General features: G+C 37.0%; 3 protein-coding genes and 1 pseudogene across 4 annotated transcripts in view; 2 read left to right on the top strand and 2 right to left on the bottom strand.

Moving 5' to 3' along the window:
- LOC115410573 (immunoglobulin lambda-like polypeptide 5) overlaps positions 1-2,455 on the top strand; it is a 3,854-nt gene extending 1,399 nt beyond the window's left edge. The window contains exons 2-4 of one of the 2 annotated variants that reach the window (XM_030122266.1): positions 1,227-1,307; positions 1,419-1,712; positions 1,802-2,455. In XM_030122266.1, coding sequence (XP_029978126.1) covers positions 1,227-1,307; positions 1,419-1,712; positions 1,802-1,938 — 512 coding nt within the window. In that variant the 3' untranslated portion in view covers positions 1,939-2,455. The remainder of the gene's footprint in view (positions 1-1,226; positions 1,308-1,418; positions 1,713-1,801) is intronic. The other variant, XM_030122267.1, reaches the window with a different exon arrangement.
- Positions 2,456-14,778: 12,323 nt separating this feature from the next.
- LOC115439266 (chromobox protein homolog 2-like) lies at positions 14,779-19,864 on the top strand (annotated as a pseudogene).
- A 9,466-nt stretch (positions 19,865-29,330) lies between these two features.
- Positions 29,331-47,644, bottom strand: nog3 (noggin 3). The gene is made up of 4 exons (XM_030122189.1): positions 47,634-47,644; positions 45,969-45,984; positions 45,831-45,833; positions 29,331-30,889 (listed from the first exon to the last, which is right to left on the bottom strand). Exon 4 carries the CDS (start codon positions 30,258-30,260, stop codon positions 29,625-29,627), a length of 636 nt encoding a protein of 211 aa, XP_029978049.1. The 5' UTR covers positions 30,261-30,889; positions 45,831-45,833; positions 45,969-45,984; positions 47,634-47,644; the 3' UTR covers positions 29,331-29,624.
- On the bottom strand, positions 39,823-143,503 carry ankfn1a (ankyrin repeat and fibronectin type III domain containing 1a). The gene is made up of 26 exons (XM_030122187.1): positions 143,316-143,503; positions 141,156-141,283; positions 140,846-141,067; positions 133,751-134,001; positions 127,027-127,262; positions 107,708-107,745; positions 84,525-84,647; positions 77,888-78,083; positions 71,801-72,011; positions 65,715-65,909; positions 63,402-63,515; positions 62,763-62,860; positions 61,162-61,252; positions 58,667-58,774; positions 54,718-54,817; positions 54,506-54,638; positions 54,294-54,410; positions 52,174-52,389; positions 51,519-51,685; positions 50,450-50,621; positions 50,142-50,310; positions 48,720-48,886; positions 44,559-44,784; positions 43,956-44,148; positions 41,040-41,413; positions 39,823-40,182 (listed from the first exon to the last, which is right to left on the bottom strand). Exons 2-26 carry the CDS (start codon positions 141,269-141,271, stop codon positions 39,854-39,856), a joined length of 4,362 nt encoding a protein of 1,453 aa, XP_029978047.1. The 5' UTR covers positions 141,272-141,283; positions 143,316-143,503; the 3' UTR covers positions 39,823-39,853.
- Between the last annotated feature and the right edge of the window lie 676 nt (positions 143,504-144,179).

Here is a 144,179-nt window from a genome sequence, read left to right as displayed (position 1 = left end):
CTCAAATAATACCCAAATACACACTTATATTTACATTTGTGTCTTACACATATATTTCTTCTATTTAATGGCCTATGTTCTGTGAAAGTACTGGAACTGAGAGTAAAATAGCAGTTAATAAACATATAAAGGTAAATATATTGAATCAGTTCAATCCCAGATATAATAAATATGTTGTACTTCACTGTTTCATGACTTTAACATCTTCTTTATGTCAGAACTTTAGGAAATAAAAGAGTTTCTGTGATTATTGAAATGTTTATTCCAAACAGTCTGATAAGATATTATACATGACATCAATTATACAAAGTACACTGAAAGAAGAAAAAAAAGGGGATCAATAATGATCATTAAAAGGAGGAGAGAGAGAAAAAAAGGGTAGTATAAGTCAATTAAATAAGGATGTAAAAAATGGAAAATAAAAAAGATATTAACAAGCCTGTACATTTAACCAAGCACACTGTGAGGAAACAAGAAAAAAAAAAAAAGGGGGGGGGGGGTGCATAAGTACATTTATAAGTATACACACAAGGTAGCATTCATAGTCATAATACAAAGAAAGAAGAAAAAAAAAGAGAGAGAGACAGAAGAGTGGAACAGTGCACATGTACATTTAGTATTAGGATATTCAAGTACAAAAGGCAACCACGAACAGAAGAGTAGCACACAAAAAGAAAACACAGAAAGACTATTAAAAAAAACTATTAGATTATTAATTAGAATGTCCAGAAATACAGTCATTAATAATTACCTTCAAATAATTCAAATACATTCATTTATTGATTTTTAATATTTATTTATTTTTGTGTGTATTTTAGTGTAGTTTGTAAGAGTCTGAGTACCGAGAAAAGTGATATATAAAACCCATAATTATTATTATTATTATTATTATTATTATTATTATTATTATTATTATTATTAGTTTACCATGTTTTAATGTATTTTAGCATATTTTGCGTATATTTAAGGCATTCTTTGTGTTTTGTGTGTATTTGATCTTATTTGTGCTTTCTTTCAGTGCTTTTCTTTGTGTTTTGTGTGTATTTGATCTTATTTGTGCTTTCTTTCAGTGCTTTTCTATGTGTTTTGTGTGTATTTGATCTTATTTGTGCTTTCTTTCAGTGCTTTTCTTTGTGTTTTGTGTGTATTTGATCTTATTTGTGCTTTCTTTCAGTGCTTTTCTTTGTGTTTTGTGTGTATTTGATCTTATTTGTGCTTTCTTTCAGTGCTTTTCTTTGTGTTTTGTGTGTATTTTTCCACATGTTGCTGTGGAATCGCTCTAATGCTTCATGGCTGGAGGGGTTCAGGTCGGAGCTTTAACACTTGATTCTTTCTTCATTCATGGTGTGCTTCTATAGTTCAGTGCTGGTTTCTTGCTCAGTCCGTGTTGCTCACCGTGTCCACGTGTCCACCTTCAGATGATCCGGTGCTGAAGCCCGTGGTGGGCGTGTACCCGGCGGCGTCCACGGCCCCGGACGGGAAGACCTCCCTGATGTGTGTGGCCTCAGGCATGTCTCCTCCTGAGGTCCGCTTCTCCTGGAAAAGACAGAAGGACCACGGAACTGAGGAGGATCTGCCCGACGCCCAGGGAGAACAGCTGGAGGTCCAAGAGTCTGGACGGAGAACCTCCATCAGAACCATCCATCAGAACCACAACAGCTCAGATAAATACTGGTGCACGGTCCAGCACGAGGGGGGCACCACCCACCAAGGTGAAGCTTCTGGTCTGGGTTCAGATATGTTCCAGCTTCATGTGTGTTCAGACACAACAGCACTGACATGGATCTGCTTTGTGTTTCAGAGGTTCCAGAGGTTCCAGCTCTTCCTCCTTCCGTCCAGCCCTGGGACTCCCAGCATCTTCCTTGTCTGTTCTACTCAGTTCTGATCCTGAAGAGTCTGGTTTACTGCTGTGGACTCTGGGTCATGAATCTCATATAGACCTTCCACCTGCTGCACACCACTGAGTTCCTTTACATTCTGTCATTTGTCAAAGTCAGTGCTGATCCATCAGAACCAGCAGGACCTGAAAGAATCACAATCACTGACCTACAGTGTTAGATTTGCTCCATGCAGACGTATTAAATTGGTCCCAGTGGTCTATTCTGTTTATGTGGAATCTTTTCTCTTGGTCACTGCTTCCACTATGTGTACGTTTGAGCATTTATCCAATCACATTTCAATCAGATTTTCTTGCTTTAGTAATAACCTTCATTCTCTGTCAGATATCTGTTTATGATCAAACACCCTGGTATACTGGGTTTTTTGGTGGAGTATTGATAGAATAGCATTGATATTAAAGGTTGGATTAGGTCAGGTAGAACAACATGAAGAACTACACTGAAAAAAATCTAACTCTGACCAAGTGTATTTTTCTCATTTCTAGTCCAAATATCTCATCACACTTCAAATCAGACGGAATCACCTAAAGAGGAACTTTTCAGTGAAATATAAGAACTGATTTATAGACAATAGTACGGTGGCCCAGAGGTGCAACAGGCCAAAAAATTATCCACTAGACGAAAAAAATTATCTACTGCAAGAAAAAAAAAGAGAACAGCCTAAAAAAAAGATCCACTAGATGAAAAAAATTATCTACTACAAGAAAAAAAAGAGAACAGCCTAAAAAAATTATCCACGAGATGAAAAAAATTATCTACTACAAGAAAAAAAAAAGAGAAAAACAGCCCAAAAAAATTATCCACTATAAGGAAAAAAAAAGAGAGAACAGCCTAAAAAAATTATCCACTAGACAAAAAAATTATCTACTACAAGAAAAAAAAAGAGAACAGCCTAAAAAAATTATCCACGAGATGAAAAAAATTATCTACTACAAGAAAAAAAAGAGAACAGCCTAAAAAAATTATCCACGAGATGAAAAAAATTATCTACTACAAGAAAAAAAAAAGAGAAAAACAGCCCAAAAAAATTATCCACTATAAGGGAAAAAAAAAGAGAGAACAGCCTAAAAAAATTATCCACTAGACAAAAAAATTATCTACTGCAAGAAAAAAAGAGAACAGCCTAAAAAAATTATCCACTAGACAAAAAAATTATCTACTGCAAGAAAAAAGGAGAACAGCCTAAAAAAATTATCCACTAGACAAAAAAATTATCTACTGCAAGAAAAAAAGAGAACAGCCTAAAAAAATTATCCACTATAAGAAAAAAAAGAGAACAGCCCCCAAAAAATTATCCACTAGATGAAAAAAAAAAAAAATCCCCTATAAGAAAGAAAAGAGACCAGCCAAAAAAATTATCCACTAAAAGAAAAAAAAAGAGAACAGGCAAAAAAAAATTATCTACTAGCCCAAAAAATTATTCACTATAAGAAAAAAAAAAAAAAAAAGAACAGGTGAAAAAAATTATCTACTATGAGAAAAAAAAAGAGAGCAGCCCAAAAAAATATCCACTATAAGAAAAAAAAACATCATCCACCTTTTCAATTACGGGGGCGCTGTTTACCCGAAAGGTGCCTTGCTTTAAAATTAAGACCACCACAAAAAATAAAAGGATAGGCTGAAAAATTTTAAGGCTTTCGGCTAATGTGGCTAATGCTAAGGAAGTACCCCACCGGAAGTGGAGGTCGTGCGCTAAAAAATAAAGTTATTTTAAAATATAGATATTTCCATTAATATAGTTTGCAAAGCAGTTAAATGATTAAATACGGTTCCAGTGTCTGCTCAAGGTTAGGCATGGGCGTTAAATGGTTAAGGTTAGGGTTAGGGTATGGTTGGGGTTAGTTTTCAGTGGTAAATGGCCCTTGTGTGCACTGTGTGAAGGTTCGTTGCTAAGCTAATGCTAACGCGAAAAGTTGACGGCAACTTTGTGTTATTTTATTTTGAGAGGAGGAGAAGAGGAGCTTCCTGTGGAGCTCCACTATCATGGCATCGCCCATTTGTTGAGAGACAGCGAGTGCATATTGCGGCACCGACACCTGTACGTCGCGGCACCAGCCGAGGTGCCACGGTACCTCGCGGCACCTCGGCTGGTGCCGCGACGTACCGCGGTACCACGGCTCGGTGCCAGGTACCCCAGCACGGCACCGCGTACCATGTCTCGGTACCACAGCTCAGCTCGTTGCCAGGTGCCGAGGCACTGCGGTACCACGGCACACATCTGTATCTCCACAAAATGTCCTTCTTGATCTAGTGTTAGTGAAGACACTCCGTTTGAGTTGAAGAGGAGAGGTCTACCTGCAAACAAATGGGCGATGCCATGATAGTGGAGCTCCACAGGAAGCTCCTCTTCTCCTCCTCTCAAAATAAAATAACACAAAGTTGCCGTCAACTTTTCGCGTTAGCATTAGCTTAGCAACGAACCTTCACACAGTGCACACAAGGGCCATTTACCACTGAAAACTAACCCCAACCATACCCTAACCCAGGGGTGTCCAAACTTTTTTTAAAGAGGGCCAGATCTGATAATGTGGAGACTGACAGGGGCAAGTGGTCCCTTCGGACGTTTTTTAAACAGTAAAAATTACATATAAACGCGATAATTTAAAAAACAACTTTATTTTCATTGTCAAAATATCATTTTTTTTAAAAATGGCAATGTAACCAAATCTAAGCCACTCAGGTATGAACAAATTTAAAAAAAACAAAACATTTCTGCCTTCCTTTCACATCTGGAGTCAGATAACATAGAACAAACCGTGTGGAGTATCTTAAATGTCCAAGAAGTTAATAAAAATCTTAACCCCACATTCATTTTAAACATGACTTATGTGAGTAATCATTACTCATATATTACTCAGTAATGCAAAGTCTGTTAACATTTAAGATGAAAACATGACTCTTGCTCTTGTCTTTCACAAAATCATTCAGAAAGTAATATTTTGTGTCACATCTACAGGGGTTGGACAAAATAATGGAAACACCTTCACCTCAAGATGATAATGCCCCAATCCATACAGCTAGAACTGTTAAAGAATGGCATGAGGAACATTCTAATGAAGTTGAGCATCTCGTATGGCCGGCACAGTCCCCAGACCTCAACATTATTGAGCATTTATGGTCAGTTTTAGAGATTCAAGTAAGATGTTGACTTCCACCGTCATCGTCTCTAAAAGAGTTGGAGGGTATTCTAACTGAAGAACGGCTGAAAATTCCTTTGGAAACAATTCACAAGTTGTATGAATCAATACCTCAGAGAATTGAGGCTGTAATTGCCACAAAAGGCGGACCTACACCATATTAAATTATATTTTGTTGATTTTTCAAGATGTTTCCATTATTTTGTCCAACCCCTGTACAAGTACATAACACCAGCAGTTAGAGGCAACTAACCTGGCAACTTGGTATCCTGCCTTGGTGGTGAATTCACTGAACTCCCAGGTTCACATGAAGAGTCACTGTTGTGAGTTTAAAGCAGCTTGAATTTGCTTCACTTTTTCCGAACGCTCACTCCCTGCTAGCTTGTCGTATGTGTTAGCATGTTTTGTCTGCTAGTGTCTCTTTACGTTGAATTCCTTAAACAAGGCAACAGTCTCTTGACAAATTAGGCAAACACAACCACCTCGATTTTCAGTGAAAAAAATTTGTAATTCCCATCTCTCCTGGAAGCGGCAGCCCTCACTGTCAACTTTCGGTTTTTTTTTTTTTTAGAAATTAGCGAAAAGGGTTCACAGCAAGGTCACAGAGCCAGATAGAGTTAGAGTGGTGCTGCCACCATGAGGTGAAAGGAGGAACTGCATTTGGAACCTTTTATGATTCATGTACTCGGTTCAACAGTCCAAACGGGCCATAAATAATGTAATATAAAACCGAAGCTGTGGGCCGTATAAAATCTGACCGCGGGCCGTGATTGGCCCCGGGGCCGGACTTTGGACATGCCTGCCCTAACCCTAACCTTAACCATTTAACGCCCATGCCTAACCTTGAGCAGACACTGGAACCGTATTTAATCATTTAACTGCTTTGCAAACTATATTAATGGAAATATCTATATTTTAAAATAACTTTATTTTTTAGCGCACGACCTCCACTTCCGGTGGGGTACTTCCTTAGCATTAGCCACATTAGCCGAAAGCCTTAAAATTTTTCAGCCTATCCTTTTATTTTTTGTGGTGGCCTTAATTTTAAAGCAAGACACCTTTCGGGTAAACAGCGCCCCCGTAATTGAAAAGGTGGATGATGTTTTTTTTTTCTTATAGTGGATATTTTTTTTGGGCTGCTCTCTTTTTTTTCTCATAGTAGATAATTTTTTTCACCTGTTCTTTTTTTTTTTTTTTTTTAGTGGATAATTTTTTGGGCTAGTAGATAATTTTTTTCTTATAGGGGATTTTTTTTTTTCATCTAGTGGATAATTTATTTTAGGCTGTTCTCTTTTTTTTTTCTTACAGTGGATCATTTTTTTTTTGGGCTGTTCTCTTTTTTTTCTTGTAGTAGATAATTTTTTTCATCTAGTGGATAATTTTTTTAGGCTGTTCTCTTTTTTTTTTCTTGTAGTAGATAATTTTTTTCATGTAGTGGATAATTTTTTTTAGGCTGTTCTCTTTTTTTTCTTATAGTGGATAATTTTTTTAGGCTGTTCTCTTTTTTTTTCTTGAAGTAGATAATTTTTTTCATCTAGTGGATAATTTTTTTTAGGCTGTTCTCTTTTTTTTCTTATACTGGATAATTTTTTTGGGCTGTTCTCTTTTTTTTTCTTGTAGTAGATAATTTTTTTCATCTAGTGGATAATTTTTTTAGGCTGTTCTCTTTTTTTTTCTTGTAGTAGATAATTTTTTTCGCCTAGTGGATAATTTTTTGGCCTCTTGCACCTCTGGGCCACCGTACAATAGAGCATGAAAATTTATTTCAAGAAATCTGACCAAGATCATTTTCACTTGTTCCCCTGAGGTTTTTTTTTTTTTTTTTTTTTCTTAATTCAAGTAAAAATCTGCCGATGGAACGAGTGAAAATGATCTTGGTAAGATTTGTATAAATCAGATTTTCCAGATCTATTGTCTATAAATCAGTTCTTATATTTCACTGAAAAGTTCCTCTTTAGGTGATTCTGTCTGATTTGAAGTGTGATGAGATATTTGGACTGGAAATGACAAAAATACACTTGGTCACATTTAGATTTTTACAGTGTAGGGGTGAAAAAAACAATGCTGTTGCTAAAATGTTGTTGTCGTGCGATTGTTCTTCAGTTTGTTAAAGAATCCCTGATTCTGTTCAAGAAGAAAAACAAAGCAGATTAAAAAAATAAAATAACTTGTATGTTTAAGTGGTTTTTATTTCTGTCTCATTGTGGGTTGAATTCTACTGCTCTGGTAAATGATGACACATTTTCATTTGATCTATTATCAATTAATAATTAATATTAGTTTGTTTCCTTCTGAAAACACAAAAACAATATAATTGAAATCTATTCAATTAGGTGCATGACCTTTACATTTCACAGTTTCTATAAACAGACACTATTTCACCGTTTTGTGCATTAACTCTTATTTGTCCATAGTTGACTATAAATACACAGTAAATCTATGTTTAATGTCTCATTCATTTACATGGATTTCTCTGGTTTAAATGTATAATTTGAGCTTCTTCTATTAAATATCAGTAAACTGAGATTAAACTGAAACAACAGAAAAATAAAGTAAAAACTATGAAGATTCTTCAACCATTATTTACCTCCATTCAGCAGATTTAACTGTCATATATGAGCAAAAGGAGTGGAGATATTGATTAGAAACTGGTCAATATTTTATCTATATGTTGTGATTTAATACAGACTTTGAGGATCAAGTTGAAAATATTACGTCTATTCTGTATAAATCCTGGTTAAAAAAAAAGTCTTACAATCAGAGCAGTTTAGATAAAACTCTACGCTGATGACACTGTTGTTGTTTGTCATAAAAGTATAAAATAAAGCTTCGTATAAATACAGTTACACTTATTAAATTATTTCTATTATTACTCATTCTATTGATACTTTGTTACATCACAAGCTTGTTTTTTAATATAGTAAAAATAAATAATTGAACAGATTGTGTTCATGAAAGGCTTTGTATTTAATTTTATTACTGTTAATTTGGTGAAATAAAGTGTCGTGAGGAGGACGTGGTTCAGTTTCTGTGAAAAAATAAACCAACGCCTGATAAAACATGAGGGCGACATGTTTGATTCAGTGGGTTTTGTTTCTGACTCTGAATCATGGCTGTCAAACTCATTTTAGTTCAGGGGCCACATTCAGCCACATTTGGTCTGAAGTGGAAATATAAAGATATATAATATACAATAATAAGATAATTATATATAAATAATGTCAAATCCAAACTTTCCTTACATGATGAAAATGTTTACATCTACAAACAATCCTTTAAAACAATGTGAGTAACAGGAACACCCTAAAATTTATAATAAATAAATAAATAAATAAAGTGCAATTTTACCAATATTCTGCCTCAGTTTATCAGTTGCACATGTTCATTATAACTGACAGATCACAGTGGATCTACAAATACACACAACATTCAATAACAGACAGAATATTGGTACAATTCCACTTCTCTGAAGACATTTCAGGTTGTTCATATTTGTTCAGGTTGTTCACGTTTTTTGTGTGAAATGATAGTTTGTTTTAGTGTAAATACAGGAAAATTACATGAAAATGTTTACATTTACAAAGAGAAAAGTGTGTACAGTTGTCTTTTTTTTATAGGTTATGATGTTAGTATTTGACTGATGTGACCCACATCAGACTGAACTGGTCTGAATGTGGACCCTGAACTAAAATGATGGTTCATATCTTCAGTGAAACACTCAGTTGATTTAAATCCAGGTTCCAGACCCACCTGTTCTCAGCTGGATTTGAACACAGTTTGGATTCATCAGTTCAGATCTGCACGGTTTCTTTGAAGTTCAAAGTTTTGATCTGTTTTTTCTGCTTGTGTGTTTTATCTGTTTATCTGATTTTTAGTTGGTTTTTCTCATGCCTATACTTTTTATTGCTTCTGCTGTAATGCTTTTAATGTTTTATGTGAAGCACTTTGAATTGTCTTGTACATGAAATGTGCTACAGAAATAAACCTGCCTTGCCTTGTCATTTGTCCATTTCACTAATTCATCCCACGGGCCGGATCGGACCCTTGGTGGCCCACATTTGGCCCCGGGCCGCATGTTTGACCCCCCCGCTCTAAATAAAAACCTGTTGATTTCAGTCTTTGACTCACATTATAATTAAAGTTTGATAAAATAAAATTAAACATGTATCTTTTTAATATCATTAAGGTTAAGGTTCAGATAATGAACAGTTTTTTCTTCTTTAAATGTTTTCTAAATAGATGTAATAATTCAAATCACTGATAAAACTGTCCTTTTTTCGGCCTTATTTTTATTCTGTTCGTTAAAGTGAACAGAGGAAGGTAACTCTACAAACCACAGTGTGGTGGTTTTAGTTCCGTCTCAGTGTGGTTCATGTTCTGCTGCTCCGATAAATGACAACAGATTGATAACAGACAGGAAACTCAACAACGGAGTCAACTTTTTTTCTGTAAATGTGGAGGTTTCATCTGGTGTGAATGTGGAGGCTGTTGAACAGAGGAAGTGTTGATTCTCTGTCAACAGTCTAATAACCACAGAGAACACATTCACATCTGATCATCCACCTCCTCCCACGTACGCCATCACAAACACGTTTTTACACCAAGTTCAACCACTAAACACAGTCCACCCACCAGGAGCTCACAGACTCAGTTTAACCTTTTAAAACCATCTGGATCATGTTTGCTTCTCCAGGTTCTCAGACCTCTATCTAATCAACAAGATCAATACTCATCTTTAAACCTGTTGTCTGTGACCTGATGTGTCTTCTGCCCCCTGGTGGATCATCATCCATCTGCAGCCAATGGAAGGGCTGTTTTTGTTTGTTGTTATTTTTTTTGCCTTTTTCAATATGGCTGCTGTCATTATATCATGCACACATTTTTACAGGAAAGTCTTTGGTAATTTTCAAAAAGTTAGATTAAACGGACGGTTTATATTGTAATTAGGGCTGTCAGAATTAACTCGTTAACTCAGATGAATCCATCCTCCTGATGAATGTGATTGTAAATGTGAACTCCATGAACCATCTGCAGCAGAACGACTGTGAACATCTGCTCCGACACATGTGGGCCAGTTTGTCCAGTAGAGTTAGAGTTAGAGTAGAACCAGCAGAACCGACCCATAAAGAGGGAAGAGCAGAACCAGCAGAACCGACCCATAAAGAGGGAAGAGCAGAACCAGCAGAACCGACCCATAAAGATGGAAGAGCAGAACCAGCAGAACCGACCCATAAAGAGGGAAGAGCAGAACCAGCAGAACCGACCCATAAAGATGGAAGAGCAGAACCAGCAGAACCGACCCATAAAGATGGAAGAGCAGAACCAGCAGAACCGACCCATAAAGATGGAAGAGCAGAACCAGCAGAACCGACCCATAAAGAGGGAAGAGCAGAACCAGCAGAACCGACCCATAAAGATGGAAGAGCAGAACCAGCAGAACCGACCCATAAAGAGGGAAGAGCAGAACCAGCAGAACCAGCAGAACCGACCCATAAAGAGGGAAGAGCAGAACCAGCAGAACCGACCCATAAAGATGGAAGAGCAGAACCAGCAGAACCAGCAGAACCGACCCATAAAGAGGGAAGAGCAGAACCAGCAGAACCGACCCATAAAGATGGAAGAGCAGAACCAGCAGAACCGACCATAAAGATGGAAGAGCAGAACCAGCAGAACCAGCAGAACCAACCCATAAAGATGGAAGAGCAGAACCAGCAGAACCAACCCATAAAGAGGAAAGAACAGAACCAGCAGAACCGACCCATAAAGAGGGAAGAACAGAACCAGCAGAACCAGCAGAACCGACCCATAAAGAGGAAAGAACAGAACCAGTACGTTGGCCCTCTGGATGGAAATATGAGGAGAAAAAAAAACAAGACGGAACAGTTGAAACTGTTTAGTAAACCCCTTCAGTACATGTATATTCCCTTCTTTCCTGAGTCTGTTTGTTCATCCATCCATCCATCCATCTTCTTTCTCTTATCCGGGGTCGGGTCATGGGGGTAACAGTCTAAGCAGGGACGCCCAGACTTCCCTCTCCTCAGACTCCTCCTCCAGCTCTTCTGGGGGGACCCTGAGGTGTTCCCAGTCCAGCCCACACACATCGTCTCTCCAACGTGTCCTAGGTCTTCTCTGAGGTCTCCTCCTGGTGGGACTAGGCCTGGAACACCACCCCAGGGAGGTGTCCAGGAGGATCTGAAACAGATGTCTGATCCACCTCAGCTGGTTCTTCTGGATGTGGAGGAGCAGCGGTTTCTACTCCGAGCTCCTCCCCCTATCCTTAAGGGTGGACCCAGACACCCTACAGAGGAAACTCATTTGGACCGCTTGGATCCAGGATCTTGTCCTTTCGGTCCTGACCCAAAGCTCATGACCATAGGTGAGGGTACACTCTCAAAAACAGAGGTTTAAGATCAGAACATTTATGAACCTATAAGTACATTTTCTAAGAATGTTCTCTCAGAAGTACAATCTTGGTCTGTAGGAGGACAGAACTGCACCTGCAGACGATGAAAAAGGCTCCACGGTTCTGTCCAGTCCACATGTGTACTGTAAGGAACCCTGCAGCATTCAAACTGTGTGTAGACCATGAGAACAGACTATAGGCCAGAACTGAACAGTAGGACCAATTAGAGTTCAAACATTAGGCTGAGCGCATTATTTATTATATATCATACTGTAATTACTCTGTATTACATTTAATAATACTTTGTGTTTTAATTTAATAGCCCAATTAGCTCAATGACAATAGCCTAATAATTTATTTCTCTTATTAGAACCTCTGATTATTGCCATAATCTCTGTTTTATCCAGTTTTCATTCACACTTCCGTGTCTTGCCTATGCTGTTTTTTTTTTTGTTTTGTTTTTTTCTCTATTAGTCCACTGGTTCAAACTCTAAACATCATGGCATTATCAACTATACGAGAGTTTTCTTTCTATGTAAAGTACTTAAGGTACAAAAATGGACCATTTCCACAGGGTACAGAAATGTCTCTGAAAAAAGTACACCCCCAGAGACAAGCATTTGGACCCTTATACTCGCATTTGTGACAGAAACAGACTGAACAAACTCATTAAGAAAGCGAGCTCCATCATTGGGACTGGACTGGAAACAGTTCACCAAGTGGCTGGGGTGAGAATGCTCAGGAAACTGGACTCTATTTTGAAGAACGCACCCATTGCACCATCTTGAGGTGTTCAGAGAGAGCACCTTCAGCCACAGACTGATCCCCCCTCGGTCCAAGACTGAACACAGTAGGAGGTCCTTCCTGCCGGCTGCTATTAGACTTTTTAATATGTGCGATAAATTATTATTGTATGCTGTGCATACTTAGGTGTGTTAGGTGTTTTAGGTTATTGTATTATATACATTACTTGTATTGTACATATATATATCAATCTATATATATATATATATATATATATATATATATATCTTTTATTCTGTTTATTATTTATTTGTTCCATTGATGGCTGTTTGTGGGATGTTCATGCGATGGGTCAGAGTGTTTTTCTTCTTGTACTGCTGCTGTTGTAACAAAGCAATTTCCTGCAAAGGATCAATAAAGTATCTATCTATCTATCTATCTATCTATCTATCTATCTATCTATCTATCTATCTATCTATCTATCTATCTATCTATCTATCTATCTATCTATCTATCTATCTATCTATCTATCTATCTATCTATCTATCTATCTATCTATCTATCTATCTATCTTTAAAGTACAAACTGGTACCTGTGTTTATGAGAGTGCAGGAACGTAGGCTGACAGGTAAAACCAGAGCTCCTCCTCTGGGCTCAGCTCCTTCTTCACCACAACAGACAGATACAGTGACGGCATCACTGCAGACGCTGCACCGACCCGTCTGTCAGTCTCACGCTCCATCCTTCCCTCACTCCTGAACAAGACCCTGAGATTCTTAAACTCCTCCACTTGGAGCAAAGACTCCCCACTGACCCACAGAGGGCAGACCACCTTATTCTGGTCCAGAACCATGGCCTCAGGTTTGGAGGTGCTGATCCTCATCCTCATATTAATTACGTTTCATGCAAAATGAAAAGTGACTAAAATAGATTAAAAATGAATGATAGTTAATCATGATTAATCAAAATTAGTCCACAGCAACCCTGTGATTAATGTGATTAAACATTTTTAATTGTTTGACAGCACTAATTGTTGTGGTCTTATTGTGATGGTCCTGTGCATTTATTTATGTATCACATTATGTTATGATATACAATCAAAAGTCACGTATTGATTCAGCCCTGTTACTGTGTACAACCCTGAGAGAGATGAGAAGTTCAGTTACTGCAGGAAAATAGTCTGGGTTTAATTTGGGATTTTTATCATTTGCAATAATATTCAGTTATTCAACACTATTCTTCTAATTCCATTCAGCGTTTAAAGTCTGTAAATAAATACTTGACATGTAGATTTTAAAGGGTTTAATGAATGTCTTCACTTTGTTTTTGTCGTGTTCGTTGAGGCCATTTCAGCTTCATATAAAACATTCAGATTTAAGGGTTTATGAGTGTTAAATGAGTTCAGCTTTTAAAGGTGAATTTATGAGATCCAGCCCTGAATGCACAGGGACACACTGCCCCCTAGTGGACAATAAACTGCACTGAAACAGCTCAGATTAGAAATGTCACTTAAACTGAGATGATTATTTTATATCACCCAAGTGTATAGAATTCAATCCAAACATATATTATACATCCATTACTTTTTCTTGATACTTATTTTATGACTTAATATTTTATGACATGTCATGAAGGGGCGAATTAAAGCAAATCCACAAAAAAAAAAAAAAGAAGAAAAAAGTAGAAAATATTGACAGAAACAACAAAATTAGTACTAAAATAAACCTAATGGAGAAAAATCCGTAGAAAATAATGATCAAAAAAATGAAATTAGAAATTCAATTTAAGACAATGAATTAAAGAAACAAAAAATATCCAAAACAATCAAAGAAAAATATTCAATAAAACCAAGACTAAATGAACAAATTAAGCATTCAATCAATCATATTAACAAAAATGTTCAATGAATGAAGTAAATAATCAACAAAATGAAAAAAAGGTCATGCAAGAACAAAGATATAAAGATTTAGAGTAGTCATTAAAAATGAAAAAATAAAAAAGTTTAAAGTTGAACAAAACCTGTGCCCGATTATAAAAGAAAATATCAATAAACTATTTTATTTCTATTAATAGTAGTAGTAGTTTTAGTAGTATTATTAGTTGTAGTAGTGGTAGTATTTTCATTATTATTATTATTATTATTATTATTATTTTTATTAATAGTAGTAGTATTTATTATTATTATTATTATTATTATTATTATTATTATTAATAATAACAATAATAATAATAACAGTCGTAGTTTTAGTAGTATTATTAGTTGTAGTAGTGGTAGTATTTTCATTATTATCTTTTTTTTTATTAATAGTAGTAGTATTTATTATTATTATTATTATTATTATTATTATTATTATTATTATTATTATTATTAATAACAATAATAATAATAATAACAGTCGTAGTTTTAGTAGTATTATTAGTTGTAGTAGTGGTAGTATTTTCATTATTATTATTATTATTATTTTTATTAATAGTAGTAGTATTTATTATTATTATTATTATTATTATTATTATTATTATTATTATTATTATTATTATTATTATTTCCGCTTCTTCCACCGTGTGTTTGTCGCTTCGCTTTTCGTCTGGTCTCGTGCGCCTACGGTGGCCGTGCGGCTCCAGTCTCCGCAGTCATGGAGGGGGTCACGGTGGGCCAGGTGTTCGATGCCGAGTGCATCCTGAGCAAACGGCCGCGGAAGGTGAGCGGGTCGTTCGTCGGGTCGGGTCCGGGGCCCGGGGGTCGGGTCCGGGGTGTGGGTGCTGGTTGTGACCGGCCTTTGTGTGTCTCCGCAGGGGAAGTTTGAGTATCTGGTGAAGTGGAGAGGATGGTCGTCCAAGTGAGTATGCTAAGCTAACAGGCTAACACCGTAAACACAACAGACAAACCCACCGAACACCGACCGAACCGGGACGCGCACGGGCCCCGGGGCCTCGGCCACACCGGGACCGACCGGCCCCCGGGGACCCCCACCCCCCCCTTCCCGGTCCGGGTTTAGACCCAGACCGGACCCGCGGTTTGTTGTGGAAAACGGAGCGGGGTTTAACGGAGCCGCAGCAGCCATTTGTGTCCGTTACGACGAAAACCGACGGAGAACCGGCAACGGAACCGGGTCCGAGGTCCGGGACCCGGGGTCTGGGGTCCGGGTCCGGAGAACAGAGTCTGGGATGTGGATCTGAAAACGTTATAGCGAAAGAAACAGGAAAAAACACCGAAAATAATGAGAAAAATTGAGAAAAATCAATGAAATACTGTGGGACAATAAAGAAAATAACAACAAAAATAAATAAGGAAAATAATGGAATGCACTGGACAAACAAATACTGAGACAATATTAATATAATAAAGAAAATACAGTAAAAAAAATTACCGAAACCAACAAAATACTGAAGAAATGTGCACAAAGTGAAGAAAATACTGAAAGGAATTAAAAGAATAATGGAAAAATTAACAACATATTAAAGAAAATGAACAATATAATAAGGACAATAAAGCAAAAACAATAAACTACAGAGGGAACACGCACTAAATGGAAAAACACTGAAAACAATCATTAGAAATGAACTAAATATGGTGAGAAAATAAATAAAAATAAAACATTAGAAAAATATAGAAAAATCAAAGAAATGCTGAGGGAAAAGAAGAAAATAAACATAAATGAGGAAAATAATGGATGCACTGAACAAAAAAATGCTGAGACAATAATAACATAATAAAGAAAATACAGTAAAAAAAAATGAAGCAAAACCTCCAAAATACTGAAAAAAATGTACACGAAGTGAAGAAGCAGAAAAAAAGCAGAGAAAATAATGAGAAAAATATAGAAAAATAAATGAAGAAAACAACAACAAAGAGAAATGAGGAAAATAATGGAATGCACTGGACAAAAAAATACTGAGACAATATAAATATAATAAAGAAAATACAATAAAATTTTTTTTACCAAAACCAACAAAATACTGAAGAAATGTGCACAAAGTGAAGAAAATACTGAAAGGAATTAAAAGAATAATGGAAAAATTAACAACATATTAAAGAAAATGAACAATATAATAAGGACAATAAAGCAAAAACAATAAAGTACTGAAAGAACACACACTACATGGAAAAACACTGAAAACAATCATTAGAACTGAACTAAATATAGTGAGAAAACGAATAAAAATAAAACACAATTAAGAAAATACTGAGAAAAAAAAAACAAATACTGAGCAGATGTTCATCCAGTCTGGACCTGTGATGGGTTAGAATAGAATAGAATAGAATAGAATAGAATAGAATAGAATGTGTGTGTGTCTGTCTGGGTGTTGGTGAAAACTGGAGGGTTAATGTGGTTTATTTATCTGTGGTTCTGTGCTTTTATTTCCAGACACAACAGCTGGGAACCGGAGGAGAACATTCTGGACCCCAGGCTCCTGGCAGCTTTTCATAAGAGGTCTGAGCACTGTAATTATTATTATTATTATTATTATTATTATTATTATTATTATTATTATTATTATTATTACAGTAGATGTGTGAAACTGTTATTTCAGTGTATCAGAATAGTGAAGGTTCATTTAAATGCAGCTGGTGTGTGTGTGTGTGTGTGTGTTTCAAGTTGATTATATTTTAATTGTTTTATTGAATTGTCATTTATTGTTTATCATCAGTGTTTCCTGTTTTTGTTGTTGTTGTTGTTATTATATGGTTATTTACCACAATAATCTACAATAACAGGTGGTTCCAGGTACAACAAGCCCCGCCCCACACATATTGTAGTTTATTTTGTCATCGATCCAGCTGATGTCATCATGTGTATGCGTGCGCTGATGTCATATCAGTTGCCTCTATATATGTGTGAAGTTTGAAGTAAATTGAAGCAAAATTGATGTTTTTATAGACATGTGAAATTTTACCTATTATAAGTAAACGAAAAAAAAAGAATTAAAAAATTCCTACAAAAAATTTGAACTTTGACCCACTTTTGCCAAAATGTAATGAGATCTATTTTGGGTCACTGGTAATCTATAAACCCAGTTTGGTCTGAATTCAACCTGTAGTTTTGCTGCTAAAGTGTAAACAAACAAACAAACAAACAAACAAACTGAACCAAAAACAATCGCCCTTGCCTCCCTTTTGGGGGCGGGGTCATAAAAACTAGCTTGTTGACCCGTGTGGATCCACAGGTTCTAGATGTGGTCGTTCTTATGCTGTTGTGTATTCATGGATGCTGTACCACATTTGTCCAGCAGTCACCGCCAAAGCGTTGTGGACATAGCAACGGGATTGTAAGACTGTTGTATTCAAAATTAGTAACATCTGACAAAATATGGGTCCGATCAACTTACTGTTTTCATTAGTCTGTTCACTGAGCAAAAATACACAAGTATGACAAACTGCAGCAGTCAGCTGTGTACGGAGTTAGTGTCATACCTGAGACACACACACACACACACAGAGGCCACCTGGCTTTTATAATCATAATAAAAATCATCATCGTCATCGTCTTCCATAGCTTTGTTCTCACAGATGACAGCCTGTCCAGACTGTGTTTATTTTACCGCTGATTCCGTGTTTTAATGTGTCCATGTTTTTCTTCAGGGAACAGGAACGAGAGCTGCTGTTCCAGAAGAAAGGCAAGAGGCCCCGAGGACGACCACGCAAGATCCTGGTAAAAGCCCCTAAAGACAACTATCCAAACACCAGACAGCTGACTGGAGTTAATCCTGTCGTTCATTTGTGTCCACTGTTCGTCCTACATGTACAGATATAGGCGTTAGTTTAGTCATAGTGTTTATTGGTTTTGTTTCATTGTTTTGTCGTCGTGGTTCGTTTATTGTTTGTTTTATGGTTTTAATTGGATTAAATGTGTCGCATAAACTCCACACCTGCTCCGTAAGGTTTAGGAAAAGGTCAGGGTTTGGGATGAATCAGAACCTTTTCCTCGTCCTGGAAACTCTTTCTCCCAGAATGCTTTGCGGATCAGTGTCTGGCTGTGAATGGTTGCTATGGAGACTCATGTTTGAAACGCTGTGTTTTGTTTCAGCCTCCGGCGCCGGCCGTGACCAAAGACAGCCGCTCCTCGTCCTCGTCCTCCTCCGGCCTGTTGTCCTCCCCCTCCTCCTCTGACGACGACGACGATGAAGATCACACCAAGAAGTCCAAGCCGGGCCCTCGGGTCCCCCCCGTCCCCCAGAAGAGGCCTCAGATCCTGCTCGCCAAACCGGACCCGCCCCACAAGAAGAAACGTGGGAGGAAGCCTCTGCACCCGGACCTGAGGGTGCTCCGCCAGGCCAAGTCCAGACCGCTGGCCCCTCCCCCTCCGCCGCCACGCCACCACCTGCCGGTCCGACCGCACCGGGACCCGACCCGGGACCTGACCCGGGACGAGCCTCGGCCCGGGGTTCAAGAAAACCGCTTCAGCCCGCCAGCTTCACGTACACCGGGCTGAGCCGGACCTCCAGAGACGACGGTGCCTCCCAGACCTCCAGCTCCTTCTCCCAGACCGGAGCCTCCAAACCCGGGTCTCTGAGCGTGGTGTGGCCCGGCCGCTCGCTGCCCGCCTCCTCCACATCTGGCCCCGCCCACAGAGCCAGCCCGTCCTCGCAGAGTAAGAACGGTCCGGAGTTGAAGGCGCCGCTCAAACCGGCGGCAGCGTCGGCGCCGCTCAGCCTGCACGGCAGCTTTGGCGCAGGTCAGACGGCGACGCAGCGTTCGGCGTCGGGACAGCGGAGGATGGACCTGCAGCAGCACAAACAGCAGAACTCCGCCCTCAAACAGTCGACGTCACCTACGCCACGAGACCGAGCCAATCAGGCGCTGAGCCTCCGGGCGCTCAACCTGCAGAGCGTCAAGCCGCCGCCCACCAGCACCGTGGCGTCCAGATCCGGTCTACGAGGCGCCATCGTGGTCAAAGGAGCGACGGGGACCGTCAAAGAGGCCCGGATGTCGGGCGGCAGCCAGCGTGTGGCCCTGACGGTGGGCGGCACCTCGGACCAGGCCCGCCTCCGAGATGACAGGGCGGCGGACAAAGGCAGTGGGCGCCAGGACGACCGGAAACACGGCGCCCAGAACCGGAGCCTGAACGAGCTCAGCACCGGAGACTCGGACGAGACGAGCAGCAGCGAGTCGGAGCAGAGCGGCGCCGTGTTCGCGCTGAACCGGCCCAGCCTCGGCGTCCACGCCACCGACTCGGACACGGAGACGGACTGGAGGCCGACGCGCAGCCTCCTGGAGCACGTGTTCGTCACTGACGTCACCGCCAACTTCATCACGGTGACGGTGAAGGAGTCGCCCACCAGCGTCGGGTTCTTTAACTCCTGAACCCGACCGCCGCCCGGCGCCGACACTCAGGGTTCCTACGCCATCATTCCAACCGCGACGCTTGGATGAACTCACCGTCTGTGGTTTTATGACCCGGGACTGAAACATCCGCCCCTTTTCCACCCACTTTTACCACCGCTTTTACCCGCCGGACTCCTGACGGTTCACGTTTCCACGACAAAGTTCCAGAAAATTTATTCCAATCAAACTCGTTTGTTTCCAGTCGTTAAATCAAAAACCTGCTGAATTTCTTTGAAGTGAATTCATCAAATGTTCGTCATCGTCCACTTCTCGTAGCGTCCTGTCGTGTACTTTTCTTTTTTGAGCATTTTCTGTTGAATTTTTTTTTTTTTTTTTTGTGAAATTTATTATTGTGTTCACTTTTTTATTATTTTTGTAGCTTTGTTGCTGAATTTGCTCATTTTTTTTCCTTTTTGTTTTATTTTTTTGTTCATTGTTCATTTTGTGGATTATTTTGATTTATTTTTGTTTCTTCTGTTGACGACTTTCTAAATGTTTTTTTCTTTATTTTTGATCAGGTTCGTCCATTTCTTTTTTTTTTTTTTGCTCCATTTTCTGAATAATAATAAACCAGTTCGCAGACAGAGGGTGAATGTACGTCTGGAATACTGACAGTGTGTTCCACCAATCAGTGTTCTTCAGCACAAGCCCCGCCCCAAGAATGTCAGGGAATCTAAAAAGGCCAATCCCGTCCTACTAGGAACATTTTTCCGGAAAAGTTTGGGGTCGAGGGAAAGTTTTTTTTTTTTTTTAACTGGGTAATTTTGGTGGAAACGTGCCAAGTCTTTTTTTAAAGTTCCTGGTAAAGTTAAAGGTCATGTGTTGGACAAAGGACTTCGGTACCGATGACTTCCTTTTTTACCGTTCACATGGAAACAGTTGAAACGTTGTAGGAACCCTGACGCTCAGATGCAGCCTGTGTACGAACGGCGGATCCAGATCCGAGACCAGACTGTTTTTTGGGACCTGTTTTGTCCAAGTCGGTGCTTCGTCCTGAGGGTTTGTAACACGACTGCGACGTGATTGGACGGTCGTACACCGCCTGGATCCGTACGCTTCTCTTCCGAATTTATTTCCGATGGATGTCCGATGTGGACTCTCAGTGCCTCGGTTTCGTGTCTCGGCTTCGATGTTAGTTTGACTTTGGTGCTCGTCGGACCTTCATAGAGATAAATACGTGGCTTCAGCCGGGACAGCATGTTAACGAAAAAGAAAAACTTACAGAAAAAGAAGAAGAAATGAAGTGTTTCAGTGATGCTTAACCTCCATCCCATCAGTTTATTTATCATCTTTCTTTGGACCAAAGCTATTTTTAATGTGAATTATTTTATTTTTATTATTATTATTGACAGTATTTGTTGCACTACGCTCAATGAAATCGGCTTCAGTTTGGTTTGTCGCAGACACATTCCAGCGGTTTTCTACCATGTTCATATGGACTTGAAACGGAGTTGAAACGTGTTAATTTATATTTGTAAATAGGTCTTTTTCATGTGATGTCGATCTGGTGCTCATGTCGGCTTTAGCTTCAGATACTCGTAGCCTGTGCCTCCGCCATTTTCAAGGAATCGGAAATAAACCAAAAGAAAAACCAGTCTGTGTCGTATCTTAAGTTTGTGCGTTTGAGTTTTACAAGTGATAAAGATTTTTTTAAAGAAGGTTTTCTCGTCATTTTCCCTTCGTTGCATCATTTACTTTGTTTTTGTCTTGTTTTGCGTCTATTCTAATTTTTTTGTTCGCCAATTTTTTTGGGTGTTTTTTAGGTCGTTTGCGTCATTGTCGTCTTGTTCATTGTTTTGTTACATTTGTGTTTTCATCGTTTCATCTTTTTCCTGTTGTGTCTTTTGTGTCGTTTTTTTGTCTTATGTTTTTTGCGTAGTTTAAGTTTTGTCGCTTTTATTTTGTTGCATAATTTTTTTGGGAGTTTTGGTGTTTTTTGTGTCACTGTCCTGCATTATTTTTTGTCTTTTTATTGCGTAGTTTTAATCTTGATGCATCTTTTTGTTGTGTATTTTGTCTCATTGCGTTGTTTTCATCTTGCTGTGTGTTTTGCATGTTTCTTTTTTGTTGCGTGCTTTTTTTTGGTCTTTTTTTAGGTTTGCGTCATTGTCTTGTTCATTCTTTTGTGTCATTTTTATCCTTTTGTGTTTTTCTTTTATCCTGTTGTCGTTTTTGTCGTATGTTTTTTGCGAAGTTTTTTTCTCATTGTGTTGCTTTGATTTTCTTGCATATTTTTGGGGCATTTTTTGTTTTTGTTTCATTGTCCTTTCACGTTATTTTTGTCTTTAATTGCATAGTTTTAGTTTTGTTGCATATTTTGTCTCACTGCATTGTTTTCATTTTGATGCGTGTTTTGCATCTTTTTTGTTGCGTTGCGTTTTTGTCTTTTTTTAGTTTGTTTGCGTCATTGTCGTCTTGTTCATTCTTTTGTTTCATTTTTATCCTTTCATCTTTTTCTTTTATCCTGTTGAGTCCTTTTTGTCGTATGTTTTTTGCGGAGTTTTAGTCTCGTGTCACTTTGATTTTCTTGCTTATTTTTTGGGCATTTCGTGTTCTTTGTATCATTGTCCTTTTGCGTTATTTTTGTCTTTTATTGCGATGCATCTTTTTGTTGCGTATTTTGTCTCGTTTTCGTCTTGTTGCATGTTTTGCGTCTTTTTTTTTTGGCTCGTGTTGTTTTTGTCTTTTTTTACAGTTTGTCTAGTTGTGTCTTTTACATTTTGTCGACCTGTTGTGTCTTTTGTGTTGTTTTTGTCCTGTGTTAACGTTTGTTATGTGTCTGCGTGTTTAATGTGTGTTTTTGTGCATCTTTGTGTTTTTGTTGTGCGTTTGTGTCTGTTTTTGTACTTCTTTGTGTGTTTTTGTGTGTTGTGTGCCTTTTTGTTCCTGTTGTTGTGTATGTGTGTCTGTGTGTGTCTGTGCGTGTTTTTGTGTGTCTTTGTGTCTGTTTTTGTACATTTTTGTGTGCGGTGTGACTTTTGTGTCTTTGTGTTGTTGTGTATTTGTGTGTCTGCGTGTTTTTGGATGTCTTGTGTTTTTGTACATTTTTGTGTGTTTTTGTGTGTTGTGTGACTTTTTGTGTCTGTTGTGTATATGTGTGTCTTGTGTGTTTGTGTCTGTTTTTGTACTTTGTGTTGTGTGACTTTTTGTGTTTTTGTGTTGTTGTGTGTCTGTGCGTGTTTTGTGTGGGTTTTTGTGCTTCTTTGTGTTTTTGTGTCAGTGTGTTGTGCAACTGTGTGTCTTTGTATGTCTTTGTGTTTCTGTTAGTGTGTTGTTGTGCAGTTGTGTGTCTTTGTGTGTTCTTGTGTCTGTTGTGCAGTTGTGTGTCTGTGTTTTTGTGTTTCTGTTAGTGTGTTGTTGTGCAGTTGTGTGTCTTTGTGTGTTTTTTGTGTCTCTGTTAGTGTGTTGTTGTGCAGTTGTGTGTCTTTGTGTGTTTTTGTGTTTCTGTCTGTGTGTCGTTGTGCAGTTGTGTGTCTGTGTGTTTTTTGTGTTTCTGTGTGTTGTTGTGCAGTTGTGTGTCTTTGTGTGTTTTTTGTGTTTCTATTTGTTGTGCAGTTGTGTGTCTTTGTGTGTTTTTGTGTTTCTGTTAGTGTGTTGTTGTGCAGTTGTGTGTTTTTTGTGTTTCTGTTAGTGTGTTGTTGTGCAGTTGTGTGTCTTTGTGTGTTTTTGTGTTTCTGTTAGTGTGTTGTTGTGCAGTTGTGTGTCTTTGTGTGTCTTTGTGTGTTTTTGTGTTTCTGTTAGTGTGTTGTTGTGCAGTTGTGTGTCTTTGTGTGTCTCTGCTGCAGATTCACTTCTTTCCAGCAGACGAGGAGTTTTCCCAAAGTAAGTGAGTAAATACGACAACACGATGACTTTTCACAGCGCACACAGTCGACAAATACACAACTGCACAAACACTAACACACCAACACATGCGCAGTAACAGAACCACAACACACATGAATGCACAGACACACAATGACACAAACTAACACGAGATGAAAATGACAGAAAACAAACATGACGGAAAAGTTCATTAAAAACTGAATTTCTCTGTGATTTAAGTCATAAAGTTATTTTAAAAAATAATTCATGATAAAAAGCTTAGATTTTAATGTCAGGTTTTTTTCAAAACATTTTCTATTAAACAGTTTTTCTGAGTTTGATAAAATTCAGTTTTATTCTTTTTGAAAAATAATATAAAGGTGTAAATTAACTCTAATATAGTCATATTTATAGCCTTGTTCTAATCAATTATTTTGTATTTTTTTGTTTATGTATTTTATATAAATTAAAACTATTATAGTATTAGTACCATTTTTATTAGTACTACTATTATCATTAGTAGTAGTAGTTCTATTAGCTGTAGTAGTAATACCATTATTATTATTAGTAGTAGTTCTATTAGTTGTAGTATTATAGTTGTAGTACCATTATTATTATCATTACTACTACTATTATTAGTAGTAGTTCTATTAGTTGTAGTAGTATTATAGTAGTACCGTTATTTTTATTATTAGTAGTATTAGTAGAATAATAGAAGTAGTTATATGTATTACTATCATTTTAATTTTATTTCAAAAATCAAAAACAAAAAAAAATGTAAAAAACAAAAAAAACAAAAAAAAAAACCTTGAGAAGGAGCAGGAAGTTTAACTGTTCCTTTTGTGACCTTCCTTTAACTGTAATAAAAAGCTCCATTAAAAACATGAAACTGTTGAATCAAACAGAAAAGTCACCGTTTCTGATCCTTTTTCTTTCTTTCTTTCTTTTTCTTTTTTTTCAAACTGTTTCTGATCCTGAAGTCAAGGTTCAACCTGCAGGAGCATCAGTGCCCCGTGGAATTATGGGTAAATGAGGCTCATTAACGGCGGTCGGAGATAAGGTTTGGACTCATTCAAACTGAAACTGAGTCGAGGACGAAGCCGAACCTTAAACCATCACAGGCAGAAAAACATTCAGCTTTAATCAGAGTCTGAAACTGAGGCGACGATCCGAAAAATCTGGAACAGAAGCAGTTCTTCACCTTTAAATGTCCAAACCTGAGTCCGAAAACCGAGAAAAACTGAGTCACAGAGGGAAAAAACGGTTAAATGTAGAGAAGTGTGCATGAAGCTGCAGAAGAGTTTGTGTCATTAAACCGAAAACATAAACCGAATGATTCCAAGTGTTCACAAATGAACGATAAACTCAAAACTAACATTTTCACTGACGATTTATGACCGTTCAGGTCAGAGACGGAGGGTTAACAGTGTGACACCAGCTAATGTTAGCTAACTTTAGCTAGCTTACCGTGTGGTTACTAGCAAATAATTTAAAACACGTGTATCTTATGTAAGGAATAGTTTCATCTAACCCTATTTCTTCTAAGAGCCGAATGCTCAGCTAGCTAACTTATCACAGTTATTAGAAAATAATAAAAAAAAAAAGTGAATTCCGGTGCAAATGAAACACATACACCTAATGAGCTAACAACTGTGTTTGAGGCTAGCTATCATTAGCTTTTATTTAGCTAGATTTGATTTACATTAAATGGGAACAGGTAATATACATGTGATTATAAAAACCTAAAACACAAACTTAGCGATTCCAAATGTTCACAAATGAATAATAAACTCATAAAAGTCACATTTTCACTGACAAACAGTTGATTTTCTACTGTTTGGTTCAGAGACGGAAGGCTAACAGTGTGACACCAGCTAAGATTAGCTAATATTAGCTACCTTACCTCCCGGTTATTAGGAAAAAAAAAAAAACGTGAATCCACGTACTGTGTCTCTTTTACATGGTTTATAGTATTTATTCAAATGATACACAAACATAAAGAGAACTTAAATAACTCCATCTAAACATTTGTGATAACTGTGAGCGATGCTAGCTAAGGTTAGCTATTGTCTAGCTAGTTTTTATTTATATTAAATGTGCCCAGATTATGTGTGTTTATAAAAATCCTGAAAGATAAATTTAGTGACTTCAAATTTTACCAGACGAATGATAAACTGTGAGTAAAACTCCACATTTTATCTGACAAAAAAGGAGATTTTCTGCTGTTTTGTTCAAGGAGATAGAAGGTTAACACGATGACATTAGCTAACCTTAGTTAGCTTAGCACACAGCGGTTAGCAAACAATAAAACAGGCTTATTGGTGTTTGTTTTACAGTTTACAGTTTTTATCTGGCCTCAAAGGATACAGAAATACTTTAAGTTAACAGAAATATTTTCATCATTCATCCTTGTTTAACTGTGCACTAAGCTAGCTAAAATTAGCTTACATTACCAAGTGTCTGGTGAGCTCGTTTTTATTTAACTATTAACTGGGTCAGATTATTAAAGTCGCTCTAAATACTTCTTTCAGTTCTTTCTGTCCAAGTCTCTGATCTTTTTGAATAACTATTATTACACTATTTGAACTTTCCCTTGAACATTTAATCCGATGGTTTATTTATGAAAACACCATGAAATAAATGATGGAACATTTCCTTCCTAAGTTCTCAAACACACAAAGTACTGTTTTTCATAAACTGTCCGTCCACATAAACACAGAGTTTCCCTCAAACTCAGAAAGTATGTTTACATTAAAGGGACTCCACACGTGTCAGTTTTTGTTTTCATTTACTCTACATGACGTCATCAGCTCCTGTGGTTTTTCCAGTTCCTTTTCTCTGATATTTCGTCACAGTGGACTCTAAGCCCCGCCCCTCTACTTCCTGTACTTCAGGTGAGTTCTTTATTTCCTGTCGTTCATTATTGGACACACTCATTACTCCAGGTTTGTCTAATTAACCAGTATCACAACAAGAAGCAGCACACACACCTGGGTTAATCAGTGTGTCCAAAAATGAACGACAGGAAATAAAGAACTCACCTGAAGTACAGGAAGTAGAGGGGCGGAGCTTAGAGTCCATTATCGCAAATGTCTTCACTCCCCCCAGTTAGCAACAGTAACTAAGGGGCGGGGCTAAGGGAGGGGTCACAAAAAGAGACAGATTTGATCATATTTTACTAAATAACATCATGACATCATGTGTCACTGCTTTGTCTTGGAAGCTAATAAACCTTTTTTTGTGTTTTTTTTTTTTTTTTTTTTTTTTTTTTTTTTTGCTATTTAGACCGCAGCTGTAAAGTAAAACTCAAATGTACAAACGAAACGACAGTAAAGAATAAATTAATAATAAATTAGAAATGATAGAAATGCTACGAATTGTCTGAACTTTCATATTTTAGTAGGTTTTTATTGTTTTACTGAATTTTCTTTGTGTTTATGCCTTTATCACTATTTAATACACCAATAGAATCCATTCTATTTTCTATTCAGCAGGTTTCAACTATTTTCCAGGAGTTTTTGTTTTTTTTTTTCTGCCGTTAACTTGTCTTTTTGTGGTTTTATTACAAATGATGCCTTCACTGTCATGTATTCTGAGTTTAAAATAAAGGTTTTAATCATAATATAATATAATATAATATAATATAATATAATATAATAATAAAACAGTCATTAAAGTGTGACATTTGGAAGTGTCTGAAAATAAAACAGAAGTCAAATATTATTGATAATATCCCTAAAAGATAAAAAAAAACCAACATAAGTTCTGCTCGGACGTCATGACCTTCGTTAATCCCAGCCTCTGTCTGATGTGAAATCTGATTCTTTCCGTTCAGATTCGACTGGACTTTGGCTGAAACTTATCGTTCCTGAATCCGTCCTGAGGCTTTGACACGTTTCCTGCATCTGTGGATTTCCTGTTTCAGAAGAAAATTAAATGAAAAACATAAACCAGGTCAAACAGACGATGTTAAAACCAACACTGAATTATCGACCAGTTCCACTGATTCCATGAAAAACATCCAAAGAACTGAGTTTAATCTGAAACGGCTTCAAATTCTGCTTTTATCTGTAAAAAAAAAACACAGATGAAGCTGAATACTGGACACATTTACCTTCAAATATCCACTAAATCCAACTTTCACACCTTCAGACACAGATTTCCTGAAGCTGAAGGTTCATTTACACCATAATTAAATATTTTTATGATGAACAAACTCATTATTAACGAAGAATACTTTTATTTAAAACACATTTACAGCTTTGACATTAATAAACTTAACATTTGACAACAGATTTCCCTCATTTTTAGGCCATAAAGTCACTTAGATTCATGAAAAATAACAGTTTAATTAAAGTTAAAGGTGATATTTACGAATCAGCTTTTGTACATTTACATGACGTGACTTTAAATGTTGTATTTTTAAAACTTTTGTGGATTTTCTGGATGTAAATGCACAAAATTAACAGTGAAATAGTAAATTAATTCAATGTGAATATTTCAATATAAACTTAATTTAACCGGGGAACTTTAGTATTTGTATTAATCGTCATTTTTCTTAAATAAAGTCAATTTATTCACTTTAAAGCCGTCGTAAATGTCGTAAAGATCATCGAGATTTGAGATAAAACCGTAACGATCGTATATTTAAGAAAAAATTCACCTTAATGTGAATTTATGCCATAAACGGTTAAAAATGTAAGCTGTAAAATCAATAAAATGATTCAAATATTTTGGTTTTACAGGATTTTGTAAAAATGATGTGAAAATAATGAAACCAAATGGAAACAGTCATTTTATTCTAATTGAATAAAAAAAAAAAAAAGTTTTAAAAAGGAAAAAATAATACATTTACCTTAATGTCTTGTAATTTTTTCATTTAAACAGCTTGATTTCTGGATAATAATCGTCTGATGTTGGAGCAAAACTTCAAATATTTACCCATAATCCCCTTCACTGAGTTGGAAATAAACCCATAATATAAATACACATACAAATACAGCAGATTAGATTAAAATACTGACCTTTTATACAAAGTTCTGTCAAAAAATACAATAAAATACAATAGAAGGACATGTACAACACATATACATTTAACACCTTTAAGTGGAAAAAAGTGGAAATATTCAACAGCTGAAGAATTATTCAACTGTTTTTAACGGCTCAAAGATGTGGACGATTTACAGAAAATTTGTGAAAAAACAACAACAACCTCAAAATAATCCAGTTTTTTCTTCATATATATATATATATATATATATATATATATGTGTGTGTGTGTGTGTGTGTGTGTGTGTGTGTATATATATATATATATATATATATATATATATATATATATATATGTATATGTGTGTGTGTGTGTGTGTGTGTTCAGGATCTGAAACAGAAAAGAGTCTGGATTCTGGTTCAAATATATCTAAATGTATCTATAGTTTTTCTTCTTTTATGCATGTTTTTCTTTTATATAATTTTCTGTTTTCTGTCTTTCTTGTCATTCTAATTCTTTTGTCCCAAGTTTGATTATTTATGTAAAAAAAAAAAAAAAAAATGTAATTGAAATTTTCTTCTTTTACATTATTTTTTCCCCTTCTACATCGTTTTTGTTTCATTTCTCTGGGACTTTTTGTGCCAAGTTCAATCTTTTATTTCATTTTTGTTCTTTTAAATTCTTTTCTTTCTTTTTCTTGGATTTTTAATCTGTTTTTATATTTTTCTACATCCTTGTGTCTGTTCTTTGACATCATTTTCATTCTTTGGTCCCAGTTTCGATCTTTTATCATTTTCTTCCTTTTTCTGTTTTTGTTTAATTTTTTCACAATTTGATAATTAGTTTTTTGTGTCAACTTCACACTTTTATTTTGCCGTTTTATTTCCTCCTTTATTCTTTTTCATTCATTCTTTTACTTGGTGTTTTTTTTTTTTTTTTAAGTTATTTTACAGACTTTTTCCTTCTCAGTCCTTGTTTTTATGTTGCTCTTTTACAGTTGTTTTTTGCTCTTGTATAGTTTTTTGGGGGTTTGGTCATTTTTGTTCTTTTGAGCTCATTTCTTTGCTTTATTTTCTTTTTTTTTTCTCCACATATTTTCTGTCTTAAACTCATCCTGGGCTGAATATGTCCAGACCTGAGGTTCAGGGTCCAGTAAGTCCAGTCCGGTTCAGATGGGACCTCTAAGTCCAGTCCAGTCTGGTCCAGATGGGTCCTGGTCCAGATGGGTCCTGGTCCAGTCTGGTCCAGATGGGTCCTGGTCCAGATGGGACCTGGTCCCTGTTAGTTCCTCCTGCTCTTCTTCAGTCCATCACAGTGGGTTCTGTCAGTTCGGGCATGCGCATTTACACTCAGAAACCACCGGGTACTGGACCTGGACCCAGACGCACCTCAGACCGCCCCTCCTCTGGCAGACCCACCTCAGGATGGTACAGGAAGTGGTTTTGGCAGGTCTGCACACCATGCCTTCAGGAACCGAACAGGACCGTCTCCTGTGGCAGCTGCCCCCCTTCAGGTACCGGGGCCAGAACCGGTTCCCCAGGTCGGTCCACGCGTAAACCACCGGGCACTGCGCGTGCGTCCGCAGCCGCCGCCGGAGCTTCCTGCCCGGCCGGAGCCTCCGGCCCAGGGGGGCCTCCGGGTCCGCGGCCCGGGTGTCTTTGTGCAGCCGGAGCCGCAGCTGGGCCTCCCCGGTCCAAGGCCCGGTTCGGTCCACCTCCGGCGCGCACACGGACATGAAGCGCGCGTCGAAGTGCGCGCCCAGCGCGCTCCGGAGCTCCGTCTCGTTCAGGTCCCGGTGCCCGGGGTCCAGAGCCGGGTTCGGGTCCTCCTTGATGACCGGGACGGGCAGGTGGTCACTGGGGACGGGCCGGAGGAGGTGCTGACCCCGGACCCCCCCCATCCACAGACCCGCACCCAGGAGCACCGCAAACACCGACACGAACCACCCGGACCTCCGCATGCCCCTGGTCCGGGTCCGGGTCCGGGTGTCGGTGCGTAATCCTCCACACGCAGCAGGTAAAGGGGTCCAAACCTGGTCCCGGGTCCCAGACGCGTCCGCACACTGGCCCCTCTCAGTCCAGGACCCGCTGGTCTCAGGTCAGCAGGTCCCGGTGATCCGGATCCGGGTCTGTTCCGCGGGTCCACATGTCCACCTCTGGTCCTCCTGCAGCCGGACCGGGAGCGCACAAATATGGACCGGAGCGGTGACGTCACACAGGGGGACCGGCCCCCTGCTGGACCCGAGACCCGGACCCCCCGCAGGACCACCGAGGACCCCCCAGGCCCTCTGGACTCTGAAAACCACCAGGACTGGACCAGGATCCACTGATGACGCACGAGGACCAGCTCCAGCCCAGATGGACCCAGAAGAACAGCTGGAGGGACTGGACTAGGGTTAGGGCGAGTTTATTTAGTTTGAGTTATTAGTTGAGTTATTAGTTTGAGTTTATTTAGTTTGAGCTGCAGGAGGACCACAGATAAAAGAGTGTGTTTAAGTCTGTAGTTCATCTGGAGAATTCAAACATTTATGAAAAGAATTCTGTTCAAATGAACAGCAGACCTGGTCATAAACCCATGTGAGCTGATATTCTGGATTATTATTATTATTATTATTATTATTGTTAATTCTTTATTTTTTTCTGTTCAACAGGAAGAAAAACAACAGCTTTAATGTTCAAACAAATGTCTTTTATTGGTACAAACATTCTGGTTTTAATTAGAACTGGAATCTTTTCATTTGGTTTGTGAATTATCTTCCTTAAAACGCTTTTTTTTTTTTTATTTTTTTTTTTTACACCATTTGAGTTGTGATAGTTTTATTTGGATTGTTTTAATTCCAGTGCTTCGTGTCCATCTGGGGTCACAGTGTCATATATGTTTACCTCTACATGACACACTTGTTTTTATTCTGTTTATATATTTACACTTTTCTTTTCAACTGTTTTGCTCTACGCACCACCAGAGTGGTCTCTTGTATTTTCGTTGGACATTTGTATAATGACAATAAAGACATTCTATTCTATTCTATTCTATTCTATTCTATTCTATTCTATTCTATTCTATTCTATATTCAGTGTTTGTCTTAAATGTATCTTTGGTGAATTCCTGCTGTTCCAGACTCTGACCAGCAGAGGGCACAACCACCAACCAAACAACTCACTTATTTTAACAGCAGCAAAAAGAACTGTTACTGATGAGGTCAGCTGATAGTTTACCTCCGCCAAGGAGCTTCTGTTTCTGCTGGTGTTGGTTCGTCTGTCTGTCTGTGTGCAAGATAAGCCAAAAAGTTATGGATGGATTTGGAAGAAAATCCAAATGGGGGGGGGGGGGGGGGGGGGGCTGCACTCTCCGGGTGCTTGTAGTTTCCATTAAAGCTCTGTTAGCTTAGCTCTGTTAGCTTAGCTCTGTTAGCTTAGCTCTGTTAGCTTAGCTCTGCCGTTCACTTTTATTCCGCTTCGGCCAATGACAATGACGGCCAAGTTTGATCTTTAATTTTTTTTTTTTTTTTTTTTTGTATTTTAATCTGGTTCTTTTTTTGTGTAGTTTTTATTTTAGTTTTATTCTAGTTAGTTCTAATTGTGGTTTTTCTCCTTTTATATAATTTTCATTCTTTTCTGTTGTTCCACTTCTTCTGTTCTTCTTTGGTTCTTGTCCTCTGAAGCTCATCCAACAGCCCAGATTCCCTGTGTCCGTGATGTGGGTCATACTTAGTCCTGGTTCTGGTTCTGGATCGGCTCCTCCTCGTTGCACATGTGGGTCGTAGTTAGTCCTGGTTCTGGACCGGTCTGGGCTCAGGCCTGGTTCTGATCCAACACCGGCTCCTGTCTGAGACCTTCAGGTTTAAACCCGGGGCAGATCAAGGTCCGTCTGTTCTGGACCTGAACCCTGGTCCTGGTCCTGGGTTCATGTGTCCTGGTGGAGCTGGGACGCTGCACCATGAGGACCAGTGCCTTTTCTGGACCCTGGACCCACTGGGGACAAATCCGCCACCCACAGGGGGTCGGACCGGGACACAAAAGACCACCAGGGTCCGCAACGGGGACCGGAGACCTGATCCTGGACCAGGACCAGGACCGTGTCTGTTTGAGCCTGTTTTGTCCATTAATGCAAAGGTCTGATTCTGTTTTTAAAAGCATTAAAATCCACTGACACCATGTGGACAAAAGTATGTGGACACGCTGAATCCAGGGGTTTGTTTTTTAACTGGTTTGGATTAAAAACAAACAAACAAACAAACAAAAAAACAAACAAAAAAACAAACAGGCCTAAGGTCAGAAAATCTGATCGATCTGGATGTAAATGTTTTTCTAATTAAGTGAATCAGTTCTGCTTTGGGAAGCTTTTAAGGAACGTCATTATGATACTTTTAAAATAATGGTGTTTTATATGTATGTTCTTCTGTGTTTGGTTTTAGTTCTGACTTTTAGTGTGTTTTATGTATATTTTTGTGTTATATATGTATGTATATATATATATATATATATATATATATATATATATATATATATATATAATTGTGTTTTATGTATATTATTGTGTTTTATATCTACTTTATATATATTTTTATTGTGGATGTACGGCTGCGATGCTGCTGTCTGTTCTAGGACACTCTGGAAAAAGAGATTTTTAATCTCAAAGAGCTTTTTCCTGGTTAAACATAATAAAAACAAAAATAAAATAAAATAATAATAATAGTAGTTTTGTATTGGTATAAATATCTCAATGATTATCTTAGTTTCTAAAACGCCTCAGATGGTTTTTACTTCATTTCTCTCAACACTGTTTTTTTTTTTTAAATCCATGACTGATTTTAAATGTTCTTCCTCTAAAGTTCTTTCATATTTTTCCTGCTCTGACTGTAAATAATAATTTCTATCTACTGTCATCACATCTGAGGAAGACAAATCTACCATTAAACTTCAGTGAAATACTGATGTTTGTGAACTCTATGGACACAAATCTGTCAGATGTCTGTTCAGGAGGATCAGACAGAAAAACATTTAAACTTCAAACATGTTGAGAATATCTGTAATTCTTTTAGTTCATTTTGAAGGAAGTGTGTTTTTTTCAGGTGTTCGTGGGCGCCCTCTGGTGGACGAATGTTTGGACTAAAACCCTTAAAAACCTCAGCTGTCTGTGTTTATGACAGATTTGATATAATTACTGAGGTTTTTACGGTAAAACTTTACAACTTCAACCATAAAACATCGAACATTTACAAAAGCAGACGACTGCAGCAGAATTCTATTCACTGAACAATTAAAAAAAACATGGAGTTAAAAGTGTGTGTTTGACCAAAGCGTCTCTGTCCACCTGATTCTGTGACTCAAGGACGTTTTAGGTTTTTGTTTTTTTTTTCACATCAAACAGTCGTAGTTTTTCCGCCGTCTGAAACTCTAAAGGAGGACTGTGGGTAATTTAGTGTCCGTCTGACAGCGTGTGACGGCGCCGTCCACCGCCGTCTGGGACAGGAAGACGATGTTCAGATAAGAAGGAAAAAGCAGCAGGAAAAAAGTCCAGGAGACGGACCAGAGGGACGAAATGGACTGGACAGAGCACTGGACAGGCCACTGGACAGAGCACTGGACAGAGCACTGGACAGACCACTGGACAGGCCACTGGACAGGCCACTGGACAGAGCACTGGACAGAGCACTGGACAGACCACTGGACAGAGCACTGGACAGGCCACTGGACAGGCTACTGGACAGACCACTGGACAGAGCACTGGACAGGCCACTGGACAGAGCACTGGACAGACCACTGGACAGGCCACTGGACAGGCCACTGGACAGAGCACTGGACAGAGCACTGGACAGACCACTGGACAGAGCACTGGACAGGCCACTGGACAGGCTACTGGACAGACCACTGGACAGAGCACTGGACAGGCCACTGGACAGGCCACTGGACAGGCCACTGGACAGAGCACTGGACAGAGCACTGGACAGGCCACTGGACAGACCACTGGACAGGCCACTGGACAGAGCACTGGACAGGCCACTGGACAGACCACTGGACAGAGCACTGGACAGGCCACTGGACAGGCCACTGGACAGAGCACTGGACAGACCACTGGACAGGCCACTGGACAGAGCACTGGACAGGCCACTGGACAGAGCACTGGACAGGCCACTGGACAGACCACTGGACAGGCCACTGGACAGGCCACTGGACAGAGCACTGGACAGACCACTGGACAGGCCACTGGACAGAGCACTGGACAGGCCACTGGACAGAGCACTGGACAGAGCACTGGACGGACCACTGGACAGGCCACTGGACAGAGCACTGGACGGACCACTGGACAGACCACTGGACAGAGCACTGGACAGACCACTGGACAGAGCACTGGACAGGCCACTGGACAGACCACTGGACAGAGCACTGGAAAGACCACTGGACAGAGCACTGGACAGAGCACTGGACAGGCCACTGGACAGAGCACTGGACAGACCACTGGACAGGCCACTGGACAGACCACTGGACAGAGCACTGGACAGGCCACTGGACAGAGCACTGGACAGAGCACTGGACAGACCACTGGACAGCCTGGGGACAGGGAGGACGGTAAAGGGACGAGTGGACGGTAGGAGGACACACCCTGGGTCTGAGGACATGGTGTCTTGGTCTTCTGTGGACTGTATCTGTGCAGGTCCAGGTGGAAACAGGACTTCATTCATTTTTCTTTTGTCTAAAATAAACTCTTGTCTTTGTCTTCGTCTCCTGGACGTGTTAGCGATGGGACGTTTCTGTGTCTGATGGTGGACGTGGTCCGTCCTGGTGGGGTCAGGTCTGGTTTTCCTCAGATCCACATGTTCTGAATCAGACTGAGCTTTGATTTGACACAAGGTTCTGATACCCCCCCCCCCCATCCTTTGAAGGGACGCCGTCGGACGCGTCGTCTGAGCGCGTCGTTTATCTGAGCTGTGAATCTGGCGCCCTCCCAGGACGACGCCCCCGTGACCGCAGAGATGAAACCACGGCAACCGTTGAGGTTCGACTAAAAGACTTTGATTCACAGCAATTTAGACGATGTGGTCCATTTGAACCCAAGACTGAGGAGACAGGAGCACAACACACAACAAATACACAACAAATACACAACACCACACAACAACACACAACATTTGAACCCAAGACTGAGGAGACAGGAGCACAACACACAACAAATACACAACAAATACACAACACCACACAACAACACACAACATTTGAACCCAAGACTGAGGAGACAGGAGCACAACACACAACAAATACACAACAAATACACAACACCACACAACAACACACAACATTTGAACCCAAGACTGAGGAGACAGGAGCACAACACACAACAAATACACAACAACACACAACAACACACAACATTTGAACCCAAGACTGAGGAGACAGGAGCACAACACACAACACACAACAGATACACAACAACACACAACAAATACACAACAAACACACAACAACACACAACATTTGAACCCAAGACTGAGGAGACAGGAGCACAACACACAACACACAACAAATACACAACAAATACACAACAACACACAACATTTGAACCCAAGACTGAGGAGACAGGAGCACAACACACAACAAATACACAACAACACACAACAAATACACAACATTTGGACACCAGACTGCAAAGAGACAGGACAACAAACACACAACAAACACTGGGAAATGCACAACTAACACACAATCCTCTAAATGTTCATATTGTTTCAACTCTTTGTCAGAAAATAATAATTTGGTGAAAAAATGCTGAATCTTTTTCAGCTTTTGTTCTGAAACAAAGATGATGAATAAAAAAAACTCACAAATGTCAGAATGAAAATGATGAGGATCCATGTGGGGATTCCACCAGGACTCTGGTCCACCTGGTCCTTCTGATCCATCTGGTGTACCTGGTCCATGTAGTCCACATAAAACACTGAAACACTGACCCACAAAATCTGACAAAATGTACAGTTTAGGCTTTAAAACCTGTTTAAAACCCTTTAAAACCTGTTTAAAACCTGTTTACACTCATTTTAAACCCCTTTTCAAACCCTTTCAAACCCTTTAAACCTTTTTTAAAACCCTTTAAAAACCCTTTAAGAACCCTTTAAGCCCTTTTAAAACCCTTTGACCTCTTTTCAAACCCCCTCCATTGTTCCTAAACTCGTCCACAGTGCAGTCTGCCTTCAGTCCCTTCTGTCCACTCACATTCACACTGAAAACATTCTTGGACTTCTTTTAATGCACAACATCCACATGAGATTGACTTTATTCTGATCAAATACATCCTTCATGTGACGCACAAAAACAGAAACCAGAGTCCTTCTGCTGCAAATAAATAACACCAGGAGTGGATTTAAAGTGGAATTAAAATGAAATGAAAGTGGAATTAAAGTGGTTTTCAGGAATACAAAATATACAGATAGATGGACTCGGACGGAAACAGAAAACATCAAATTTACAAAGTCAATATAAAGTCTGGAAAGAGTCCAGGACGACATTTTGTGCTGAATATTTAAAAAAAACAAAAACAAAACCAAAAGGTCAAAAGTGACCCAAACCCCAGGAGTGAAGTGACATCAGAGGTACAAACGCAGCTGCAGTGTCAGAGTTCGTCCTTCAGCGACACTGGAGTGTTTTATTTGTAAGTGCGTTAAAGACGGGAACAGAAGTGAAGCAGTAAAAACACCTGACGCTCGAAGCTGCCACAGTTAATGCATCACATGTTGAGCGTTGATTCCAGCCGCTGTGTGCAAACACGGAAAATACTGTGCATACGAAGGAACGTGTTCAAACAGCTCTGAGCCACGTTTTCTGGTTTAATACGAACGCATGACGCAAGAAAACGCAAACATTACGCATCAGAGACAAGCTGATGAACGGAAAGAGAACGAAAGTCGCATCTGATCTGCACCGGAAAAACCACCTGCACAGGAAACGGATCCCATGTGTTAGCTAACATTAGCTAGCAAGCTAACATGAGCTAATAAGCAAACAGTAGCTAACATTAGCTAATGACCCAACAGTAGCTAATATGAGCTAATGAGTCAACAGTAGCTAACATTAGCTAATGAGCGAACAGTAGCTAACATTAGCTAATGAACCAAAAATAGCTAAGGCTAGCTAATGAGCAACAGTTGCTAATATGAGCTAATGAGCGAACAGTAGCTAACGTTAGCTAATGAGCAACAGTTACTAACATTAGCTAATAAGCCAACAGTAGCCAATATGAGCTAATGAGCCAACAGTAGCTAACATTAGCTAATGAACCAACAGTAGCTAATGTTAGCTAATGAGCCAACAATAGCTAATATGACCTAATGAGCCAACAGTAGCTAACATTAGCCAATGACCCAATAGCAGTTAACATTAGCTAATGAACCAACAGTAGCTAATGTTAGCCAATGACCCAACAGCAGTTAAAATTAGCTAATGAGCCAACAGTAGCTAATGTTAGCTAATGAGCCAGCCGTAGCTAATATGAGCTAATGAGTCACCAGTAGCTAACATTAGCTAATGAACCAACAGTAGCTAATGTTAGCTAATGAGCCAACAATAGCTAATATGACCTAATGAGCCAACAGTAGCTAACATTAGCCAATGACCCAATAGCAGTTAACATTAGCTAATGAACCAACAGTAGCTAATGTTAGCCAATGACCCAACAGCAGTTAAAATTAGCTAATGAGCCAACAGTAGCTAATGTTAGCTAATGAGCCAGCCGTAGCTAATATGAGCTAATGAGTCACCAATAGCTAACATTAGCTAATGAGCCAACAGTAGTGGGGAGCTAACATTAGTTTACATTAGTTAGTGAGCTAATAAGCTAACAGCAGCTAATATCTAGTATCGATTATGTCTGAAGCTTCGGTTCATTTAATTAATACAAAAAATGCAGCATCTGTTGCATTCGTTGTCATTCTTAGACTGATCAGAAAAGAAAAACGAGTCGGAATAATGCAAATTTTGTTATTTTATCTCGACTAAAACCAAATATGACCTAAATTACAGAAACACTGGTGACAGGAAGTACAGTTCCAGCGCTTCCTCCTGGTTCAGGTTTCTGGTCCAGATCTGGTCTCTGGTACAGACCTGGTCTGTGTATTGATCTGGTTTCCGGTACAGGTCAGGTTTCCACCCGGATCCGGGTCCGGGTTCAGATCAGTCCAGAAAACCCCTTCAGAGTCAAAGTGCAGACAGTTCAGTGGAAAAAGAGGCACAAACTGGACACAAAGCTTTAGTCCAAAAACAGAAAAAACAGCTAAAACTACTTCATGCCGACAAAATACAGCTGATCAACAATCTGTGGATACAAAAATACTTTTCGGATTTGAGTTTCAGGTTTTGAGCCTGGAGGAACATAAACGTCTAATTTAAAGTCAAACCGATCGAAGCGGCTCAGGTTAACACTGATTCAACAAAACACGAGGACTAAACGGTACATTCACGTCATGCTCCGACAGTTTCTCTTTTCAGATGAAAATAAATCATTTCGAGCCACAATCATCAAACACTGGTTTTTGTGTTTTTTTTTTTTTTTTTTTGGTCGACAGAGTCGTGTGCAAAGTTCCTGGTTTTTGAAGCAGTGCTTGTTTTGTCATTGCATTGGTTTTTCTCTTTGTAACAGTCGATGCCATGGGTTCTGAGGCTTGGCGGAGTTGAACCAGCAACTTTAGTTTAGTTTCGAGGTCAGAGGTCACTGTGGTACCGACGTGGAGATGAACTGAAGTCTGCTTTGATGCTGTTTGTCTGTCGGGTCGAGTTAAAGCTACAACGGGTGAAGGAAAGAACACGTTAGCTTCGGTACCTCAACAAAGCTACATTTATCGCAAATATGAGTTAGTTATTGAGTTACTTTGAGATAAAGCAGAGTTGTTTGCGATAATAGTTTAACTATTACATTATGTTGAGACAAAGCAAAATTTTTATTATAATGCGTCAAAATGACAAAACAAATTTTTTCGTAAAACTGCGTCAGTTGTTTTTACTTCCAACAGTTTCACCACAGGATATTTTAGTATCTCAACCTGAATTATTTTTGCGATAACAGGTTCATTAGTTGTTATTGTTGTACGTTTGTGATAATTATTTCATTATCTCGAGCCAGTAAAGTTTGCGTTGTCGTGGTAATTTGCTGCAATTAAAATAAAACAAACATAATCTTAACGATATGTCGTCAGATTTGAGTTCTTCCATTTGTTCGGATCGTTCGACCCGGTGGAGCTTTAACCTTTGACCTTTTGGTGTAGCTGGTTCTGACCCGTCTGCTCGTCTACAAACCCCCGACCCAACGGAACCTTTAGATCCTGACCTCATGGATCCGACAGACCAGAACCCCACAGAACCCATAAACCCAACAGGACCCGGTACGTCCTACAGAACCCTCAGACCCTGACAACAGATTTAGAGCATGACCCGACTGAGCTGATAGACCACGACCCCCCAGAGCCCCCAGACCCTCCAGACCTCCAAAACCCCCAGACCCTCCAGACCTCCAAAACCCCCAGACCCTCCAGACCCCCCAGACCCCCCCCCGACCCTCCGGACCTGGACCCTACAGAGTACTGCTGAGGATCTCTGAAACCTGGGCGTTGGTTTGGTCGTCCGAGTCCACATCCTGGGAGGCAGTGGCTCCATCCTGCCCCTCCCCCTCTTCTCCAGACTCCGCCTCCGCCACCACCACTGACACCCCGGCCGCCTTCACCTCCGGTTCTGTTTCCGGTTCCGGTTCACCCCACCGACCCGGTGACGGGTCCCTGCAGGGCTCCACGAAGATCCGGCGGACGTGGGGCCGAGGCTCCCGGCGGTGGGCTTTACGACTCTCCAGGACGCAGGAGGCGTGGCTAACGTAGGTGGGTGTGGTCTGGGAGGGGGGCAGGTCTCCTGGAAACAGGGGCGTCAAAGTCCTAATGTAGGTTAAACCAGGACAAGTACACATACTACAGTACAAGTACAGATACTACAGCACAAGTACACATACTACAGTACAAGTACAGATACTACAGCACAAGTACACATACTACAGTACAAGTACAGATACTACAGCACAAGTACACATACTACAGTACAAGTACAGATACTACAGCACAAGTACACATACTACAGTACAAGTACAGATACTACAGCACAAGTACACATACTACAGTACAAGTACAGATACTACAGCACAAGTACACATACTACAGTACAAGTACAGATACTACAGCACAAGTACACATACTACAGTACAAGTACAGATACTACAGCACAAGTACACATACTACAGTACAAGTACAGATACTACAGCACAAGTACACATACTACAGTACAAGTACAGATACTACAGCACAAGTACACATACTACAGTACAAGTACAGATACTACAGCACAAGTACACATACTACAGAATAAGTACAGATACTACAGCACAAGTACACATACTACAGAATAAGTACACATACTACTAATCTAATCTTTCTTTTTTTTTTTCTGGGCTCAGCTGGCTGACAGGCAGCTGTCTGTACCGATAAGGCAGCAGCTGACACCAACTGTACTCCCAGTCATCATTGCCCATTTTTCTAACACCTTTGCTTGTGTATCCTCTTTTATTTGGACATTTTACCAGGGAGTATCTCACACTAAATCTAATCTCACACATTGATCTAATCTAATCTAATCTAATGGTTTTTAAAGGTCTTTTTGGTCTTAAGTGTACATGTAGACCTGTACACCTGGGCAGGGGTACAGTCCAGATACTGTACCTGGACCAGGCAGGTCCGGGTCCGTCTGTTTGGTGTAGACCCCCTCCGATAAAGACCCGGTGTGGACCTCCCCGCTGTGGCCCCGGAGCCAGCGCTGGGGTCCGCTGAAGTACTGCCCCCGGTGGCTCCTGGACAGCAGTTTGCGTTTGGCGGGGGGGTTCGCCAGGGCCCTCAGAGGGGCGGCCTCGGGCCCGTCCTGGTGGGTCCGGGACAGGGACAGACCCTCCAGGGTCTTGGTGGTGTCGGACAGGGCCGGAGACAGCGGCAGGGTCAGGGGCAGGGGGAGGAGGGGGGAGGACAGGGGGAGGTCTTTGGGTTTAGGGTCCTTCACCAGCGGGGTCAGGGGGAGGTCGGACGGAGAACAGACGCTGTACCTGAAACAAAACGATGACATCATCAGCATCAACGAACCTCCTGAACCAGATCTGAGGTTAACCTGAAGGAAACGCCTCGATAGGGTCCCAGAACTTCAACTGTTCTATTCAATATAATACGATATTTGATAAAGTACAAGTTCAAGACACGAGGCAGAAGAGCTGAAAAACTGAACTAAAACCCATCAAATTATCAACATTTAACTAAAACTAAGACTAAAACTAAAGAAAAACTGAACTAAAACCCATTAAATTATCAACATTTAACTAAAACTAAGACTAAAACTAAAGAAAAACTGAACTAAAACCCATTAAATTATCAACATTTAACTAAAACTAAGACTAAAACTAAAGAAAAACTGAACTAAAATCCATCAAATTATCAACATTTAACTAAAACTAAGACTAAAACTAAAGAAAAACTGAACTGAAACCCATCAAATTATCAACATTTAACTAAAACTAAGACTAAAACTAAAGAAAAACTGAACTGAAACCCATCAAATTATCAACATTTAACTAAAACTAAGACTAAAACTAAAGAAAAACTGAACTAAAACCCATTAAATTATCAACATTTAACTAAAACTAAGACTAAAACTAAAGAAAAACTGAACTAAAACCCATTAAATTATCAACATTTAACTAAAACTAAGACTAAAACTAAAGAAAAACTGAACTAAAACCCATCAAATTATCAACATTTAACTAAAACTAAGACTAAAACTAAAGAAAAACTGAACTGAAACCCATCAAATTATCAACATTTAACTAAAACTAAGACTAAAACTAAAGAAAAACTGAACTGAAACCCATCAAATTATCAACATTTAACTAAAACTAAGACTAAAACTAAAGAAAAACTGAACTAAAACCCATCAAATTATCAACATTTAACTAAAACTAAGACTAAAACTAAAGAAAAACTGAACTGAAACCCATCAAATTATCAACATTTAACTAAAACTAAGACTAAAACTAAAGAAAAACTGAACTGAAACCCATCAAATTATCAACATTTAACTAAAACTAAGACTAAAACTAAAGAAAAACTGAACTGAAACCCATCAAATTATCAACATTTAACTAAACTAAGACTAAAACTAAAGAAAAACTGAACTGAAACCCATTAAATTATCAACATTTAACTAAAACTAAGACTAAAACTAAAGAAAAACTGAACTGAAACCCATCAAATTATCAACATTTAACTAAAACTAAGACTAAAACTAAAGAAAAACTGAACTGAAACCCATCAAATTATCAACATTTAACTAAAACTAAGACTAAAACTAAAGAAAAACTGAACTGAAACCCATCAAATTATCAACATTTAACTAAAACTAAGACTAAAACTAAAGAAAAACTGAACTGAAACCCATTAAATTATCAACATTTAACTAAAACTAAGACTAAAACTAAAGAAAAACTGAACTAAAACCCATCAAATTATCAACATTTAACTAAAACTAAGACTAAAACTAAAGAAAAACTGAACTGAAACCCATCAAATTATCAACATTTAACTAAAACTAAGACTAAAACTAAAGAAAAACTGAACTGAAACCCATCAAATTATCAACATTTAACTAAAACTAAGACTAAAACTAAAGAAAAACTGAACTGAAACCCATCAAATTATCAACATTTAACTAAAACTAAGACTAAAACTAAAGAAAAACTGAACTGAAACCCATCAAATTATCAACATTTAACTAAAACTAAGACTAAAACTGAAGAAAAACTGAACTAAAACTCATCAAACTAGAAAAGCACTCAGAGAGCGCAGACCTCCGCCAAGGCTGATCAGTGGCCCCCCCCGTGGGCCCCCCCACGCCAAGGAGGTTATGTTTTCGCCAGGGTTTGTTTGTTTGTTTGTCTGTCTGTCTGCTTGTCTGTCCGTTAGTGTGCAACATAACTCCAAAAGTTATGGACAGATTTTGATGAAATTTTCTGGTCTGCGCCCCCCCCCCCCCCCCGTGGGCCCCCCCCACCCCTGATCACCACCAAAATTTAATCATTTCTTCCTTATCCCATTTCCAACAAACCCTGAAAATTTCATCCAAATCTGTCCATAACTTTTTGAGTTATGTTACACACTAACGGACAGACAAACAAACAAACAAACAAACAAACAAACCCTGGCAAAAACATAACCTCCTTGGCGGAGGTAATAATTATCAACATTTAACTAAAACTAAGACTAAAGAAAAACTGAACTAAAAGTCATCAAATTATCAACATTAAACTAAAACTAAGACTAAAACTAAAGAAAAACTTGACTGAATCCAAAAATGCTGAAATGTCTGTTTCTTTTAAACAGGTGAGTTTGATTCTGAGGCTTACGAACGTCTAAAGTTATTATGGGATGTATTTCTGTTTACTACTGTGAGTGTAGACCAGGTACAGGTGGACGTTCAAGGACAGGTGAGGTTTTTTTTAACCAGGACTGAAACCAGCAGCAGAAGGTTCTCATGGACATGTCCACCTGTCCTCCAGAATACCCAGAGGACTCGGTGGTTCTGGAGTCCTCCCAGTCTACCTGAGCTCGTGGATCTGCAGAACGTCCGGAGCGCTGCCGCCCAGCGAGTGCACGGCCTGCTGGGATAGATCCTGAGGTGGGGAGTAGAGCAGGTCCAGGTCTCGAGGACTCAGGGCGTCGCTGGAGTCGTAGTCGCTGTCAGTCGGAAGGAAAACCTCCGAAGATCCGTCTTCATCTGAGCCGAACTGGGAATCTGAAAAACCAGAGACCAGGAGAGTTTACAAATATAAATAACCATTTTTAAAAAAGAAACAAACAAAAAATTGCCTTTTTAACAGTATCATGACATATCGTGATATATCGTATCGTGATCCTAGCATTGTCATTTGTATCGTATCTCCAGATTCTTGCCGATACACAGCCCTAGTCATGTTGTTCTTCTACATGTTATGATATTTTACTATTTTAGCCTCATTTTAATTCTTTTTCACGTCTTTTCATGTTCATTGCGTTTTCATCCTGATATTCAACAATAAAAACAAACAGATAATTGTGTTAGAACGTACTGAATCAAAGCAAACTGTTGAATAAACACTGGTGTTTTGATAATGTGGTATTCGTGTGTTTCCCAGGGTTCCTCTGGGTACGTGGGTGGGGACTCACCGCTGACGGCTTTGCGTCGTCGTAGTTCAGGTGACGGTGAAGGCGTGGGCAGGTAGTCCATGGTGGAGGAGGAGGTGGAGTCGGTCTTCTGCTGGGTGGAGTCTGTTTCTGGGGTGCTGGCGTTTACCAGGCAGGTGATGGGGACGCCGCCGCGGGGCTGTTTGTAGCGGGCGTACTGAAGAGCGTCCGTGATCCAACGCAGGTCACGGCGCATCTCATCGAGTTGCTGCGGAAAATCAACCAAAACAAACACCTGTTGTAAAAAGACTCTGGATGAAGACGGAACATTGACACAGTTTCATGGTTTAGGTTCAGATTTGTTTAAAGCTGTGGTTTATTCTCAGTTCCAGTGTCTCATTCTATGCAGACGATACCTGAAAAAAATGTAAAAACTCCAGTTGACAAGTAAAAAATAATACTTTCACCAGTAAAACCCACAGAGTTTGATACATGACAGTAGATGGAGACGATTTATGTTCAGTTAAGGAGAGATTTGGCTGAAAAAAGGCACTTTTTCTTCAGTTTTTTTCCGTTTTGGTAAAAGAACCTTTGAATTGACTTGGATCCACATCTACATGATCAGTGAATTAAATGATTTTACATGATTTTCACAAAGGATAATAATGTCATAAATGTTGATAATGATGATGATAAATGTGGAGAAAAGTCTTTAAAGGTTAAATAAATCTAAACTAACCTTAAAAGCAGAAAAAGATTCAACTAAAACTAGCTAATTCACCTAAACAAAACTCGAAACTAACATTTAACAAAGAAAAACTACAGTGAAACGAATTAATTCATTAAAATATCTCAAAAATTCAATTAAAATTTGTCAGTTTATCCAAACAAAACTCAAAGTAAGACTCTAATACAACTAGTTCACTGACCAAAACAAAATACACAATATCATGAAAATAAAGAAGACATAAAACAAAAAAAATTCAATAAAACCCCCAAAAATTCGACTAAAATAAGCCAATTTATCAGGATACAATTCAATCCCAGACAATCGATTATCAGCTCATCCATCCATCCATCCCCAATATTTCCCTCCTTAAAGTCACACTTTCGTCTGTTTTCGGACTGATCTGGTTCGTCCAGTCGCTGCTCGTGACACGAAGCAGAAATAAATAAATGTAGCAGAAGAAGAAGAGAAGCCACATGTGGATCTGCAGACGTTCCTGCAGACGTTCCTGCAGACGTTCCTGCAGACGGAGGCGAATACTTTCCCCGTCAACATGTGTGGAGTCTAAACAAACGGTCCAATTAGACGGACTGACGTCATCCACGTTCAACAGGAGATCCTCCAAGGGTTTGAGAAGGAAGTCAGCTCCGTTTGGATGTGCGACACCTTCGATCTGAGGCGTTTATTCACAAACACTGAACAGAAGAAAGCTGTGAAAGCACAACTGAGCACCAGGTCTGACTCACTGTGCAGTCTGAACGTTTAAGATGGGTTTGAAGGACAAGTGGTAACATGAGGATTAAAGGACTGGAAGTTCAAGTCCAAAGCACATGATAGAACAGAAAAAACACAGATTCAACATCAGTTTACAGAGGGTCAATGTCACTGAGTCCACTTTCTTAATACTTTTATTTTCCCTGTATATTTGTCATTGTTAAACTGTTTACTTTGCCTTTGTGATTGTGCTGTTATTCTTTTCATTTGACATGTTCTATTAACGCAATGAACCTAAACTCATGCACAAAACAGGAAATACCAACAGGAAAAGGTTCAATTCTGAACTGTTTTTCACCAAAAACATGTTCAACTAACCATTAGCAAATAATCAAGTTCTACACAACTATTACAACTATTTACAAAACGATCTGGGGTCACAATATGACACACAAACATGTACAACGAACCATTTATACAGCCCACAAAACTATATACAACTGGTACAGCTATATATTGCAGCTATATACAATTATATTCAACTACATGGAACTATTACAACTATATATAACTATTACAATTATATAAAACTATTACAGCTATATACAATTATATACAACTATAACAACTATATACAATTATATACACCTATAACAACTATATACAATTATACACAACTATATGGAACTATTACAGCTATATATAATTATATAGAATTATATACAACTATTACAGCTATATACAATTATATACACCTATAACAACTATATACAATTATATACAACTATTACAGCTATATACATTTATATACAACAATTACAGCTATATACAATTATATACAACTATATGGAACTATTACAGCTATAAATAACTATATACAATTATATACATCTATATTAAACTATTACAGCTATATATAACTATATACAATTATATACATCTATATTAAACTATTACACCTACATGCAATTATATACAACTATATGAACCTATTACAACTACATACAACAATTACAGCTATATACAACTATATACAATTATATATGACTATTACAGTTATGTACATCTATATTAAACTATTACAGCTACATACAGTTATACACAACTATATGGAACTATTTCAGCTATATACAACTATTACAACTATAAACAACTATATACAACTAGATACAATTATATACATCTATATTAAACTATTACAACTAGATACAATTATATACAACTATTACAGCTATATACAATTATCTGGAACTATTACAACTATTATAACTATAAAAAGCTATTTATAACAACAATCAGGTGTCAAAGACGACACACATCCGGTTGGTTTTGTTTCATCTGGTTACATCGTTGTTAACTTGTTGCTTGTTTTAGGTCGGTTTCATCTTGTGTTATATTTTCATCTTGTTGCCTCCTTCACATTATTTTAATGTGTTGTTTTTGTATTAATATGGTAAGAAAATAAAAACTAATGCAAATACTAATTTATTTCAGGACACAAATGTATATTTATCAGCCATGACCTGAATGAATGTGTTGAATGTTATCTTTAATGGAATACACGGAAAAATACTGATTCTTACAGATGATGAAGATGATAATGTTCAGCTCCTTTAAATAAACGGAACATCTAGACCTAAATCACCTTTAGGATTCTGAATCATTAATGTAAGGACCCTCCAGTCACTGACATTCAAACTCTGTTCATTTCCTCCAGTTTAATAAAGTCCAGTATTAGTGTGATTTCTGGACCTTCTGTTGGAGACGCTGCTTCCTGTTCAGTCTGTGGCTTCACGTCTGCTTAAATGAGGCTGAATAAACTGACCCCAGACCAGCTGAGTCACACCTGTTTTTTTCCCACATGGATCATTGCTGAACCTCCGAGTGAAGTCGCAGGACCATGACATGTTTCCAGAAACCGGCTTCCTCACTTATTTGCATTTTTTCCACAAATGTTTTAAAATGAGCCTTGGTTTTTGGTAAAAAAAACGCGTCTTACTGTATTTATTAGAATCCACTGCAGTCAGTAAAAGGAGACAACGACAGTTTAGTTCTGATATTACTGTCATTTCATTGACTTGAATTTGTGAAATATTCTGCTGTTTGTTGAGTCTTTTTCATGTTCTAACCACAAAGAAAAGAGTTTAAAACCAAAGTGTCTTTAAAAAATACTTTAAAACGTGGTTGTGTCAACTTTCACAACCAAAAATCATCTAAAATAATGGTTCTGATACGTATTATAATAACAGTCCGTTGTATTGATATGGGTTTATATTTAGCACATATACAGTGGATAATGATGTAGAATTATATATATATATGATAATTATTATATTTACTGGTACAGACATATATACATGTTGTATTAATATAAACTGATTTAGTTTGTGTGCTGTAGTAAAAGGTGGATTAAAGAGGTGTTTAATTCTTCCAAATCCTTTTCAAATGTGTAAATAACACTAAATCTGTGTTAAATGCTTTTTGTTTTTATAACAGTATATATTTCTTTTTTGGTTTTGTCTTGTGTTGTTAATTTGCTTTTTATATGTTTGAAATATATCATTCATGATGATGATTTTTACCCACATGCTCTTAACTCTGCTCCTTTTAACTGAAAAACACATCAATGGAACCTCATAAAAATATCAACGTTATAATTCAATACGTTTTAAAATGAACCAAACTGAGATTTAAGGCTGAAAATTTGCATCAGATGACATTAAACCAACAGAAACCCGACAGTGCCGTCCTTTGTTTGGTACCTGGATGTAGTCCAGGATCAGCTGGTGCCTCTGTTTGGCTGTTGCCACCTCGCTGTCGGTGATGGCCTCCCGCAAAGCCTGCTGGGTAATGAGTGAGTCCAGGTCCAGGACGGAGGACAGACGGCAGTACAGACTGATGAACTTTTCTTTGTAGGTACAGAAGTGAACTGAAACACAGAAGCACCGTTAGAGTTACTGTGAAGTATTTTAACTTTGTACAAATATTAGAATATCTGAAAGATTTTTATTATCCTTCTGATTCCTCGTGTCAAATTTTCATTCAGTAACCTGTCCTATAACTTTGGCAAAAATCACATGAAACCATTTTGTTCTGCATTTTATGTCGTTTTTGTTTTGTCACACATAACATGGCGGGAATCACCATAACAACCAAACACAAAGTGGCGGGAATCACCATAACAACCAAACACAAAGGGGCGGGAATTACCATGACAACCAAACACAAAGTGGCGGGAATAAATGTTTTTTTTACATACTATGATAAGTAAATAAATAACATTGATAAGACCAGTAATTATTGAGTAGAATTTTATTATGCGACTTTTATTGCATTGCCAAATAAAATGGTGGGAATCACCGTAGCGACCACACATAAAGTGCCAGGAATCAGCATAACTTTCAAACACGAAGTAGAGAGAATATTTTTACCAATTTAAATATGAAAAAATCAGTAATTACTGTATAGTGTTTGGTTGTTTGACTCTTTGTAATTATTCATGTAACCCTCCTTTTCTGTGTTTTGCACCCTTTCTGTTTGTCACACATAAAATGGCGGGAATCACCATAACCACCAAACACAAAGTACAGAGAACATTTTGACAGACTGTATGAAAAGACTAGTAATTAATGTGTAAGGTTTTGTTGTTTGACTTTTATGTTCTTTTGGCCTTGTCACTCAAAAATTGGCAGGGTTCACTATAGCAACCAAAAACAAAGTGGCGAGAATCACCATAACATCCAAAGAATAAGTAGAAAGAACACTTTTACAGATTTTAATATTAAAAGATTTGTGATTAATGTGCAGTGTTTTGTTATGTGACTTTTTGAAATTATTAATGTAATGCTCCTTTTCTGTGTTTTATATTATTTTGTTTTGTAACATATAAAACATTGGGAATCACCATAACAACCAAACACAAAGTGGTTTGTTTGACTAGTTTTTACATACTATAATAAGTAAATTAATAATATTATTAAGACTAGTAAATAAAGTATAGAGTTGGTTGTATGACTTTTTGTTATTTTTGTTTTTTCACATAAAATGGCGGGAATCACCATAGCAACCACACACAAAATAGCAGGAATCACCATAGCAATCACACAAAATGTAAAAGCAGCATTGTTCCGTACTTACACATGAAAAATGTGTGCTTAGTGTGTGATGTTGTGTTGTCGTGTTACCGAGCTCAAACATCTGCAGAGGCAGGTGGAGGAACCCCGACAGGGGGGCGTAGGGGTTGGTCTGTCCGGGGGCGGAGCAAACGTCGTCAGCCGATGGCAGCAGCAACAGGAAGGAAACGCCATGACCGAGTTCGACCACTTCCTGACTGTACAGACGGAAGTGACGGGCCTGGACGAACATGAAAAGACAAAAAGATGATGGCAGTAGAAGAAGAAAAGCGAGTCCAGGTCACGGTGGTCCGATCCATGACGGAGGAGGGTCCGGTCAAAGGAATCATCTGAGGAACAGTCAGAATGTGGAGGTTTACCTGGTGCAGAGGTAGGTTGATGAGTTTCAGCAGGGATTTGATGGCAGTCTGCAATTCATAGTACAGTAAAGGGGCGTGGCTTTCTGCTCTAGGCCCCGCCTCCTCACTGTCCTCGCTAGACTGGTCTTTTTCTCCGACAGCGGAAAGATTCTGGATCCAGTCCCACTCTTCCCTGAACAGGAAGCAGAGAAAACATCATAATTAACAACCAACACTTAAAAAATTAACATTATAATCTTGTTTGACGACGGTGTTTCCATGGTAACTACGGAGCCTCTGAACGTCCAAATGGATGACCATGAAAAGATGAAGAACTGTATTTTACACCAATTACTGACATGGATTGATAGGATTAGTGGATCAACAGGAATTAAACAGTTTAGATCAGTAGATGGTTTAGGTTTTTGAAGGTTAACAGATTAAATACAGGGTTGTGGATGGTATGACGTGATGAACTCTGCTCATTTTTCAACTATTTTGTTCATCTGCTTTTCACTTTAGAAGGATTTGTTCACTTTTATACCACATTTCAAAGCTTTGTGGTTAACTTTTTCCTTATTTTTCAAGGACTGAGCTCTGTTTATTTATTTATTTTTTCTCTCTGTTCTTTTTGTTTTGTTTGTTTGTGAAGCGTCTTTGAGTGTCCAAAAAAGCGCTATAAGTGTCATGTATTATTATTATTCTCCTCATTTTACAATTTTTTGCACATTTTATCCGACGAATAATTGAGGTAAAACTGTATTTTACATCAATTATTTCCATGTATTGACAGGATTAGTGGACCATCAGGTATTAAACCGTTTAGATCAGTAGATGGTGTTGGTCGGTGCTGGATGTTTGGGTCTTTGAAGGTGATTTTGTTCAGTTTCTGCTCACATGTATTCTTTCATTCTGAAGTACAGCTCAGGGTTACTGGGGTCTTTAACGGTCTGAACATCCTGATCACGACTCTCTTTATCCTTCAGCTGCTTCAGCCTTGAGCTGTGATTGAATTAACCTGGACTCAGACTCAGTGACCCCCCAGCCCTGATCAAACCTCCTCATCCTGGACTCGCACACTCTCATCTACCTGGACACGTTGGCGTTGTCGCGGATCCGGCTGTGGCAAAGCATGTTAGGAGTCCGCTGGGACACCAGGACCTTAATCTGGTCCACGGAGCTGCTGAGCTTCAGGTAACCCAGGTAGAGTCCTGGAGCTAGGCGGTGGGTACTGCGACGCTGGTAGGCCAGGATGTCCTGAACAGGAAGGACAGGGTTAACCAGGGGCGGAGTTAAACCAGGACCAGGGGCAGAGGGGGGCGGAGTTAAAGCAGGACCAGTGGTGGAGTTAAAGCAGGACCAGGGGCGGAGGGGATAAAGTTAAAGCAGTACCAGGGGTGGAGTGGGGTAGAGTTAAACCAGGTCCAGATCTGGACTAAATAAACCCAGGGTCTTGTCTAAGTGAACTCAAGATCTGTTCTGAATAAACTCAGGTTCAGGTCTAAATAAGCTCAAGACCTGGTCTCCATAAACCTAGGTTCTGGTCTGAATGAGTCGCAGATCTGGTCTAAATAAACCCAGGGTTTGGTCTAAATGAGCTTGAGATCTGGGCTAAATAAGAACTGGTTTTTGTCTTTCTGAGTCCAGGTCCTGGTCTTTCTGAGTCCAGGTTCTGGTCTGTTTGAGTCCAGGTTCTGGTCTGTTTGACTCCGGGTCCTGGTCTTTCCTGGTCCTGGTCCTGGTACCTGGATGGTGATGATGAGTATGTCCAGGGCGTAGGGCTCCTCAGGCGTGGACAGGCTCTTCCTCTGGCTCTGCAGTTTGGTCACCTGCATCCATTTCCCGCTGAACAGCGAATGCTGAGTCTCCAAGTCGCGGATGGTCACCAGCAGGACGTTACCGTGGCGATCTTTGATGGGCTCGTAGTGGACCCGCCCCAGGTTGTGAGTTCCCAGGAGGTTCTGTAATAGAACAGACGACAGAACGGTCAACGTTTCTGTGGTTGATTCATCTGATAAAACATGAAACGTTTATGGATTCAAGTCAGTTTAACGGTAACAAGTGTTCAGAACATAAACCTCCACCAAGTACCCTGAACGCTGTGCATGTGTGGATCGACTATTTCTGTTTAAACTCAACAGTTTCCAGGTTGTTCCATACAGCAGAAAAAGTGGAAGCTTGGTACCAGTCATGTGTCTGTCCAATTAGATTCAATTCACATCAATATTAGTTGAGTTCTAATTTTAAATGTGTGGTAAATGGGATTTTCAGTGTTAAATGTAAATGTCCACAGAGTCCACATTCCACAGTGGATGTGGACAGTTTAGTTCCAGATACAAGAGATTGTTCTAAGCTACAGGTGGATCAAATCGGAGGCTAATCGGAGTCATTTTGAATTTTTTACCAATTTTGGAAATTTGTTCAATGATGACAGATGGAAAATTGTAGATGTTGTGACCTTGCTGTGACCTTGAACTTTGGCCTACTGGGACCAAAATGTACTGGGTTGGTCCCAGGGCCTAGGTCTATCTGTGGGGAAGATTTGGGAAAGATGGGTGGAATAGTTTTCCCGTAAAGTTGCTAACAAACAAACAAACATGCAAACAAACAAACACACAAAGCAAAGTGATCACAGTACCTCCTGGCAGAGGTAACAATGGTCCAAACCTCTTGCATCATTACAACATTATACATTATTATGTTAATTCATTTTTTTTTTTCATTTTATCTTTTTTTTTTATCACTTGCTCAGTTTTTCCAGTTACAATGTCTCAATTAACTGTGTTATTTATTTATTTGTTTTTTAATCAATAACTTAAAACCATAAAAAAACATTTGACTTCTTCAACTTTCACTCAGAACCAAAAATCAGGCTTTGAATTTCAACTAAGCTCAAATTTGAGAGAAATAATAATTTTACATTCATTGTTTTTACTTTTACTGATCTTGACTAAAATGAAAAACTTGATTATGGTAATATATTTGACCATGTTGTCTCCTTTTTACAACCCCCCCTCCCCGAAATTAATGCAATCATATTGAAGTAAAATTCCCCAGAAACCAGTGGAACTCAGATTTAAGTCTAAAAATTCAGATTAAATATCTGCAGAAACCCTACAATAGTGACTTCCAATAAACCAAAATGAGCATTTAAAATGGAAAAAAACAATGATTTGACATTAATTGTATTAATTTTCATCTATGAAAATGCAGATGTAAATATTACTTCATCTGTCGGCAGAGAAAGGACAGGAAATGGAAAAAACAAGCAAAAATGGAATATTCATTTCAACATGGCCGACTTCAGGTTGGGTTTAAGGTTTGGCGTTAACAGTTTTTGGTTCATTGGGACCTGATACATATTTGTACCAAATCTAGTTCATCTAGGTCTAAAGACATGTCAGGGCTGAATTAAAAAAAAAAACCAAACTCTGTAGAGGGTAATACTGATTGATTTCAAGCAAAACATGAAAATTGACATTGGCCCTGCAACACCGTTCAACACAAAGTCTCAATTTTTTTTTTTTTTTTTCATTACAAAGGTCTTTAGATGAAACTGACCAAATCTTACAATGACTGAGTTCATTATCTGTAGGAGGTGTTAAAGTAAATGGGATACAAACTATAAAAATAGAGCAAAAATGGCATTTTTAACCCAACATGGTGGACTTCCTGTTGGGTTTGGAGTTTGGCTCGAAGAGGTTTTTTGTTGATATGGACCTGACACGTGTTTCTACCAAATTTTGTCCATTTGGGTCAAACTTGCGACATTTCCTTGGAGACCCTTAATCACCTCCATTGTATTCCGTAAAGTTTCAAACATTGACTCATCTGGTTGACGTTCATTGTCGTGTTTCAGTCTGACCTGCAGTTGTCCGGCGGCGGTCAGCATTTTGTGTCTGGCCTGAAGGGTGGACGACGACGACATGGACACCGACATGCTCTGTCTGAGCCACCGGACATCCTCCCACATGCAGGACAGCTGGACCACAGGGGGACACGGTAAACCGGTTACACACAGAGTCCAAACAAACCGTCCTCCATCCCACAGAAACCATCAGGACCCTGTGGACCTACCTTGGTGAACCACAGGAAGTCCTGCATCAGGGAGCTGCTGTAGGAGTCGTCCACCTCCACGATGGGGATCTGGTCCTCGGCCGTCACCAGGAGACTGTCCTTATGGTAGAAGACGGCGGCCAGGTACATGCCCCTGGAAACGCAAAGACAATGATGTGAGCGCATCTGCAGAAGGAACACCTGAACCAACACCATCACAAACCACCACCAACCTTTTCAGAGTTTTCACAAACTTGTTGGAGGAGTTGAAGAGGTGTTTGAGGCTCCTGGAAACCGACTGCTTCCTGCTGGGGTTCGGAAGCTTCGATGAGTCTGAAACATCCGACAAAATAAAGCATTACAGAGTGTTTTCAGTGTTTGTACAGAGTTCAGACGTTCAGTTCAGGAAGTCCAAGTGTCATCTATTAGTACAACTACTACAGCAGTAGTAGTAGTAGTAGTAGTTATATCAATAATAGTAGTAGTACCACCACAGTAAACACCATGGATACCATTAATACCATTAAAACCATTAACACCATTAACACCATTTATATCATTAACACCATTAACACCATATTTAAACAGATTTTTTCGTGTCATTTGTCCGTTTGCGTTTCTTTTTTAACCGTAGCTCCACTTGTTGGTGTGTTTTGCATGTTTGTCTGTTTTTGCGAGCGTCTGTCGTCTGTTTTTGCCAGCGTCTGTTTTTGTGAGCGTCTGTCGTCTGTTTTTGCGAGTGTCTGTCGTCTGTTTTTGCGAGTGTCTGTCGTCTGTTTTTGCGAGCGTCTGTCGTCTGTTTTTGTGAGCGTCTGTCGTCTGTTTTGGCGAGCGTCTGTCGTCTGTTTTGGTGGTGCTTGTTCCGTGTCGCTTCATTAGTCCCAGTCCAAGGGGACGCTGTGGTCTACAGATTGGCATCAGGGGGCCCAACAGTGGTCCAACAGTGGTCCAACAGTGGGCCTGGGGCCCCTCTGAGGACCGCAGGGACGACGAACCGCTCACTGAACCACAGAAGATAACGAACGCTCAGTCACAGCGGCATCATGGGAGAATGACCATGGTCTGACCAGGAGACACATGCAAACACTGAGCGTACATGTGGATGGTAATGAGTGAAGTCTGTCACAGAAACCGGACGAAGAACAGGAAACACTTCAAACACGACCCATTCCACTGGTCTGGTTAGGATTTAGAGATGAAAGGTTCTGAAGACACAGGTTCATCTGAGTCAACAGCCAGAATAATCACAACAGATGAAGGTTAAAAGACACAACAATATGAACATTAGGAAAAAAGATCAAGTCAGACCCAAAACATATAATAGATATGAGATGAAACTGATGGAGAAGGTAAAAGATGGAATAAAACAGCCTCTTGTAGTATTATTGTGATATTATTGTGATATTATTGTGGTATTATTGTGATATTATTGTGGTATTATTGTGATATTATTGTGGTATTATTGTGGTATTATTGTGATATTATTGTGGTATTATTGTGATATTATTGTGGTATTATTGTGGTATTATTGTGGTATTATTGTGATATTTTTGTGGTATTATTGTGATATTATTGTGATATTATTGTTGTATTATCATGGTATTATAGTGTTAAGTTCATGTCTCCATAAATTCATTGCTTTGTTGTCGTCTTGCCAGTGTTTTCCTTGTGTTTTGTGTTTTCTTCATGTTTTCCTTGTGTTTCTTGCGTTTTCTTTGTTTTTTGTCTTTTCCTTGTTTTCCTTGTATTTTCCTTGTTTTCCTTGTGTTTCTTGTCTTTTCCTTGTGTTTTCTTTTTGTTTCTTGTGTTTTCATCATGTTTCTTGTGTTTTCTTTTTGTTTCTTGTGTTTTCCTTGTATTTTCCTTGTGTTTTCCTTGTGTTTCTTGTCTTTTCCTTGTGTTTTCTTTTTGTTTCTTGTGTTTTCATCATGTTTCTTGTGTTTTCTTTTTGTTTCTTGTCTTTTCCTTGTGTTTTCTTTTTGTTTCTTGTGTTTTCATCATGTTTCTTCTGTTTTCTTTTTGTTTCTTGTGTTTTCCTTGTATTTTCCTTGTGTTTTCCTTGTGTTTCTTGTCTTTTCCTTGTGTTTTCTTTTTGTTTCTTGTGTTTTCATCATGTTTCTTGTGTTTTCATCATGTTTCTTGTGTTTTCATCATGTTTCTTGTGTTTTCCTGCAGTCTGTGTTATAAACCTTCACCTTCATCTACTTTAATGGAAGCTTTTCTTCTTCTGTGTTCCATCTCGGACCTTTAGCTTCGGTATAATCCCCGTCTCCACCTGAGTGTGATCGGAGCCTCCGCCGGCCCGTCGGACCTGGGCTGTTGTCGCGGTAACAGGTTGCAGCGTCCGCAGCTGTAAAAAGTCTGGCTGTTTGAGCTTAACGGGCTTTGACAGGTGGATAATACGACGGTAGCGAACGCAGCGCCACACGTCACCCTGAATAAATAAAGAAATGAGTTTCGGTGGGGGGTCGGCGGGGGCCGCTTGGACGTGATTAATGAGGCCAGTGCGTTTCCATCCCACACTTATTTTTAGGCTGAAGCCTCCGAGTGTGTTCGGGACTTTAACGGTGTTGTTTCGGGCGTCGGGCCACAGAGGTTTACACACATTAAGAGCCCACATTAAATCAGGCCTGTCCGCTGGAATTTATGGCTTCATTTATTTGACTTTAAGTCGGTGTTCCCCAAATCTTCATATAATGGAGGGGGGTTACAAATACTATATGGCCAAAAGTCTGTGGACACGTTGAATCCAGGTGTTTCTTTTCTAACAGCGGTCTGGGATACAAAACAATAAGGACTAATGTCAGAATCAAGGATCTAATAGTTTTGGATTTTTCATTATGGTTTAGTTTTTAGTTTTGACTTTTTTTTTTCTGTAATTCATTTCGTTTTAATGTGTTTTAGAGCAGGTTTGATAGTTTTTATTAGTTTTCATTTTTTTCTAAATGCTTAGTTTTAGTATTAGTTTTAGTTCAGTGGTCTCTTTTCTCTTCTTCTCTGTCGTCGTATTCAAATAAATCCCAGACAGGACTCTGCTGCTTTAGTCTCCATGTTTCCAGGTAGAGTGGGGACCAGAAGACGACTGGAAACCACAAGTGAACACAAGTGACGGAGCAAAAAGTGTCGGATGGTGACAGCACAGAAAATGTTAGAGCGAAATAAATCGCTTTCATATCAATCCGACATTGACAAAGACGAAAACAAAGGGAATTTTATCCATAATTTTTATACGTTTTAGTTAGTTTTGTAAACACACAATACAGTTTCAGTTAGTTAACGTTTTTTTCTTTTCATTATAATTTTTATTTATTTCAGTTAACGAAAATGGTTTTTCAATTCTAGTTTTCATCATTTCCTTAGTTTTCGTTAACGATAATAATCTTGGTCAGAATATAGTTTTATATTATGGGATACATATCGTGGCATTAGTCAGTTTGGGTTAAATTATTATATTTGCGACTGAATCCAAATGAAAAGAACTGATCAAAGAAGTAACATCTGTGGGTAATAGTTCGTAGTTTTGCGACATCAGTTACAGTTCATATTTTTAGCACATTGGTAATAGTTTGTATTTTGCAACATTGGTAAACGTTGGTATTTTTGCAAATTTTGTTAAAGTTCATATTTTTTGTGACATCAGTAACAGTTTGTACTTTTTTAGCATGGTAAATAGTTTGTATTTTTGCGACATGGGTAACATTTCGTACATTTGTGACTCATCTCCACAGCAGTAATGACTGTGGATAATATTTAATATTTTTGCGACATCGTTAACATTTCGTACATTTGCGACTCACCTCCGCAGCAGTAGTGACTGTGAATAATATTTCATATTTTTGCGACATCGTTAATATTTCGTACATTTGTGACTCACCTCCGCAGCAGTAGTGACTGTGAATAATATTTCGTATTTTTGTGACATTGTTAACATTTCGTACATTTGCGACTCACCTCCACAGCAGTAGTGACTGTGAATAATATTTAACATTTTTACGACATCATTAACATTTCGTATATTTGCGACTCACCTCCACAACAGTAGTGACTGTGGATAATATTTGGTATTTTTGCGACATGGTTAACATTCTGTACATTTGCGACTCACCTCCACAGCAGTAGTGACTGTGGATAATATTTGGTAGTTTTGCGACATCGTTAACATTTCGTATATCTGCGACTTACCTCCACAGCAGTAGTGACTGTGCGTTGCTCGGACCTGCTGTAGAAGACGCTCCATGGCTTCGATTTGGCCCCGCCTCTTCGGCTCCCGTCCGTCACTCTCCCTCCAATCTGACGAAGAAAACACGATATTTAATATTTATTGAACATCCGTTAAATATTAATTAATAGCTGTTTTTTCCGTCTTTTTTTTTTTTTTTACCTTGTTTGCGTCTTTCAGGCTGTTTGAACTTTTACTTTGTTTTATTTTGTTGTTTTCATGTGAACTCTTTTACTCTGGTTTTGTCTCAGCAGCTTCTTCTTGTGTCTTTAAAACTGTTTTGGTCGTTTTTTATATTATTTACATCATTTTCATTTCGTTGCATCTTTCCTGCTGTTTTTCTTATTTGCCAGTTGAATGTCTTTTCATTGTGATGGGTCAGTATTTTGCTTAATTTATGTCACAAATGTTAATTGTGAAATTCAGTCAAAGGTGTTTGAAAGTCAAACACTTGAATTAAATAAATTATATTTTATACAAAGACTTTCAGATAAGCATGAATTCAGATTAAATGGTGAAATGAGGAGCTCTTCAATGGTTTTTCATTTTGTGCTGCAGACTCATTTCAGTCCACCACCTACAGGATACATGTTGTACTCTGTGTATAAAAGGATTGTGGGAACGGCGGTTCAGTCCTCCTGGAGGTTTAGTAAGCGCTGTAAACACACAGTTTGACACTCCAACACAAAGACACAATATGATTATATCCACACATTCACAAAGCTCAAGGCCAAAACACTCCAACTCCACAGAGTCGTGACGAACGTTCACACTGTGGTCCAGTACAAACCCTGTTACTACTGACAATTTAACCCTTACACCAACAATGAGAGCGAAAAACTGCAGCCCTGTTCTGACTGAAAAGATCCCAACATTAGACACCTCAATATTTACTGAACTCCCCTTCAACTGGACTCATCATACATCCTATTTCACCGTTTTCATTTTGTAAGTGTCCAAAGTTAGCGTTCGGTGCAAACCCTGTACATGTATCTGTACCAATAAAATAAACAAGAAATCAATTAATCAATCACCTTCTTCTACTACCGACAACACTGGAAAACAATAAATAAATAAATAAATAAATAAAAAACCCTGTTCTACTGTACAATGACCAGGTCGTGTTAAAACAAGGCCAAAGCAGTCAGAAAATAAATGTTCGTTCTTTCTCTTCAGCTTTTACTTCTGTTTCTGTGATTTCTCATGTAAAACTCTTGACTGTTGTATTTATTGGTACATTTATTGTTTGTATGAACGATCCCATCATGTTTCTGATCGTCACTAACCCTTATTCTCATTTTTCTGTTTTCACTTCATGAGACAAAACACTTACAAAAATAAATAAACAAATGATAAATATTTAGAATTTTTAAATGTAAACTGGCATGATCATTACATTTTAGCAGAAATTATGATTAATTTTGCTGCTTTGGTCTCAGAGCAGGTTTATTTCTATAGCACATTTCATGTACAAGACAATTCAAAGTGCTTCACATAAAACATTAGAAGCATTACAGCAGAAGCCATAAAAAGTATAGGCATGAGAAAAACAAACAAAAACAAAACAAAATCAGAAAAATAGATAAATCAGAAAAACAGATAAAACAGATAAAAATTTTAAGCTTAAAAGAATAAGCTGATCCAAATGCAGCTGAGAACAGGTAGGTCTTTAACCTGGATTTAAATAAATAATAAAATTTAAATAAATAAATAAATACTAAGACAGTATTTAGGTTTGTTTTTTGGTCATCTTTTGACATTAATCTTAAAGTATTTGTATTATTTTTTTCTCATCCATTATCCAGCTTTGATTGCAGAGAATGTTCACTTTTTTTTTTTTTTGGTAAATTTGCAAATTAAATATCAGAGAATAAATGCATTTTTTTTCATTATATATGACTTTAATCTGAGTTTGTTGTAAATTTGTGATTTTGATCTCCAATTATATTCTCACTTTGTTCTCATAAATGTACCACTTTAATTGCCGAGAAGAATGACTTTTTGGATGCTTCATGACTGTTGTAAATTTGCAACTTTAACATCAAAGTCTGTAATATATTCTGTATATAAATTTTATAAAGACAAACCAAAATCAGTGAAGTAAAAATTCATAATTTCCTTTTTGTAAAATATTTTCTTTTATCAAATGTAAAGACCATATATTGACATGAGGACTGATCTACTGGTTCGTTTATTACTGATTGCTAAATCATTAGACGATACCTTTAAATTTGTATTTTTTCATTGATATTCATTTAACTAAAGTATTTCATTGCTGTCTCTGTCCGACAGTCAAAGCAATTAAAGGTTTTTAAACCATTTAAGATTATTTTTCACTGAGTTAAAGACTCACACAATAGGAGATTCTGTTTGATTATTTTTGATATTGATCTAAGGTCAAACAGTGGCTAATTACATGAGTGTATGGTGTTAACATGAGTAAGTGTTCAAAACTGACTGGAAGGAGCTGCACATGGAGGCAGAGACGAGGCCGTCGGACCCCAGCCCTTCATGTTATAGGCCGACACTCGCACGTAGTACAGACGACCCTGAAAAAAACCCACAAAAACAAACACAAAAACAACCCGTTACACACAACCCTGTTACAATAATCACACAACCCTGTTCCACTTCAGACGTGTGGAATATAATATGTCACATTTACAAACAGACAGTGGTGTAGTGGTCCCTGGAGAAGTGGGTACACTATCAAATTTTACTTTTTTTTTTTTTTAAAGTAGTTCAGAAAAACGCCCTGTTTCAGAAACAGTGACATGTCAGACTACTTTATTTATTTTACCCAAAAGTCCATCAGTAGTATTTGTTCACTATTATAAAATAATCATGACCATCAGGAGCAGGTTGTAGGTTTTACTGGAAACACAAGAATACTGTATGAATGGAAATGGATTCAACAGGAGGCAAACAGAGGAGAACGTTAGCCTTTCGTAGCGTTAACCTTTCATAGCGTTAGCCTTTCATAACATTAGCCTTTCATAATGTTAGCCTTTTATAATGTTACCCTTCTCACACAGTTTAACTGTTGGTGACACCATCTCTTCTCTAAATGTGCAGTCATGTGACCAGTAGTTTGTGACTCATTCAGTGACTCATTCTGAAACCACTTTAAAACTGACCTCAGAATTATGGATTCCATAAAAGTAGGTTCTCTCGGTATGTGTCACTCACTTGAAATACGTTTATTCTGCCTTTCTTGTTTGCAATCCCAATAATTGCTTATCTTTCAATGAGATGTGCAGTGACCTGTCAATCAACTGGGTTGGCACTGGCACCTGGCGTGTCCAATCAGGTTCCAGAGGTGGTCGGCATGAGTTAACAAAATTCTCCTTGGCATAACCCGCCCTACTCTGCCTCTGATTGGCTCATCAGTCCTCATGCCTAAAGTTAACCAATCTAATCAGTGAAGGCAGCGAGTACTAGCCAATTAGAGGCAGAGTAGGGCGGGTCATGGCTTCACAGCGTGGTTACTATGGCAACAGTAAAACAGTAAACAGTGTGGTTACCATGGCGGCAGTACACAGTGTGGTTACCATGGCGACAGTAAAACAGTGTGGTTACCGTGGCAACAGTAGACAGTGTGGTTACCGTGGCGACAGTAAATAGTGTGGTTACCGTGGCGACAATAGACAGTGTGATTACTGTGGCGACAGTAAACAGTGTGGTTACCGTGGTGACAGTAAACAGTGTGATTACTGTGGTGACAGGAGACAGTGTGGTTACCGTGGCGACAGTAGACAGTGTGGTTACCATGGTGGCAGTACACAGTGTGGTTACCGTGGTGACAGTAAACAGTGTGGTTACCATGGCAACAGTAGACAGTGTGGTTACCATGGTGGCAGTAAACAGTGTGGTTACGGTGGCAACAGTAAACAGTGTGGTTACCGTGGCAACAGTACACAGTGTGGTTACCATGGTGACAGACAGTGTGGTTACCGTGGCGACAGTAGACAGTGTGGTTACCGTGGTGACAGACAGTGTGGTTACCGTGGCGACAGTAGACAGTGTGGTTACCGTGGTGACAGTAAACAGTGTGGTTACCGTGGTGAGGCCGTTGACGGTGCACTTCAACGTGGTCAGATTGTCCAAGACCAGCTCTCCAACCAGAAGAGAGAAATCCTTCAGACAGCTCCACTCCACTGAAACACAGTAAAAACACGTTAAGAACACGTTAAGAACACAGATCGATGCGTCGGCCCACGAGCTGATTGACGTCGACCTTCAGAGCTGCCTCAGGCCTCGTTAACGGATCGATCTGGAAACACCAGACGAGGACACAAACACACACAGGCTATACGTCCATGTACAGATGAACTGTGTACAGAACCTTTGTTCTACACAGAACGTTCACCTGGAATGAGTCTACAGTGTAAAAACAATAACATCTACATTTAATTAAATAACAAGACATTAACGCTTCATTTATTTTTCATGGACACGTGATGATCAAGAAAACTAAATATTTCCATCATTAATACCTCAGATGTGCAGACGGTGTTTACTTTTATTTCAGTCTAATCTATAGTATTAACATTTCAAACAAAAAACATGAGAAAATGAAAAAACAAACGTACAATCATGACCTTTGTTGGTTTGTTTTTCAGAAACACAAACTGCACATGATCAGTGAATGAAAACCACCGGTGACGAACTCTAACTAAGCGGGGGTGGGGTTTTTACCTTTGTATTTGGTCACCACGGTGGAGTTGAGGCAGCTGGGCTCCTGGAAGGTGACGGTCAAAGAGCTGCTACTGCTCACGCTCAGACGGACCATAGACGGGGCCTCCGGGGCACCTGAGCAGGGGCCAAAAAAAAACTATATATAAAAACTCTAATAACACTGTGACTAGGGATGGAACCACATGAACATCTCATATCATGGTTATTGTGACCAAATTTATCATGGTTATCATTATTATCGTGGTATCGTTGAAAGTGTGCTCAAAATGTTCAAAAAGTACTGATACACACACTGAAATAATTTAAAGCTGTATTTTGAAAAATAAATAAATAAAATAAAATAAAAGGCACAGCGTACCTTCTGTGTCAGAAACATTCAAATATTAACCCTTAGTGGTCTGAGCCTATTTTGTCCGTTTTTCAGTCCTTTTGATTTTGCCGTTATATACTATATAAACAAATGGTTACTATACCCATGTTTGGGATCTGTTTTTTCAGCACAACTTCATTTATATCATCTGTCTATTATTTTTTCACTTTAACCTACTATACAAACATAAAAGGCCAGAAAACACACACACAAAAAAAAAAAAATAAAATCCGATTTGAAAAATGTATATAATTTATTGCATAAATAACACAGATGCTTAACGAACCTTTTCAAAGACTTTAATAGTGAATATCGGTTCCAAATATTAGGTATATAAAATTAAAATTGTAATAAATTAAAACTATACTCAAATATTTGACATAAAAGTAGATCTTTACATGGGCATATTTTTCCCTTAAAAGTGCAGTAATCAAACACAGTTATCATGAGAATTAGAATTTAAATGGTAATATTGACCGTCTGCAATTTTACCGCCGTTTATCGCTATACTGGTAATCGTTACATCCCTAACTGTGACTGATAATCTTCACGTCAGCTGACAGGTTACAGTATAGCTCTGTTAGCTTAGCTCTGTTTTTAGACTAAAACAGCCACAGTAAAACCACTAATCCTGTTTTCTGTTGGTTTGTGTCGTCAGTATCTGAACTACAGATCTGTTTGAATCCAACAAACGAGGTCAGAACTGTCACAGTTTAGTCTGAACCATGGAGCAACAAACAGCAACTTAGCAAAGACAAAAACATCCCATAATAACTGTAAACCTTCATGAGCCTCAGAATTAAACTAACCCGTGTAGAAGAAACGCTGACATTTAACCATTAAACTCCGTTAATTACATTTACAGCTGAGTCCAGCGAAGAAAACAATAACACACCCACACTTGAAAACCCTCGGCCTTCAGTCCACGACAGAGTCAAAGAGAACTGTCAGACCTGGATCAGAACTGTCAGGTCCGGATCAGAGCCGTCAGACCCAGATCAGAACCGTCAGACCTGGATCAGAACTGTCAGGTCCGGATCAGAGCCGTCAGACCCAGATCAGAACCGTCAGACCTGGATCAGAACTGTCAGGTCCGGATCAGAGCCGTCAGACCCAGATCAGAACCGTCAGACCTGGATCAGAACTGTCAGGTCCGGATCAGAGCCGTCAGACCCAGATCAGAACCATTAGACCTGGATCAGAACGGTCAGGTCCGGATCAGAGCCGTCAGACCCAGATCAGAACCATTAGACCTGGATCAGAACTTTCAGGTCCGGATCAGAGCCGTCAGACCCAGATCAGAACCGTCAGACCTGGATCAGAACTGTCAGGTCCGGATCAGAGCCGTCAGACCCAGATCAGAACCGTCAGACCTGGATCAGAACTGTCAGGTCCGGATCAGAGCCGTCAGACCCAGATCAGAACCATTAGACCTGGATCAGAACTGTCAGGTCCGGATCAGAGCCGTCAGACCCAGATCAGAACCATTAGACCTGGATCAGAACTGTCAGGTCCGGATCAGAGCCGTCAGACCCAGATCAGAACCATTAGACCTGGATCAGAACTGTCAGGTCCAGATCAGAGCCGTCAGACCCAGATCAGAACCATTAGACCTGGATCAGAACTGTCAGACCCGGTTTCATGATTTCAGTTTTAAAAAAGTGGTTTACGTCTAAATCCCCATGGCAACAAGACCTGAAAACACAAGGTTATGCCCCAGATAGTGTACCAGACCAGGGTGTGCAGACCTGGTCCAATGTGGACTCACAGGCCTCTGACCAGACCAGGACCTGGTTCGATGTGGACTCACGTGCCTCAGACCTGAACCTGGTCTGATGTGGACTCATGTGCCTCAGACCTGGACCTGGTGTGACCTGGTCCTGGTCTGCTGTGGACTCCCGTGCCTCAGACCTGGACCTGGTCCTGGTCCTCTGTGGACTCACGTGCGTGCTGGAAGCCGGTCCTCATGCGTTTGTACAGTTTGCTCCTCCACTCCCAGGCCCTCAGCTGTTTGTCTTTGTGACACGCCTCCAGGGAAAGGCCGTCCCTCTGGGCCTGCGCCGCCAGGTCGGCCGCCCGACGCTCCGCCTCCTGGACCAGGGAGCTCAGGTGGGCCTCGCGACTCTCCACGCTGACGACTGGACGCAACAAAGACACAAAACAGCACATTTTCAGAGTCAACGTGGTCGGCTCTAAAGTTTAAGACACAAAAACCCAAACCAACGTGACCGTTCCACTGAATACGAGGGTCCGTCTGGAACAGAGGTCCACGTTTCCACCTGTGAACGTGGACTCTGCTGGTCTGAGGATGGACGCTGTGAACGCTGAATTTGCGGAGGAGGGTGTGAAGGTTAACGCAACACAAAGCACACAAACACACACAAAGACACACAAACAGACACGACAACCACGGCCATGTGAGAACCTGAAGGAATGAACCAAGGCTGAACTGCGGAACGTGACTGAAAGAGGGAACACACGGACCGACCCAAGACCAGGACTGAATCTGGACCAGATTAAATACTCACACAGTCACAAAATAAGGATAAAATGAACAAAAATAAACAGATGAATCAAAAACTCACAAATGCAAAGAAAACGATCAATAACATGAATAAAAATGAATCAAATAATCCAGAATATTAACAAATCTGAACTAATCATCAATAAAATCAACAAAAATAAAGTATTTAGAATAAAAAAGACCAAAAAATGAACAATGGAGAAAACAATAAATAAAAGAATAAAATAATCAATGATGAAAAAAAATTATCAACAAACTGAATAACAATGAACAAAAGATTAACAGTCATCAACAAAATACTAAAAAATATTGAAAATAATCAATAAGAGGATCAAAAAATGAACAATAATCAATAACAGTGGACAAAATAATACAGGAAAATAATCAACAAAATGAACTATATAATTATTATTATTATTGATTTTGTGTATAAAACACCATGGTTCTACATAAAACTCTCAAAGATTTTAAAAATACATAGTTAAATGTTTTTAAAACCTATTTTATTTACTTTTTGCATTAAAATCATCCATATAGGTTTTTTTTTTTTTTTTAACTTATCAGTGTTAACCATCTGCAGAGGGTGGACTGGGTCACAGTTGTCCTACAGTAATAATATTCATGCACTGATACAGTTCAGACTGTGGACTTCTGGGAAATGAAGGAAATTCAGTCTTTCTACCAGTATCTTTTTAATATATATATATATATATATATATATATATATATATATATATATATATATAGAACACATTAGGGTAGAGGTGTGCATTGGCTGAGGGGAAGGGGTGGAAGTGGGCGGCAGATAGAGCAGCAGAGTGCAGTCGGTGAGAGAGACATGGAAGATTTTTTAAATTACTTTTATCAGTGTTTTAGCGAGATTTTAGTGTTAAATTCTGTAAATAATTGTATATGATAGTGACAGTGCTGTTTTGGAGTGTCCTACTAGTGTGTTTTGACATGTTTTTGTTGAGTTTTACAGGTTGTTTTTTTTTCAGCCTTTTTCACTGTTTTTATCAGTATTTTTTCAGTTTGTATAGTTCATTGATAGTTGATTGATGACACAGGCTAAAAATGACCAAAAATAACTAAAAATAAAAAGAAGGACATAGAAACAGAATGATCTAGACAAACTAAAATGTTTGAGCACATGGAAAATAGTTGAAAGTTTATTTTCTATAATCTCATAAAGTTTCGTTCTGAACTTTTCCAGGTGTTTTTCATCAGAAATATGATTTAAAAAAAAATAATTATTTTTTTATTTTAACTATAACACACTATTTTTTTTTTTTTGTATCTTTATTTGGTATGAGCAGGTAAATTCACCAGCAGATCGACACTGGTAATATAACACACTATTTTAATCATTTATTACAAATAATAGTGGACACACTGGAAAAATGCCACTCTAAAAACAAGTTTAAAAAAAATAATACGAGATATTTTTGCTTGAATGAAGCAAAAAATCTGCCAATGGAACAAGTGAAAATTATCTCGGTAAGATTTCTAGAAATCATATTTTCCAGATCTATTGTCTATAAATTAGTTCTTATACAGGGTGACACAAAAAAACGGGAACTTTTTAACAATCCAATAAAACCAAGAGTGATGGAAGAAAAACATTTTATTCATAGTAATTGAAACCTTAAACCATGCCATTTAAGAAACAATGATGGAATTTTCATTTTTTAAAAATTACTTCCTGTAGATGGCGTCCTCCTGTACGAATGCATTCTTGAAATCTGCTGTTGAGATTCTTCATTGACCGCTGCAACATCTCAGCTGGGATACTGTGAATTTCATCCTGAATTCTCTGTTTGAACTCATCCAGAGTTCTTGGTCGAGTCGTGTACACTTTACTCTTGAGATAGCCCCACACGAAAAAAATCACAAACGGACAAATCTGGCGATCTAGGGGGCCAGGGAACGTTACCGAATCTTGAGATCACACACTTACCGAACAATGCTCGCACAGCCGCCAATGGTTACTGAAATGGGGGTGTGTTTACTTGCTCAAGGTCACTGTCTCGCAGTGCTGCCACTTGCTCATGTCTGCCAATACGCACTTCAAAAGTTCCCGTTTTTTTTGGGTCACCCTGTATCTCACTGAAAAGTTCCTCTTTAGGTGATTCTGTCTGATTTTAAGTGTGATGAGATATTTGGACTATAAATGAGAAAAATACACTTGGTCAGATTTAGATTTTTTCCAGTGCGGATATTGAAAGTTAAGTTTTGCCTGAAAAAAGGTGCAACAGAATTGGGTAAAAACAAACACCATAAATAAATGTGGGCCTGTTCTAACGGTGGTCCTTAAAGGGTTCAACAGCTTTGACTGTAGCCCTTCTTCTGTCCATCCGTCCGTCCATCCGTCACTCCACTGCCTTGGTCTGCTGTTCTGGTCCGTTTACCCATAATCCCGTGCAGTTTTACAGTCTGAACCCTGCTCTGTTTCCAGTGTAAACTCTGTCTCATGGAGCATGAACAGCAGATTAAACAAACAAACAGCCCACAAACACACGCCTCATTCATCAGCCGCCGTGTGTGTGTGTGTGTGTGTCCATATCTACACCTTCACTAAGTCTACAGGTCGCACTGATGCATTCTGGGCCGTGGACGGATTCATCCCCATGCAGAGGTATTCTGTTTGACTGTGGCTTCAGACTGTGGACACGTTAAAGTGTCGTCGTCAGTTTAGTCAGAATATGACCAGACGATTTCAGACCTTTAAACAGTCACACCTGAACAACGAGCTCAAACATGGAGGAGGCGTCCAAAAACGGTACTTTACTGTCTTAACGTAAAAATAAACAGTACTTTACTATGTTTAAATAAACTGTACTTTACTGTCTGAACATGAAAATAAACAATACTTTACTAAGTTAAAATAAATGGTACTTTACTGTCTGAATGTGAAAATAAACTGTACTTCACTTAGTTAAAATAAACAGTACTTTACTAAGTTGAAATAAACAGTACTTATGTTATTGTTAAAGGATAGTTATAGTTAAATATTTTCATAATTAAATGTAATTTTTTGCACTAAAACAAAGAACAAACATTTGTTGTTGTTATTATTTACAGGCATAATGTCATATTTATTCCACGTTAACCTAAGAGCAGTCATTATTTATATTTTATTCTGTTGTTACTTTACTGTAGTTGACATTGCTCTGTATGTGGAACCTGAACTAACCCTTGACTGTTTACATCTTCAGTGTAGTTTTTCCACTTTGGACCACAGTGGAACCGTTGGTGGGCTGGTACTGGCCTGCGGGCCGCATATTTGACACCTGTGATCTACATGATCAGCAGATTACAGACAGGAAAAAAACAACAGATTTTCACTGAAACTGTAAAACGCAGAATATTATAACAATAACTGCTGATAAATCAGTTGTGATGAAAATAGTTGAGGGTCTTTTATGGGTTAACTCTCCATCAGTGTTATTTCAGAGCGTTCTGGTGTGGGGGCGGGGTTAATGAACGCCGCATCAGACTGGTGAATGTGTGGCATGGAAACGAAGAGAGTTAACGAAGTGCCGCGTGAAGACCAGGAGCCCAACACTGGAGCTCATTGTCTGGACACCAGGCTAAATATAGAGAAAGACCCCCGGACCCCCGGACCCCCGGACCCCCGGACCCCAGGGGCCTCGTAAAACAACACAGACGGAGACGCATTAACACTGACAACACACCGACAACACACCGCACAGCAACGCAAAGCAGATGCAACACCAGCGTCCCTGTACGTCAGCGTCTGTTCTATCTGGATCAGAACCAGGTGCATGTGTGAGGAGGTTCAGGTTCTGTTCTGTGTTCCAATTAACCAACCATTAAACAAAAAACCAAAATGATCAAAAAAAAAAATCTGTAAATACTATCAAATATTAATTAATAGTCATAAATAAAATGACCAAATGGACAAAATAATGTGGGAAAATTATGAAAGTTTCAATAAAATAAAGTGAATATTATTAAAAGTTCTTTTATTCTGGATCAGAGTCCAGGGGAGTCCAGTCCAGGAAAGTTCGGTCCGGGTCCAGGTAAATCCTATCCCTGGTGACTCCAGTCCGGGCCCATATGAGTCCAGTCCAGGAAAGTCAGGTCCAGGACATGGTAAATCCTATCCCAGGTGAGTCCAGTTTAGGTCCATAAGAGTCCAGTCTGGGTGAATCAGGTCCAGGTGAGTCCGGTCTGGGTCCAGGTAAATCCTATCCCTGCAGAGTTCAGTCCAGGAAAGTCCGGTCCAGGCTCCAGAGGGTTTAGTCCTGCTCCATGTGGACTGGACTTCCTTGGTTGTGGTGGAATGATGCTGTGTCTCTGGAGGACACTGTTTACTCTGTGATTGGACCCCCCCCCCCCCCCCCGCAACTCCATAAATCACTGGGCTGTAATTACAGACGTTACACGCATCATTGGAAAAGTTAAACCATTAAACGACAAACCTCGTTAAAGGAGACGGTAAAGTCAACACTGGACACCAGGACGAGGATCAGGGACTGGGGGGGGGGGGTGTACAGGAGTCTGACAGTTTATGGGGGGGGGGGGGGGGGGGGGGGTCTAAGGGTCTACAGGGTTGAACAGGTTTATGGGGGACAGTCTGGTCCCCTCATGTCCCACATTTGGACACAACGTTTCACATTTAGAGTCAAACAGACTGAACTCAGATCAACTTTTCTTCATTTTATTGATTTATTTTTTTTACTTTTGGTCATATTGTCGATTGCTTTTAAAAATAATTTTTTACTGATTATTTTGATTATTTTGTTGATAAATGTGTTTGTTTTTTCCATTTGATTGATTCTGTTATTGATTAGTTACATCATTTTGTTCATTTCATTATTTTACTCATTGGCTGTTGTTCTTTTTGTCAAATATTTTGTTTTTTTTGTTCAATGTTTTGCTCAGTTTTGTTCAATATGCTGATCATTTTATTCATTACATTCATTATATTCAATATCATTAAGGAAGTAAAAGTCATGTGTTCTGTTGTATAAATGTGAGATGGAGGTGGGATTTAGTAAGTTTTCTTCGCCCCACCCCTTTTTGAACAATACATATTAAATTTATTTTGTTATTACTAGTGTACATGGCAGTTGCTATTTTGTCTTGATCGCCTTTATTAATGTATTTGCTCAGATATTAGTTCCTTTTTTTCTTCTGTTCAAAATAAATAAATGAATGAAGGAAAATGAAAAAATTAATTATTTTGCCTTATTTTTCATTCATTTCATCAATCATCTTGCTAATTAGTTGTTTTTGTTCTTTATTTTGTAAATATTTGTTATTTTGTTCTTCAGTTTTGGTCATTAGTTGATGGTTTTGCTCATTTTGATATAATCTTATTAAAGTCAACCTTCTCATTTTCAGTTCATCTGAGGAAAAAAATGTGCTTTATCATTATTATTATTATTATTATTAATGATAATAATAATAATAATAATAGTGATCATTCAGCCCTTGTCTGGTAAATGTGGGTGTGTTTTCGCTGCCCTTCTTACTCACAGTGTGGACTCTCTTTGCCTCCGGCCTTCAGCAGCAGTTTGGCGATGGGCGTGTTGTTGGTCATGATGGCGATGTCGAGCGGCGTCAGGCCTTGGCTGTTGGGCGTGTTCAGGTCCAGCTCCTCAGCTGAGAACTGGTACAACAGGATCTGGACCGTGTCCAGGTCCTGCTGCTCCACGGCCTCGAAGATACAGTCACTGCTCTGCATCGTCTGAAAGAAACATTTAAACCAGATTACATTTAAAACAGATTACATTCAAAACAGATCACATTTAAATCAGATTAAATTTAATAAAGATTACATTTAATTAGATTAAATTTAAAACAGATTACATTTAAATCAGATTAAATTTAAAACAGATTATATTTACACCAGATTACATTTATACCGGACTACATTTAAAACAGACTGTATTTAAATCAGATTAAATTTAAACTAGATTACATTTAAATCTGATGACATTTAAACCAGATTATATTTACACCGGATTACATGTAAACCAGATTACATTTATACTGAGTTACATTTAACAAGACTGTATTTAAATCAGATTATATTTAAATCAGATTATATTTGAATCGGATTACATTTAAACCAGATTACATTTCTACCAGAGTATATTTAAATCAGATTACATTTTATCCAGACTACATTTATACCCAGTTATATTTAAATCAGATTGCATTTAAACCAGATTGCATTCATACCAATTATATTTAAATCAGATTGCATTTAAACCAGATTACATTTATACCATTTAAAATTTAAATCAGATTACATTTATGCCATGTTAAATTTAAATCAGATTACACTTATACCCAATTATATTAAAATCAGTTTGCATTTAAACCAGATTACATTTATACCCAATTATATTTAAATCAGATTACATTTATAACGATTATATTTAAATCAGATTACATTTAAACCAGATGACATTTATACCCAATTATATTTAAATCAGATTACATTTATAACGATTATATTTAAATCAGATTACATTTAAACCAGATTACATTTATACCCAATTATATTTAAATCAGATTACATTTATAACGATTATATTTAAATCAGATTACATTTAAACCAGATGACATTTATACCCAATTATATTTAAATCAGATTACATTTATAACGATTATATTTAAATCAGATTACATTTAAACCAGATGACATTTATACCCGATTATATTTAAATCAGACTGCATTTAAACCAGATTACATTTATACCCAATTATGTTTAAATCAGATTACATTTATACCATTTTTTATTTAAATCAGATTACATTTATAAACCATATTACATTTATACCAGACTACATTTAAATCAGATTACAGTTCAGACTGGACTCAGGAACATGCGGAATTGAACCTGATCATTTTTCTGATGCTTCTGTTTCAGTTTTTCCCTGAAGGTAACTCTTGTTTTTTCACCATCTGTTCTTCATTGACAAGTGGCTGGAATCTCCATAGCAACCATGTATAAAGTGGCGGGAATCTCCACAGTGACCGTGCGTAAAGCAGTGGAAATCTCCATAGAAACTAAGCATAAAGTAATGGAAATCAGTCTAACACGTCTGTACGAAGCAATGTGAATCTCCATAGCAACCATGCATAAAGTTGAGGTAATCTCCATAGCAACCGTGCATAAAGTTGAGGTAATCTCCATAGCAACCATGCATAAAGTTGAGGTAATCTCCATAGCAACCATGCATAAAGTTGCTGTAATCTCCATAGCAACCATGCATAAAGTTGCGGTAATTTCCATAGCAGCCATGCATAAAGTGGTAGGAATCTCCGTGGCAACCATGAATAAAGTGACGGAAATCAGTTTAACCACTCTGCCTAAAGTGGTGCGAATCTCCATAGCAACCATGCATGAAGCGAATGGAATCTCCATAGCAACCAGGTATTAAGTGAATGGCATCTCCATAGCAACCGTGCATATAGAACCACTCACTAACCCTACTGTAAGAGTTTTGTATGTGTTTTTTGTGATTTAAGGGTAAATGAAACATTGAATAAATGTTTTTTTGTGTCTTGGACGAGTTTCAACGAGTTTGAAACCTTCTTGTATTTTTGTGACGTGTACAGATAAAGATAAACGGGAAAACACACTCTGTAGACCACACATTAAACACAGCGGTTACATCCACTGTTTGACCAGAGGATGGGATGTGCTGCCCTCTGCTGGAGTCAAACTGTAACAGCTAAAAACACAAATATCCTGTAGATTTAATATTAAATGATCTTTAGTTTTTGTCATTAAAGCCATTAAACAGCAATAAGTTCATTCTCCAAACACTGAATTCTAAGTATTTTAGTCATTTCTGTTAATTATGTGAGTCAGAGTCAGGACTAATTGTCTTTTGTAATGTTTTTGTCGTGCTCAGTGGTTTAAGTTGTTTTGTGTTTTCATCTTGTTTTGTCTTTTGTGTTGTTTTTATCTTGTGTCTTTGATGTCGTCTTTGTCTTGTTGTGAAAAAATTAAAAAGACTTACACTGAAGAGTAAAAGCTTATAGAGGAAATGGAAAGATCTTCAAAAACCTAAAATAATTAAAAGCCACATAATGAAAAACAAGATGAACATAATGTTAAAGATAAAATGAGATAAAAATGACATAAAACATGGGAAAATGAAAACGAGTGTAAAAGACACAAGACGAAAAAATGGTAAAAATATTTTTTTTAAAAACTAAAAAATGGAAATACATGAAAACCAACGAAAAACAAGATGAAGATAATGAAAATAAGATGAAAAAATGTATAAAACTAACAAAAAACAGAAAAGATACAAAACAAAAATGATGTAAAAACTATAACAAAAATACAAGATGAAAAAACGTTAAAAATCCAACAAACCAAAAATGATGTGAAAGAAGAGATGAAGATGCAAAAAGATGAAAACGATGTGAAAAAAACTGACAAAAAAAAAAATAAAAATATATATATATATATATATATATATACACACACACACACACACACACATATATATATATATATATATATAAAAGAAACAATTATTTAAAATATGCAGAAAAGATGCTGTAAAAGACAAAAAATGGAAACAATATAACCAATGAAAAACAAGATGAACATATTGTAAAAGATGAAAATAATGTCTAAAAATGTAACAAAACAAAAATGATGCAAAAACTGTCAAAAATGCAAGATAATAATAATAATAATAATAATAATAATAATAGTAATAATGGATTGGATTTATATAGCGCCTTTCTAGACACCCAAAGCGCTTTACATTATTGACCCATTATTCATTCGCTCTCACATTCACACTCTGGTGGTGGTAAACTCCATTTGCAGCCACAGCTGCCCTGGGACAGACTGACAGAAGAGAAAAAAATGTTAAAAATGTAACAAAACAAAAATGATGTGTAAGATGAAAAAAATATTAAAAAATGTAAAAGAAAAAACAATAAATTAAAAAATATTTTGTAAAAGACGGAAAATTGAAATAAAACCAACGATAAACATGTAAAAGTCGACTGAATGTGACTCGTGTTGTGTTCACTGAACCTGTTTGGTTCTGGTTGTGGGTTTTGTGTGTGGTTTCTGAGTCCTGGTCCAGTCATCAGTCCTGGTCCAGTCATCAGTCAGGTCCAGTCATCAGTCCTGGTCCAGTCATCAGTCCTGGTCCAGTCATCAGTCCTGGTCCAGTCATCAGTCCTCCATCCTCCTCCTCCTCTTTCATGTCTGCTGTCGTGGTCGGTCGGTAAATGTCAGACTGGAACTGAAACCTCGGTGGTAACACACAATATGTCCTGTGACGAGCGACACATGACAAAACTGACAGAACGGACAAATGTGACCAAACAAATGTTCCTCAGATCGAAGAAACGGAACCAAACGATGGAGAAACGACCATAAAACTGTCTTTAATGTGTAAAATATATGGACAAAAGTATGTGGACACGTTGGATTCAGGTGTTTGTTTTCTAACAGGGGTCTGGGATCCAAAACAATAAGGACTAATGTCAGAATAGAGTTTTATATTATGGGATAGATTATCATTGGTTTAAATTGAGATGGTTTTGATTTCATTTCTCTCGACATTGATTTAGTTTAGTTTGGGTTTTTTTTTTTATACATGACTGATTTTCAAGGTTCTACCTCTAAATTTCTATAATATTTTTCCTGCTCTGACAGTAAATAATAATTTTCTACCACATCTAACCGTCTACTGTCATCACATCTGACTGAGGAAGAAAAACCTACCATCAAACTATAAGGAAATATATAACAATAAAATATTATTTTTTTGTAATTTTTTCATTACTTTTGTTCATTTTATTGAATACTTCAGCTGTTTTTGTTCTTTTTTTTTTAACCTGTTTTTTTTTTTCTTCAATTTCTCCCATTAAACTTTAAGGAAATATTAGTGTTTGTAAACTGTATGGACATAAATATTGGGACACATCATGTCTCCAGCTGTCAGATGTCCTGTTCATGAGGATTTCAGACAAAAACATTAATATTTAAATCTTTTTTTTTTGCTTATTTTTTCAGGTTATTTATTATTTTGTCAGTTTTGTATTAATTTCTCATTTTATTTACTCTTTAATAAATATAATCAATAAACCATGTGTGTCCATCCACTGTCATTTATTAAAGTACGTTGGTTTAGTATTTTTTCTGCAGTTTCCTTCAGTTTGTTTCTTATTTTGTTCTTGTTGCGTATTATTGTCCGTCCTTTTTTAATTCATTTTGTTCATTTTATCCAATACTTTTTCTGTTTTTCTTCACTTTGTTGCCTGTTTTATGATTTTTTTCTTCAATTTCTCCCATTAAACTTGAAGGAAATATTGCTGTTTTTCTGTCAGATCCTCATGAACAGGACATCTGACAGCTGGAGACATGATGTGTCCCAATATTTATGTCCATACAGTTTACAAACACCAAGATTGCTAATATTTTAAAATCATAGTCATGGGAAAAAAAAGCCAAAATAAATGTTGAGAGAATTTCAGTCCATACCATCTCTGAGTCATTTTAGAAGCAAAGATAATAATTTAACCCAAACTAACCAATGCACTGATATTTATGCCATAATATAAAACTATATTCTAACATTAGTCGTTATTGTTTTGGATCCCAGACCCCTGTTAGAAAAGAAACACCTGGATTTAACGTGTCCACATACTTTTGTCCACATGACGGAACCATCAGCCGATGACATGACAGATGTTTAGATCCTGAATAAACTGATTTTTATGAGACTCTGGACAAAAGCCCCGTGTTTTTTGTGCTTTTGTGATTGAGCCCGGACCGTCGGACGGAGATGAAAACCACGGAGGGAAAAGAGGCCGTTAACGGAATTATGAGGCAACAAACCGGATCATCATCGACCCTTTTGTCCGAGACATAAAACAGCAGCTCGATGACCTGTTCATGTTCCAAGTGCAGCTGAAAATCAGAGGTTTGAACCCAGAGGTGGGACGAAAACACCTCCTGTCTGAGAACGACTGGAAAACATCAACCAAATGACGACCAGAGGCTCAGACATGACGGCATTTTTCTTCTATATTTTACGACTTTTCATTTTGTTGTTTTTATTTTTTTACATTTTCACCTTTTCCGTCATGTTGCATCATTTACATCATTTTCATATTTTGCGTTATGTTGATCTTATGTTTTTGACATTTTGGTTTTATTCCATCTTTTACACCGTTCTAATCTTTTATAATTTTGTTACATTTTCTTTACATTGTCATTTTTATATATTTCTTTTCATTTAATTTTTTAAAAAATATTTTCATTCTACTGCATTATTTACTACGTTTTCATCTCATTCCCTTTTACATTGTTTTTGTCTTTTATGACATTTTTGTCTTGTTGCATCTTGTACAATGTTTTAATTTTGTTGCGACATTTTCGTGCATCTTTTGTATAATTTTTATATTTTCCATTGTTCTTTTCTGTTGTTGTTGTGTTATTAGACAGTGTTCATCTTGTCGTGTGTTTTTTTCACTATAATAACTACGAAGTTCAGATAATGTGGAATTTATCCGATAATTAAAAACTTCACTAAACTGACGTAAAGTTCGGCAGGGTTCGGACTCACCGAGGCCTTGCGGAGTCGGTCCGACTTTCCGAAGAAGTACGTGTCTTCGAAGGATGAGGTGCTTCCTCGCAGTTTCTCTGACAGGTTTCGATAAAGGCGTTTGGCGGCGTTGGGCGACGCCGGTCCGCCGGGACACTTCCTGTTCTGGGACAGCTGGAGGTTCTGCATCTGCTGGGTCATGATGGCCGGAAGACGTCTGTGGAGACAGAGGATGGAGATAAAGGACAGAGGACGGAGATAAAGGACAGAGGACGGACAGAGGACGGAGATAAAGGACAGAGGATGGAGATAAAGGACAGAGGACGGACAGAGGACGGAGATAAAGGACAGAGGATGGAGATAAAGGACAGAGGACGGAGATAAAGGACAGAGGACGGAGATAAAGGACAGAGGAGGACGGAGATAAAGGACAGAGGATGGAGATAAAGGACAGAGGACGGAGATAAAGGACAGAGGACGGAGATAAAGGACAGAGGAGGACGGAGATAAAGGACAGAGGAGGACGGAGATAAAGGACAGAGGATGGAGATAAAGGACAGAGGACGGAGATAAAGGACAGAGGAGGATGGAGATAAAGGACAGAGGACGGAGACAAAGGACAGAGGACGGAGATAAAGGACAGAGGAGGATGGAGATAAAGGACAGAGGAGGATGGAGATAAAGGACAGAGGAGGATGGAGATAAAGGACAGAGGAGGACGGAGATAAAGGACAGAGGACGGAGATAAAGGACAGAGGACGGAGAAAAAGGACAGAGGACGGAGATAAAGGACAGAGGACGGAGATAAAGGACAGAGGACGGAGATAAAGGACAGAGGACGGAGATAAAGGACAGAGGACGGAGGACAGGAAAGCAAATTATTACATTGTTCTCACTTTTTACTGACTTTTTTTTACATTTTCACTGAGTCTTTTGTCATTTTTGCATTTTTTTTGTTTTCAGTTTGTTACATTTTCATTTTGTTGTGTTTTTTTGTACTATGTTTTTAGTCTTTTACGATGCTTTCATTTTGTTGCTTTTTCTTTTTGCTACGTTTTCTTTCTGTGTTTTTCATCACTTTTGTATTTTGCGTCGTTTCCCTTTTGTTTCACAATAAAATTTAATGTGAAAACATTTTAAATGAAAATGTACAAATATTTTATAATTATATCGCAGTTGCATCTTTCTCGATATTTCTCATTTGGTTGCGCCTTCCGGATTATTTTTGTCTTTTCCTACTTTTTTGTTACATTTTTGTCTTGTTTTTTTCTTACATTGTTTTCATTTTTTGTTGCATTTTCATCTTGCACAGCTTCCATTGCGTCTTTTACATCATTTTCATATTTTGCGTTGTTCATCTTGTTGCATCAGATGTTTTTATTGAACTTTTTTGTTACATTTTTGTCTTGTTCTAAGTTTTACGACTTCATTTTGTTGCGTCTTTTACATCATTTTCATATTTTGCATTATTTCAATTTTTTTTTCTTTTGTTGCATCTTACATTTGCTGCATTTTTATATTTTATGTTTTCATTTTGCTCCGTTTTTTTTACATTTTTATTTTGTTGCTTTTAATACTTAAAGCTGAGACCAGTACATATTTCTTTACATGATTATTTTCTTATTTACTGTTTTACTGTTTTACTCTTTTCTACTTTTGTACGTTTTAGTCTAATTTTCTCATGTGACGTTTCAAAAAACATGGAAAATTCCAGCATGTTTTCGTCCGTTCTCCTGTATTTTTACTCCAGAAACATCTCATTTTCATTCGCCAAACATTAGTTTTACCTTCTTCTCCACTTTAAACCTCCTCCATTTCACATAAAACCAACAGAAATAAAGCTGCAGAACATAAAGAACATTGCACTGTTTGACTGAATTGTCTCCTGATGGGAAACCTGCTGCTCTGCGTTCCCTCCACACACGATAAAGCCGTAACATTAAAGTGTTATTGTCACGTTTTTCATTATTTGCATCCATCAGACGTGTTGTTTCTCTACAGGTGTTGAAGAGTTTAGAGAAAAGACACCATTGACGGCCGTTAACAGGATGAAATCTAAATGAGACTGGGCTGGTTTTTTGCTCTTATCGCAGCAGGACGTCGACGCTGGTGGCTGATTGGTTGATTCTTTGCGAGTTATGCGAAAAGTCAAACCTCGGAGTGTTCGATGAACTCAGCAGGAAACGATGTGTCGTTACAGCCGTACGTGTCCTTTGAGCTAAAGTCAGCGAGGTGACGGCGGTTTAATGGACGGGAAAAACCCACACCAGGGTTTGGAAATGGTCTGGATTTAACTGATTTAACCCTTTATCGGGCAAGTGACTGTTTTTGGTCATTTCCACATACACTACAGGACAGCGACAGTTCCAGTGAGGGGTCCAAGGTGGTCTCCAGGGTCTGGAAGGTCCACCTCTGCATCAACATATATATTTACTTGTGGATTTTTTCTTTTTTGTTTTCGACATTTTTATGGGTAAGGAACTAAATATGGTCATTTCATTGACCATCATTTTTCTACAATTTTTTTTTTTTTTTTTTTTTTACAAATTTCACCAAAGTAATAAAGTCTTGTTATGTCCTCCAATAGTTGAAATGTTGAATTTCAGAGTATTTCTATAAGTGTCCTGTAAAGGCTTAAGCAGAGGTGTCAAATATACGGCCCGTGGCCCAAAACTGGACGTCAAAGTGTCCAATCCAGCCCCCGTTGAACTATCATCAGTTTAGTTCAGGTTCCACCTTCAGACCATTATAATGTCCAGTGGAGCAGAACAGAAGAATATTACCATAACCTATACATAATGACAGATACACATATTTGTCTTTGTTTTAGTGTAAAAAAAAAAAAAGTAAAATGATATGAAAATATTTACATTTATAAACTGTCCTTTCACAAAAAATGTAAATAACCAGAACAACCTGAAATATCTAAAGGGAAATAACTGTAATTTGAACAATATTGTATCTATTACTAAATATTTTATGCCTTACACATGGTTTCTATGGCCATTCCTGCCACTTTATAGATGGTTTCTATGGCAATTTCCACCACTTTATACAGTTTTTATAAATTCCTGCCACAGGGTTATTCCTATTATTCACATTTTTTAAAGGATAGTTTAGAAATGGGAATGAAGTGGTATGGGAATGAGTTGTCATTATTTCCAGGTTTTTCTGTTCTTATTTGACTGGACTCACCTGAGGTCCTATTGGTCTGAATGCGGACCCTACATATGTTTGATACCCCTGGGGGGGGGGGGGGGGGTTCAGGGTTAACTTTAGTTTGGAATCGAAACATGGATCCAAGTCATTTTCAGTCATATTTTCTAAGTCTGACGATCAGTTGACCAAAAGAACCAATAGAATCACAGCTGAATATTTTTCCCATGAATGTAGTCACAGAATTCTGACGTACATAAAAACTGAGCATACTTAAACTCTAATGCTTTAGTTTTAACATTAATTCTTCTGTAGCGTCTTCCTTCCATCCTCGTGTCTTTGTGCATAACCTCCAAACTGTTCCTCTTTCATAACGTCAACACACTGCACTCGTTTATCTACTACTGCAGACGTTTACAGACTAATACACTCGTCACATTTGCATAAAACAAGCATTAAAATTAAAAAGAAACTGACAGCCACAAAGAGGAAAACCAACCCAGAGATGAGGAGGCAGCTTTAATAATTTAAAGAGAACAAACTAGTTTTATAACTGCAGCGCAGAACAAACAGTTCAGACGGTAAATACAGCCCCGTCTGGACGGACGGAGGTGTTTCATGTCTGACAGGCGCTGCTGTATTTGTTCAGACCTGGACGTAGGTTTAAAGTCAGCGTCAGAATGTAGAGACCACATAGAAATGACTAATGGAAGCGTCTGTGAAACCACTTCTGCTGGAGTGGCCGTTTCTGTCAATAAAATACAATGAAACGCCAACATGTTCAGAGTCGCCCAAATGTTTAAGGTTACAGCAGGACGTTTGAAAGACAGGATGAGATATTTTCATTATTTACTGACAAACGTATTGCATTTAGGCTGTTGTAAAATGTTGACAGTTAAACCATGGAGTCTGTTCAGTAAATGTGAGTCATTGTGGTTAAAATCATGATTTCAGCCACTTTACACTTTGTACATGGTTGCTATGGAGATTGCCACCATTTTATCCATTTTTCTCAAAGGCTATTCCCGCCACTTAATATATGGTTTCTATGGTGATTCCCCCCACTTCATACGTTACAGATGGTTTCGATGGTGAGTCCCACCACTTAATATATGGTTTCCGAGGTAATTCCCCCCACTTCATATTTAATATATGGTTTCTATGGCGATAACCACCACTGTACACATGGTTTGTTGATTCCTCAAATTAGGACAAGATATTTTCATTATTTATTTTAATGTATTGCATTTAGGTTGTTGTAAAATGTTGACAGTTAAACCATGGAGTCTGTTTAGTAAATGTGAGTCATTGTGGTTAAAATCATGATTCCAGCCACTTTACACTTTATACATGGTTTCTATGGTGATTCCCCCACTCCATACTTTACAGATGGTTTCTATGGTGATAACCACCACTTTGCATATGGTTTCTACTGTGATCCACCTTATAATTTAATCCATACAGACCCAAACAGCCTCTGGTGATCAATGGCATCTACTGATTTAAAATGTTTAATAACTTCTGATCCACTAATCCTATCAAAACATGTCAATAATTGGTGTAAAATACAGTTATTCGTCTTTTCATGGTCATCAGATATGACCCATTTGGACATTCAGAGGCTCCGTAGTTACCGTGGAAACACCGTCATCTTCTACAACATTGATTCCCCAGTAAAACCCATAGAGTTGGATCAGTGACAGTGGATGGACACACTGGGTTTACGTTCAGTGAAGGAGAGATTTTACTGAAAAAAAATCAGTTTTTCTTTACTTTTCTCTGGTTTTTTTTATATCATAATGCTGAACTTTACTCTGAGCTTTTATGAACATCTACATGATCAGTGAATTAATTATAGGAAAATACCTGATTTTCACTGAAAAAACGCAAAGCACAGAGGATAATATTATAAATAATGATAAATCACTTAGGAAAAGTTAAATATAGAGAAAAATTAATTTGGTGGTAATAATAATAATAATAATAATAATAAATTTTATTCATAGGCGCCTTTCAGGACACTCAAGGTCATCATACAAAGTTCATTCATTCATTCATTTTCTGAACCCACTTTATCCTCACTCGGGTCACGGGGATCATACAAAGTTGTTAAAAATAAATAAAACAATTAAAATGACACATACATATATAAAACACATAGGTACATAAAATGGCAGTAGATAAAAGTGAAATTATGGAATTGAGTAGACAACTGACACAAAAGCAGCGCTGGGTCTTTCTGGGTTAAACACGGTGTCTATGGTGCTTCCTGCCACTTTACATGGAGTTTCTTTGTTGACTTTACACATGGTTTGTTGATTCTTCAAATGACCAAAATATTTTCACCATAATGGACAGAAGATTCAGCTGAATGAAGATGACCATCTAAGTAAATAAGTGCTATTTCAATAAATATCTGACACATTTATTTATCTCATTATGTCTTGTCTGTCGCATCATTGTTGTCTTGTTTCATCATAATCATTTTGTTTCATTTGCTGTGTGTGATTTTCACCCATGGATTGTATTGTCTATCTTTTATTCATTTCTTTGCTTCATCTGGATGTTGTTTAGATATACAGTGGCATAAAATAAAACCAAACATCCTTCATTCGCCTCAAATCCATAAAACTAAAAGTACAAAAAACCTTAAAAAAAAAATAATCTGGAAGTTCAAATCCAATTTTCCGTCATATTGTTCCTGTTAAAACTGACTGATTCCAGTTGAATCCTGATGTTCTCCATCACCCAGAGCCAAGTTCACACTGATTCTGCTCCAGGTTTGTCGACTTCGCACCAGAAAACCACACACACACACCTGTCAAATCTGAAAGATGGGACTGGACGGCCGAAACAAACACTATTTACTGAGTAGAAATGACTAATGGAAGCGTCTCTGAATCCACTTCTATTCCACTGGCTGTTTCTGTCAAGAAAATACAATCAAACGTTGCCATTTTCAGACAGACAGTGCCTTGTGTGTTGAACGTATGTTACAGCAGGATATTTGAACGTCAGGACAAGATGTTTTTATGATTTACTGACAAACTTATTACATTTGTGTTGGTGTAAAATGTAGAATAATAAACCGTGGAATTATTGAGTTATTGTGGTTAATATCATGAGTCCCACCAATTTATACATGGTTTCTATGGTGATTCCTGCCACTTTATACATGGTTGCTATGGTTTTTGCTTAATTCAAGAGTTTTTTTCCTTAATTAAAGATTTTTTTTGCTTAATTCAACATTTTTTCCTTAATTCAAGCTAATTTTTTTTTTTTTTTTTTTTTGCTTAGTTCAATTCAAGACTGTGGAATTTTTGACTTTGCAAATTCATCCCACGGGCTGGACTGGAACCTTTGGCGGACCGCATGTTTGAGACCCCTGATCTACACGACGTGAAGACCAGACCCTGATCACATGGTGCTGTAGATGCTAATATTATTTGTTTCTTTCTACAAACATGTCTTTACGTGTTTGTACGTCTTCGTGTTGACTGACCTGTCCAGGCTGGTGGCGGATCGGGGGATTCCCGGGTAAAACAGGGGTCTCAGGTCTTTGATCAGAGCATCTCCTGGTCTCTGGTTCCACTTCTGGGCCAAACGAGAGATCCGACTGTCCCACCTGAAGACGCACAATTAACACAAACGGAAAGAACCGCTCTGATTATCTGCAGGATTATATCGCATGTACACTACAAACAACAAGTTAAGGAGATTTCTCTTTTGTTTTTGGTCTTTTTTTGGGTCATTTTTGCCATTTCTACATAAAACTACGTCTGGTCATTAAAAAAATTTCAATTCAATTCACACACAAAAAACTAACAAGGGCTCTGCAAGAATCCCAACTGAAAACAAAATAGCCCAAAAAATTCTAAATATCCTTAACTTTTTGTTTGTAGTGTATGTATGTTTATGTGTGTGTGTGTGTGTGTGTCAAGGTTTTAATAGTTTTGGATTTTTCATTATAGTTTAGTTTTATTTAGTTTTGACTTTTTTTCTCAAATTCAGTTCGTTTTAATTCGTTTTTAGAGCAGGTTTGATAGTTTTTATTAGTTTTTTTTTTCTTTTCTAAATGCTTAGATTTAGTTTAGTTTTAGTTTAGTTTTAGTTTAATCGTCTCTTTTCTCTTCTTCTCTGTCGTCGTATTCAAATCAATCCCAGACAGGACTCTGCTGCTTTAGTCTCCATGTTTCCAGGTAGAGTGGGGACCAGAAGACGACTGGAAACCACAAGTGAACACAAGTGACGGACCCTTAAATATCATATGGTGCCGCTAGCTAAAATTGCTCGAGTGAAATAAATCGATTTCATATGAATCTGACATTGACAACGACGAAAACAAAGGGAATTTTAGCCATAATTTTTATACGTTTTAGTTTTGTAAACACACAATACAGTTTCAGTTAGTTATTGTTTTTTTCTTTTAATTATAGTTTTTATTTTTCAGTTAACAAAAAAGTTTTTTAAATTCTAGTTTTCATCATTTCATTAGTTTTCGTTAACGATAATAACCTTGGTGTGTGTGTGTGTGTGTGTGTGACGTCAACCCTGTCTATGTTCAATCATTGCGTTTTCCTTTACTTAATTGAAGGTTAAGCTGTAAAACTAGCGTTAAAATAAGCAAATTCAGGTGTAAAATGAATCAGCTCTAACACCTGTTCAGTAAATCCACCTGAACTGATTTAAAATGACATTAATTAATGTGGAAATCTGAAAGGAAAACCAGAACACAACACGTACACAACAGTATCATCAACGTAGAGGAAAAAAAAACACAAAGTCCACGACAAGTGATTAAACTGTGAGTGGAAAAAAAAAGCAGAAGATAACAGAAGTAGATTGAGATGAGCAGAAACCAGATCTGAAGATTCACAGAGGAAAAAAAAAAGACATCAGACGAAAATACTGTGAGAAAGAAGATACGACATTTTACAATATGATACGACAGTGAATATGATACGATACCATGATAGGATTTGACAAGTTACAATTCGACACAATGACAATATATTGTGACATATGTTGGGAATGATGCAATATAATGGGATATTGTACATTATGTTGTGATATGATGCAATGTGTCACAATATGATGATAGAATTTACATGTTCCAATACGATACAATACAATGACAATATGTGGCAATATGATGCAATACAACAGCATATAGCATGATACAATACAATAAGATATGTCACGATACTATGTGATATGATGCAATGCAATAGGTTACATTATATGTTGCGATATAATGCAATATGATAAAATGGTTACAATACAATACGGAGTGATCTGTTACGACATGACACGATACAATTCTGTACATTAAATGTTGCATTGTGAAGCAATGCAATACCATAGAGAGACTTAATGAGACGTGACATGATACAATGCGATATATCATACAATATATGTTGTGACATGATGCAATGACACAACATGTTACAATATGACAGGATACGGTGTAATATGATACAACATATTAAAATACAATATCTAACAATGTTACAAAACAATGATACGATGCAATAACAATATGTTGCGATATGATGCAAAATAATACCATATGGCATGATATAATACGATATGACATATGATTTGATATGTAACAATACTATATGATGCATTGTGATGCGATATATGATGTATGGTTCATTACACTATATTACGATATGATACAATGCAACAAATATACCATTATATATGATATGATGCGGTGATATGTTGTAATATGATGCAATACAATACTATACACCATGTTACATAATGACAATATAATGACAGGATTATGCTACAATATATGATATTAATACAAAGTGATATGTCACAACACTATGTATGATGCAATATTATATATTAAAATATATTGCGATATGATGCGATATGTTACAAACTGATATGTGATACAATACCATGTGACATGTTACGATATAAAATGTGATACAATGCTATGTATTACAATATGTTGTGATATGACGGAAAATATGTTACAATACAATATGATGTGTGTGATGTATGATACTGTATATTACGATATGTCGCAATATGAAGTAATAAAATTCTATATATATTTTGTCCTGGTGGACATTTAGACCTTGTATCATTAAGTATTTTTTACTTTAAAGAAAAAAGTGGCAACATTTAAGTCAAAATAATTCACATTTTATACTGTTTTCATCACATTATATCAAGTCTATTAGATGATTTTTGATTTGTTGTATTCTTATTCATCTTTTATACGTGTTATTGTTTCACCTATTTAAGTTGAAATCAGTCTGGATGTCGTGAAGATGCACAAAGAAGCGAAAAATAAGGAACTTTGCTTCTCCTTAAATGCTCCTGAAACTAAAAACATAAAAAAAATGAACTGTGTGTGATATATGATACTGTATATTACGATATGTTGCAATATTAAGCAATAAAATTCCACATATTTTATCCTGGTGGAGAAATTAGACCTTGTGTCATTACATATTTTTTACTTTATAAAAAAAGTGACAATGTTTAAGTCAAAATAATTCACATTTTATACCATTTTCATCACATTATATCTAGTCTGTTAAATTATTTTTGATTTGTTGCGTTCTTATTCATCTTTTCTACGTCTTATTGTTTCACCCATTTAAGTGTAAATCAGTCTGGATGTCGTGATGATGCACAAAGAAGAAAAAAAAAAAAGGAACTTTGCTTCTCCTTAACCCTTTCATGCATGGTGGTTACTCCAGTGGACAGCTACTCCACAGCTGTTCTTCTTGTATATTCACAGGTTCTGTTGTTTTAGTTGCATAATCAGCCAACCCAGTGGATGCTTATGTATTTAATTATTATCTTATTTATTTGTTTATTTAGCAGGGACAGTACACATTAATGAACATTTCTTTAAATGTGCCAGTATTAGCAAAAATGCTATTTTTCAACTGTCTTCCCTGGGTAGGATGTAAAATACCAACATTCATAAAATTAGAAATATTTTAAAAATTAAGGCTACACCCACACATTCCATAGCATTAGTTCACATCTACAGCATACACAGTGAACCTTGAAGTATTAGCAGAAAGACTTGGAGAGACATTCACAGCATTACTGTAACTTTACTGTTCTCGATAAACCTGATCTGTCAATCATGTTTGAGTGGAAATGCATGGTTAATTATTAGACTGTAATTAGCAAGGTTGTTTTGTTTTGTTTTTTTAAACAAGATGTTTTTGTTTTTGTTTTGTTTTTCCATATAATGTCCATGAAGTGAGTAATAACTAGTATTAGAATATGTTAAACTGTGAGAAAACACAAGATTAGCAGTATTAAAAATTCAACTTTCTGATATTTAGTTTTAACCCTTTCATGGATGAATTATGAGAACCTTAGTCAATATTTTTTCTGTAGTGATTTTATTCCCCTTTAGGGATGGCAAAACAATGCAATTGAAAGTTTTTTATGAATCTATTTTTCATGAAGTTATAAAAATGTCCACTTTGCTGGACACCATGCGTTTAATTTTTGAAGCAAAGAAACATGCAATTAAAACCCATCATCAGAAAGTGATCTACTGTGAATGAATGACTGTATGAATGAATGAATTTATTTTGGTTTTACATCAATCATTGCACTTGGTACATGAATCGTAATGAACATAAAACTCAAAAAAGGAATAGGCTACAAGCAAAAGCTTATTTTTTGCCTGTCCTTGTCACCTAATACACTGCTTACATCAACTTAAATGTGTACAGTATCAAGCATTCACGCCATAAAAAAAAAAAAAAAAAAATCAACAACAAAAACATATGTACCATCTCAATTCAATATTTCTAAATAATTTAAACTTGAGGCATTTTTTAAACTTCTATACTGTGTGAAAACTATGATAGAAAAACATTTTTAATGCAGCTAATCAGATGTTTTGTCACATTTTTATATACTCTAATACTAGTTCTTACTCACTTCATGGACATAATATGCAACAAAAAAACTTTTGTTTAAGAAAACTGTTATTTACAGTCTAATAACAATTAGCAATTGATTTACACTCAAACATGTTAGTGCAGATCAGGTTTATCTAGAACAGCACAGTTACAGTAATGGTCTGAATGTCAGTGTTTGGGATGGTGCAGAAGTGTCCACTGTGTTGGCTGATATGGAACTAAAACAACCAAACCCATGAATATACAAGAGAACAGCTGGAGAACAACTGACCACTGGAGTGACCACTGTGCATGAAAGGGTTAAATACACGTTTCTTTGCTTCAACAATAAAATGCATGGTATACCTGAGTGGACATTTTTGTAAATCCACGAAAAAAAAAAAAAAAACTATCGCATTGTTCTTTTCATGCCTAATGAGGAATAAAAACACTCAAGAAAAATCTTGACTAAGGTTCTCATCATTCATGCATGAAAGGGTTAAATGCCCCTTAAACTCCAAACCTGTAAAAATGAACTGTGTTAATCCTTTATTTCCTGTTGAAGTCAGTGATTCCACTTGAATCCTCATACGATCCGTCACTCAGAGTCAAGTTCTGCTGACCCGGGTCCAGCTTTGTGGACTTGGCAGCAGACTGCAGTAAAAGCACACACCTGTCAAATCTGAAACGCTGACGTTTTCCACAACCGTCACAGCACAAATACTCACTTCACTGTCAGAGCGGCGCTGAAATCTGGACCGTTCCAGTCTGAAGAAGATCCATATTATCCAAGTTCTACCGACGCTCCGAGTTTGGAAAAACGATTAATCCACGTATGGCAGTAAAAAAAAATGAACACCTGTCGGATTCTGAAGTTGCTTTTTTGTTGGATTTAAGAAGCGCTTCTGAAACATCTACTGGACCTGGAGGTGTCGGAGCAGCAGATCAGCCCCGGAGGGAGCTCGTCTGCTGGGTTCAACCTCTGCCACTGACGCCTCTGGGTCTGGAGCTCCGCAGGTCTGGGTCATCTCCGGTCCACAGAAGGAGGAGAACCAGAGAACCAGAGAACCAGAGAACCAGAGCGGAGGGGGCAGACGCGGCCGCACAGACCCAGACCCCGAGCTCTGTCCCTGGGTGTGAGAACGCGCCTCTGCTCCCTTCTCTGGAGGATGGATGGATGAATGAAAAAGGATGGAAGGATGGATGGATGGAGCTCCGGCGGCGGACACCTGCTCAGCGAACACGCATCGCAACACGCCAACGGGGAGAGAGAGAGAGAGATAGGGAGAGAGAGAGGGAGGGCGAACGAGAGGGCAAGCGACTATCACACACAGGGAGAGAGGGAGATAATGAGATGTTTGAGGAGGAGAGAGAGGAGATGCTTCATGTGGTGTATTGGAACACTCGGTGGAGGAGGGGAAACACTCAGCGAACGCAAGGAGGAGGAGGAGACGAGGAGAGGACGGACATTTACTGGGAAAAAAAAAAAAAAACAGTCACTGCAGGAAAAACGCACAAATACAGGTTTATAGGACGCCAAAAAACGGATCAAATACAGGAAACTGTAGAAAAGCCGATACTGGGTCTGGATTTATTTAGACTTTTTTTGATTCCTTTTCTTATTTTACTTTTTTTTTTTTAAATACATCTTGCATTTATAATTTACTACAGAGACAACATCATGTTCACGGGATGGAAAACAGTCGAAAAATTAAGATAAAATACACACAATGTTCATAAGATTATATTAAAGCTTTTAAGTCGATTCTTCAATTGAGGATTTTTTTTTCATTTTCTGCTTAAAATCATGACAGAGACGAGGACGGACATTTACTGAAAAAAACAGTCACTGCAGGAAAAATGCGCACAAATACAGGTTTACAGACGTGAAATGGTCCGAAAAAACGGATCACATACAAGAAACTGTAGAAAAGCTGATACTGTGACTCGATTTATTTAGTTTCTTTTTTTTCTTTTCTTATTTTACTTTTTTTTATTATATCTTTTATTTATAATTTACTACAGAGACAACATCAGGTTCATGGGATGGAAAACAGTCGGAAAATTAAGACAAAATACACACAGTGTTCATGAGATTATATTAACCCGTTCATGCATGATTTATGAGAACCTTAGGCAAGATTTTTTTCTTGAGTGTTTTTATTCCCCCTTAGGCATGAAAAAAACAATGGGATGGATTTTTTTTTTTTATGGAGTTACAAAAATGTCCATGCATTTAATTTTTGAAGTAAAGAAACATGTGTTTAAAACCCAATATCAGAAAGTAGGGAAGAGAATTAGGGCCACTGGAAAAAAATACAATAAACTAAGGTCCAATATGTAATTTCTTATTATTATTATGAGAAAAAAAGTCAGAATTCTGAGAAAAATTTCAGAATTCTGAGATTAGTCAGAATTCTAGAAAAAAAAGTCAGAATTCAAAAAGAAAAAGTCAGAATTCTGAGAAAAAATTAAGAATTGTGAGATTAAAGTCAGAATTCTGAAGAAAAAAAAAAACATAATTCTGAGTTTAAAGTCAAAATTCTGGAAATTAAAGTCAAAATTCTGGAAATTAAAGTCAGAATTCTGGGGAAAAAAAAGTTCGTATTCAGCATTTAAAGTCAGAATTCTGACTTTTTTCTTAAAATAATAATAAAAAAATATATATTACACCTTTTTTATTTTCCAGTGGTCCTAATCCTCTTCCGTAAGAAAGTGAAATAAAAACAATGAAATAAAAACATTTTTAATGCTGCTAATCTGATGTTTTCTCACATTTTAACATATTCTAATGCTAGTTATTACTCATTTCATGGAGATAATATGCAAAAAAACCTTTGTGTCTAACAAAAAACAAGTGGTTTACACTCAAACATGTTAGTGCAGATCAGTTTTATCAAGAACAGCAAAGTGACAGTAATGGTCTGAATGTCAGTGTATTATGGGATGGTGCATGAGCGTCCACTGTGGCTGATATGGAACTAAACCAGCAAAATCCATGAAAATACAAGAGAACAGCTGGAGAAGAACTGACCACTGGAGTGACCACTGGAGTGACCACTATGGATGAAAGGGTTAAACCTTTCAAGTCGATTCTTCAATTGAGGATTTTTTTTCATTTTCTGCTTAAAACCATATGACGGAGACAAGAACGAACATTTACTAAAAAAAAACATTCGCTGCAGGAAAAATGCACACAAATACAGGTTTATAGGACGCGAAACGGTCCGAAAAACTGATCAAATACAAGAAACTGTAGAAAAGACGATACTGTGTCTGGATTCATTTAGAGTTTCTTTGATTCCTTTTCATATTTTTTTTTTTTTAAATTATATCTTGTATTTATAATTTACTACAGAGACAACATCAGGTTCATGGGATGGAAAACAGTTGAAAAATTAAGATAAAATACACACAGTGTTCATGAGATTATATGAAAGCTTTCAAGTCGATTCTTCAATTGAGGATTTTTTTTTTCATTTTCTGCTTAAAACCGTGACGCAAATTGATATTTTCACAGATTAAAGGTTTATAATCCATAAATGACATGTGATATATATGGTAAGTGGAAAAAAATCGGACCAATGGCCCTGTAGTTTACCGGCCAAATTCAAAGCTTTGGGAAATGTATCCAGATGTCTATTCTCACCCAGTTCTGTGTATTTATTCTATTACAGAAATAGCCCATGTTTTGCTCATATTCCAATCAGATCTGTAAAAAATTCAAATTCCAACTTGATATCATTGATACTGATTTATTGCATCCATCCACTTCCTATCTGTTATAATGGGGAAATTTTTCAAAGTGGCACCAAATCCAGAATCAGATCCAGATCCAAATAATTTCACAAACTTTTGTTGACATCGTCATAAAGAAGCTGTGTACCAAGTTTGAAGTCAATTGGAATTGTTGTTTCGGAGAAGAAGACGATTGAAATTTTTGTAACGGATGACAGACGACGACGACAAACAAGGTTTTTTCAGGTGATTCCGTGCTTTTATTTATGTCAATGGAAAATATACAGAAATATAATAACAGGATATGACTGAAACGCTAGAGAAATGTGGATTAAATGAAGAAAAAAAGCCAATAAATCACAATAATATTTAAAATAGATGGAACTTTAATCCTAATAAAAGGATTTATTGGTTTGTTTGTTGAATCAATTTAATTTAATTCTTTATTAATCAAAGATTTATGACGAAAATATTCAACACTTACAATTAACAGAATCTAAATTTGAGAATTTGGGGATTTTTCTGCTTAAAACCATTAAAACATCTTTGTAGGTATTTTTTTAATACAATTTATCACAGATATTTGAGTATTTTGGTGCCACTGACTCACTGTAGTAAAAAACATGAGGGGAAAAAAAAATAAATGTTTATAAGAATTTTTTTTTAAAAATGTAAAATGTGACCAAATTCAGGAGAATATTATATTATATTATCAATATAACAGAGGATTTATTGTCATTATTTTTGCTTCAAAACACATCAGGGAATCATTTTGACCATTTAACTGTTATTATATTATAGTTTTTAGATGTTTTTCAGGTTTTCGCATTAATTTCAGGTCAGAAACTGCTTAAAAGACATTTTATTTACTGCAAAAACATCTATTTGACTCTTAAACTTGTATTTAACTTTTTTATTGGATTTCAACAGTTATTTCTGGTATTTCTGTGTTTAAGTTTATTTTAGGAGTAATTTCTGCTTTTTTTGGTTTAATCAGACACAAATATGAACATGTTTTAACTTGATCTTCATAATTTTTTCTTTTTTAGAAAATTAATGTTTACTGAAATAATGAATGAGACTCTGCAATACTGTGTTTTATGTCGTAATATTCATCAGTTTGTCATTTATTTTATCTATTTGTGATGATTGTGAAGAAATCAGTAAATAAAGAAAATAGAAATATAACTAGAACTCAAAAACAGTTGAAATATTCAGAAACAATAGGAGGTCAAACACAATTCAACACTTATCAGTTCAACACTTCCTTTCTCCATCAGTTATTAATTAATTAATATGTAAATGTTTGTGTAAATCGACCTGGTTCCCATCATTTCCTGTCGTTTCTTTCTTTCTTTTTGTTTACGCAGCACTGTAACATTCGTTTCCGTTTGTTTTTTTCCCGTCGCCTCCGGTTCGATTCTTTTCCAAACACAAAGACTCTTCAGTGTGAATCCAGTCGTTTCTTATCTGTGGAAGCAGCTGTGTTTAAATAAGACCATTTAATGCAAACAACAGGAAGTGAACGGTCGTAAACGCACCGGTCCGCCTCCATTTAATGACCAATCAGAGGCCGGCGTTCACCTGCATCTGGACCAATGGACCAATGGGAATTACCGATTCTTATTTTTACAACTTCATCATCGAAATACAAAGACAAAAGCTGATAAATACGGATAAATATTAATTATGAACCGAAGCTGAAGAAACTGGAGAAATATTTATGGTTTCAAACTATATCTAAAATACTCAACAAGAGATAAAAGCTGCAAAAAAACGAAATAAAAAAAAAAAACGTGACGCAAAGAACAAGGTGGAAGAGATGGAAAATATGATGAAAATTTTATAAAAGATTGAAAAAACATGAAAATGCTGAAATACTGACGTGTTTTTCCCAATGTCAGTGTCAGATATAGATATTTTTTCATATTTTTTAATCATACATCTGAGTTGATTCATAGATAATTAAATAAAAGACTTAAAAATGCTAAAATAGGAACGAGTCGTATATTTATAATGAAGATTTCTGCTGGTAAATAAATAAAAAAACACAAAAATGTAGAATAATGCGACAAAAATGACAACACAACATAGAAGATAGATATAAGACAATGAAAAAATAGGAATATTGAATGAATACGACTGAAATGAACACGACAAAGACGACAGAAGATGCAAAGAACGCGATAAATAATTTAAAAAAAAGACTAAAGATGAAAACATGGTCAAAGATAATAAAATGAAAATGCTGAATATCAGCGTATCTTCACCGAAGTCAGTGTCAGATTTCTGTTGGATGTAAATAAAATAGAACAAAAATGTGTAAAATGCAACAAAAATTATGCAAAAAAACACAGATGATGCAAAGAATGCGATGAATGACAAAAAAAGAATAAATAAGAGAAAAACAATCATAAAAGATAATAAAATGAAAATGATGAAAAAGCTGAAATATCGTCCAGTATCAACATGTTTTTACCGATGTCAGTGTCAGATATAGATATTTTTTTCATGTTTTTTAATCATAAATCTGAGTTGATTCATAGAAAATGTAATGAAGGACTTAAAGATGTTAAAATAGGAACTAGCTCTATATTTATAATGAAAATTTCTGCTGGTAAATAAATTTAAAAAAGACAAAAATGTAGAATAATGTGACAAAAATGACTACATAGAAGACAGATATAAGACAATGAATGACGAGAATACAAAAGATGAAAATGTCACAAAAAATAAAATGAAAATGCTGAAAAAGCTGAAATATCGTCCAATATCGACGTCTTTTTACTGACGTCAGTGTCACATTTATTTTGTCCTGTTTTATTGAAGGTTTTTAATCGTAAATCTGTGTTTATTAATAGATAATGCATTCTAGTTCTGCATTCCTAGTTCACTGTAAGACTAATGGATTAGTGATCATTAGGAAATAACTGAGGTTTTACAAATTTGACCAAAAAAATTTAATGACAGTCATATGCTGCTTTAAAGACTTAAAAACAGAAACTATTTTAATATTAACGATGAAGAATTCTGTGTTGGATGTAAAGAAAATGAGACAAAAACGTGTAGAATGCGACAAAAATTATGTCAAAGATACGACAAAGACAACAGAAGATGCAAAGAACGTGATAAATGATAAAAAAAAAGACTAAAAATGAAAACATGGTAAAAGATAATAAAGTGAAAATGCTGAATATCGGCGTGTCTTCACCGATGTCAGTGTCAGATTTCTGTTGAATGTAAATAAAATGAGACAAAAATGCATAAAATTCAACAAAAATTATGCAAAAAAACGCAGATGATACAAAGAACGTGAAGAATGACAAAAAATAAACAGGATAAAAACCATCAAAAAAGATTTAAAAAAATGAAAATGATGAAATATTGTCCAATATCATCATGTTTGCACCAATGTCAGCGGCTTTTTAAAAACAAAACAGGACAAAAATCATGTAAAAGACACATAAAAGAATGCAAAAACAAAAACAAAAAAAATTAACGTAAATGACTGAATGTGAAAAACAATAAGATGAATCATGTAAAAGAGACGGTAATAATAATAATAATAATAATAATAATAATAATGATAATAATAATAATAATAATAATAGTCCGTAAATGTGACCCGGGTCTGAAGTCCTGGTTCCTTCATCTGTGGTGGTTTCAGTGTCTGCTGGGTTTTTCCACAGCGGTTGTAAAACTGTAAAACTGTTCAGATGGAAACAGGTCCATGTCGACACAAACCAGAGAATTCACAACAGAGAAAACCCACAAAACAAAAACATACAAAAAAACATATTTAACATCATCTACTGTTCATTTATACGGTCTGTACTGTAAAATATGAACTGATTCTATTGTGTTTTTAACAGACTGACTTATATGTGACTTTTTGCTGCATATTTATCTTATTCATTTATACCTTTATAATGTTTCACGTTATTTGTCAGATTTTCTGTATTTTATTCTCTCCACCAGGAGGTATTGTGATCACTTTGCTTTGTGTGTTTGTTCACAAGATAACTCAAAATGTTATGGACAGATTTTCACTAAATTTTCAGGAAATGTTGATACTGGTACAAGGAAGAAATGATTAAATTTTGGTGGTGATCGGGGGGGGGGGGATCTGTCTTGGCGGAGGTCTGCACTCTCAGAGTGCTTTTCTTGTTTTACTTTTCTTTTTACTTTTTCTGTATTTTTACTTTTGTGCATAAATGAAGTTTCCATGTGTGAAAATGTCCTGGATCTGAACTAAAACTGATGGAAAATACTCTTATTTTAGTTCAGTTTAGTTTTATTTCGAGCTCACTGAATCATCAGATACAGAACTATACAACATGGTCAAAGTACATTTTTTGGCGCTCGAAAAGGAGACAGCAGAAGTATAATTAAAGTGTGTATATCAAAGTGCAATATACAGTATATTTATCTGTACTGTTTCTTGGTTGGTTAGCATGCTTGTTTTTATTCTGTTTACATATTTATACTTTTTACCTCCACCAGGAAGTACTGTGATCACTTTACTTTGTGTGTTTGTTTGTTTGTTTGTTTGTTTGTTTGTTTGTTTTCCACTTTAGTGTAAAACTCTTCCACCCATCTTTCCCAAACCTTCCCCACAGATAGGCCTAGGCCCTGGGACCAACCCCAGTCCATTTTGGTCCCAGTAGGCCAAAGTTCAAGGTCACAGCAAGGTCACAACATCTACAATTTTCCATCTGTCATCACTGAGACATTTTCCAAAATTCATCCAAAATTCAAAACGACTCCGATTCTCCTCCAGTTGGATCCACCTGTAGCTTAGAACAATCTCTTGTATCTGGAACTAAACTGTCCACATCCACTGTGGAATGTGGACTCTGTGGACGTTTACACTGAACATTGAAAATCCCATTTACCACACATTTAAAATTAGAACTCAACTAATATTGATGTGAATTGAATCTAATTGGACAGACACATGACTGGGACCAGATTCAACTGTTTCTGTGTATGGAACAACCTGGAAACTGTTGAGTTTAAACAGAAATAGTCGATCTGCACATGCACACTGTTCAGGGTGTTTGGTGGAAGTTTGCGTTCTGAACACTTGTTTTTCTTTTAAACTGTTTTGCACTACGCACCACAAGACAGTCGTCTCTTTTAATTTCGTTGTACAAACGTATAATGACAATAAAGTCATTCTATTCTTGTGGTGTCATAAACCAGTATTTTAATCCAAAGTATTCAGTTTGTATTCAAAAATATTTAACCTGTATTCATTTTTATTCATAGTGTGATGTGTAGATCGTACCAGAGGAGCGGACTTTTTTCCAGAGAGAACTGCTACAAAAAGACACGTGAACCCATGGAAAGTTTTCAAAACGTGGTGAACTAAAGTACATGAGTGGAAATGTTGGACGTTCTGGGAAATAATTTACACATTCCAGGAAAAATTTACTTAATTATATATGATAAAAGTAATACAGGGAAATAGTTACATACATACAGTACATGAGTTTTATCTGTATATACACGATTTCTATCTGTATATATATGTGATTTAATCTGCATATACATGCGATTTTATCTGTATCTACCTGTGATTTTTATCCATATATACATGTGATTTTATCTGAATATACATGTGATTTTATCTATTTACATGTGATTTTATCTGGATAAACATGTGATTTTATCTGGAAATGCATGCAATTTTATCCGTATATACATGTGATTTTTATCTGTACATGCATGTGTTTTTTTTATCTGTATATACATGTTTTTTTTATCTGTACATATATGTGACTTCCGCCTGAACAGACGGACTGACAGGATAATAAACTGTAACAGAACCTGAAAACATCCGACAGGATCCAAGTGAACTAGTCTAAACGCTTCAGTCGTTTGTGGATGTTTTCGCTGAAGTCGATCACAACAAACCGACACAAACACAAACAACTGCAAACAATTAATCTGTCAGAGTCGTGCAGCTCCGAGCAGACGCCGCAGCTGATTGGCTGGCAGCTGTTTCCATGGCAACCATTGAAAACCAACAGGTGAAGACTGGAGAAGAGGAGGATGGAAGAGGATGACGAAGAGGAAGAGGAGGAGGGTTTAAGGTCAACGTTCGAATAAAAGGTCTGGGATTTAATACGACTTCTGTGTTTGTGGACGGAAACAGAATGAAAAGATGAGTTCAACCTTAACCGACAAAAAAATTTAAGGAAAAAGGTCGTTCATTCACACAGACTACAATAAAGTACAGCATGAAAAACGAAGTGAAAATGACATAGAATATAAAAAACAGAATAAAATGATGAAAAAAATGGAATAAGAAAAAAACGAAAGAAAATGTATGACAAAAATGATGAAAGTGATGAAAGAAAAAGGAAAAAAAAAAAATCACAAATATTATGTAACAAAATGAAAACAGAAAATAAAATGATGCAAAAAACAAAAAAGGTAAAAATGATGAAAATGTTGCAGACATAACAAGATGAAAAGGATGTAAAGAAAAAAGTAACGAGATGAAAAGTACAAAAAAGAAACGATGAAAACAATGTAAAAAAAAAGGATGAAAATTATTAAAAAAGTAACAAGATGAAAATGATGTTAAACAAAAAAAAGTACCAAGATGAAAACGATGTTAAAAAAAAAAAGTAGCAAGATGAAAACGATGAAAAAAAGTAATGAGATGAAAACTATGAAAAAAAAGTAACAAGATAAAAATGATGTAAAAAAAAAAATAAAGTAACAAGAAAAACAATGGAAAATAAAAGTAATGAGATGAAAACAATGAAAAAAGTAACAAGGTGAAAATGGTGTAAAAAAAAGTTACAAGATGAAAACGGTGTTAAAAAAGTAACAAGATGAAAATAATGTAAAAAAGTAACAAGATGAAAACGTTAAAAAAAACAGGATGAAAATTATTAAGTAACAAGATGAAAAGTATAAAAAAGTAACAAGATAAAAACGCTGTAAAAAAAAAAGTAAGATGAAAACGATGTCAAAAAAGTAACAAGCTGAAAATGATTTAAAAAATTAACAAGATTAAAACGATGTAAAAAAAGTAACAAGATGAAAAGTATGTAAAAAAAAAAGTAACGAGATGAAAATGATGTAAAACAAAAGCAACGATGAAAACGATGTTAAAAAAGTAACAAGATGAAAATGATGTTAAAAAAAGTAACAGGATGAAAACGTGGTAAAAAAAATGCAAATTATTTTAAAAAAGTAACGAGATGAAAATGATGTAAAAAAAGTAATAAGATGAAAAGTATAAAAAAGTAACAAGATTAAAACGACAAAAAAAGGTAACGATGAAAACGATGTAAAAAAACAGTAACAAGATGAAAACATTGCAAAAAAAAATCAAAAAGGATGAAAATTATAAAGTCACAAGAGGAAAACACTGTAAAAAATGTAAACACTAATAACCTCTAGGTAAATAATGTTCCAACTCAGATCATGAATAATAATAGAACACGCTTGTTGGTTTTTCTCGTATTAATGCAGCTTTAATTTCTATATAGTTCTCGTCTTTGAGTTGCTGAATTCGCGTTCACGAGTCGTGATGTTGGTCATGCGGCATGTCGACATGGTGACGGGTGGTTAACGGTAACAGAACACACGAGTCACAGATTCATCTGAAAAACAGTGAAAATCAAACCAGTCACTCAGGAGGCATCAGTGTCTCGTAAACGACTCGCCACGAACGCCGCGCCAAGTCACGACTCAGCGCCCGAACGAGTTTTAATGGAGCGGACGCAGCGGGGGTGTGTGTGTGTGTGTTTGTGTGTGTGTGTGTGTGTGTGTGTGTGTGTGTAGGAGTTTCCCATCAGCCCCACAGTGGAAGGAAATGACTCGCATCAATCAGACAAATGTGGCGTCGGCGTCTCCCAGAGCGACAAGACCAGAACACCAGCGGGTCCAGTCTGAAGGAATGAAACCCACTGGAGCTGGATCAGACGTTCTGCTGGGGGGTTCTGTCTGGTTCTGCCGGTTTCTGTCTGGTTCTGTTTGGTTCTGTCTGGTTGTGCCTGGTTCTGTTTGGTTCTGCCTGGTTCTGTTTGGTTCTGCCTGGCTCTGTTTGGTTCTGTCTGGTTCTGCTACATATTCTGGGTTAATCTTGGTTGTGCTGTACATGGTCATCATTCAACCACAGAATAACACACACATTATGGATGAAACTAAATGATAAATCAAGATGAAAATGACAAAAAAAAAAACCAAAAAACTAAATGATATAAAAGATGGATGAAGTTCATCTGTTTGTGAATCTGTGAAAAGTTCACATGAAACAATGAAAATCTGAAGAAAGTTACACATAAAATGAAGTAAAAGAAGGAAATGAAAAGTATTTTTAACTGCATTTTAAAACTGTATTTTATTTTGTATTTTAATTGTTTTTATCTGTATCTGCACTGTAAAGCACTTTGTGACCCGTCTGAGAAAAACGCTCTATAAATAAAACTGACTTATTATTCCTGGTATATCTATATGTCATTATATTATTATAATACCTGGTATATCTTTATTATTAGATCTGGTATAGCTACATATTATTATAGTATTATACCTGGTATATCTATATATTATTATTATTACTGCTGTATTTATATATTATTATTATTATACCTGCTGTATCTATATATTATATTATTATTACTGCTGTATCGACCAATCTCTATATCTATCTGTCTATACACACATGTATAATTATACCTGGTGTGTGTGTGTGTGTGTGTGTGTGTGTGTATTTATTTATTTATTTATTTATTACTGCTATTTCTATAAATTATTGTATTATTATTCCTGGTATATCTATATAATATATTATCATTATACCTATATTGTATATATAAATTATTATATATATTATAAACCCACCCAGACGTCTAAGGAGAAGGAATCAATGCAGAATAAAAGAGATAAAAATGATGTTGAAAGACTAATTATAATTGTTTGTTAATAGTCTTCCCTTCATTTCCATTTTATGCAGAATCTCTTCGTTTCAGTAACCGTGCTCGTTTTATGATGTGAAGTAAATGTTTCTGTAGAAAATCATGTGTCATTTTAGAAACAAAAGCATCAACTCAAGGTTAAAACAGAAAAGTAAAACTTCAGAAAATAAAACGAACAAACCAGTTCTCTTATAACAACATTAAACCTGATTCCATCATCACGTCTGTTTGTAAACCCACTGACATGGTTCTGTTTCGACAGTTTTATCTTCACGTAAAAACAGGCTGAATGTGTTGAATGTGTCTCTGCTTTTCTGTGATCGTCTCATAATTAACAGGACTTTAATAATAAAAGCCCTGGTTTTAAATGTCAGTGTCACAGAAATCACTGCAAATGGATGAAAAAGACTCAAACCTGCACATTCACATGGTCTGTGTTGGATAATGACGCATTAAAGGGACTTAAATGGGTTTAAAAATAACCTGAACTGAACTTTAATTTAGCAGATTTAATGGATCAAACACTGGGTTTAGAAAGAAAAACGACGCAGGACTGAAGAAAATGAAGATGGAAATAAAGAAATGTATGAACCCAATAACACACAAGATGGAAATAATAATAATAATAATAACAATAATGATAATAACAATAATAATAATAATAATAATAATAATAACATATTTTGTATGGGTTCCTTTCTTGACATTGCCGGTCAATGTACAGATAAAGCAGAAATATAAGAAAAATCTAAAATAAGATAAAATTACAGAGTAAAATGCATTAAACCTGGACTGTGGCTGAAGTGTTTGATATTTGCTGAAAAACGTCAAATTAATTAAACCAACAACATTGATATTAAATTTACATTTTGTTTAATTGCTTTCGTATGACATAATATAAGAAAATTAAGTTTCTTTTCCCCTAAAACTAAGAAAAAATACAGAAAAACCAGTTGTTTACATGGAACGAGGGTGTGATTTTACATGGATAGAATCAATAAAAGCCACTAAACCACTTTATTACATGAAATTTACTCAGAATAAGACGTTTACTTCAAACTCATTTACATGTAAATCACAAAAAAAAGTGACCTTTTAGTCAACTCCAGATACACATCAGTACTGTGGACAAACTATTAACCTATTTCCCTTGTTTTTTTTGTTTTTTTTAATCGATTCGAGTCGATTGTTTCAGCTCTAAAAAAATACTATAGAGTCAATAAAATACTAACAAAGAGAATATAAAGGTCACATTAACGGACTGTTAGAGTACAAATAAATAAATATCAGATTTTTATGGTCATGTAAATGGGTTCAATGATGTATTGAGGTTAGTATCAGAACAAAAAGACATTATTACACTTATTTTATTATCCCTGTAGTGAAATTCCGTCTGTATTTTTACCCATAATACACACAGCACCTAGCATTAGCATTAGCACATTAGCATCACTGTGCTGCCATTGAAGGCTTTGGGGACCAACTCCAGATCAACATCAGCACCGTGGACAAAGAATTAACGTATATGTACCTGTTTGTAATGAATCTTTGTTTGATAAAATGTGTGTTCGTACACTTTGGCGGTGGCGGCGGCATCCATTCAAGGCTGGATGTCGCCATTGTTTGTGTGACGGGCTGATGTTCTGCAGGTGAAACCGTTTATTTGTTCTGTTCATCTGCAGTTTCAGATCCGTTCGCTTCCAACATGGAGTCGGGCCGACAGCGGCATCGCCACTACGACAACTGCCGCAGTTTTTTTTTTAAAAAAGTACTTTAATTGCATACAACACTCGCACAGACACACGCCGCGCCGCTTGGCCGCTGCATGCAGACTCTAAGACCACTTTGCAGCAAACGCTTCCCTCTCCTCCGTCGCTCTCATGCACAAATTTGGGGCCCAAGGTAACCATTAAGAATAATGGCCCTCTGGCTGTGCGTTGCCATGGCGACGGGAAGGAGAAAAGGAAGGCGGATTGAATGGAGCTGATGAACGACTGCGGCTCGGCTTCACATGAATCTGCCGGTGTCGACAAATTCTCTCACGCCGCGTTTTATGAAGAAAAAAAAAACAAAAAAACAAAACCCAACCTGGAACCACCTTGGAACGAGCCCCAGTCAGTTTAGAAATGACCCAGTGTCAGTGAACTACACACCAGCTCCATCAGAACATCAGCAGGATACAACACAATGCAGATGTTTTTAATGTCTGCAGCATCTGACAGAAAAAAAAAACAAAAAACCCACCCTAGATGCATCGATTATGTAACAGGTCCCGCAGCGTTAAACCTTGAATGTCATTTTTCACTTTGAACAACTTTGGTGCCTGAAATCACGGCTGAAGTCTGAAAAACCCCACAATGCAAAGCTCTAACAAGAAAATGACATTACATAAGACGGTGAATGGAAGAAGAGGGAGGACGATGGTCAAGGACTGATGATGTACGGATAAAAAAAAAAAAAAAACACCTCTCATCCACATATAAAAGGTGCTTTAGTTCCTGAAGTGTGTATTTTATAAGCTGTGGTTTGCATGTATGTGTGTGTTCACAGAAAATGATTATTTAAGTCACAGGTGTCAAACTCATTTTAGTTCAGTTCCACATTCAGCTAAATTTGATCTGCAGTGGGCCCAACCAGTAAAATAATAACAGAATAATATATAAATAATGTCAACTCCAAACTTTCCTCTATGTTTAAGAGTGAAAAAAGTCAATTTACATGATGAAAAGGTTTACATCTACAAACTATCCTTTCAAACAATGTAAATAACATGAACAAACTGAAAAAATAAGTGTAATTTTAACAGTATTCTGCCTCAGTTTATCATTTTCCACATGTACATTAGAACTTACAGATCACAGTGGATCTACAAACACACAACATTTAGTAACAGGCAGAATCTTGTTAAAATTGTACTTCTCTTAAAATGTTTCAGGTTGTTCATATTTGTTCAGGTTATTCACATTTTTTGTGAAATTATACTTTGTTTTAGTGTAAATACATGAAAATATTTACATTTACTTAGAGAAAAATTTGGAGTTATTACTTATATGTTATTATGATAGTATCTGACTGATCTAACCCACTTTAGATTGAATTGTTCTGAATGTGGAACCTGAACTAAAAGGATTGTTAATATCTTGGTATAATTTTTGCATTTCACAAATTCATCCCAAGGGCCGGACTGGACCCTTTGGCGGGCCGGATTTGGCCCCCCGGGCCGCATGTTTGACACCTGTGATTTAAGTGATGGCATTAAACAACAAACCTAGGTTCTAGTAGTTTTGGATTTTTCATTCTAGTTTAGTTTTATTTAGTTTTGACCCTTTTATCTCTAATTCAGTTCGTTTTAATTTGTTTTTAGAGCAGGTTTGTTAGTTTTTATTAGTTTTCATTTTTTTCTAAATGCTTAGTTTTAGTTTAGTTGTAGTTCAGTGGTCTCTTTTCTCTTCTTCTCTGTCGTCGTATTCAAATAAATCCCAGTCAGGACTCTGCTGCTTTCTCCCAACTTTAGTCTCCATGTTTCCAGGTAGAGTGGGGACCAGAAGACGACTGGAAACCACAAGTGAACACAAGTGATGGACCAAAAAGTGTCGTATGGTGCCAGCAGAGAAAATTGCTAGAGCAAAATAAATCAATTTTATATCAATCTGACATCGACAAAGACGAAAATGAAGGGAATTTTAGCCATAATTTTTATATGTTTTAGTTTTATAAACACACAATACAGTTTCAGTTAGTTATCGTTTTTTTCTTTTAATTATAATTTTTATTGATTTCAGTAAACGAAAATGTTTTTTCAATTCTAGTTTTTGTCATTTTGTTAGTTTTCGTTAACGATAATAACCTTGCAACAAACCAAAAAATGCAAATTAAAAAGGTGATGTCAATAAGAGAATGGGGTTAAAATTAACACTTTTAACTGAATAATCCACACGTTTTGATTTTCCGATAATACACCCATGACAAAGATTAAAGTTTAGGTAAAAGATATAAAAATGCAAACAAATCCACCTATCCTACTTCCATTTCCAAAATGGAAGTTTCAGACACGTTTTAACCCTTAAAGACCCAAACACTCACTAGTGACCAAAATCATGTCCTGATCTCAACTGTTTAATAACTTCTGATCCACTAATCTGACCAGTCCATGTCAATAATTGGTGTAAAATACAGTTCTTCATCTTTTCATGGTCAACAGATACGACCATATTTGGACGTTCAGAGGCTCCGTAGTTACCGTGGAAACACAGTCATCTTCTACAACATTGATTTGCCGTGGGGACTGCGCATGAAAATTAGCACTGACGCTAACTCCGGCATATTTACATGTTTATACTGACATGGAATGTATAAATGTGTTCATTAATGTGCACTCACCCACCTAAAAATAAAGATATAATAATAATAATAATAATAATAATAATAATAATAATAATAATAATAATAAAGATGTGTTTCAAAGTTTTTGTGCACATATAATAGTAAAAATGGTCCAATTTCAAGCCAAATTCTACTTTATTTTAATGACAAACTCACACCTCATCCACATTAATACAGGCATTATGATAACCAGACATTATTATTCATGTTTAGGTCATAAAAATGTAGATTTATATATTCTTACTATAGTGTAGATTAGAGCTGCAACTGATTAATCGATTAGGTGCTTGAAATGAATGCAAAAATTCCCGATTCGATTAATCGACTCGAATTGATTGAAGGGAAATATTCTATTGCAGCTTTCCTGAATTGAAGCTTCTTTGTGCGTCACAATAAGCGTCCGTGTGAAACATAACAGTGGAACCAACGTTTAACTGAGAAATGAAGGAAACAAAGCTTTGATTCAGGAGAACTGTGGTTGAATGATTTTTTTTTTGGATCACTTTGAGTCGATTTCAGCTCCAGTGTAGATTTCCTAACCTCTGGTTTATGTGTATTTGTGTGTTCTCAGCCCATCCTGTTTGTGTCTATTATGTGTTTGTGTAATTGTGAAACATTAAATCCAGGTCTAAACCACTATCTGACCTGCAGTAGATTGTAGTAAAACCACTTTACCACAGCATCCAAAACAAAGCCGGTGATTTAACGCAGTAAATAAATGACTGTGAACGACACGTTCCTCGAGAAAAAACAGTAAAGAAAAGGTTTGACGACAACAAAACAGCCCAATGTTTTAGTGAAACGGTGGCATGTTGTTTTGGGTTAAAGACTAAATGTCAGCGTAAACCTGGAGAGTCGCTGAGGAGACGTTAGTGTGGTTTTACACCGAGTTTATGGGAAAGAAATGTAGGAACAAAGCACTGAATGAGCGTTGGTGTGGTTTGTTTTGACAGAAAAACATAAAGAAGGTACAGCCTCATGTTTTATTCACAGCTCTGGGAAAACAATGAAGGTAGAAGAAGAAAAACAAGTGTTTAGAACACAAACCTCCACCAAACACCCTGAACAGTGTGCATGTGTGGATCAACTATTTCTTTTCAAATTCAACAGTTTCCAGGTTGTTCCATACAGCAGAAAAAGTGGAAGCTTGGTACCAGTCATGTGTCTGTCCAATTAGATTAAATTCACATCAATATTTGTTGAGTTCTAATTTTAAATGTGTGGTAAATGGGATTTTCTATGTTCAATGTAAACGTCCACAGAGTCCACATTCCACAGTGGATGTGGACAATTTAGTTCCAGATACAAGAGATTGTTCTAAGCTACAGGTGGATCAAATTGGAGGCTAATCGGAGTCGTTTTGAATTTTTGATGAATTTTGGAAAATTGCTCAATGATGACAGATCAGAAAATTGCAGATGTTGTGACCTTGTCGTGACCTTGAACTTTGGCCTACTTGGCCCAAAATGGAATGGGTTGGTCCCAGGGCCTGGGCCTATCTGTGGGGAAGATTTGGGAAAGATGGGTGGAAGAGTTTTCCTGTAAAGATGCTAAAAAATAAACTAACAAACAAACAAAGCAAAGTGATCACAATAGCTCCTGGCGGAGGTAATGGACGTAGAAGAAGAAAAACAATGGAGTAGGAGGAAGAGAAGAAGAAAAGGAGGTTCAAAGATGACACTGTGGAGGTGGAAGTTGTTGTGTCTGAGGTCAACACTCACTTTTTCCTGGCGTCGTACCGTCCGGTTGTTCCCACACTCTGTAAAAGCAGATCAAATGGTTCCATTAATGAGAATGTCTGAGGTTCAGGTTCAAACCAACATTCAGATCAAAGTCCTTTTAGTTCTGCTTCCACATTCACATAAATATGAACTCACACACATCAGACCAGGAAAATACCAACCTATAAACCTGACTGTATATGTTGTATATATGTACAGTACAGGCCAAAAGTTTGGACACACCTTCTCATTCTTTGCATTTTCTTTATTTTCATGACTATTTTCATTGTAGATTCTCACTGAAGGCATCAAAACTATGAATGAACACATGTGGAATTATGTACTTACCAAAAAAGTGTGAAATAACTGAAAACATCTCTTATATTCTAGTTTCTTCAAAGTAGCCACCCTTAGCTCTGATGACTGTTCTGCACACTCTTGGCATTCTCTTGATGAGCTTCCAGAGGTAGTCACCTGAAATGGTTTCCACTTCATAGCTGTGCCTTGTCAGGGTTACTTAGTGGAATTTCTTGCCTTATTGATGGGGTTGGGACCATCAGTTGTGTTGTGCAGAAGTCAGGTTGATGCACAGCTGACAGCCCTATTGGACAACTGTTAGAATGCATATTATGGTGAGAACCAATCAGCTAAGTAAAGACAAACGAGTGGCCATCATTACTTTAAGAAATGAAGGTCAGTCAGTCTAGAAAATTTCAAAAACTTTGAATGTGTCCCCAAGTGCAGTCGCAAAAACCATCAAGCGCTCCAACAAAACTGGCTCACATGAGGACCGCCCCAGGAAAGGAAGACCAAGAGTCACCTCTGATGCTGAAGATAAGTTCATCTGAGTCACCAGCCTCAGAAATCGCAAATTAACAGCAGCTCAGATTAGAGACCAGATGAATACCACACAGAGCTCTAGCAGCAGACACATCTCTACAACAACTGTTAAGAGGAGACTGCGTGAATCAGGCCTTCATGGTCAAACAGCTGCTAGGAAACCACTGCTCAGGAGAGGCAACAAACACAAGAGATTTATTTGGGCCAAGAAACCCAAGGAATGGACATTAGACCAGTGGAAATCTGTGCTTTGGTCTGATGAGTCCAAATTTGAGATCTTTGGATCCAACCGCCGTGTCTTTGTGCGACGCAGAAAAGGTGAACGGATGGATGCTACATGCCTGGTTCCCACCGTGAAGCATGGAGGGGGAGGTGTGATGGTGTGGGGGTGCTTTGCTGGTGACGCTGTTGGGGATTTATTCAAGATTGAAGGCAACCTGAATCAGCATGGCTACCACAGCATCCTGAAGTGACATGCCATTCCATCCGGTCTGCGTTTAGTTGGACCATCATTTATGTTTCAACAGGACAATGACCCCAAACACACCTCCAGGCTGTGTGAGGGATATTTGACCAAGAAGGAGAGTGATGGAGTGCTGCGCCAGATGACCTGGCCTCCACAGTCACCGGACCTGAACCCAATCGAGATGGTTTGGGGTGAGCTGGACCGCAGAGTGAAGGCAAAAGGACCAACAAGTGCTAAGCATCTGTGGGAACTTCTTCAAGACTGTTAGGAAACCATTTCAGGTGACTACCTCTGGAAGCTCATCAAGAGAATGCCAAGAGTGTGCAAACAGTCATCAGAGCTAAGGGTGGATACTTTGAAGAAACTAGAATATAAGAGATGTTTTCAGTTATTTCACACTTTTTTGTTAAGTACATAATTCCACATGTGTTCATTCATAGTTTTGATGCCTTCAGTGAGAATCTACAATGAAAATAGTCATGAAAATAAAGAAAATGCAAAGAATGAGAAGGTGTGTCCAAACTTTTGGCCTGTACTGTATAATCTATAAACTTGACTGTATATGTTGTATGTATGTATAATCTATAAACCTGACTGTATATGTTGTATGTATGTATAATCTATAAACCTGACTGTATATGTAGTATATATGTATAATCTATAAACCTGACTGTATATGTTGTATGTATGTATAATCTCCAAACCTGACTGTATATGTAGTATATATGTATAATCTATAAACCTGACTGTATATGTTGTATATATGTATAATCTCCAAACCTGACTGTATATGTAGTATATATGTATAATCTATAAACCTGACTGTAAATGTTGTATGTATGTATAATCTATAAACCTGACTGTATATGTAGTATATATGTATAATCTATAAACCTGACTGTATATGTAGTATATATGTATAATTTATAAACCTGACTGTAAATGATGTATATATGTATAATCTCCAAACCTGACTGTATATGTAGTATATATGTATAATCTATAAACCTGACTGTAAATGTTGTATGTATGTATAATCTATAAACCTGACTGTATATGTAGTATATATGTATAATCTATAAACCTGACTGTATATGTTGTATGTATGTATAATCTCCAAACCTGACTGTATATGTAGTATATATGTATAATCTATAAACCTGACTGTATATGTTGTATATATGTATAATCTCCAAACCTGACTGTATATGTAGTATATATGTATAATCTATAAACCTGACTGTAAATGTTGTATGTATGTATAATCTATAAACCTGACTGTATATGTAGTATATATGTATAATCTATAAACCTGACTGTATATGTAGTATATATGTATAATTTATAAACCTGACTGTAAATGATGTATATATGTATAATCTCCAAACCTGACTGTATATGTTTATATATGTATTCTATCTGTTGTACAGAGTTGGTTTCATGGATAGTTTGGTGTTTATTTGCAGGGTGCGATTTGTTGGGGTGTGTGGCAGGGATCCCCCCCCCCCCCTCAGGTTTTTACATCCGTACTTGTGCTCAGTGAATTTCATCCGGGGGGGGGGGGGGGGGGGGGGACCAACCAATGTAAATCCCATCAGGTTGTGTCAGTTTTCTTCTCCTATATCCTCCATTACTGACACTAACTTCACCTGAACCCAACTGTCGCAGTTTCAGAATTCGCAAACGTCTCCATGCACTGAGGCCCCGTAAAGGAGGGGTAAATGTGACAAATTCATGGGGCCCAGTGTTTGTGGGAGGGCCACAGAGCAGTGGAGGGGGTCCAGTGGATACAGGTTAGAAGGTGTGAACATTTTGTGTAAGATCCGCTGAAAAATAGAGGAATAGAACCTGGAGTTGGACGATGAAAATATGTAAAGTTTCACACCAGTGTTAGAAATGTTAGTTATGGTGGTTAAATAAACTGTGGTTCATGTGATCTGAGTCCAGTTTATGACACTGTGTGAGTGTGTTTTTAATCAGGTGGAGGAGTTTCAGGTCCGTCCACAGGTCGGACGATGACGCTGAATTCACCTGAAAACACTGATGTGAGATCAGACACATGTTGTGCTCAACCCTGCAGAGTTCAGCTGAGTCTGGGCTGGATTCTCTCAGTTGGATCATAGTGTTTCCACAGAACTCAGAAACAAATAAACAAAAGAAGAAGCTGTGAGATGAAAATGTACACAACGAATGAAGAGATGATTCAGCTCCGAGTTTAGGAATATGAAGGACATGCATCCAAAAGAACATCACACACAGACACATATGTCTAAACACACAATGAAACACACAACAGAACACACAACTAAACACACAACAAAACACACAATGAAACAAACAACAGAACACACAACACAGAACAAAACACACAACAGAACACAGACACACAACAGAACACACAATTAAACATATAACAAAACACACAACAAGGATAACATGGTGTCAAACATATAAATACACACACACACACACACGAGTGTGATGTATAACATGATGTTAAAGACAGAAAATATCGATAAAAACACACAAGATGAAAATGGATTAAATATGTGATCAGACAAAAAAAAAAGGAAAAACCGCAAAAAGGTGAAAAAGTACAAATTCAATGAGACAAAACAAACGTTTACAAAAACCAACAAGGACGTGAAAACACATTATCACTAAAATGATTCAAGATGCAACACAAAGTGTCAAAGTTGTAACCAGACAAAAATAATGTAAAAATGCAACAAGACAAAAAATTTAGACAAGTAAAAAATATAACAAGATGAAACTGACAACAGATCAAATAATATGGAAACAGCAAAAAAAAAAAAAAAAAAAGATTAAGATGAAACAAAAAAATGGAAAATTGGAACAAAACCAAAAAAAATGGTGTAGAAGGTTCAATGGAAAAAAACATAAAAGATGAAAAATGATAAAAAAGTGAAACAAAGTGAAAGACAAGATAAAAATGACAAAACAGATAAAACAATAAGGAAACAGCGTAAAAAAAAAAGAAAGAAATAGACACGATAAAAACTATGAAATTAAAGATGCAATGCGACAAAAAAAGGAAAATTGTAGGTTTAAAAAATTATGTAAAAACAGAATAAAACAACATAAGACAAAAACTGGCATAAAAGACTGAAAACAGCAAAGAAAAAGAGACAAAAATACTATAAATAACATGGAAAAACATAAAAACGCAATCTCATATGCAAAGGTGAAAATAATGTCAAAAACAATATTAAAAAATGCAAAAATCAATAAACACCACAAAAAATGAGATAAAAAAGGCACATGATGCAAAAAATATGCAAAACATACACAAGGAACAATAAATAAAATAAAATTCACACAACATGAAATGAAAATTTAAATGTAATCGTCTGGAAAAAAAAAATCAAGAAAACAAAACAAGAAAAGAACAAAATAAAAATATGATAAAAAAAAAATAATAATAATAATAACAGATGGAGTCAAACGACGGTGTGTATTGTATCATATTGGGTTAGTTTCATCTCCTGTGTTTTCATATTAGTTCCACTTTGACTGACACACAATGACCACCTGTCAACCAATCACTGACGAGAACTGGAGTAATGAAATATAAGGTCACTATAGCAACACCATCAGCCCCGTCCCCTCCCGTCAGGTTAAATATGAGGCTTTCGGCTCATTTCTACTGAAAAAAATCACAGTATTGAAGACGCAAAAACAAAGAGAAGGAATTAGAACCAAAGCAAAAAGGTGAAATTATCAGATAAAAAAAAAAGATATGATGTGAACATAAAAAATTAAATAATATGAATAAATAAATCCTTACTTGACATGGAATTAGAAAAATGTGGGGTTTTATTACATATATTGACATAAAATTTAATAAAACAGTAGAAAAACCTCCTTTTTCGGGTGCTTTTTCTATTTTCCATCTATATTTTTTTGTAAATCTACATTTTTCACCATAGATTCAATGCAATGTGACATAAGAATGAATTTATGCAAAAATAATCATAATATATTAAATAACACCAAATAAATGAATGTGTAAATCCTTACTTGACATGGAATCAGAAAAATGTGGGGTTTTCATTACATATATTGATATAAAATTTAATAAAACAGTAGAAATTATGAGCCAAAATAAATATGAATATACTAAATAACGCAAAATAATAAGTCTGTTGAAAAAATATGGGTTTTTAAAAAATATATAGACATAAAATAGAGTGAAACAGTGGAAAATCATGCCATATTGCGTTTTTAAAGTGCTTTTTCTATTTTCAGTTAATTTTTTGCAAATCTACATTTTTCACCATAAATTCCATGCAATGTGACATAATATGAATGAATTTATGAGCAAATAATCATAATATACTAAATAATACCAAATAAATGAATGTATAAATCCTTACTTAAGGAATCAGTTGAAATAACGTGAGTTTTTATTGCATTTATTGACATAAAATAGAATAAAACAATAAAAAACAAGTTATATCACCTTTTTTAGTGCTTTTTAAATTTTTCTATCTATATTTTTTTTAAATAAATCTATATTTTTCACAATAGATTCAATGTGATTTGACATAATATGAATGAAATTATGAGAAAATAAATATTAATATACTAAATAAAGTCAAACAAAATATACAGATGAATAAACCATTATATAACATGGAATCTGGTGGGAAAATAAAGAAAGGTTTTTATCCTATATATTGCCAAAAAAAGAAAAAAGAAAAAAAACCTATATATTTTAGTGCTTTTTCTATTTTACATCAGTACTTTTATGTAAATTCTTGATTTTTACCTCCGCCAAGGAGGTCATGTTTTTGCCAGGGTTTGTTTGTTTGTTTGTTTGTCAGTTTGTTTGTCTGTCCGTTAGTGTGCAACATAACTCAAAAAGTTATGGACAGATTTGGATGAAATTTTCAGGGTTTGTTGGAAATGGGATAAGGAAGAAATGATTAAATTTTGGTGGTGATCGGGGGTGGGGGGGCCCACGGGGGGGGCCACTGATCAGCCTTGGCGGAGGTCTGCGATCTCCGAGTGCTTCTAGTTCCATAAGATTCAATTCTATGTGACATAATATGTATGAAATTATGAGACAAAATAAATATGAATATACTAAATAATACAAAATTATAAATCTGTTGAATAAATGTGGGTTTTTAGTACATATACTGACATAAAATAGAGTGAAACAGTGAAAAACACACCATATTGCATTTTTAGCAAGTGCTTTTTCTAATTTCAGTCAATTTTTTTTTGCAAATCTATATTTTTCACCATAATTTTTTTTCTTTTTCTTTTTTCACCAAAGATTCAATGCGATGACATAATATTAATGAATTTATGAGACAAAATAATATTAAAATACTAGTAAATAACACCAAATAAATGAATGTATGAATCCTTACTTATGGAATCAGTTGGAATAATGTGGGTTTTTATTACATATATTGACATAAAATAGAATAAAACAACAGAAAAACAAGTCATGCCAACTTTTTTTAGTGCTTTTTCTATTTTTATCTTTTTTTTTGTAAATTTATATTTTTCCTATACATTCAATGTCATATGACATAATACGAATGAAATTATGAAAAATAAATATGAATATACTAAATAAAGTCAAACAAAATATACCAATGAATAAACCATTACATAACATGGAATCTGTTGGGGAAAAAAAAAGGTTTTTATTACATATATTGCCCAAAAAAAGAAAAAAAAAAACCCAAACAAACAATATATTTTTAGTGCTTTTTCCATTTTAAATCAATACTTGACTTTTCTGGTAGATTGAATTCTATGTGACATGATTATAATCAATTATAAGCGTTTATTTTCCGATAACAGGACGTTTTCCTGTGACGGGGCTGATCCCATTGCTACGGTAACCTCATATTTCCTTACTCCAGATCTTCGCAGTGATTGGTTGACAGACGGTCAGCGTCTGTCAATCAAACAGGAGAAAATATGAAAACCCTCGACCTCAAATTATATTTAATATATACTTGACACGATACTGTAGCCGTGGAGTCGACGCTGAACAACCGAATCTGAAATTATTTAACCCTTTAAATGTCAAAGTCGCAATAGTGAGAGAGAACTGAATGAAAAAGAAAGGGGTTTTGAAATCTTGATATCAAAACTGAATATAAAAAATAAAAAACTAACCCTGGCACCTGAAGGGTTAATAGTACCATTAATTATTATTTGATATTATTGAGTCATTTAACCGTCACTTTAGTATATCTGGTGTTTTTCTGTTGTTTCAGCTCCTATATTATCCTACATCAGTCCACATGAGTCCAAGAATACGTCAGTTTAAGATTAAAATTATTATCATTATTAATATTACTATCATCATCACTATTATTATTATTATTATCATCATTATTTTTATTACTATTACTACTATTATTCTTATTATTATTACTATCATCACCACTACTATTATTATTATTAATAATATTAATATTACTATCATCATCATTACTATTATTATTATCATCATCACTATTATTATTATTATTATTATTATTATTATCATTATCATCATCATCATCAACATCACTATTATTATTATTATTATTATCATTATTATTATTACTATTACTACTATTACTGTTATTATTATTACTATCATTATCACTATTATTATTATTATTATTATTATTATTATTATTATTATTATTACATACATCTGGGTACATTCTGAGTAGAAGTGAATTTGCTCAGTCTGATAAAAATACCCTGAATTCCAACTAAAACCTGTCAGATTTGAGTTTGTGAAGGTTCTGTGTGTGTGTGTTTTTGGTGTGTGTGTGTGTGTGTGTGCGTGCGCGTGTGTGTGTGTGTGTGTGTGTGTGTGCAGGTGACAGTGTGTGTTCATTGTACAGATGACATCCGCCTCCTCACACATTCACACTCTGCTTTCACATCATTATTACTCATGTGCATCCGTCTGAAACCGCCGAGGATGATGGGAACGGCGGCGAACTGTCACAACTCGCACTAAAAAACTCACACGTATTTATTTTTGGGAAACGTCCTGTCAAACGCAGAAGACGACGAGGATGGGAAAACCAGCTGTGATTCATGCATGAGTGGAGGTGCCGCCCCCTGGTGGTGACACTGGGGTCACACGCACATTTACATGGACTTTAATGAACACATGTTGAACTGTTCTGTCATCCATTCACTGTTCAAGTCATGTGTCCTCCACTACAGCAGGTGGAGATATTCAGACACAACTACAGCTAATAGTGAGCTAGCAGGTTAGCAACTGAGAGGTAAACTGGAACCACAACAGACAACGATTTTTGTCCTTTTTTTCTGACATTTTGGTCATGATTTATTCTGTTTACCTGCAGGAGTGGATCCACTTTAATCACATTATCTGGGCGTGTTTATTAATATGTGAACCTTTACCTGGAACCAGGGCTCAGGGGTTAAAGGGTTAATATGTGAACCTTTACCTGGAACCAGGGCTCAGGGGTTGAAGGGTTAACCCTTTAACCCCTGAGCCCTGGTTCCAGGTAAAGGTTCTGCTGTGAATCTGCGTCTGTTTCAGGTTCATTGAAGCTGCTGTGAGTTTGTGCTTGTGTTCCTTTTTTCCAGTGGTTTTGTTTTACTGTGTGTTTTAGGGTCAAAACAGGTGGAATAACAGAAAAAGACAAAGAGAGGAGCTGAAGTTTGACAGGTTTGGACTAAATAAGGAACTAGAATGAATATCAATAAGAGATTTAGGATGTTGAACATCAACTGTGAACTGGAACACACTGAACAACAACAAGGATTTGAATTTGGGAACATTAGTTTTACTTTGGGGCTCTTTTTTTGTTGTTTTATAAATCAGTCCAGATACTTTTTGACACCTGTTTAACTCCATATAGCAGTTATACAGTAAAAAAAAAAAAAAAGAATAAAATAAGCAACAAAATTAATTAAAAAAAACCCAGGGCCATGGGTCCTGTAGTCCAAAAGCATATTTAAAAACATTCATCAACATTCGTTTGACCTTTCAAGGTCAGTTAAGGTCAAAGATCATGACACCAAAGGAAAGTTCATATGTGACTTCCTATCTATTACGAATAGTAATTATATCAATATCTTCAACTGTTTTGAAGTTACAGCACTGTGAAATGTGTTCCATTATAAACCTATGGGAATTTTTACAATTTAAAAAATTCATAAAAAATTCATAAACCATTCATTCCTTTTCTGAACCCACTTTATCCTCACTAGGGTCATGGGGGTCTCTGGAGCCTATCCCAGCTACTCCAGTTCATCACAGGGCTGAACATATAGAGACAAACAACCACTGTCACATTCACACCTATGTTTAACCCATTAACCAATCAGTGCATGTCTCTGGATGGTGGGAGGAGCCAAAGTACCCGGAGAGAACATGCAAACTCCACACAGAACGGTCCCACTGTGGTCGACTGGTGCTGGAATCGAACCCAGGACCTTCTGTCTGAACTATCCACTGCACCACCGCCCATTCAAAAATCTATACTTCCCAATTCTTGGAGCAAACATGGTCGACCTTACCCCAGAGATCTTCCACAACAAATGAACACATTCTGACTGACGGTTTCAAAGAAGATGATTCTGGAAAAATTATGTATGGCAGACAGACGACATCTGATAACAACAGTCTAAAACCTAGAATGAAAAGTCTGTGTGTGTGTGTGTGTGTGTATGTGTGTGAGAGAGTTGAGTTGAAGGACATTTTCCGCTCAGATCAATCCAACTTTTAAACCATAAAAAGCAGATTAAACCAAATAAACCTGATGATGACGACCTTCAACGAGTCCACACGACTCAACACAAAGAGAAAAAACAGAATTTGAGTATTTCCAACATAAAGACAACTGAAGAACAACGGTGTCAGTCACATCAGAGTTATTTCTACACCCGTTAAAAGAGTTTTTATTTAAACTGAAGGTTATGATGAAGAAACTCAGAGTCAGTGTCAAAGAAGTGGAGTTTAACTAACAAACCTATTATTTAACTTTACACTGATTCAACAAGGTCACTGAAACTGACAGATTTAAAGACACGAGATCTGAACACAAAGACATGAAGACGACAAAGACAATAAAGATGAAGAAGAAGATGAAGAAGATGAAGGTTAAAAGGACAAGGACAATGAAGAAGATGATAAAGATGATGAAGACAACGAAGATGAAGAGGACAAAAGCAATAAAGATGAAGAAGATGATGACGATGAAGATGAAGACGAAGATGATGAAGACGAAGAGGATGAAGAGGACGAAGAGGATGACGAAGATGAAGACAATGAAGATGAAGAGCACAAAGAAGATGAAAGACAATGAAGAAGATGAAGACAACGAAGACACTGAAGATGATAATGAAGATGAAGACAATGAAGATGAAGAGCACAAAGAAGATGAAAAAGACAATGAAGAAGATGAAGACAACGAAGACATTGAAGATGATAATGAAGATGAAGACTATGTTTAAATGTGTTTAAATGTTTTAAATGTGCTATGTGTGCTAATGTGTTTATTTGTGTTTAAATATATATGTGCTATGTGTATGAATGTATTTAAATGTGTTTAAGTATGATTATATGTGCTATAATGTGTATGAACGTGTTTAAATGTGTTTATATGTGTTTAAATGTGTTTATTTGTGTTTAAATATGATTATATGTGCTACAATGTGTTTGAGTGCGTTTGTGTTTAAATGTGATTATATGTGAATGTGTTTATATGTGTTTAAATGTTTTTTATGTGTTTAAATGTGATTATATGTGCTATGTGTTTGAATGTGTTTATGTGTGTTTAAATGTTTTTTATATGTGTTTAAATGTGATTATATGTGTTTGAATGTGTTTATATGTGTTTAAATGTGATTATATGTGCTATAATGTGTTTGAATGTGTTTATGCGTGTTTAAATGTTTTTTATATGTGTTTAATGTGATAATATATGTTTGAATGTGTTTTGAATATGTTTATATGTGTTTAAATGTGATTATATGTGTTTGAATGTGTTTATATGTGTTTAAATGTGATTATATATGCTATAATGTGTTTGAGTGTGTTTAAATGTATTTGTATGTGCTAGAATGTCTTTTAAAGGTGTTTAAATGTGTATGTGTGTTTATATGTGCTATAATGTCTTTTAAAGGCGTTTAAATGTGTATAAGTGTGTTTGTATTTGTGAGCCCAGTTGTGCAGATGTAAATAATGCAGATCTTTTCCTCGGTGTCGTCCTCATCCACCACCTGCCGCCTCCTTTCACCAAACGCTGGATAAACACTGAGCTGCTGCTTTACGACGGCAGGTAAACACCAAAAACACCGACATGTTTCCGTCTCTGAGCTGCCGCCGTTTCCAGGAAATCAATTATTTAGAGAAACAACAGGAGGAAGAGCATCGACGGAGGAGAAACCACACCTACCACGACCAAACATTTACATTTCAGACCCTTTCAGATCATTTTTTACTCAATTTAAGGCAGATTTTCACTGTTTCTGACCCAAACAGTGACAGATGCACATGTGTAACCCTTTATGAACCACAGAATATTTACTCCACATCATATCTTCATATTTTTACATTCTTTAGTGACATTTTATCGGAGTATTTTAATTTCCTGTAGATCAATATAGCCCTTATATCCCAAATTTTAATAATGTGTATGTAGTAAGTCCATAACAACTAAATAACTAAAACGTGCATATAAAACCACTTTCTTTTTTCTTTTTTTTTTTTTTTACACAAAATCCCTGTATCCCTCAAAATTATAAACATAAAAAAGATGCACAGAATCCTTTCAAACCACCGAAAACTGAAGAAAAAGTTACTTTTCCAGCAAAATGTAACTAAACATAAAACAAACATCACTGAATGTAAAAATCTACAGCCTTTATTTATTTTGTTATTAATTTTCTTCATTTTATTTGGATTTGTTTGTTTTTTTTGCCTATCTTATTTATTCTTCAATTTGGTTCAGTTTGTTGCCAATTTGGTTCATGTTACTTATTTTGTTGATTTGTTATTCTTTTGTTTTTTTCATTTTATGGCTATGGTGAGCTAGCATTGAAGGCTAAGGCTAACTTGTTTTAGTGTACCTGTAGGCAAATTTGTTCACTGTTTTTACTCATAATATACATACAATGCCTAGCATTAGCATTAGCGCTTAGCATCAGCCCATTAGTAGCAGTGAGGTGCCATTGAGGGAGCTCAAGGACCGATTCCAGATCTTCATCAGTACTTTGCTCAGAGAAAATACAGAATAATTCACCTGTATGTAACTGTTTTAAATGTTAATATTCTTGTTTCTTGATAAACTCATGTTTCCTTCGACTTTTTGCGGTTCAGAGGCTGAATGTGTTTTTTTTGTTTAATTGAACAATTGAACAACATATATACATAATTTTTTTTTTAAAAAGTCACACGTCACAAAATATTTTACATTTCCAATATATAGATACAAAGGTAGGTAAAATAAAAAAATAAATCAAAATAAAATAAAAGAGCTTGAGGTATAAAAAATAGAAGTTATATAAATTAAAGTTTATATACTTGACATAGTCTCCTTGTTTTACTTATAATGTTCTTCAAATTGTCTAAATAATTGGAAAAAAGTGCTTTAAAAACAATAATGTTTGGACACTGCTGTGCAAATTTAGTGCAATAAATGTGAAATTTGCCAAATATTACTAAATCTTTTTTCTGGATTTATTTGATCAATTTGTGAAATAATATAAATAAAACATGTTGAACATTCTATTTACATAAAGTGTCAGTTTTGGTGTTTATGGAATTCTTTAAATCCATCCAGAACACATGTGAGTCTCAGCGGCTGAAGGTCCTGCAGGTTCCTCAGATCTGAAGCTCAGACATGTTTCATTGTCCAGCGCCTGTTTCACAGAAACTGAGTACTAAGTGGTGACAAACGCATCGTCTGGAACAGACCGAATAGATGTCACACTTCCACATGGGCCTGTTTACTGCCACAGACGTCAGCGAACAGTCAGCGCCGACCCACCGCCACCGAAATAAACCCGGATCTGAGCACTTCCTGTTCACTGGACATCTGATGTTTGGACCAAGACGAGTCACACGTGGACGAGTCAGGCGCTAAAAACAACAACTGTGAGGTTAAAATAAACGGACAGATTAACGCTGACGAGCAGATCTGAGTCATGCACACACAAGTTGGACTGGATATTATTAGAGTCATCAAACAGTGTTTTAATACAGTCTGAGATTTCCCAGTAATAAGGTCAACAATTTAGTCTGTTTACCCTATAAAAATATAAATGTAAGGGGTGAAAGAGGCTATTTTTTTGGACAGATTTCATTCTAAAACAGTGGAGGTGAAGCTCAGCTTAATAAGAAATAAAAGTTCTCATTCACTGATATTTCGACATCAGTTTGAACTAATTTTAAAGACGTACAAACAAACAAATCCACTGGTGATCAGGTTAAAAATACATCTAAAAGCATTCCTTTCAACCTTCTATTTTAGGCAAATCAGATCATCACTGACAGAAAAGGCAGCTCAGTTCATCCACTCCATGATTTTATTTAAAAAAAAAAAAAAAAAAAAAACTCTTTCCTTCCGTTACTGCATCATATTTCACCCATAAAATATTCTATGTTTTGAAAATGTTTGATTCTGATTTACATTAATATGAACCCAGACCAGTATCTGCAGAGACCACATACACCCAGACCAGTATCTGCAGAGACCACATACACCCAGACCAGTATCTGCAGAGACCACGTATACCCAGACCAGTATCTGCAGAGACCACATACACCCAGACCAGTATCTGCAGAGACCACATACACCCAGACCAGTATCTGCAGAGACCACATACACTCAGACCAGTATCTGCAGAGACCACATACACCCAGACCAGTATCTGCAGAGACCACATACACCCAGACCAGTATCTGCAGAGACCACGTATACCCAGACCAGTATCTGCAGAGACCACATACACCCAGACCAGTATCTGCAGAGACCACATACACCCAGACCGGTATCTGCAGAGACCACATACACCCAGACCAGTATCTGCAGAGACCACATACACCCAGACCGGTATCTGCAGAGACCACATACACCCAGACCGGTATCTGCAGAGACCACATACACCCAGACCGGTATCTGCAGAGACCACATACATTCACTGAATCCAGATCATCACCATAAAACCCAGACTGTCTTTTTTCCGTTGTTTTGCTGTTAAATCCTCATAAATATGGATCTGTAATTTGCAGAGGCTGATATTATAAACATGGTCTGATTAAATAGTGAAGTCATTGTCCAAACCATGTGATTTAAAGTCAGATTTAATGGTCAGTGTAACTCTATGGGACTAAAGGCAGAACCTGTTCTACGGTGGTGGTCTTCCAGTCTAGTCTGGTCTCAGTCATGTGGTTTTGCTGGTTTTCAGAGTCTTAAAGGACCAGGCGGATCCTTTAAGGAACATTTTCAAGGCAGGTCTTTGTTTGATTCTCCTTCTCAAAGTAACCGGTGTATTTTTACCTCCACTGCTGCAGCTTCTTTTATTCAGATGGTTTGAAAAACACTGACGTCACATTCATCCTTGGGCTGATATTATTTTTTCTCTGTACAGTTAAACTCTCATCAGGTTATTTTGGTCCCTTTTGAATCTGGAAACAAACCAGTGTTTCAGACCATTACAGAAGGTTAAACACAGTCACACAGTTATTATCGCTGTAAACTCAAACGACACAGCCTTCAATACAAAACCACAGTCAGTGGTTTAGACGGACGAGGGTCTGGACCCTAAACCAGTGGTTCCAACCTTTTTAAACTCGTGACTCCATTTTAACGTCACAAATTTCTGGCGACCCCATTCAAAACGGAGACATATTTTTCGTTAAAATTAATTTGTTTCTGATCCTGTAATAGTTTTCTATACTATGTTTCAAATCCAGGTTAATTTTAGAGGACATTTAGTCTATATAATGTATATTATTATGGACAGAGGTAGTAAATCCAGATGTAGATTACTGCAAAAAGGGAGAACTTTATTTTCCTTGGTCAGGATCTGTCCAGTCAGTCCAGCTGTGATTTACAAGGAGGACAATTAATACTGAACAAACAAGAACTGAAACTATGAATTATGAAAGAGCTGCAGCATCTGAAACTGACCACAATGAACATTTGACACAGAAACAGAACCACAGTGCTGCAGTTTCACAACCACAGTTTGTCATGTCTTTTATGTATTGGGATTGTCTCTGTCATCTCACCATATATTTTTTATTAGTAACTTTTTTTGTTTTGTTTTCTATCAGTTACTGGAAATTTAATTCCAGGCGACCCCACATGGGGTCCCGACCCCAAGGTTGAAAAACATTGCATTAGATGGACGAGTGTCTGGACCCTAAACCCTTCTATAAATGGGTCAAAATGAGCTGAGTTAAAATCTGTTTTTATAACACTTTTATCATTTTGTCATATTAAAAATAATCATTTGTGTTACATTTTGATCCAAAAAAGAATGATTGTGTGTTTGAAATTTTTTTTTTTCCATTTTATAATTTTTTTTTTTTTAATTTTTAAAGCTTTTTTATGTATATATTTTGAAAATTTAAAAAGCAAAGTATGTGTAGTATATAATATATAGTATAAAACAACAACAGAACAATGTCAGCCTCCATTCAGTCAGTCCTTTGGTTTTGCTGTAAATGAATCACAGGTTCAAATGTAGTTCTATTGTAAATGAATGTGGGTCATTTTGACCCAGCTGTGGAAGTTAGGGGTAGCAAAACAAAAACTACAATTTTATAAAATCTATAAAAGTTAAAGTATTTGAGGGATACCAGGAATATGAAATATAACTTTTCCTTACAAAGACATTACAAGAAAACAGCCTCACCGGGTCACTTTGACCCACTTAAGCGGCTGTTTTTGTCCTGATTTTCCCCCTTCCCGACCAAGGATGGCAAACACTAGATTATCTTTTATTTTATAAGTTTATCCTATCAGATTCTCCTATGGTCTGAGGTGTGTTAAGAGTGAATTTGACGCAATAATTGGCTCTGAAACGGGTCGGGGCAGACAATCGTAAATATTAAACTTGTTCAATATTTACGACGAAAAATCTTCATGTGTGGGGAAAGACAACAACTTCTGAGCAGAGTCCTGCATGGGTCCAGTTTTCCAAACCCACACCCACCTGCACCTGCATACATTAGACCCACAACCTGAGCAGACCCCTGATTAAACCCATTCTCTACACATCACTCACTTTTAAGGGCTACATTTTTGCCTAAAACACACACCATCATTAAATCTCTAGTGTGTGCTGCTCAGTGCCGTCTGTGGCCGGATGTAAACAGACATGAAGCTCACTGCAAAATAAAACAAACCAGATGTGGATCAACGCCGGTGAAATCAGATGATCATTTGCGGGACATCATTAAATAACCTGCAAATTATTTTCATCCACAATTTTTTTTTTTTTTTTTCCACTTCCTTACCCACTACCAATCTGCATTTCGTTTCATCCACTTTATGTATCTAAGGGTTAAGCACTGAGTCTATTAAACACAAGAGTCTAACGTGACTTATTTTCACTAAACCATCACTTCCAGGTCAGTTCACGTCACATACAAGACATCTACTAAAAGTTAGTGTTTCTACAGTGAGTTATGCACTGGAATACATGAGAAATTATGGTTTAATCAACACAAATCTGAGAAACATGAGGACAAACATCCACTATCAAAGACAACAGAAGACTACAACTCCCATGATGCTTTGTCACATTAAAGTGGCTGTTCCCAGCCCTTTCAGAGTTCTGGTTTCACTTTGACTCTTCATTATAATGTCTCTAATTTCTATGGACTAACTCTAGATACTACACTACCCATGAGTCTTAGCTCCTGTTGCTACGGAAACTGTTTCTATTAAGTGTAAACTGAAGTTTCAGCCGTACATGACGTGAGGAACAAACTATTTGAATAAACAATCTGAAGAATGCGATCTGACTGAATTTGCCATTAAACACATTTTTTTGCAAATTGCAGTAAATACAGTTAAATAAAAATGTGATTATTGTCATTGTTTTAGACTCATGGATGTTATGAAGAATCCTCTGACAAAGGGAGAGGATTCTGGTCTGGTCGCCGGGGTCGGCGGCTGCCTCCTGGTGCGGATGGCTCCCTGAGACAGCGCCTCCTAAATTGATCTTTTACCTTTACTTGTACATTTTTGTTCTGGTCTACCCGTGCTCAGTCAGTCTTCTTAAGTATGTGTGAGCTTGTGGGTTTGCATGTATATGTGTGTGTGTGTGTGTGTGTGTGTGTGTGTGTGTGTGTGTGTGTGTGCGGGTGAGTGGGTGGGTGTGGGTGGGGGGCGGTACTGATTTTTAAACTGATATGTAAAGCACTTTGTGCTACAGTTTTTAATGTATGAAAAGTGCTATATAAATAAAGATTATTATTATTATTATTATTATTAAAGACACAACAAGACGAAAATGTACGGTGTAAAATGTCAAAAATGATAATGAAGCAAAACATGGCAGCAAGACAAAAAAAGACACAAGACAACAAAAATAATGACAGCACAAAAATGACAGAAGATGAAAACTGACAAATGATGTAAATGATGCAACAAGACAAAAACAACAAAAGACACAACACAAAAATTATGTAAAAAATGCTAAATGGTAAAAATTATACAAAGCGCAAAATGCAAAAATTAAAACATAAAAAAATGCAATGACAAATGACAAAAAGAAATCTAGGATACAAGATTCAAGACTTCAAAAACAAGTAAAATTAAAGAAAAAAAATGATATGAAAACACATTGAGTTAGAGACTGAATGTAGACGACAAAATAAAAATAAGATGAAAATAAGACGAAAAATGTTGAAAATAATGAAACAAAAAACATGGCAGCAAAACGAAAAAGACATCAGGAAAAATATGTAGAATCCAAGACAACAAAAATAATGACAGGACAAAAATGATGTAAAAGATGAAATGACAAAAACAACAAAAGACACGAGACAAAAATGACACAAGACGACTTAGAAGATGCATAAGAAACATTACGTTAAAAAAAACAAAAAAACAAAAACACTAAATGCCAAAAACGGAAAAAAAAACAAACAAAAAAAACGACAACAATGACAATAGAAATCTACGATACAAGACAACAAAACTGAGTAAAATACAACAGGAGAAAAATTAAGTCAAAGATGCAATAAGGCGCAAAATGTCAAACCTTTAAGACGCAACAAGATAAAAACAAAAGACACGACACAAAAATTATGTGGAGAAAAAAAAGTTAAATGGCAAAAACTACATGAAGTGCAAAAGGCAAAAAAAAAAAAAGTAAAAAAACGCAATGACAAAAAAAAAAAATCTAACACACAAGATTCAAGACGACAAAACAAGTAAAATTAAAAAAAAAAGTTATGTAAAAAACACATTGAGTTGGAGACGAAATGTAAATGACAAGATAAGATGAAAATAAGCTGAAAAAGTTGAAAATGACAAAACACAAACATGGCAGCAAAACGAAAAAGACTAAAGACATCAGGAAAAAAATGTAGGATCCAAAAAAAAAAAAAAAATGACAGGACAAAAATGATTTTTAAGATGAAACGACAAAAACAACAAAAGACACAAGACAAAAATGACACAAGATGACTTAAAGGATGCAAAAGAAACATTATGTAAAAAAAAAAACAAAAAACAAAACACTAAATGCCAAAAATGTAAAAGATAACAACAACAATGGAAATCTACGATATGAGATGACAAAAACGAGTCAAATACAACAGGAGAAAAATTAAGTCAAAGATGCAATAAGATGCAAAATGTCAAACCTTTAAGATGCAACAAGTGAAATGAAAATGGCACCGACGTACATGAACGCATGTATTTTAATTAATTAAAGGTGTGTTGTGTTGTGAAAGCGGTTTGTGCGTCTGGTTTCATCTAAAACAAACTTGAAATAAACTGGTAAACGTTGGACTCACATGGACGTTGCGGATCTTCTTCTTTCCTCTCAGTCGGAAGCGTCCGTTGGTCGGCTGAAGCAGATCGTCGTCCACAGACACCGTCTTCCTCAGAACCGCCCGCTCTGACGCCCTGGTCCAGGACTCAGAGACGCCGGCGCCGCGGAGGGGGAGGCTCCGCCCACCGACTCCACACGCCGACCCCCGCGAACCCGGAGACGGATCAGGTGACCAGAAGAAGTCCCTCTGCACCGAACCTGGACAAAGAAAACCAGAGACGACCTGAGGAAACCGGACACCGGCAGACGCACAACAGACGCACAACAGACACACAACAGACGCACACAACAGACACACAAGTGCACCCATGCTGAACTGGATCCACCTAAGACCATGTTACTTCAGATCCTTCATGAACCTGGTTTAGAAACGACACTGATGAGGATGATTTTAATAAACAAACACCTGAAACACTGAAGTACCTTCAACCATCCAAGCCTTTCAGACAAACGGTTACTATAGCAACGGCTTCACAGATCAGCTGTAAAAATCAAATTCAGTAAATGTGAAAATACCGAAACATCCAAAAAAATACACAAAATACTACAAATAAAGTTCTAAACAGACCTACTGGGTAAGCAACACCACCAAAAAACACACAAAAACCCCAAGTACAACATCCCCCAATAGCAACTAAAGTCCATGAAGATGCCCCCCCCCCCCCCCCCCCCCAAACAATGACCCCTCCCCCATCCAACAGCAAAACAACACAACAGAACATACAAAATCCCAATGGAACACTAAAAAAAAAAACAAAAACCCAAAGAAACACCCAAAAAACCATCCTACAAATGCTCATCCCCTCCCTACGCCAAAACTCACAAGAAACCAACACAAAATAAGAAAGCCCCCAAATACCCACAAAAACGCCCTAAACCCTTCAAACCAAGAGGACCCCCACCACCAAAACTCACAATAAAACATAAGACAAATCTATGATAAACCCACAGAACAAGGTACCAGCCCCCCCAAAAAACACCAAGTAAAACGCCAAAACAAAGCCCTAAAAAACCGAGAAGACAAAAAAAAAACATCAGAAGTCCCAATAAAGAGAAAATAAACTCCCAAGAAACCCACAAATAAAGCAATCAACATAAAAACTCACATGAGAAAAACAACCAAATAAAAAAAACACTAAAACCCACAAAACATACAACAAATACAACTCATAACAGACCAAAAAACACACAAAAACCCCCAAGTACAACATCCCCCAGAACCCCCTAAAGTCCCAGAAGACGCCCCCCCACCAGAAAACACCCTAAAAACAATGACCCCTCCCCCTCCCAACACCAAAACTCACAATAAAACAAAATACAACAAAATACACAAAACCCAATGAAACACCAAAAAAACAAATAAAACCCCCCAAAAAATCCCTAAAAATGATAACCCCCTCCCCCCGCACAACACCAAAACTCATAAGAAACCACCACAAAATAATAAAGACCCCCACATACCCCCCAAAACTATAGAACCCCCCAAAACCCCTCAAACCAAGAAGACCCCCAACATTGAAACTCACCATAAAACACCACAAGAGCATAAAAATCTATCAGTTGAATTATTGGAAGTTTGAGGTAAATTACAGTCCTGAACGCCTCCAAACCAGACCTCCGTGTGATCCAGCAGGTCCTGGTTTCAGGTTTCAGGTCTCCGGTTTCTCCAGCGTCCAGATGATGCTCCATTAAAACTACATGAGCTCATTCACAGATGAAGCGTTCATTTACTCCGACTTTACAACCGCGATAAAGCACTGAATCAGGTTTAATTACAGCCTTCATATCAGAAAAAACTGGTATTACTGTGAAAGGGTCCCAGCATCAGTGTCGAAACATACACGGAAATTTACAAATATATGCACAGGCAGCAGAAAAACTATACTTCTGATCAAAATTATTAAATGTTTATATCATCAACATAAATCGCGAATAACAATGCTTTTGCCCATCAAGTGTATTTAAATTTTTAATAACTCTGGACATCAAATTTAATGCTTTTTAATGTCATCTAAGGCCTTAATTTTCACAAAATCTATTTAATGACTTAATGCTTTTTTATGACCTGCAGAAACCCTGTAAGTGCTATTTGATATATTTTTATATTTTTAATATTTCTCAGTGTACTGTGCTCCTTTAAAACTGTACGTTTCTCTGTCGTTGGATTAATAATTAGGGTTGGGAATCTTAGTTGTCAGGCTGATGCGATACGCATCTCGATACAGCATCTCCCATCCGATATATTAGAGATATGTGTGCGGCACCTCGCGATGCGATACCATACGATTCACACCTAAATCATGATACAGAGTGATTAAGCACATTCTGATTGAACACATTCATTCTGGTACAAAAATATGCAGTGCAATTCAATGAGTTTGATTATTTATTTATCAAATAAGATCATGACTTTTAAGACGTGTCCTTAGTTCAGTTTCAGAACACGTGCCTCACATTCAGTCAGTGAAAAAGTTCGGACTTTGTTTCCAAAGTCGTTTCTCTGTTTCTAACACTCAACTTCTTGCTCCCTCACTGAATCCATTTGTAATGTTATGTATTTGTAATGTGGGTAAAACAGAAAAAGGTTCTGTCACTTTGAGAGACACCTGTGTAAAGTATTATGGGATGTACTGTTGGATCTGTATGACACTGTTTAAGGAAGTATCTGTGGTGTGTACTGCAGTATTCAGTACAGCTGATCTAGTAAAAAGTACCCGTTCATAAACCACATGTGTTCTCATCCTTCTGTGTCTGTCACATTCACATACAGATGTCACAGTATTCATCTGCACATGCTCAGTACAGTATTCATCTGCACATGCTCAGTACAGTATTCATCTGCACATGCTCAGTCCATCCACGGAGCTCAGACTGTTAGTGTACACATCTGCGAATCCACGACACACGCTAACGTGGGTCTGAAGGAAAGAAAAACTTTACCCAAATAAACAGTAACACTTTTAAATGCAAGTAAAAATATATTGTATTGAAGGAATCGAATTTTATTGATACAAACATTCAATAACTGATGCATCGCAATATCATTCCAAACTTTTCATTCACTCGCAGCTTCTCTACCGCTGCACTGGGATCGTGCACGCACATGTCAGCATATTGATGCGTATCAGATAATCTTCCCATCCCTATTAATAACGGCTCATTTTATCTCATTTCTATTGGATAAACAGTCCAGGCCTGAACATGTCCATCTGAATGTTCAACATATAGAACAGCTCCACCTACTGGTAACAGGAGTCAACATCATCTGATTGAAGTTAACGTGACATGTTCTAGAATTAAACCCAAACCCACAGATTTAACTCATTAATCATATGAATAATAATAATCAGATGAAGAATCTGCTGCTGTGACTCTAAATGTGCCTCAAACAGTGAATATTTTCACACAAAACCTGCAAAATTTTCATATTTTCACAGTATATTTGACGTTAATATGCATCAGAATGAAAATCTCACTATTTGATATCATATATTTATGCTTTTATAATGAGATTCAATGACTAATCAGTCAAATATGAATATGTTTGGTTCAATGTGACTGTTTGATACTGAAAATATCACTTTTTGTAGTGAAATAATTAATATTAAACCTGGTTTTAGATTCATTAAAACCTTTTAACATCAGTTAAATGTAGATGTTCATGAAAACTAAGCACAGATAAAGTTTTAGTCAAATAAAACTCAAATATCATCATGTGTTTGATCCATTATTGGTTTTTGGTCATTTATTTAATGAGTCTGCTTTTAGTTTTAGGTGTAAATTAAATCAGATGTTTTACATGTTTTACAGATCATATAAAAAAATTTTACACGAAGCATTAAATGTCTCTGAAATAAAACTTAAACTGGTGAAAACTGTTATTGACGTTGAATCATGGTTCCATCTAGTGGACACACTGTACAATTACATGAAGAAAATTCCTCCAGTCTAACAATTAACTCTTATTAAATATTATTGTGTATTTATTGTTATCTATTATACTTTATCATTTACTGTAGTTGCACTTTCATAAGCACTTACTTTTGGCACAAATAAGGACTGATTTGCAAATTTATTACACATGTACAATGACAAACACTGTTTTGTTTTTATATTTTATTATAATGTGTTTTTTCGTCAAAATATGTAACATAAAACACGAAATATATATTAGAATAATATATTAATAGTATAGAAATAAGGTTTCAAGTGTTATTCTGAAATTTGAATAGTTTCTTTGAGCCATTTTCTAATTACTGTAATAAATAAATGGGTTTTTATTCTATCATTATTACAGCTTCCTGTTTTCTCTGTGATCTGATTCCAGTTTTATTGATGCTTTTCCATCATTTGCTGCTGTTTTCGTAATCAACATTAATATGGTTTAAAAGCTAGAAACAGAAGAACCACGAAGAAACTGAAGAGAAATGATGAAAAATAATGAAAACTAAATGATGTTTGCAGAGTTCAGACACATTACGCAGCCTTCCAAACTATTTCCGATGATACATAATGTTTTTTTAAGTGGATTTGATGGGTGTCAGGTCGTTGTTTTTCCAGTTTCAGTTTATGAACAACGAGGCTTTAACGAGTTCAACAGGAAACTCATTATCATTCTCCAGGAAGGTGGAGCTAAAAGGACAGAAACACAGGAAACGACCGAGTAAACACCGACTCACTGATCATCGCATCAGGAAAACTTATCTGCAGGCACACTGAGCTTCATTACCCAGCATGCCTTTCACCTGTGGACATCAAATAAAGGGGAAAAGAAAAGAGGAAACTGATCTAAATCTAAATGTGAAGTATAAGTACACTATGTGGACAAAAGTATGTGGACACGTTGAATTCAGGTGTTTGGGATACAAAACAATGACTAATGTCAGAATATAGTTTTATATTATGGGATAGATATCATTGCATTGGTTAGTTTGGTTTAAATTGTTATGTTTGCTTCCAAAACGCCTCAGAAATGGTTTGGACTTCAATGACTGATACCTCCCAGTACTTGTATTTTTTATTTTTTTTGTGATAGAGTACTCTGTTTTACAAGTGTGTATTTGTGTCGGTCTGTGCAATAACTGCATTTTTTAAATATGTTTTAGCTGTGTTTATGTTTTGTTTCCGTTTTTGTTTATGTCTTTTTTTGACTCCATGGCTTGGAAACGCGCAAGAATTCCAATGTACCTACACTGCGATGCATCTGTGCAAATGGCAAATTAAATCTAATCTATTCTATTTTAAATATTTTTCCTCTAAATTTCTAAAATATTTTTCCTCCTCTCACTGCAAATAATACTTTTCTACCACAACTGACCATCTACTTTCATCAAATGTTCCATTAAACCTATTGGAAATATTGCTGTTTCTAAACTATATGGACATAAATATTGGGACACATCATGTCCTCAGCTGTCAGATGTCCTGTTCATGAGGATCTGACAGAAAAACAAGAGGATTTCTCTGGAACTCCTTGCCACCGAAGCTCAGAAATACTACTACACTCCCTCTTTTCAAATCCAAACTCAAAACCCATCTGTTTAGGACCGCTTTCTCTTTGTGAATTCTCCAATTTTTTAACCTGCCTTTTATTACCTCCGCCAGGAGGTACTGTGATCACTTTGCTTTGTGGGTTTGTATGCGTGTTTGTTTGTTTGCGTGTTTGTTTGTTTGTTAGCATCTTTACGGGAAAACTCTTCCACCCATCTTTCCCAAATCTTCCCCACAGATAGGCCTAGGCCCTGGGACCAACCCATGAAATTTTGGGCCAAGTAGGCCAAAGTTCAAGGTCACAGCAAGGTCACAACATCTACAATTTTCCTATCTGTCATCATTGAGACATTTTCAAAAATTCATCAAAAAATTCTAAACGACTCCAATTAGCCTCCAATTCGATCCACCTGTAGCTTAGAACAATATCTTGTATCTGGCACAAAATTGTCCACATCCACTGTGGAATGTGGACTCTGTGGACATTTACATTTAACACTGAAAATCCCATTTACACACATTTAAAATTAGAACTCAACAGATATTGATTGGAATTTAACATAATTTGACAGACACATGACTGGTACCAAGCTTCCACTTTTTCTGCTGTATGGAACAACCTGGAAACTGTTGAATTTAAACAGAAATAGTCGATCCACACAGCACACTGTTCGGAGTGCTTGGCGGAGGTTTGTGTTCTCTGAACACTTGTTTTTTTACTGTGTTTTATTGTTTGTTTTATACTCTCCTGTTTTCCTGTATGGTGTCCTTGAGTGCCAAGAAAGGCGCCTATAAATAAAATGTATTATTATTATTATTATTATTATTATTATTATTATTATTATTATTATTATTTCTTTAAAGTTTAATGTCAGAAATGTTTAGAGATAGAACATTTAAAATCAGTCACGGATAAAGAAAAATCAATGTTGAGAGAAATTAAGGCCAAACCATCTCTGAGGCCTTTTGGAAACAAACATAATTTAACCCAAACTAACCAATGCGATGATATCTATCCCATAATATAAAACTATGTTCTGGCATTAGTCATTGTTTTGGATCCTAGACCCCTGTTAGAAAAGAAACACCTGGATTCAACGTGTCCACATACTTTTGTCCATATAGTGGATTTAGAGAACAGACTTTTTTCATCTAATTCGAGACCCCACCCCCCATGGCCCCGCCCCCATACTGACCTGCAGGGGTCCAGTGGAGTCCTCCTGGACTGGCAGCGATCCGACGCCGTTTCCTGACATTGACCCCACCCTGAGAAACAGAATCCGCCGCCACTGATGTCGCTGCTACCGTAGCTGTAGCCGCTGGGGGGTCAGAGGTCAGTGCCGCCGCCACCGGGGTCGAAGAGAGGAGAGGGACAAGGGGCGTGGCCAGGAACGGGGTCTCCTTCACCAGGGCAGGGGTCAGGAAGGACAAGTCCCGGTCTGGAGATCTGAGGACAGAAGACGAGGACGTTTAGAGAAAAATCAGAAAATGAGACGGTTGTGTTTGTGTCAATATTTCAGCTCCTACAGGGCTCAAAATTAACTTTTTGACCTAGGAGCACTGTGCTCCTAACCCTAAAAAGTTAGGAGCACAGGCTAAAATCTAGGCGCACCACTATTATATAAAAAATTTGGAGAACAAGCAAAACTCTTGGCCATACCAAGTAATATTCCTATATGTATTTAAGCAATGTTAACAACCTAGAATAAAGTATTTGAATAGAGTATGAAAGAAAAAGCTTACATTGACACAGGTGCAAAACAATTGTCAATGTGTGGTATATACTTTAGTTGGTTCTTGGAGAAGAAAGACGAATCACACCATTATTTGCAACAACCAACTTTTTTATTTCATGGCCTAAAGGCCCTTAGTCACTGTGGTCTACACCACGCCTGAAGTCAAGTCAAACTTTTGACGAATCATGTACACGTCTGGATACCGCTTGTTGTTTATTCATTAGCCCCTCGATTCGCTGGTTACGGTCAGCTGATCGTGTAGCAAGTTGATTCGCGCAACATGATCATCTGACTGACTTGCAGGATGCATTACGTCATGGGAAAATACTTGGAACAACGCCAGCGCTACTAACCGGGTTTGGCGGGAGATTGTTTCAAACATCAGTGGAGTTATTTGATCCCTTTGTTTATGCCGCCTGCGCACGCGAGGGGGCGGGGACTAGATTTTCCGCTTCAGTCAGCGGGGCGTGGAGCTTGTTTATTTTCAGCTGACGAGTTACTTCTGCAGCCATTATTCTAGGCGCACGTATTAATTTTCGCTCATTTTTTATTGGCGCACCGTGCGATCGTAATCTCAAAAACAGTCGCACTACCGAAATTCTCAGGCGCATGCGACCGTAATTCAGTCACAGTCACGAGCCCTGTCCTATGATTAAAACTAGAGGCAAAAGTTTCAGGTTTTTAAACTTTAAGTCACAAAAACAATAACTTTTTAATTTATGTGATAATAAATGCCACTGCTCTGCTCAAAAATAAGCCGCATCCTTCAGGACTGGTCCACCGTACGGTCAAACAGTAGACAGAGGAGTTCCTCATGGCTCGGTTCTGGATCCACTGCCTTTCCCTGTTTATTTAACTCTATGCCGATGACACTATCCTTTAGGTCTTTCCAAAACCACAAGTCCAGACCCAAAAAGTAGGCCGTGGATCCAACTTTACTGTGAGATAAACATGTAAAAATACTCCAATATGTGGATTCATTTTCCCGACTCCAGTGGTAAATGCAACTCAATATATTCAAGTACATATATAATTACTAACATACACTTAAACACATTTCAGATGAATGTATTTTTGCCGCACTATAATTTATTTGACTGTTAGATGATGATGTTTTACAAAAAAATAAAACAAATTATATATATTTAATGCAGTATTGAAGACTAATGCACACAATACTAACGTCCCCATATTTATGACTATAAATCCGGATACCTCTACACAGTGACGGTGTAGTACTGGTCTATAAATCCTGATACCTCTCCACGGTGACAGTCAAGTACCGGTCTATAAATCCTGATACTGGTCTTTAAATCCTGATACCAGTCTACAGTAATGGTCTAGTACTGGTCTACAAATCCTGATACTGGTCTATAAGTCCTCATACTGTTCTATAAATCCCGATACCTCTCCACAGTAAAGGTGTAGCTTCGACTCTTCCATGACGCTCGGGTTCTTGCCTTTTTCCTCCAAAACACCAAGTCCGCCAGCTGAGTCCAGTTCAACATGCGTCAGACTTTGTCGCAGCTATAAAACCATCATCCTGTTCCAGTAAAAGTCTGGTTCGTTTCTGTCAGAGGACTGAGTCTGGAACAGAACGACACATTAGTGGATGAAGGTAAGACCTGGGCGGTGTTTCCTTACATCAGGGTCCAGTCTTCAGATATCAGTCCTTATCGTCGAGGCGGCGGATCAGTCTGAGGCTTTTGTGTGAAATGAATGGAAACCTTGGAGCAGAACCGACCAGAGACCCGGACCTCATTCAGTCCTGGACTCTGAAACCAACCTGCAGCTTTTGCCTCTTTCTTCCTGTAAACCAGTCTTAAGGTGTGCAATGGTCCAGGATCCAGGGTCCAGAGTCCAGGGTCTGTGCTTGCTGCATTCTTCATTTCAAGATTCTCCACTGTGGACCAGGGTGGACTACATCAAGCCAGGTCAGGACCAGCACCGTCGTCCTCACCAGTCCTTCAGAAGTACATGGGGTCCTCAGTCCCATCTGGCCCATCCTGTAGGAGGACCGACTCCACCACACTGGACTTTTCAGCATTAATGACCTTTGACCCCAGACCACGACACACCCTGACCTCTGGACTCTAGACTCGGCTGGTACCGGTTTGGATGGTCCCACTGAGTCCTGGTCTACATAAGTCCACATCACCCCTTGGACCCACTTCACATGAGGCCTCTTTTAGGATCAGTCTGGACTGGACTCAGGTTCTCCACCATGACTCAGGCCCATGTGGTTCTACCAGGTCTAGATGAATACTGGTTCTGGTCCAAACCCCTTCAGATCTTTATTTATTTGGTTTATTTTCTCACATATTTGTTGTCCGACTGGTGGTCTTCGGCCCGTCTTTGTCCTAAAGGACTACATGAATCATTATGTTGCTTTTGGACCGAAATCCTATTTGCATCAAAGTGCTATTTTTAAATTTTTTTATTATGATTATTATTATTTTAACTTATTTTTAGCCCTAAATTCCTCTTGATCCAGCATTTTCTTGCCTGTGTTTTACCTGAATGTGATGAACGTTAAGTTAATACATCATGTTCATATTGTCGCCATTGAAATACAAGCAAAAGTACATTTACCTTTGTTGATTATTTTGCGTTTTCCAAACTGTTCCAATGCCGTCTTTTAACATCACTATGAAACATAAGGGTTTTCTGAGTCCACAGCACATCTGGATGAACTTTGACCTCTCTGGATTCTTTCCTCTTTACAATTTTCCAGGTCAGTTTCAAAATAAAAAAGGTCTTTTTGCACCAGGGAACTGACGAGTAGATGACAGTAAAATGTCAAATATTGAAAAATATTTAGCATCTAAACTCATCAAACCTGATCTGATGTGAACTTCATGGTTATAGTGTTTCTTTAGATCTTTAGTTTAGATTCATTTGAACAATTCTATATTATCAATATCATAAAAACAACTGAAAAGAACATTTATTAATGACTGTTTATAGTGCCTCAGATGTTTTCAGAACTATAACATCTTCTCTAAGCTGCATTTTTTTCCTTCTTTTTCTTATGTGTTGATGCCTGTAGTTGGATTAGTTTATGTTTTTTTTCATGATTGCCTATTTTTTTAAGTTAACATTTTTGCCAAAAGCCAGTTCTAGTTTCTAACCTCTCCTATATTCTTATTTTTTTTCCCCTTTGATACATAAATGGATCAAAATGACCCGCTGAGGTTGTTTTCTTGGCATGTCTTTATAATGAAAAGTTATTATTTCATATTCCAGGTATTCCTAAAAAAAAACACGTTAATTATATCATGCCATTTAAATGTTTAACTTAACTTTTATAGATTTTATGTAATTGTAGTTTATGTTTTACCACCCCAAGCTTCCATAGGTGGGTCAAAATGACCCACATTCATTTACAATAGAATTACATCTGAACCTTTAATTCATTGAGTCTGAAAGAAAAAAATTTAAAAATGGGGGTGGGGGAATTCAAACATCAAATCATTCTTTGTGAACTAAAATATAATACAAATTATTATTTTAAACATGACAAAAAAGGCATAAAAACACACTGATTTTAACACGGGTCATGTTTGATCCATTTATGAAAGAGTTTATGGTCCAGACCCTCAGGCATCAAATGGTTAATAATCTTATTGTATGTAATGTGCAAATAAAATAAAATAAAATAAAATAAAATAAAGCCAGATTCACCAATTTATGATTTATTTGACTTCAGACCAACATTAATGAGTAAAACCAACGTACGCCCATGTTTTATATATTAAATACATGTTCATTCTCTTATGAAAGTTAATATAATGTGAAATAAATGACTCTTAATACATCAGATAATTTATTTGTAAAGTATCTTATGGGATCGTTAAGTATAATCAGTTTATTTAAACCATAAAGAGTCTGTTCATGTGTATTTTTCAGTTAAATCTGGTTGACATTACATGCATAATTTTACTTATTTTCTTGCATTTATTTAGTATTTGTTGTATTAATGTCTTTATTTTTACAACACCTTTTTCTACATACACATTTTGTTGTAGTTTTTAAGTCAGTTTCATCCGTTTCTTTTTGTTTCCTTCACGTATTTGTCTGTCTAATCAGTTGAATCTCACTCTTCTACAGTTTATTCTCCGATTTCCTGGTGAAATGTGACTGAAATGTCAATGAACCACCCGTTTCCTTCTATATGATCCACATTCCGCCTCAGACTTCACTTCCTTACATTAACAGGATGTTTCCTCTGTAAATTGCTGCTCTTATCTCCACCCACATAACTGACGTCTCCGTGGAGAATAACTGCCATCGCCATGGAGACGCACCGATACTTTATGGCCTTTAACAACCGAGGGACAATGTTTGGGCTGAAAGGTCAAAACTGCCCATTTAACAGAACAAAACCAGTCAGAAAATGAAGCTCAGTTCAGTGTCGGAGGAGACGGAGGTTTAATCTATGAATTATAATGAAAAGATACGAAATAAACCGTTAGACGGAGTCGTGATGCTACATCCGACTTTAACATAAACACAAGGTTCAGATGTTCAACTGGTCTCCAGAATTCAGTTTACTCGTGTCCATCCAAACATAAACATCCATCCAACATACGACCCAAACCAGACGTCAAAGAGTCCAACCCCTCCCATGGGATGAATTTGTAAAATGTGAAAAATGACACCGAAGATGTTAACGATCAATGGGTTCACAGAGTCTTGACAAGTCGCATTGATCATAAAGTTAAATGCTATATTTTTCATTTTTTCAATATTTGTTGATAAATGTTTTTTGTAAATGATAAACTGAGGCAGAATATTGTTAAAATTACACTTACAGAAATTTCAGATTGTTCATTATTTCACACTTTTTACATTTTGCACACTGTGATTTTACATTTTTGCACTAAAAACAAAAAGAAAAATATGGAGTTGTCATTATTTACGGGTTATTATGATTGAGTAGTATGATGATACTAGCGCTGACCCGTGGGAAACAGGGGTCATATTAATACCAATATCTAGGGACTGAACTTATTAAATGTATCGCTCCTATCACTGTTTTTAACTTCATTTCCCATCATGCAGTGTGGTACTGCACTTCCCCTCAACCATCGTGTCCATAACAACATGACTGTAAGGCTACTGTATTCAAAATGATTAATATCTTCCAAAATATTGGTCCTATCAACTTGCCGAGACATTTATTGTGGAGATGGGACAATTCCTCAACTGTAGGAACCAAACTGGACAGTTTAGAAGTCTACATTTGTCAGAACCAGGCAGACACACACAAACAAACACACACACACACAAACAAACACACACACACACACACTCTCTGAGACCTTCCAGTATTATGATATAGATAATTAGTATTTTACTGGTCTGGTCTACTGTAGGTCATATTGGTCTGAATGTGGAACCTGAACTAAAATGATTTCAACGCCACTGATCGTTAACATCTTCACTGTAATTTAAGCATTTCACAAATTCATCCCATGGGATTGGACACCCTATAGCGGCCGGTTTCGGTCCACGGGCCGTATGTTTTGCACTATTGCCTCAGATCATGAATGTCAGAATCATTTTATCATTTTAGTTCAGGTTCCACGTTCATTCCAGTATGATCTCAACTGAGTCAGACCAAAAAAATAACAACATAATAACATACAAATAATGACAACTACAAACTATAAAATTTGTATAATATTATTGATACTAAGCGTTTTTTGCCAACTCCAAATTGTTCTCTTTGTTTTTTAGTGCAAAAAAAGTTAAAGTACATGATGAAAATATTCATACTTTCACAAAATATGTGAGCAATATGAACAACATGAAATATCTCAAGAAAAATAAGTACAATTTTAATATTATTTAACAAACTTAAATTTTGCATTTCACAAATTCATCCCATGGGCTGGATTGGACCCTTTGGCGGCCGGTTTTGGCCCATGGGCCATATGTTTGACACCCCTGAGTTAATGCATTTCTGGCTAGTAAGATCTAATACTAAATATATTTACAAGACCTTTCTCTTTCACAGAATCCTCATCTAGATTTCACAATAATATGACACGTCATTGTACTTTATTTCAACATGAGATTAGTTTTTTCATTAACCCATTAAAACCCAGTGCTACTTCTGGGGCAGTTCCCAAATTATTTTTCTCTATATTGAACATTTCTTTGGTGATTTATTACCATATTTTACATTTTTCCAGTGAAACTCCGGTATTTTCCAATATTTAATGTACTGATCATATAAATGGTCATAAAAGCTGAGATTAAAGCTGAAGGTTACGTCAAAAACAGAGAAAACTGAAGAAACAGTGACATTTTCTGTAAAAGATGACAAAGTGCATTTTACACCAATTATTTGCACGTACTGACAGGATTAGTGGATCAACAGGCATTTAACAGTTTAGATCAGTAGAAAGTTTTAGTCACTGCTGGATGTTTGGGTCATTATGGGTTAATAATCTCCTTCTAAACTCCTCTGTTCTGTAGTTTTGACCTAAGACAGGACTAATCCAGGTTCCATATTTGGTTTTTCAGGTGTAACAGCGTTGGCGTTACCTCAGCGTTGCAGCGGCGTCTCCTGGTTCGCTGCAGATCGACCGCCGTGACTCGGACGCCGGCGAGGACGAGACGGAGCCATGGGAACCCCGACAGGAGGACAAGGACGAGGAAGAGGACGAGGTCTGGGCCGAGTCCAGCCGAGGCAGCAGCAGAGTGGACGGCATGCACAGCCATGTCTCCAGGTCTGAGAACTTAGAATAACTCAGCATCTCCAGGACGCTGAGGACCAACACACACATATGCACAGGTCAAAGGTCGCACCAAAGGTCAGGGGCTCATTTTACTACCACCAGTAGGCGTTCAGTACCTTTCATCTCCGACCCCTGGGATGTCATCCTTCTCATCGGCCGTTTGGAAGATGCATGACGTCCTGGAGTCGCACGACGACAACAAAACACAGGAGTTTTCAGAATCCACAGACATCTTCAGCCATATCTGCGACAAAAAAACACAGTCCAATGTCAAAAATAAACCAGAAATGAGGAGAATTATCTACAAAATTAACAAAATAATTCATGAAATTAACAAAACTTCAAAACTTAAATAAAATGTCAAAAATAAACAAGACATGAATAAAAAATATGCATAAATTAACAAAATCTTCCACAAAATAAAGAAAAAATGAATACATAGATGTCAAAAATGAACAAAAAATTATAATCAAAATGCACAGAATAATCCACAAACTTAACAAATAAATGTCAAAAATAAACAAGACATGAACTAGAAGCACTCGGAGAGCACAGACCTCCGCCAAGGCTGATCAGTGCCCCCCCCCCCCGATCACCACCAAAATTAAATCATTTCTTCCTTATCCCATTTCCAACAAACCCTGAAAATTTCATCCAAATCTGTCCATAACTTTTTGAGTTATGTTGCACACTAACGGACAGACAAACAAACAAACAAACAGACAAACAAACCCTGGCAAAAACATAACCTCCTTGGCGGAGGTAATAAAACATATGCAAAAATGAGTAAAATCTTTCACAAAATAAAAAAATGAATAAGTACGTGTCCAAAATGAACCAAAAAAAAAAAAAATCAAAACGCACAGAATAAGCCACAAAATTAACAACTAAATGTCAGAAATAAATAAAACATGAATACAATTATGAAAGTCAAAGATGGACCAAAAACAAACATCAAAATGACCAGAATAATCCACCTGTTAACTCACTGGTTAAGGTGAGTTTAGGCTCAGTCTAAATTGCAGCTATTTAACATTAAAATCAGGAGGAAAACATTAGCATCATTATTAGCAATTTTTTTTTTTTTTTAATTTATATATTGTTTTCATCCGTTACCAAACATTCTACACATTTTAAGTCAGTTTCTGAGATTTAAAGACAGTATAAAATACGTATTACTTTTAATTTTAACAGTTAAGAAACATAAGATTCCGTTTTTATCAAAAATATCTTTTACCCAAACCAGCTTACATTAGCTACCGGCTATAATTCACTAGCTCATGCTAGCTTCCATTAGCTCAGCAGGTAATGTTAGCCGCTAGCTCGTGTTAGCTGTTGGCTCACTAATTGACGTTCGCTTTCATTAGCCAATTAATGTTAGCTGCCATTAGCTCATTTGTTGGCTACTGTTGGCTCATTGATTAATGTTAGCCACAACTGGCTCACTAGCTAATGTTAGACGCTGTTAGCTCATTAGCTCTTGTTAGCTACTGTCAGTTCATCTATTAATATCAATTACTGTTAGCTCAGTAGACATTGTTAGCTTTCAGTAGAACTGTAGTTAATGTTAGCTGGCATTAGCTCATTTGTTAGCTGCTGTTAATGTTAGCCGCCGTTAGCTGTTACTGCTACGATAACGAACATATTTTTCATATACATGTAAATTTTTTTGTTTTCTACTAGAACCAAGGGTAGCATTAATGTATTAGCTCTAACACTACTGAAACAGAACAAAACATGGATTAAAAAAATCTCGTCATAAACACAAGATGATTAAAAACAAAAAAAACATAAATGACAGAATATGTTTTTAAGTTAAAACTCCAACTGACTCTAAACTCATTGAACTTTCACCAGATTATTATTATTATTATTATTATTATTATTATTATTATTATTATTATTATTATGTGTTTTTTCTTCGTGATCATTTCCTTTATAAAGTTCATAGAAGTTTTTCAGATCCGTTCGTCCCTGAGTCCTCAGTCCGGGACTAACCCGGTCCGACCCGGTCTAAGTGGGTCCACACGTGGCTTCTGTTTTGGGAAGGTGCTCATTACAGAGGAACCACCCGGAGAAAGGACCAGAACCACCACGGAGACCCGGAGAACACGGACTAAAACACGGACAACCCGGACCAGAACCGCACGGACCGGACTGGGAACGGACCGGAACCAGCAGAGCCCCGGTCCGGGTCTGGAATCCGGGTAAAATCCGTCCGGTTCTGTCCCGTTAAACCGATCAAACAGAAAACAGATGAAAACCAGGATCCGTACCGTCCGTCTGGGTCCAGAGTCCAGCACGATCCGCCTCGATCCGCATCCACCGAGAACCGGGACCAGGACCGGGACCAGGACTGGGATCAGACCGGGATCGGGTCTTTGTCCTTCCCGGAGTCCAACATCCTACAGAGTCTCACATTTCACTGCGGTTTGAGACTAAAACCCAACCCAGAACAGACCGAGACCAGACCCACATCTGGAGGAGGATCCGGATCACACCCAGGAACGGACCCGGGGAGGGACCAGGAGACCCGGGGAGGGACCGGGAGGGACCAGGAGACCCGGGGAGGGACCGGGAGGGACCGGGAGGGACCAGGAGACCCGGGGAGGGACCGGGAGGGACCAGGAGGGACCAGGAGACCCAGGAGGGACCGGGAGGGACCAGGAGACCCAGGAGGGACAGAAAAGACAACAACTGAAACACAAAAGGAAACTAAAGGAACAACATCATCCACTAAATTAACAAAAAATAATATGAAATAATCACATAAATGACAAAAAAGAACAAAATATTTAATAAAATAAACAAAATAATGAGGGAATTATTATTATTAGTATTCTTAATTTTATCATAACATACTATATAAATGATAATAGTGAATAAATAAATCACAAAAAAATACATAAAATGGTCACAAAACTAAACAATCCACTAAAACAGGAATAAAACAAAAAGAAAAATGTCACAAAGAAAAAGGAACAAAATGAGCAAAAATGAATAAATTGTCCACAGAATGAAATAAAAAGAATGATAAACATGAACCGTATAATCAAGAAAATGAACAAAATAAGTAAAATGAAAAAATAAAATAAAATCTGCACACTTAAATAAATCCTAAAAAAAAACAAAACAAGAAA

This window comes from Sphaeramia orbicularis, chromosome 19 (genome assembly GCF_902148855.1).
Source record: "Sphaeramia orbicularis chromosome 19, fSphaOr1.1, whole genome shotgun sequence".
In the NCBI taxonomy this organism is placed as follows: Eukaryota; Metazoa; Chordata; class Actinopteri; order Kurtiformes; family Apogonidae; genus Sphaeramia; species Sphaeramia orbicularis.
This window is presented reverse-complemented; position numbering and strand designations above follow the sequence as displayed.

Bases quoted from the DNA above. Each gene is read 5' to 3' on its own strand.
- ankfn1a (XM_030122187.1), bottom strand. From the start codon at position 141,271: ATGTCTGTGGATTCTGAAAACTCCTGTGTTTTGTTGTCGTCGTGCGAC. The intron at 107,746-127,026 runs GTGAGTCCAACG...CTGCTTTTACAG, and splicing joins AGAAGATCCGCAACGTCCAT to AGTGTGGGAACAACCGGACG. The intron at 50,622-51,518 runs GTAGATGAGAGT...CTTCCTGTTCAG, and splicing joins GACAACGCCAACGTGTCCAG to GGAAGAGTGGGACTGGATCC.
- nog3 (XM_030122189.1), bottom strand. From the start codon at position 30,260: ATGCGGAGGTCCGGGTGGTTCGTGTCGGTGTTTGCGGTGCTCCTGGGT.